At 42.9% G+C, this 117325-nt stretch overlaps 6 protein-coding genes across 13 annotated transcripts; 4 read left to right on the forward strand and 2 right to left on the reverse strand.

The window, feature by feature from the left end:
- Positions 1-1125: 1125 nt before the first annotated feature.
- On the reverse strand, positions 1126-6109 carry LOC112218781 (RAD51-associated protein 1-like). 4 transcript variants are annotated; one of them, XM_024379909.2, is made up of 7 exons: positions 5888-6109; positions 5580-5626; positions 5353-5457; positions 4806-4973; positions 4546-4680; positions 1768-1887; positions 1126-1431 (listed from the first exon to the last, which is right to left on the reverse strand). In XM_024379909.2, the coding sequence occupies exons 1-7, from the start codon at positions 5902-5904 to the stop codon at positions 1427-1429; spliced, it is 597 nt and encodes a 198-aa protein (XP_024235677.1). In that variant the 5' UTR covers positions 5905-6109; the 3' UTR covers positions 1126-1426. The 4 variants fall into 4 exon arrangements, 3 of the variants coding, with proteins under 3 accessions (XP_024235677.1, XP_024235675.1, XP_042157613.1); XR_002948663.2 differs by having other exon boundaries at positions 1126-1887; positions 5334-5457; XM_024379907.2 differs by having other exon boundaries at positions 1126-1887.
- Positions 6110-6321: 212 nt separating this feature from the next.
- Positions 6322-25797, forward strand: LOC112218780 (protein C12orf4 homolog). 2 transcript variants are annotated; one of them, XM_024379905.2, is made up of 14 exons: positions 6322-6414; positions 13021-13206; positions 13339-13484; positions 16606-16787; positions 16884-16983; positions 17098-17219; positions 17702-17808; positions 18009-18206; positions 18506-18631; positions 19521-19595; positions 19797-19999; positions 22925-22982; positions 23073-23140; positions 24552-25797. In XM_024379905.2, exons 2-14 carry the CDS (start codon positions 13029-13031, stop codon positions 24642-24644), a joined length of 1656 nt encoding a protein of 551 aa, XP_024235673.1. In that variant the 5' UTR covers positions 6322-6414; positions 13021-13028; the 3' UTR covers positions 24645-25797. The 2 variants fall into 2 exon arrangements, with proteins under 2 accessions (XP_024235673.1, XP_024235674.1); XM_024379906.2 differs by lacking the exon at positions 13021-13206.
- A 1553-nt stretch (positions 25798-27350) lies between these two features.
- On the forward strand, positions 27351-86443 carry LOC112218782 (solute carrier family 45 member 3). The gene is made up of 5 exons (XM_024379910.2): positions 27351-27502; positions 60288-60636; positions 67401-68207; positions 73573-73838; positions 84426-86443. The coding sequence occupies exons 2-5, from the start codon at positions 60489-60491 to the stop codon at positions 84867-84869; spliced, it is 1665 nt and encodes a 554-aa protein (XP_024235678.1). The 5' UTR covers positions 27351-27502; positions 60288-60488; the 3' UTR covers positions 84870-86443.
- A 3419-nt stretch (positions 86444-89862) lies between these two features.
- Positions 89863-98649, forward strand: LOC112218783 (fibroblast growth factor 6). Its single transcript, XM_024379911.2, has 3 exons — positions 89863-90915; positions 91447-91550; positions 96316-98649. Exons 1-3 carry the CDS (start codon positions 90606-90608, stop codon positions 96490-96492), a joined length of 591 nt encoding a protein of 196 aa, XP_024235679.1. The 5' UTR covers positions 89863-90605; the 3' UTR covers positions 96493-98649.
- A 2176-nt stretch (positions 98650-100825) lies between these two features.
- LOC112218784 (fibroblast growth factor 23) lies at positions 100826-107178 on the forward strand. The gene is made up of 3 exons (XM_024379913.2): positions 100826-101304; positions 105622-105725; positions 105885-107178. The coding sequence occupies exons 1-3, from the start codon at positions 101097-101099 to the stop codon at positions 106260-106262; spliced, it is 690 nt and encodes a 229-aa protein (XP_024235681.1). The 5' UTR covers positions 100826-101096; the 3' UTR covers positions 106263-107178.
- Positions 107179-113554: 6376 nt separating this feature from the next.
- Positions 113555-116940, reverse strand: tigara (TP53 induced glycolysis regulatory phosphatase a). 4 transcript variants are annotated; one of them, XM_024379914.2, is made up of 6 exons: positions 116807-116940; positions 115974-116011; positions 115469-115590; positions 115224-115301; positions 114929-115039; positions 113555-114323 (listed from the first exon to the last, which is right to left on the reverse strand). In XM_024379914.2, exons 1-6 carry the CDS (start codon positions 116836-116838, stop codon positions 113955-113957), a joined length of 750 nt encoding a protein of 249 aa, XP_024235682.1. In that variant the 5' UTR covers positions 116839-116940; the 3' UTR covers positions 113555-113954. The 4 variants fall into 4 exon arrangements, with proteins under 4 accessions (XP_024235682.1, XP_024235683.1, XP_024235684.1 ...); XM_024379915.2 differs by having other exon boundaries at positions 116518-116936; XM_024379916.2 differs by having other exon boundaries at positions 115974-116024; positions 116807-116927.
- Between the last annotated feature and the right edge of the window lie 385 nt (positions 116941-117325).

The raw sequence follows: 117325 nt of genomic DNA on the forward strand, positions 1-117325 counted from the left end.
ATTCAGACCCCTTGACTTTTTCCGCATTTTATTACATTACAGCCATATTCTCAAATCGATTTTTTTTCCCTCATAATGACAAAATGAAAACAGGTTTTTAGATATTTTTTTGCGAATTCATACATTTTTAAAAACCAGAACTATCTTATTTACATGAGTATTTAGACCCTTTGCTATGAGACTTGAAATTTAGTTAAGGTACATCCTGTTTCCATTGATCATCCTTGATATGTTGAGTCCACCTATGTTAAATTAAATTGATTGGACATGATTTGGAAAGGCACACACCTGTCTATATATTGTCCCACAATTGACAATGCTTATCAGAGCAAAAACCAAGCCTTGACGTTGAAGGAATTGTCCATAGAGCTCTGAGACAGGATTGTGTAGAGGCACAGATCTGGATAGGGGTACCAAAACAGTTCTGCAGCATTGAAGGTCTCCAAGAAGAGTGGTCTCCATCATTATTAAATGGAAGAAGTTTGGAACCACCAACCTAGAGCTGGCCATCAGGCCAAATCAAGCGATCGTGGGAGAAGGGCCTTGGTCAGGGAGGTGACCAAGAAACCGATGGTCACGCTGTGGAGATGGGAGAACCTTCCAGAAGGACAACCATCTCTGCAGCACTCCATCAATCAGGCCATTATGGTAGAGTGGCCAGACGGAAGCCACTTTTCAGTAAAAGGTACATGACAGCCCACTTGGGAGTTTGCCAAAAGGCACCTAAAGGACTCTCAGACCATGGGAAACAAGATTCTCTGGTCTGATGAAACCAAGGTTGAACTCTTTGGCCTGAATGCCAAGCGTCACATCTGGAGGAAACCTGGCACCATCCCTACGGTGAAGCATGGTGGGGGCAGCATCATGCTGTGGGGATGCTGCAGGGACTGGGAGACTAGTCAAGATTGAGGGAAAGATGAACGGAGCAAAGTACAGAGAGATACTTGATGAAAATCTGTTCCAGAGCTGGTGTGCCAAGGTTGTAGCATCATACCCAAGAAGACTTGAGGCTGTAATCGCTTCCAAAGGTGCTTCAACAAAGTACTGAGTAAAGGGTCTGAATACTTATGTAAATGTGATTTTTTATTCAATACATTTGCAAAAAAATATAATACCCATTTTTGCTTTGTCATTATGGGATATTGGGTGTAGACTGAGGGAAAAAAAAATCTGTCATCACAAGTTTTTTTTTATCCACATCAAGTCCATTTGGTAGAAACATACTGTACCACTGGTGGGTACATTTTATTTATGCAGATTCTAGAATATTCACATGACAATATCTTGCCAATTGGATGGAAACCTAGCTACTGTTCACAGTTCCAGAAGATTTTGAAATATCCCTTTCTTTATTCCTCAGTGTTTGCTTCAATGGGAAACATTAAATTAATGTTCCAGCAGGGGGATAGCTGAATCAAGCAAACTTCTAGTCTGAGAATGGAAATAAACATGATGGACATTAGTGAAATCCGAGTTAGATCCAGAGTAAATACCGTACCACCAAAAAAATTACACCTGTATGCAAAGTATCAAACACTTGTTAAATATGACAAAAAATACTGGACAATTGCAGGCATGGTAAGAAACAAATGTTTAAAAAATAAACATTTTGATAAATAGCAATCACTAGATACAACATTTGAACAAAAATGATTACAGAACTCCAATATTAGCAATGCAACACAAGAGTAACAGGCTAAACACACAGTACACCAAAGAAAAAGATATTCTGACTTCACTCTGTTTAATAGGGCAAGAGTCAGTTACCACTAGCAGTGGGGTGCAGAGGTTTGACCCTTGCTAAGCGGGACAATCCCAGTCGCAAGCCTTGTCCCGGAGACTTTGTGGTGGAATTCGGGGTTGAGTTGGGACTTATTCCACTCTGTGCTAGTGATAAAGAACAGAGAATTGAATTATGACAGATAAATATACATATTTGGAGAATCTCAATTGGTTTTCCTCGCCTCTGGCCTCTCCTCGCCTACTTTTGAAAAAGTTCAAGGATCGAGGAGCAGAGGCGACGAAACATGGACACAAATGCGCTTGTATGAAATGAGACTCCTTCTCTACTCATGCGCCATCAGGCAAATTACATTTACGGAGGTGGAATCCCCAAATAAATGTGTAAAGTGATCAAATCAAATTGTAGCTAGTTGTGCAATACATTTTGCATTTATATTACCTTTATTTAACCAGGTAGGCTAGTTGAGAACAAGTTCTCATTTACAACTGCAACCCAGCCAAGATAAAGCAAAGCAGTACGACAAAAACAACAGTTACACATAAACAAACATATAGTCAATAACACAGTAGAAAAATCTATGTACAGTGTGTGCAAATGTTGTAAGGTTATAGGGGGGATAAGGCAATAAATAGGGCATAGTGGTGAAATAATGACAATTTAGCATTAACACTGGAGTGATGATGTGCAAGTAGAGATACTGGGGTGCAAAAGAGCAAAAATAAATAAATAACAATATGGGGATGAGATAGTTGGGTGTGCTATTTACAGATGGGCTGTGTACAGGTACAGTGACGAGTAAGCTGCTCTGACAGCTGATGCTTAAAGTTAGTGAGGGAGATATGTCTCCAGCTTCAGTGATTTTTGCAATTCGTTCCAGTCATTGGCAGCAGAGAACTGGAAGGAAAGGCGACCAAATGAGGTGTTGACTTTGGGGATGACCAGTGAAATATACCTGCTGGAGCACGTGCCACAAGTGGGTGTTGCTAAGGTGACCAGTGAGCTGAGATAAGGCGGAGCTTTACCTAGCAAAGACTTATAGATGACCTGGAGGCAGTGGGTTTGGCGACAAAAAATGTAGCAAGGGCCAGCCAACGAGAGTATACAGGTCATGGTGGTGGGTAGTATATGGGGCTTTGGTGACAAAACGGATGGCACTGTGATAGACTACATCCAATTTGCTGAGTAGAGTGTTGGAGGCTATTTTGTAAATGACATCGCCGAAGTGAAGGATTGGTAGGATATAGTCAGTTTTACGAGGGTATGTTTGGCAGCATGAGTGAAGGAGGCTTTGTTGCGAAATAGGAAGATGACTCTAGAATTCATTTTGGATTGGAGATGCTTAATGTGAGTCTGGAAGGAGAGTTTACTGTCTAACCAGACACCTAGGTATTTGTGGTTGTCCACATATTCTAAGTCAGAACTGTCCAGAGTAGTGATGCTGGACGAGCGGTCAGCAATCGGTTGAAGAGCATGCATTTAGTTTTACTAGCATTTAAGAGCAGTTGGAGGCCATGGAAGGGGTGTTGTATGACATTGAAGCTCATTTGGAGGTTTGCTAACAGTGTCCAAGGAAGGGCCAGATGTATAAAGAATGTGGTTGTCTGCGTAGAGGTGGATCAAAGAATCACCAGCAGCAAGAGCGATATCATTGATATACAGAGAAAATAGTAGGTCTGAGAATTGAACCCTGTGGCACCCCCAAAGAGACTGCCAGAGGTCCGGACAACAGGCCCTCCGATTTGACACACTTGAACTCTGTTTGAGAAGTAGTTGGTGAACCAGACAAGGCAGTCATTTGAGAAACCAAGGCTATTGAGTCTGCATAAGAATGCGGTGATTGACAGAGTCAAGGATGGATATTGGTCTGTAACAGTTTGGGTCTAGAGTGTCTCCCCTTTTGAAGAGGGGGATGACCACTGCAACTTTACAATCTTTGGGGATCTCAGATGATCCGAAAGAGAGGTTAAACAGGCTAGTAATAGGGGTTGCTACAATTTTGGCGGATAATTTTAGAAAGAGAGGGTCCAGATTGTCTAGCCCTGCTGATTTGTAGGGATCCAGGTTTTGCAGCTCTTTCAGAACATCAGCTATCTGGATTTGGGTGAAGGAGAAGCGGGGGGTGCAGAGCTGTTGGCCGGGTTAGGGGTAGCCAGGTGGAAAGCATGGCCAGCCGTAGAAAAATGCTTACTGAAATTCTCGATTATCATAGATTTATTGGTGGTGACAGTATTTCCGAGCCTCAGTGCAGTGGGCAGCTGGGAGGAGGTGCTCTTATTGTCCATGGACTTTACGGTGTCCGAAAACTTAGCTTTCCTAATTGACTGTGTATATTGGTTCCTGACTTCCCTGAAAAGTTTCATATCGTGGGGGCTATTAGATGCTAATCAAGGGCAGTCAAGTCTGGAGTGAACCAAGGGCTATATCTGTTATTAGTTCTACATTTTTTGAATGGGGCATGCTTATTTAAGATGGTGAGGAAAGCACTTCTAAAGAACAACCTGGCATCCTCTACTGACAGAATGAGGTCAATATCCTTCCAGGATAACCGGGCCAGGTCGATTAGAAAGGCCTGTGTGGCGGATTTTAAAACACTTCCACGCTAGCCACCAAAAAGATACTCTTGTGCATCCTTTGCTGAAGTCTGTAATCGAGGAGGGAAGCATACTCCTCAGTTTGCCTACTAACGAATTGACTCTCCCCTCGACCACTTATCGGTTTCCGGGTCGCGGGGAACGAAGGAGTTAAGTAAAGGGCAGACTTTTGTCCAGTAGAGAATCTCCAATTGTGTCACTGAGCCTCACCAGGTGGATTCCACTTTAGAAGCCTGCCACCTACTGGGCTGATAGGGGATGATCTAACAGGTAAAGTGGGAGTGTCAGCAAGCTTCCTCTGAGTTGACACAGGCTTTGATGTTGCTGGAGTCGGACTACAACTCTCTGTGGTGGGAGTAACAGAGGAAAGCACGGAGAAATGTAATAGCAGCACAATATACTTTACATCCATTATAATTGGGTGAACATTTCTTATTGAGGGCATTAACGTGATGACAGATGGTGGTTACGTGGTATGCAGGTAGGCTGGTAATCCTTATCCTCCCGCCCACTCTCAACCTGGCTGATCCTCTCCACTTTCAGTATGGATCTCTGTTGATCTTTAGCTTTGACAGCTGCCCATCTCTGGCTGGAGGGGTTGACATTGGATCCCCTCTCACTTGTGACCTCATGAAGTTCTAGGAGAGAGAGAAAATCATTAGAACAAAGAGACTATAGGCAGGGTTTATTGTTAGTGTTGTGATTTACAGTATGTTCAATTATGTCTGAGATGTAATACAGTAGGTTTGGCATGTTTCCCTAAATAATGAATGTTCATTAAGGCTTTATAAAAGGATCTTTGCCATCTAAAGACAATCTGAAACCCATACACACACACAAAACAGTGACTACCAGCCTACCTGCACACTAATCAAAATAGTGTCTGACTTTGTTGGCAGTGTGTGCTTTGTTGGCAGTGTGTGAAGATGTTTTTCTGATAGCTATAAAACATATGTAGCAATAAGTTTTCTATAAAAAAAAAAAAAAGATAGGCCTACGTGTTCTTTGAATCCTGACCGAAAGATTTGCTTGATTGATGCAGACCCTTGTCTCTCTGTGGTTCTTTGACAAGGACCCGAGCTTTCTTGCTGGAAGGCCCTTTCATACAGGCAAAATCTTCATCTGATTGAACAAAAAAAGACAAAACATTACAAAAAGCAGGCGGATTAACATTATGACAATATGTAAAAGTTGAGAATGTAAAAGTTGAGAATGTCCAAACAGTTGACATCATCATCACGTACCATCATCAAGCTCCATCAAGTCTGAGTAATTCAATTGGTTCTTGGCTCTTTTGACGAGAACAAATAGTTATCATTCATCACACTAAAACAAAACAGTTATCATGATCTTTGCAGCTACTGTCAGCCTGCTACCTGTAGATCAGTGGAGGCTGCTGAGGGGAGAACGGCTCATAATAATGGCTGGAACGAAGCGAATGGAATAATTCTGCTCCAGTCATTACCCTTGAGCCCGTCCTCCTCAATTAAGGTGCCACTAACCTCTTGTGCTGTAGATTAGTTTACACACACCTTACACGAACGTTACACACCTTGTTGGTCGAGCCATAATATCGTATTCAGCCAGCTTGAGAAACCAAACGCTACTAGTAGCTAGTTACTTAATGACGTAAATTAAGTCTCTTAACAGTGTCCAAACTAGAAACAAAATGAAATACTGAATAACTTAGATAAACGACCACAATGAAATAAAACGGTACAATTTTGCATGTTGTTTATTTCAAGCTATCCCGCGACAAACTGAATCTTTCACATGTATATCTTGGGTTTCTATTTAGGGGATTCGTTCTTTGTGTAACTTTACATTGGCATAATGTTAAAATATGTATTATTAATTACTCAATACCATTATTCTACGAATAAAAATGTACAAATCCACATGCTTCCACTTTTCTGTCCTACGTGTAGATTGATTTGATGTATTACTGTTTTGAAGATAAAATCTGACGAAAGTTGTATTTAAAAAGCATAGCTGGCTCAGCTTTGTCCGTCAGCTGGTTGTCCAAACAAGGGAATGAACACGGTCGTCCTTTTACATCCACAAAATACGAATGTACAGGTAAACCTAGACTTCTACGATAATCTTTATTATTCTGAAGCAAATGCATCACGATTGCAGTATGACTAGTGTCAATATTGTTTGCACTAAGTAAGCTAGGCAGCGACCACTGCAATGTTAGCTACCATTGCTAACAATGAATAATAACCAGCGATTTAGCTAGTACGGCAGAGCTGCCTTCAACGAAAACCCGTAAGTTAGTGGAACGTTCAATTAAACCGAAACGGTGCTGTTCTGAACGATCAGGGATGTATTCATTAGTCTGATTCCATTGGAAAACGTTTGGTCTATTGCCAAACGTTTGGCAACAAATTATTTACTCCAAACAGAAAACGTTTTGCAACGAAAACTAGTTTATATTGGACAAATGTAGGTGGGTCCCTCTCCGTTCCGTTTGCTTCCATTTGGTTCCTATATTAAACTGTGAAAGGTTTCCGTTGCGAAACGTTTTGTCACGGAATCCGACTAATGAACACACGCCGGTTGAAGAAGGCTGTCAGCACAGCGACTTCCATTTAAACATGCCACCCATTGCTTCAAGCCACACCTACAAAATAGAGCAAACCATGAGGTTGGTGGCACCTTCTATGGGTAGGATGGGCTCGTGGTAATGGCTGAAGTCGATAGTGGAATGGTATCAACTACATCAAACATGACTGGTCCTGTATCCCCTGTATATAGCCTCGCAATTGTTATTTTACTGCTGCTCTAATTATTCGTTACTTTATTTTTATTTTTTGGGGGGTGGGGTATTTTTCTTAACTGCATCGTTGGTTAAGAGCTTGTGAGTAAGCATTTCACTGTAAGGTCTACCTACACTTGTTGTATTTGGCGCATGTGACAGATAACATTTGATTTGACATGGTTTCCATGTGTTCCATGCCATTCGCTCCTTCCAGACATTATTATGAGCCAGCCTCCTATGGCGCAAACGTACCTCAGTCTGTGCAAAAACGTTGAACATTTTGTTGGAAACGTGGTGTTCAGTAGAAACCGATATGCAAACGTTCAATAAAACTGACGCATCCCAGCCCTCATTGAAGGGACCAATTATTTCCATTAGACAACACAGCCACAAAGTCAAAATTGTCTGTATTGTAAAAATGTATGAAAACAAAAATGTGCTTTTTGGTCTTAATTTAAGGTTCGGACCATGCATTCGTTTTTAGCAGTGTGGTTAAGGTTTGCATGAGGTATAAAACCAGATTTTTGGAAGAGAAATTGTAGAAATAGGCACATTGATTACTTTCTGGCTGTGTTAACTAGTGATGATCCACATTTTAATGCCTTGTTTTTACTATCTATTAATCTGTCAGCAATAATCTGAACTTCACAAGCCTGGTAGCTAGCTAAAGTAGTCTGTTTCCCATTAAAGGCAAACTATGACTATAATTTCTGTAGAAGCTCAGAATGTTCTGCCATTCTGTTAAAGGTCCCCAAAGCGCACAATGGAATGAGCTGCAACAAACACTGAAACGGGACAGTTTTATCTCAATCTCTTCATTCAAAGACTCAATCATGGACAGTCTTACTGCTGACCGTTGTGGCTGCTTTGTGTGATATTGTTGTCTCTACCTTCTTGCCCTTTGCTGTTGTCTGTGCCCAATAATGTTTGTACCCTGTGCTGCTGCCATGTTCTGTTGCTACCATGTTTTAATACCATGCTGTTGTCTTATAGGTCTCTTTATGTTGTGGTGTTTCGTCGTGATGTGTGTTTTGTCCTATATTTTTATGAATGTATTTTTATTTTAATCCCAGCTCCCGTCCCCGCAGGAGGCCATTTGCCTTTTGGTAGGCCGTCATTGTAAAAGAGAAATTGTTCTTAACTGACTTGCCTAGGAAAATAAAGGTTAAATAAAAAAATTGTAAAAATCTGGATTCCATTGGATCGTTCCAACTCAAAAAGCAAAAGAAATAGGATTTGCTGGTGACACTGTCTGATTTAATTAGAATTCAAGGCACGCTTAACCACCATGGCTACCACAGCATTCTGCAGCGATCTGCCATCCCATCTGGTTTGGGCTTAGTCCCACTATCATTTGTTTTTCAAAAGGACTATGACCCAACACACCTCCAGGCTGTGTAAGGGCTATTTCACCAAGAAGGAGAGTGGAGTGCTGCATCAGATGACCTGACCTCCACAATCGCCAGCCTCAACCCAATTGAGATGGTTTGGGATGAGTTGGACCGCAGAGTGAAGGAAAGCAGCCAACAAGTGCTCAGCATATGTGGGAACTCTTTCAAGACTGTTGGAAAGTCATTCCTCATGAAGCTTGTTGAGAGAATGCCAAGAGTGTGCAAAGCTGTCATCAAGGCAAAGGGTGGCTACTTTGAAGAATCTCAAATAAACAAATCAAAATATATTTTCTAACACTTTTTTTGGTTACTACATTATTGCATATATGTTATTTCATAGTTTTGATGTCTTAACTATTATTCTACAATGAAGAAAAACCCAGGAATGTGTAGGTGTGTTGACTGGTACACTATATTACAACGTTTCCTTTGCAACTTTGGTTTTCTACCCCAATAGATTTGTCTCATTATGAAAATAAATTGTGTGGTCATCCTAACAATTCAAGCCAGTCCTCCATGAAAGCAATTGCGTTTGTCATAATAGCAACCTAATGCTTCAACCCAACTCTGTTTGAATAGTCCAACAAGTGGCCACTCTCTGGGAGAGATATTTCAATGCAAGACTTCCTACAAACTTTGATGGAGAAATGGGCTAGGGACTAAAATGTTGTGACAACCCTAATAATATAATGAATTGCATGGCAGTCTTGTGTTTTTCAATACAATTTATCAGGAAACAGCTCTATATGTAATGTGATTAGTGACATTTACTATTAAAACCAAACCAAAACCATTACAATTGCAAAACACTTTACAGTGTGTGGTTGGGACTTTTACTATTGAAGACAATTTGAGGCCATAACATTGAAACCATTAGAACTACTGTAGCCTAATGGTTTGCTTGTTCACCAGGAATGGTCAAACAGTAACTAATCCAGACCTTTTTTTTTTTTTTGAAGGGACTGAACCACACACAAAGGGTATGTTACATGGACACAGATTAAGCGTAAAAGAAGCACAAACTGATTTGCTTTCATGGAGGACTGGCTTGAATTGTGAGGATGACCACTCACTTTATTTTCATCATGAGCCAAATCTTTTGATTTTTCAACCCAAAGTTACATAGAAAATGTTGTGATCTATTTGGTGTCTTCATTGTCAACATGTCCCTGATTAAGTCTGTAATACCAACATGTATCAAGCAGACCACCATAGTCTACTACCGCATGGCAAGTGGTACCGGAGTGCCAAGTCTAGGACAAAAAGTCTTCAACAGTTTTTACCCCAAAGCCATAAGACTCCTGAACAGGTAATCAAATGGGTACCTGGACTATTTCCATTGTGTGCCCCTCTGCCCAGCCCCTCTTTTTTTTATGCTGATGCTGCTCTCTGTTTATCATATATGCACATTCACTTTAACTATACATTCATGTACATACTTCCTCAACACCATTCTGTATACTTCTGGCCCTTCTTTGGACACTGTCTTAACCTTTCTAGGGTATGTGGGACGCTAGCGTCCCACCTGGCCAACATCCAGTGAGATTGCAGAGCGCCAAATTCAAATACAGAAATACTCATTATAAAAATTCAGAAAAGATACAACTATTTTACATAGGTTTAAAGATTAACTTCTTGTGAATCCAACCACTGTGTCAGATTTTAAAAATGCTTTATGGTGAAAGCATACCTTACAATTATTTGAGAACAGCCCAGCAGACAAATCATTACAAACAGTAACCAGCCAAGTAGAAGAGTTACACAAGTCAGAAATACAGATAAAATTAATCACTTACCTTTGATGATCTTCATATGTTTGCACTCAGAAGACATTCATTTATTCAATAAATGTTCCTTTTGTTCGATAAAGACTCTTTATATCGGAAAATCTCAGTTTTGTTCGTGCGTTTTCTTCAGTAATCCACAGGCTCAAACGCAGTCACAATTTTGATTTTTTTTGTCTGCCTGTTGTATCTGTAAAGTTCATAGAAACATGTCAAACAATTTTTATATTCAATCAGGTTGTTTTTAGCCTAAATAATCAATATTTCAACCGGACAATAACGTCGTCAATATAAAGGGTAAACAAGAAAGGCACTCTCTCGGTCGTGCGCATGAAAAAGCTCTGTGACACGGCAGGGTCCACTCATTCCGACTGATCTTACTCCCTAATTTTTCAGAATACAAGCCTGAAACAATTTCTAAAGACTGTTGACATCTAGTGGAAGGCATAGGAACTGCAATTTGAGTCCTAAGTCAATGGATACTGTAATGGCATTGAATAGAAAAATAATAATAAAAGATCCTACTTCCTGAAGGGATTTTTTGCAGGTTTTCGCCTGCCAAATCAGTTCTGTTATACTATTTTAACAGTTTTGGAAACTTGAGTGTTTTTTATAAAATCTACTAATTATATGCATATCCTATCTTCTGGGCCTGAGTAGAAGGCAGTTTAATTTGGGCATCCAAAATTCCAAATGCTGCCCCCTACCCTATAGAAGTTAACAACCCTCCAGACGAGCTTCAATGTCTTACAACTCTCCTTCCGTGGCCTCCAACTGCTCTTAAATACAAGTAAAACTAAATGCATGCTCTTCAACCGATCGCTGCCTGCACCTGCCCACCCGTCCAGCATCACTGCCTTGGACGGTTCTGACTTAGAATATGTGGACAACTACAAATGCCTAGATGTCTGGTTAGACTGTAAACTCTCCTTCCAGAACATCTTCAATCCAAAGTTAAATCTAGAATTGGCTTCCTATTTCGCAACGAAGTATCCTTCACTCATGCTGCCAAACATACCCTCGAAAAACTGACCATCCTACCGATCCGACTTTGGCGATGTAATTTACGAAATCGACTCCAATACCTTACTCAATAAATTGGATGCAGTCTATTACAGTGCCATCCGTTCTGTCACCAAAGCCCCATATACTACCCACCACTGCGACCTGTACTCTGTCATTGGCTGGCCCTTGCTTCATACTCGTCGCCAAACCCACTGGCTCCATGTCATCTACAAGTCCCCCCTTATCTCAGCTCGCTGGTCACCATAGCATCACCCACCTGTAGCACGCGCTCCAGCAGGTATATCTCTCTGGTCACCCCCAAAACCAATTCTTCCTTTGGCCGCCTCTCCTTCCAGTTCTCTGCTGCCAATGACTAGAACGAACTACAAAAATCTCTAACACTGGAAACACTTATCTCCCTAACTAGCTTTAAGCACCAAATGTCAGAGCAGATTACTGCACCTGTACATAGCCCATCTATAATTTAGCCCAAACAACTACCTCTTCCCCTACTGTATTTATTTATTTTGCTCCTTTGCACCCCATTATTTCTCTCTACTTTGCACATTCTTCCACTGCAAATCTACCATTCCAGTGTTTTACTTGCTATATTGTATTTACTTTACCACCATGGCTTTTTTTGCCTTTACCTCCTTTATCTCACCTCATTTGGTCACATTGTATATAGACTTTATTATTGACTGTATGTTTGTTTTACTCTGTTGTATGTGTCAAACTGCTTTGCTTTATCTTGGCCAGGTCGCAATTGTAAATGAGAACTTGTTCTCAACTTGCCTATCTGGTTAAATAAAAGGTGGGAAAAAAAAATTGGCCCGACCAACCAGTGCTCCCGCACATTGGCTAACCAGGCTATCTGCATTGTGTCCCACCACCCACCAACCCCTCTACGCTACTGCTACTCTCTGTTCATCATATATGCATAGTCACTTTAACCATATCTACATACTACCTCAATCAGCCTGACTAACCGGTGTCTGTATGTAGCCTCGCTACTGTTTTTCACTGTCTTTTTACTGTTGTTTTTATTCCTTATCTATTGTTCACCGAATACCTTTTTTGCACTATTTGTTAGAGCCTGTAAGTAAGCATTTCACTGTAAGGTCTACACCTGTTGTATTCGGCACACGTGACAAACTTTAATTTGATTTAATAACCACAAGAGACCAGCAAAATGGATGAAAGTGTGTCCGTATAGCAGCAACAGCGACATCTAGTGGTCAAAACACAGTACTCTCACTACTTTATGGTATATAATGCAAGCACCTTAAATTACATTTCTCTGAACAGGGGAAAAAACCATCACCAGATTCTGAGGGAATACATTACATGGTATGGAGAAGCAATACTTCAAGCCGCAACTTCATACTACTTGTCAAACAGAACTTCTACTGTATACTGGTTTGGGGAAGGATTGGCATGGGGTGTGGGGTCTTCGTGGGTGGCTTTTGACATTTTATTTTTATTCCTCGTGTCTTACTCATTGGTAGGAAAAAGGTTGGTCCAAATCAGATGTTGGGTACTATATTTATTGAATATGATCTAAATACTATAAATTAAAATGGCCAATTTGGGTGCAATCAATTAGCTTAATTTGTCAGAGATTAAATTAAACTACAGAACAATCTGAGATGGTTGGTGTCATGGCTTGCTGAAATGACTTGGAACGATTCGATTGCATTATCATTACTGTACAAGTAGTTAGTATTCTATCTGCTTTCAGCTGAGAAAATGAAGAAAAACAAGGGAAAGGTGAACACCACAGAGAAGGAGTTTGTGTTTGGGTTCAGGGCAGGGAGGAATGACTGTGTCCTCAAAGTACCTCTGCAATTCCCTGTCCAAGAAAATGTCAGTGACCTTCATGGACGACTTATGCTGCTGCACAAAATACCTTGCTTTGTTGAGAATGGTAATGAGATTTCCAATAAACTAAATGTAATTAAATTCAAAACCAAGCACGTTGATATATTCAACAACTTAGTCTCTTTTATTCATCCTCACATACCTTTTTGTACTAATACTTTGCTGTATCTTGGTTTAGAACTGAGGAGCACACTGTCCATGTTTATTGAGAGCGAAACCATCCAGGACTATGACAGAGAAGCAGAGTTGGCCCTACAGAGACTGACAACAGGAGAGGTGGACATCAACCAGCTTACAAACACATGGGCCAAGACCTACTCAGAGGTAAAATCATTACTCAAAACCAAAGACCATGTTACAAGCATTTATTTCGTATAAACTTTCGCCCTAAAGCAGAATTTGGCCCGTGGGTGATTTTATTTGCCCGATTCTTGTCATTCTCCTTTGACCTCTCTCATCAACGAGCTGTTTTCGCCCACAGGACTGCCACTGACTGGATGTTTTTTCTTTGTTGCACCATTCTCGGTAAACCCTAGACAATGTCGTGTGTGAAAAGCCCTGTTTCTGAGATTCTGCATCTGGCGCGCCTGGCATCAAACAATCATACCATGTTCAAAGTTGCTTAAGTCAGTTGTTTTGCCCATTCTAACGTTCAATCGAACAGTAACTGAATGTCTCAATGCCTGTCTGCCTGTTTTATATAGTAAGCCACGTGACTCCCTGTCTGTAGGAGCGATCCATTTTCGTGAACGGGATGTTGTACCTAATAAACTGTCAAATCAAATGTTATTTGTCACATACACATGTATCTGTTAGCAGATGTTAATGCGAGTGTAGCGAAATGCTTGTGCTTCTTGTTCCGACAATGCAGTAAAACCAAAGAGTAACCTAACAATTTCACAACTACCTTATACACAAGTGTAAAGGAATGAATAGTATGTACATAAAAATATATGAATGAGTGATGGGACAGAACGGCATTGGCAAGATGCAGTAGATGGTATCGAGTACAGTATATACATATGAGATGAGTAATGTAGAGTAGGTAAACATATAAAAGTGGCATTGTTTAAAGTAGCTAGTGATACATGTATTACATCAAGATGGCAAGATGCAGTAGATGGTATAGAGTACAGTATATACATACAGTGGGGCAAAAAAGTATTTAGTCAGCCACCAATTGTGCAAGTTCTCCCACTTAAAAAGATGAGGCCTGTAATTTTCATCATAGGTACACTTCAACTATGACAGAAAAAATTAGAAGGAAAAAAATCCAGAAAATCACATTGTAGGATTTTTAATGAATTTATTTGCAAATTATGGTGGAAAATAAGTATTTGGTCACCTACAAACAAGATTTCTGGCTCTCGCAGACCTGTAACATCTTCAAGAGGCTCCTCTGTCCTCCACTCGTTACCTGTATTAATGGCACATGTTTGAACTTGTGGACAGGTGTCTTTTATACTGATAACAACCTCAAACAGTCACACTCCAAACTCCACTATGGCCAAGACCAAAGAGCTGTCAAAGGACACCAGAAACAAAATTGTAGACCTGCACCAGGCTGGGAAGACTGAATCTGCAATAGGTAAGCAGCTTGGTTTGAAGAAATCAACTGTGAGCAATTATTAGGTAATGGAAGACATACGAGACCACTGGTAATCTCCCTCGATCTGGGGCTCCAAACAAGATCTCACCCCGTGGGGTCAAAATGATCACAAGAACGGTGAGCAAAAATCCCAGAACCACACGGGGGGGACCTAGTGAATGACCTGCAGAGAGCTGGGACCAAAGTAACAAAGCCTACCATCAGCAAGGGCATTGAAGATGAAACGTGGCTGGGTCTTTCAGCATGACAATGATCCCAAACACACTGCCCGGGCAACGAAAGAGTGGCTTTGTAAGAAGCATTAAGGTTCTGGAGTGGCCTAGCCAGTCTCCAGATCTCAACCCCATAGAAAATCTTTGGAGGGAGTTGAATGTCCGTGTTGCCCAGCAACAGCCCCAAAACATCACTGCTCTAGAGGAGATCTGCATGTAGGAATGGGCCAAAATACCAGCAACAGTATGTGAAGACCTACAGAAAACATTTGACCTCTGTCATTGCCAACAAAGGGTATATAACAAAGTATTGAGAAACTTTTTTGTTATTGACCAAATACTTATTTTCCACTATAATTTACAAATAAATTCATTAAAAATCCTACAATGTGATTTTCTGGATTTTTTCCCTCATTTTGTCTGTCATAGTTGAAGTGTACCTATGATGAAATTTACAGGCCTCTCATCTTTTTAAGTGGGATAACTTGCACAATTGGTGGCTGACTAAATACTTTTTTGCCCCACTGTATATGTATGTATGCATTTCGCTACACCCGCAATAACATCTGCTAAGTATGTGTATGCAACCAATAACATTTGATTTATACAATGCAACCTGTATTCTTATGCTATTGAAAAATCAAATTATCTCAAAGACGAGCTCCAGAAGTGTTAGCATACTGTGCACATTAAGGATATTATCTTCAGTGTCTGAGTTGTAGTCATAGATCATTATGTTGATACAGGAAGTCAGTAAGTCAGACAGTTGACTGTTCCTTAAGTTTGGAACAATGTATTAAACATTTTTTTGCCAACAGTTGCCTGGAGTTGCCAAGTTGTAGTGTTTGACTTTGATAAGTTTCAGCTCATCGATTTTATACACTGCAGGGAATGTTGCAATTCCAGACCTGCATCATCTGTCTGACAGTCTGAAGTGTATATTATGAAAACAGCTGTGGTCTGATGAGAGATATTTAGACATTATGGCTTTCAATTTAAATGGATCAAAAAGCAGACTCCTCGTGAAAAAAAAATCCCTTTGAAACAGAATATCTTCCTTATTTAGTTTTTTTAAGAAGGTCAACGAGATTATCTGCTTCATGCACTTCAAAGCTCTGGACTTTAAATTCTGCTGCCACTTGCTCAAGCACTTATAAAAAGAAAGAAGGCTGCCCCTCCTATAAAGCTCTGTTGGCTCACTGCTGTGGTGCATACAGGATTACCATTAACATTTCTGCACTAGCACAGAAGTACTCATAGACAATGTCCAGTGTATTTTAAGGAACTCCAAAGGTCTTTTAATGTCTATCATGTTTGTTGCATAAAGATTCCCAGACTTGTATTAATAGAGGAAGTTCACACTCTAAATACTATTCTATATATATGACAGAAGTATGAGGTCGCTCTCTTAGCTTTGCCTCTATTGGGTTTGTTTAGGAAAACCATAATGCTTTTCAGTCAAAATAGTTGCCTGGGTCTTTCATACTGTGCTGTGTCACTCACTTCAGCACTTCCTACAATGACCTGTGATCTACTGAACAATGTCTTCCTGTGATTTTCCTTCGCTCTCAAAAGGTTACTCCCACACCAATGCCATTATTCTCTTTTGCTTGTTATTCTTTAGACTACACTGGAACATGCTCGTCCTGAGGAGCCCAGCTGGGATGAGGACTTTGCAGATGTTTACCACGAGCTCATCCACTCCCCGGCCTCTGACACTCTGCTCAACCTGGAACACAACTACTTTGTCAGTGTCTCGGAGCTCATCAGTGAGAGAGACATGGAGCTGAAGAAGTTACAAGAGAGGTTGGTATGACCACAGAGATTAAATCATCGTAATTGAAGTTAGTGTCACATAACAAATGCCTAAAGTGTTTTGCATTGTTCCTTTTCAACTCCCAGGCAGGCAACAGAGATGGACAAAGTCATGCAAGAACTGGGAAAGACCATGACTGACCAGGATGTAAATGCAGTTGCATCTCAACACTTCGATGCCCAGCAGGTAAGACACAGAGCCAATCTGGTTGGCCATTTAAGCTACAAGCGTTGTAATGCTCTATGTACAAAGATACACAGTCATAGAGATGTACGATTGGTGATTCTTCTGTCTGGTCAGGTGCTGGAGAACAAGTGGGCCAATGAACTGAAACAGGTGACTCATATTCAGAAGCAGGAGTATCAGGAGTGGGTGATCAAACTGCACCAGGACATGCAGAACCCCAATAACAGCACTATTAAGTATGTATGTGTGTGCGCGCTTTTGAATGCATGTGCAGAAATGTACTCAATTGTTTTCTAGGGGGATGTTCCTTGAAATCTCACTAATCTTCACCTTCTTACAGTGAAGCAAAATTGGTTAAATCAGATAATGAATAGATGAGACATGTGCTTAAATGGGAAAGAAAGCCTGCAGACACAGTTGAATGAAATTTGCACACAGCAGCACTTTCAAGAGGCATTGAAATGGCATCTGAGCTCAAATGTTTTTTCTTTTGCTATATATGTCTTAATTATTTTTGATGTATAGTGTAGTTTGTCAGTCCCAATGTAATTCATCTGGGGTTGGTTTGTGTCCGTTCATCTTCCAGCCTGGTTCCAGATCTGTTTGTGCTGTCTTGCCAACTTCTATGCTCATTGGCGTGGGCAAGACAGCACAAACAGATCCGGGGCAAGGCATCTTGTGAACCGTATCCTTTACAGTGTGATGTTGTGTTTGTCAGTGAGGAGATCAAGATGCAGCAGAGCCAGCTGACAGAGGAGTCTGAGCCTCGGGTCAGGCTGTATGAGGAGCAGCGACAGCTGGAGGAGAGCTTCACCATCCACTTAGGTACTATACTGTCTGTGTCCCCATGGAAACACTGCTGCCTGGTCCAACATGCCCATGATAAAAATAAACCTTGATGACAGCGAATTAATTTACACTGAACTTCCTGACATCGTAAAATGTAAAGACATCCTGTACATTATATATTTGTGTGTTTGTTTCCGTATGTATTTTGATGGTGTTGTTGCTGTGGTGTTGTCCAGGTGCACAGCTGAAGACGATGCACAACCTGCGACTGGTGCGGGCGGACATACTGGACTTCTGTAAGCACCGTCGCCATGGCAGCAGAGGGACCAAGCTGAGGCGGCTGCAGACTGCTCTGTCGCTCTACTCCTCGTCCCTGTGTGGCCTGGTATTGCTGGTGGACAACAGGGTCAACTCCTACAGTGGCATCAAGAGAGGTGAGAGGTCAAGGGCCAAATGTCAGGGGCAACATAAAGCAGGGGGACCACACTGTTAGACCCTGTTAGTTAAGTGAGAGGATGAAACACATTTATAATCTTATTGCCATGACCACATTTGAAGGTGGGTTTTTTTGGGCTTTATGGCACCAGTGAGATTTAGCATTTTAGCATGACAATAGCTCAAAGATTTTGTCACAGTAAAAACATTCTCCAACACCAAAACCTCCGTAACCATTGTGAGATTATAATGAATCAATGTAATGAATCCTTGTCATGTGTTTATATGTTTTCCCCAGACTTTGCCACAGTATCTAAAGAGTGTACAGACTTCCACTTCCCTCGGCTGGAGGAGCAGCTGCAGGTTGTCCAGCAAGTGATGCTTTATGCCCGGTCTCAGACCAGCAAGCACAAAGACCAGCCTGGTGAGTCAGTCACACACACCAGCAGCCCACCACTGGCGAACAGTCAATCATACTTCTGAGAGTGTTTTTTAATCATTATACTGTGTATATCCAATAGCTGCAATGAGAAACTGCCAATTTTCCAGCCATTCTCTATATAACTTGCAAATATGGCCTTGTGGTATCACAGTGAAAAAGTCTGAACAAAGAAGCGTTAATTCACTTGTATTTCTTCCCCAGACTCTGACTTGAATTACATGATGATTGAGATGAGTGTTCTCTGTAAGAGGACTGGATAGACGTGATAATGTAACTATGAAATACAGGTAACTGCCAAAATAAAGGTAACACCAACATTGTGTCTTAATAGTAGTAGGGCGTTGAGCCACCAGAACAGCTTCAATGCGCCTTAACATAGAATCTACAAGTGTCTGTAACTCTATTACACAGATGCGACACCCTTCTTCCACAAGAAATTCCATAATTTGGTGTTTTGAATTACTCAAGTGTTTCCTTAATTTTGGCAGTTATCTGTATACAAGGTACAGTTAGAACAATGTTAAATATCCTGCTGGCCCAGTAAAGTGATGTTTGTTCAACGTTCGAGCAAGGGCAAAGTCAGTGGCCTGTTGGGGATTATGTCAGGACGGAAGGGACAATACTTTGTTGACATCATTGCCAACGTGTGTTGTCGGAAACCTCAGTCAAGATCCTTATTACAATGAATCCCCATTGAATGGTTAAGTGGAGAGAAAAGCTGAGTATAGAAACATTCCTCCTAGCTATCAGGCTTTATACGGATGGAGCTATGACCTCTGTTGCTATTGTCATCTATTTCCTGAAAGGTTATCTTTGCACAAGTTTTCCATACAGGAAATGCAGAAGTCATCTCTTGTTTTCCCATTGACAGAGGTTCCTAGGAATGGAAGTAGTTGTGAAGATAAGAACCAAAATGTGGAAAAGAATTCTTCCAATATCTTACCAGGTAAAGTTGACTGAATATGTGGTTTTATCTTGGCCTAAGTCTTTAAGGGGCAAATCCTAACTTTGTGCATTGATGTCAATGGGAGACTAGGTGAACATTTGGCTTAAGTGGAAGAAAGGATTCACTCCTAAATGAAACCAACCTTATTAGAAATAGGCTAAGTCATTTCTAAACTTTATCTTCATCTATCATCCTCTCCAGGTGAATTCTACATCTCCCGCCACTCCAACCTGTCTGAGGTCCACATAGTGTTCCACCTGTGTGTGGATGACAACGTCCGCTCAGGTAACATTACGGCCCGGGAACCTGCCATCATGGGCCTGCGCAACATCCTCAAGGTCTGCTGCACGCATGATGTCACCAACATCACCATCCCTCTGCTACTGGTCCACGACATGTCAGAGGTGAGAGAGAGCCTTATGTTATATGTGTAAAAGCAGAAGGATATATATATATATATATATATATATATATATACCTCGAGGTCCCAGAAGTCAGATTCATAATGCATGTACAACAGTACATTATTTACAGGTGAGAGATGACCGTTAGTTATACATATGGTATGTGTAATTGGTTCAGGGCTCGACATTAATGCTTCTCCGCTTGCCCAGGGCAAGTAAAACAAATTATCGGACAAGCAAATTATAGGTATAAGTTGTCTGACTTGACAAAAACATCTAAATATCAAACAATTAGGCTACTCTGATCAGAATTTGATCAAAGTCTCCTGCGATGTGTTGCGCACTGTCCTCCCAATCTCTGCAGAGCGCATTTGAGTATAATTATTGGAGGCTCTCTTTGACAGGCATGATTGGTCTTTCAATCATGCAGTCACGAGATGTGTTTTTGAGATAATGGAAAGCGAAAGGGGGATACCTAGTCAGTTGTAAAACTGAATGCATTCAACTGAAATGTGTCTTCAGAGAGGTGTGGGGGGCTACCTTAATCGACATCCACATCATCGGCGCCCGGGGAACAGTATGTTAACTGCCTTGCTCAGCGGCAGAACGACAGGTTGCTACCTCGTCAGCTCGGGATTCGATTCAGCAACCTTTCTGTTATTGGCCCAACGCTCCTACCCGCCAGGCTACCTGCCGCACAGTGTGCACATTTGTTGATATTAATTGCTAGCTAGTGACTTATTTACCCAGTTATAGCACATTTTTGGTCAGCAATGAAAATCCTGGAAAAGTCATGGTGTGTGCATCACTTGCATGTGTTCCAGTGCGAGTGGGCTATTTCCAGAGGAGAGAGACATTGCGCAGCAGGTAAAACTAGATAACTAGCCATTCAAAACAGTGTAGTTTGGCTGGTTAACTATTAGCATATATTAATGTCATTGTCATGTCCGATGTCCTAAAATAACTTTCCCACCGGCAAAGTATAACCGCCAATGGCCGACACGTAGCTGATACGGGTGCGCAAATGCTGCATACTCCGGCTGTAAAACTGTCACTCAAACACTCAAAATTGTCTGTTGAGAAATAATTCTGACACCGTTGGAAAGGAAGGATTCCCCTCTACTCAATACTGGTCAGGTAATTCTGACAAAGTAAAAAAATATTCTTACAATAGCCTAATTGACAAGTAACTCCTATGCTGTCAAGATCTCCCCTGAACACGGGGAGCCTTACATAAACAAGTCTTTGTTAGCTACCTTGCCCATCTTAGCCATTTGATCACTGTTTCATTGGTTGTAATTGTAATGCTGCAGGGTGGCCAACCATCCTCCAGGAGAGCTACTGGGTGTGCAGGATTTTGCTCCAGCCCTGCATGAACACACCACATTGTAAAGAAAAATCAGCTGCTCAACAGGACCTTGATAAGCTGACTGGTGTGTTTGCGCAGGGTTGTATCAAAAGCCTGCATACCCAGTAGCTATTTGGATGGAGGGTTGATGGAACACATGTGTTTTATACAGTAACCTATACATGCAGTATTTTACCTTGTTGGGGGTTAAGTACCTTGCTTAAGGCTACAACGGCAGGAGATATAATGCACTGGATCAGAGACCAGGAGTGTTTCATTGTCAATACCAGTGATAATAATGAATGCATTTTATGAAGTGGCTCCTTGCATCATACAACATCATTTTCAGTCATAGTTTTGGCAATGGTGATGTTTTGTAGAAGAAAATGGGTGTGTGAAAATATTTGATAACTTTGACTGTACAGTTAGATAATAAGTAATCACAAGCTCTAAAAAAATATATCAATGTAGCCTGAAATGATTGAATCACCCAATTTTATATTTAACTTTATGGTGTATGATTCAGTTGTTTTGTGAGTAAACCCAGTGAACTGAACTGACCACTCGTCATTCCATGGTTAGATGATTAGTAGAGAAAGGAGAAATGGATGAAAAATGGACTGACGAAGGAGAGGAGTAATGAATGTGTCCTATTTCCTGCCTTAGGAACTGATGTGTTTGAGTGCCGCTATGCCCCTCCTGCCCTTCAGTTAAACAGTTGTGTGTTCGTCAGTCTGTTGTCCTCATCCCCAGTGTCATCCTGACATGTTCCTACCCTGTCCCATGGCACATTCACAAGCCTTTGATACTGTGTCCCTTAATGACCTCCTCCTCCACATCTCTACTTGTTCATTCAGTACAACCCAACCTCAGCAGTGCTCTTAGCATTTTCTCCATTCAGGAGTAGAGGAGGAGGGAAAAGTGGAGAGTCTTAAACTGTTATGTTTACTCAAACTCTGAGTATACAGTGCACGGTACACACAGGGTGGGGGGACAGCAGTAGCATTGATAGACAGCAGCACATGGAGGCACCCAGAATTGAAAAACAACCATTACTCAACAAGCTGCTGCCTGATGTAGAGTGGACCTCCTCACTGCAGTCTAGAGAGGGCTCTGTCCTTATCATGCCACAACATGCCTGATGAAACGTCTTCTCTCAAGTCAAAGCAGGAGCTCGCTCACAAATGTACTCTGTGTGGTGTTCTCGCTTCCTAAGCTGCAGGAATTTACCAAAGAAACTTCATCTGTCATTTTATAATTTAAAAGCATTTCTGTCTGGAGTCTTCTTTTCCAGTGCTTTTTCCAACTGATGGATTGTACTTTTGCCCAACTCAGGCCTATATACAGTAGCATAATGACCAGCATAGTTGGTCAAAGGAGCCATAGAAGGCAATGAGCTGTACACCCACAGATTTCTTTCAAGGAACATTACTTTTATTCTCTATGAAAAGCTGTTGTTTGACAATGTCAGGAAGGCAGAAGAGAAGGGAACAGTGAGGGGATGACAGAGGATAGAAGGCTCATCATGTTCCACCATCCTGTGGCCCGACTGACTCCTTTTATTCTCTCCCCTGCAGGAGATGACTATCCCATGGTGCCTGAGGCGGGCTGAGCTGGTCTTCAAATGTGTCAAAGGTGAGAGAGTAAGATGTACCAGTGTCATTTTCCCCTCTTGTGTTACCTCTGAGACCTCTCAGTCCAAACTTAAGATGTTTCCCTCTACAGGTTTCATGATGGAGATGGCATCGTGGGATGGAGGGATCTCACGGACAGTCCAGTTTCTAGTTCCACAGGTAAGAAAACAGGTCTGGCTGGCTGCTGCTGATCTGGTCAGAACCTAATTGACTCACACATAGTATGCATTGTATTGCAGAAGATATATTTTTAGCGACATTATTTAGGTTTAGAACTGTATCACTACAGTTGAATGTACACAACCAGACAGGTGATGTCTCTGACAAGGACTCAGAAAACAACACCAAAGCATTGTCAGTATTCACTATTCAGGGCTGATTAGTCTTTGACACCACTCATATAACTAGTATTATAGGTTGATTAAGTGTTGCCTGCCAAATGTGATTCAGTGAAGCCCCAGAATGAACCCTATTTGAAGCAAAAACAAGTACTTGAGGAGAAGATCGTATCTTTCGGAACAGGAAGTTAAACACACTTTGGAGTTGGAGCTATTGCTTGTCCCAGCCATTCAGCATCCAACAATAGTACCCCTGTACAGTATGTCTCACAAAGGCACAGCTGGTCTTGTGTACTCTCCAAATACACTTTGGAGTGTACACCGTGTACCTACATTCAATTTACCATTACAAAAAAAGATTCCCGGAAGCTCAACATAAAACATATGTAACTTGGTCTCAGTCTATTGTGTCACTGTGTGATAATGTTATGACATTAATTATAATAATAATATGTTGTTTAGGTCAAATAATATTATGCTGACTGCTCCTATATGTATTATTTTGTAAATACATTCTGTTAATAGTTCAGTAAAGTTTAAAAGCAACGTACTGGCCGTCTACATCTCACCGAGAAATTATATTCTGGAGCACTCTTATTTCTCAATAAAAGCATCCCCCTTCATTAATATGGCTCTGTTACAGGTTAGTTATACAAGTCTTTGGTTACAGGCATGGGTGAAATTGTGTCCCTGTAGAGAGGGTCACATATAGTATGATTATATGTTGACAGTCTCGGGATAAAACCAGCATCAAAGGCCCCTAACAGCATTTACGGCTGCCAGATTTACGCTCCAACACCATTCAAAATAGCACCTCTAAAACAGCTTTGTTGTACACCTCAAACAGACACGTAGGTCTAAATACACAAGCAGTAGACGAGTTGTGAGGGGAGACATTAATACTTAAAATGCTTATTTGAAGGCCATGCTACCTATTAAAGGGACAGCTGTCAGAGAGCGCATCATTTCAGCATCTTGACTGGTCCCAAGGTAAATGGGACATTGAGCTAAATGTCCCTGCTTAGGTGGCCGTTAACACTTACTGTTGTACAAGCAAAACAATGTATGTTGTGAATTTGAATGTTAAGAATTTCCCCCTAATAGATGTCTTGCATGTTAGTAGTTTGTGTCTTTGTAGGCTACTCTATCTTGGAAAGCGGCCGTTCCATATGTTCATCAGTTCCAATGTGCATTAAACATTGATATCTACTTTGTCTGTGTTTTATTGACAGAGTATCTCTGAGGAGATGTTCTACCAGTTGAGCAACATGCTGCCTCAGATCTTCCGTGTCTCGTCCACCCTCACACTCACCTCCAAACGCTGACGGAGACACAGGGCCAATCATGGCGGCTTGGCAACTGTCAACACCATGCTGTTTTTAACAGACATATTCTACGGCCTCTTCCTCATCATGCTATAGCAATTAGCATTTTAGTCTTGCAGTCTGTGCTTAAGTCACAGTTGAGTCTACCATCATGAAAATAAACTAACCAAAGGAGTGACTGTACTCTGTTATAGCACTCCAGTCAAAAGTATGAGATTCAGTGCTTTTGTATTGCAATGATTTTACAATATAGAGAGGGGCCTCAAGAGTTTTGATAATTGAGTTCCCTCTAACCTATTTAAATAGTTGCATTTTACAGAGGTTAGTGTGATGGATGACTGTCAATTGATTTAGCGATGATGCCTGCATAATTGGCATCATCTTAGGGCAAGGTAACATCATCTTGGCCGATCTTCCCAAAAAAGATGGATTGTGTTGTTGCCGAGGCGCGTGTGTGTGTGTGTGTGTGTGTGTACTGCATTGCAGTGAATTATAGTGAACTTTTTGTCATCTCACTCCACCCCAGGAACAGCAGAGGGCACTGTTCTCAGAGATAAAGAAGCACTCTGATAGATGTTTAATCTACTCCGTGCCAAAACATTGATTTAAACATTTACTATGAGACACAGAAAGTTTGTTTCTTATGTTGTTGCAGCCTAAACTCTAGCCCATACCCCTGAATGTTTGCCCAACACATTTTCAGCACTTCAACTCATTTTTGATGTGGCATTCCAATTGACTGATCACAACTTACTGTGCACTGATTATAATGTACTGTTTACACACATCTTTACTATATGTTTTTAGTCTAAATGTATGTCAAAAGTGTTTAAACAATGTGAATATATCCTGAATCTTCTCTTTGTGAAATGTTTCAGATTTGACATTGTTTTTGTTTTTTACTGGGCCTGTAAACATTGGAGTATAGCCTACTTCATATTGCAGTTTGTGCACAATTTAATTTACTGTTTGAGTAGTCCACGATCGACTAATCTACCTGAAGCTAATATGACATGGTAATTACATTCTTCCATGTCTGTTTGAAGTAAGTCATTTTAGTTGGATGAAATAATTTATGCTTGTCAGAGGTTTGCCTGCTATGATGAACAGCAACAGTATTAAGATGATTAAACAGATCAAGTGCACCATCAAACGTGTCTTCTTTCAAGTGAAAAACAGATGGCTGTGGCAATTCTCCTCAGCGCTCCCAAGTCGGTGTCGTGTTAACCTGCTGTACTGTTTATACCGTACTGCAGTGGTGCGAACCTGCAAAACCCTTCGGAAATGTGTGGCATTCTTGGCATTGGTCTCGGTGGCCTTAAGTATTGGGTTCCCTGGGGCAGAGGGACCATGGTGCCGACTCAGCAGCATCATTCCCCGGCCGGACCCCGTGCCTGTCCCCTCTCCCTAGTGTTGTGTGCAGCAAGGCAGCCTGGCCGTCAGAGCAACACACGCTCACAGGTCCTTTGACGAGGACCGCAAATCCCTGGAACAGCTGACCCCCTAGGGGGCTGATTGGCTGATCAGGTTCCTGGGTTCAGGTACATACAACAGTGAAATCTACAGTACGGGGCCCTATTCAATCAAAGCTGCAAATAATTGTTTCCGAAGACATGATTCCTCTTGCACAGCAAGAAATGCATGAATCTGAGATTATTTAAGTTTCACACTGTTGATTGATGGGAAAGTGGGGCTTCTTCTCTACCAAGCAGGATTCATATTTAACTCCTCTGAGAATGAACTTGTACTGAATCTTGAGCTTATATCTTTATTAAAACAATTTAATAATTGCTTTGTTATTGTGTAAAATTGAGTTTAGGGGTTATTGTTAGTACAAGTTGAATAAGGATCATTCAACAATGTGTTAATACATGTTATTACAATTATTACAATGTTATTCCTATTGAATTACTACACAGACACGAGCTACTCAGTGAAGTTGTACCCCCTCTGAATAGCACAATACATCCTGTCTCCAGAAGAGACTCCTATTGGCTCAGAGAAGCCAACAACAGTGTTTTGTGTTCTGTTACTGTGCCCATGTGGATGCTTGACACAAGCTTATGATGGTCATGCATATAAACTATAAGAAACTAAAACAATTATACAGTGAAAATGAATTTTAATGGAATGTTCCCAACCTCACCATCTTTTAATTGAAGTCTAGGGAATGGCCTCCAGGGGGCTAGATGTGACTGCATTACACAAAGCATGGAGGTGACCACAAGGCTATTCAACTCTGCCTGCATTGGCTTCCTAGTGTTATTAGTTCCCCAACTCCTTAATTAAACCTCTGGCCAGGCAACATGATGGTTCAGATGGTATTCAACATGTCTTCTGAACTTGTTTGACAATGAAGTAGAGGGAGTGTAGTGTAAAATAGTTGTGAAATACAGTATGTTTCCCCTCTGTGTTTGAGTCGGTATTTAGAAATAATGCAGGATGTGTCTTTAAAGCCACAAATTCCCTGTTGTGTTCAACACACATTTGACCCTCAAAATAAAGTGATTCAACTGTCCATGTTACATTGAGTCAGTATCTGATACTACATCGTATAATTGATAGTTGATACATCGTGTCATCATATTATTACAAGTGGAGCGAAAAACAAACAGGAGGATACTTTGTAGAAAAAATATCGGCTTCATAAAATCCAGAATGAAGTCTTGCCTACCATTGAGCGTCTCAGCATTCCTCCCGAAAACAGTCGCATCCATCCTCCCATAATCTCTCTCCTCTCTCCATAGTATTCCTGAACGTCACAGCAGAGTCCCAAGTTCCTAAAAGTTGGGCAACGACTGAACTTCAAGAATAGTGGACAAGTTGCTGCATAGATTTACGGGAGTTTTGTAGAAAAGGTAGGCCGAAAGTATTTCGCTATTCTATCTAATAATTTGCCGTTCTTGTATTTTTTTGGTGTGCCACATACTTTCCGCTTGTTTCCAAATGTAGCGCCGCAGCTCGCTATAGCTGGACTACTAATATGTAAATCGTATTCATTGTATCTTTATAACTTCCGCTTTATACAATGTTAAATGCGCCCACTGCATGAGTTTGCTTTTGAAAAACATAATGATTTGAAGTCCTCTCGCGGTTATGGTCTGTCTATCGAACCTAAATCAATGTGATAATGATGTTCCAGTCGAAATGATCACGACGTTGTGGCTTTTGACGTCCTGATGTTTTATACCGGCTTAGTTGCCATATAGGCTTATTTGATTTATATGAATTGATATTGTGCCATGGTAGCAACGATTGCGTACATTTTGTCTTCGCTGTAAACATTTGGACTGTTGGCGAGAACTCTGCAGCTTTGACACATGGGTGAGGGGGAGGAGCCATTTGGAAGTACACTATGTATACAAATGTATGTGGACACCCCTTTAAATTAGTGGATGTGGCTATTTCAGCCACACCCGCTGCTGACAGGTGTGCACGAACGAGCACACCGCCATGCAATCGCCATATACCAACATTTACAGTAATGGCCTCACTGAAGAGCTCAGTGACTTTCAACGTGGCACCATCATAAGATGCCACCTTTTCCAACAAGTCAGTTCATCAAATGTCTGCCCTACTAGAGCTGCCCCTGTCAGCTGTAAGTGCTGTTATTGTAAAGTGGAAATGTCTAGGAGCAACACAGGCTCAGCTGTGAAGAACAGGACCGCCGAGTGCTGAAGCGCGTAGTACATAAAAAGCGTCTGTCCTTGGTTGCAACTCTCACTACCAAGTTCCAAACTGGCTCTGGAAGCAACGTCAGCACAATAACTGTTTGTCTGGAGCTTCATGTAATGGGTTTCCATGACCGAGTTGCCGCACACAAGCCTAAGATCAACATGCGCAATGCAAAGCGTCGACTGGAGTGGTGTACAGCTGCCATTGGACCCCGGAGCAGTGGAAATGCGTTCTCTAGAGTGATTAATCACGCTTCAACATCTGGCAGTCCGACAGACGAATCTGGGTTTGGTGGATGCCAGGAGAACGCTACCTGCCCCAATTAGAACACGTATGCGGAGTTGAGCGGTTGGTATATCCCGCTCATTGCTCACCTGCGCTCCTTGTCCTTTCCTAAAAACCACTCCCGCCCCAAATTCGCTCCATTCATTAAAATCACAATTTAACCAACACCCATCTATTTTTGTGACTACCTGGACCTACCAATTGTTTTTTAAGTATTGAAACTAAACCATATGGATTTTAATTAAAAGGATTTTAATAAACATGACAAGGTGAATGTTAGAAGTGAACATAATTTCAAATAGCCTACATGTCATATTAAACAGCATATAAACACTTTAAATAGGTGAGGAGCCAAACAGGGAGCCTGAGAAGGAACGAAAATGAATAATTTATTCTATATTATTTAAATTATTTCAAGACTATACGTCAAAAAGAAATACACTGTGAAGCATTTGCGAGTGCGACACAATAGTCTGGTGGGGACATAAAGAGCTCAGCATTTAATTAAACAACATTTCATTGTATTAAATTATTATAGTCTATACATTGCGCATAAAGGTTGTGACTTACTTAGAATTAAATACTTTTTTTGTCTATGTGGCCATGATTCTACCTACAAACAAAGGCCTCTTTCCCTCTGCATAATTGAGTGTTTTATTAATGTTTCAGCGAAATACAGAATTATTTTCGGTCCTATTGCCAGGGTCTATTTCTCCTCTTCTGTTCTTATCTGTTTTGCTCTGTTCTCGGCTAGTTTCTGTACAGTCCAGTTATAACATCATCAAATTAGCATCTCACTTCCCAACCTATTCTTCCTAACATTTAACAAGTATTGAAATTAACTAAGGTTACGTTTTAGGATCCTGTTATTAACGTGTATTAGGCTAAGAATCAACATCCAAGAATCACTCAGCCTGCTCAGTAATAAGCTGATTATCCCTTCGTAATAACACATTGTAAAAAGGGATTTTTACAAGTTCCTATTCTGAATATGCCTGCAGGGCCTACACTCAGTATGTATGAAACACATTGGTAGACACTGACAGACACAGTATGTAAAGTACCCTGGGCCATGGTTGTTCACTGAGCCTGTAGCAGCCAGTCAGAGAGCCTTGGGTTGATCTCCTTAGGGCCACATCTGCTCCATCCTGGGGGAAAAATGTCCTTCACCCTGAATGCTCCTGCTAGACCAGCTGAAATCTGCTCCCTAATGCTGTAGAGAGCAGGAAAATCACACCCCACCCGGCAAGCTACTTAAAGCTACTCAAGACCTTTAAACACACACATATTGGCCTAGCCCTAGGCCTGTATCTCGTGCTACTCCATGATGTTAACTGTAGCCGCATTTATTATTGAAGTCTGGCTCTAAGATAAGTTAAGCATGACCCCTGTGAGTGAAATTAGCTCAACGCCTTTCACTAAGAGCAGCTGAAAAAAGTGTTGTGGTAGCTATAAGAAGCTATTCATCCACTAAGCTCTTCTTCCTGTTTAAAGCCTTGTATGCTATGCTCATATCATACACTAAATTGCCAAAAGTATGTGGACACCTGCTCGTCGAACATCTCATTCCCAAATCATGGGCATTAATATGGAGTTGGTCCCCCTTTGCTGCTAAAACAGCTTCCACTCTTTTGTGAAGGCTTTCCACTAGATGTTGGAACATTGCTGCTGGGACTTGCTTCCATTCAGTCACAAGAGCATTAGTGAGGCCGGGCACTGATGTTGGGCGATTAGACCTGGCTCGTAGTCGTCTTTCCAATTCATCCCAAAGGTGTTCAATGGGGTTGAGGTCAGGGCTCTGTGCAAGCCAGTCAAGTTTTTCCACACCGATCTCGACAAACTATTTCTGTTTGGACCTTGCTTTGTACACAGGGGCATTGTCATGCTGAAACAGGAAAGGGCATTCCCCAAACTGATGCCACAAAGTTGAAAGCACAGATTCGTCTAGAATGTCATTGTATGCTGTAGCGTTAAGATTTCCCTTCACTGAAACAAAGGGTCTTACCCAAACCATTATTCCTTCTTCACCAAACTTTAGAGTTGGCATTATAAATTCGGTCAGTAGCGTTCTCCTGGCATCCGCCAAACCCAGATTCATCTGACGGAATGCCAGATGGTGAAGCGTGATTAATCATTCCACAGAACGCATTTCCACTGATCCAGAGTACAATGGTGGCGAGCTTTACACCACTCCAACCAGGGGCAAGTGTTTAAATTATGCAGTATTAGCAATAGCAAAATAAGAGTCTGGTAGTAGCAGTTGTGATGTGTGTAACGTGAGTGTGTGTGTAGCACTGTTTAAAGTAGATGTCCTGGATGGGTGGGATCATGGCCCCAGTAATGTACTGGGCCATCATCACCACCCGACTGGCTCCAAGCAGCAAAGTCTAGGCCTTTATCCTTTGTCAATGTGTGAGTTAATCTCTTAGGCTACATAGCGTGAGTTCATTTCTTTAATCAGTGGAATATTCTTAGTTATCTTTGTCTTTGGGCAAACAGACCAATTAGGCTCCATGCTTTCATTGCTGAGTTGGATGTCCCTTCAGCTGTAATCATAATAAACATCATGACATTATTTGTTGTTACAAGAGTGGGGAAACGCACTGTAAAAGTTAAATGTTAAGGCAAAAACTAAGTGTTGTATTCTCTCGTTATTTCTTGATGTTTTGCCCCTAGAGGGTAACAATCCTCAAACCAATTCCTGCACCGTAATTGAGGAAACCGTTGTGTTCTGGAATGCACATTATTGGATCACCATCCATAACTCACAGCAGGGTCGTCTGGTCCATGAAATCTCCTACTGGACCATTCATTATGAGGAGCTGAGGAGCACAAAAGCATTTCTCAGCCCTCTCCAGTCCTCAAGGTCAGAGTCCACACAGCTTCCCTCTAATAGTCTGCTGTAGCCAGCTGGGATGAAGAAAATGCAGTCTAGCTGTGGCTTCTCTAATCGGCCAAATCAATAAGCCAGATGACAGCTAACCTAGCTCGGAAAGTCTCCTTTGTGTCCCACCTGATAGTTCTACATCGTCTTGTTCTATGTTTTATGTTTTCTCCCTTTTAAATTTTTTTGTTTTGTTGCTATGCCTTTTGTGTAGATGTGTTTCGTGGCTGACTTTTCAGGATTCTTGAAGGTGCTCATCGGTGTTAGAGATAAGATGAAGAGCGCTATGTACATTTTGTGTTTACTCTGGTATCCAGAGGATGAGAAACATAAGTGGGGTTTGATGCACATGGGTGAACACCTCACAGCGTGTATGACCTCTGACTGCTTGTATTTTTATTTATTTATTTCACCTTTATTTAACCAGGTAGGCCAGTTGAGAACAAGTTCTCATTTACAATTGCGACCTGGCCAAGATGAAGCAAAGCAGTGCGACAAAAATAACAACACAGAGTTACACGTAAACAAACGTACAGTCAATAACACAATAGAAAAGAAAAATAGAAAAATCTATGTACAGTGTGTGCAAATGTAGAAGAGTAGGGAGGTAAGGCAATAAATAGGCCATAGAGCCATAGAGGCGAAATAATTACAATTTAGCATTAACACTGGAGTGGTAGATGTGCAGATGAGGATGTGCAAGTAGAAATACTGGGGTGCAGATGAGCAAGAGTGTAAGTAATAATATGGGGATGAGGTAGTTGGGTGTGCTATTTACAGATTGGCTGTGTACGGGTACAGTGATCGGTAAGCTGCTCTGACAGCTGATGCTTAAAGTTAAAGAGGGAGATATAAGACTCCAGTTTCAGAGATTTTTGCAATTCACTCCAGTCATTGACAGTAGAGAACTGTAAGGAAAGGCGGCCAAAGTAAGCGTTGGCTTTGGGGATTACCCGTGCAATATACCTGCTGGAGCGCATGCTACGGTTGGGTGTTGCTATAGTGACCAGTGAGCTGAGATAAGGCTGGGCTTTACCTAGCAAAGACTTATACTTTCTTAGTTCTAAAAACTAAGACTTTCTTAGTTCTAAAAAAAGTGTAGAACTAAGAACAGATATAGCCCTTGGTTCACCCCGGACGTGACTGCCCTTGACCAGCACAAAAACACCCTGTGGCGTACTGCACTAGCTTCAAATAGTCCCTGCAATATGCAACTTTTCAGGGAAGTCAGGAACCAATATACACAGTCAGTTAGGAAAGCAAAGGCTAGCTTTTTCAAACAGAAATTTGCATCTTGCAGCACTAATTCCAAAAAGTTTTGTGACACTGTAAAGTCCATGGAGAATAAGAGTACCTCCTCCCAGCTGCCCACTGCACTGAGACTAGTCAACACTGTCACCACTGATAAATCCACGATAATCGAGAATTTCAATAAGACTTTCTCTATGACTGGCCATGCTTTCCACCTGGCTACCCCAAACCCGGCCAAGAGCTCTACACCCCCCGCAGCAACTGGCCCAAGCCCCCTCCGCTTCTCCTTCACCCAAATCCAGATAGCTGATGTTCTGAAACAGCTGCAAAATCTGGATCCTGACAAATCAGCTGGGCTAGACAATCTGGACCCTCTCTTCCTAAAATTATCCGCCGCCATTGTTGCAACCCCTATTTAACCTCTCTTTCGTATCGTCTGAGATTCCTAAAGATTTTAAAGCGGCCGCAGTCATCCCCCTCTTCAAAGGGGGAGACACTCTGGACCCAAACTGTTACAGACCTATATCCATCCTGCCCTGCCTTTCTAAAGTCTTCGAAAGTCAAGTGAACCAACAGATCACCGACCATTTCGAATCCCACCGTACCTGCTCCGCTATGCAATCTGTTTTCTGAGCTGGTCACCGGTGCACCTCAGCCACGCTCAAGGTCCTAAACAATATCATAACCGCCATCGATAAAAGACAGTACTGTGCAGCCGTCTTCATCGACCTGGCCAAGGCTTTCGACTCTGTCAATCACCACATTCTTTGTGGTCCCTATGCTTGTGTTAAAAATAACCACCCCGATATGTAATTAATATATATTTTTAGTGGTTGGGTAGCTAGACAATGTTTAGTTGATTACACACAGTGGTTAATGATATGGTTCTTCACTAATGTTAAAAGCATACATAAGCAGAACCTAATTATGTATCCATTGAAAAGCTATCTGTCTCTCCCTCACGATCCCCCAATGCTTTTGAGAGTAGGCTGAAGTACTCACACAACAATGCTCACTTCCTGGTTGAGAGAGAAATCAAAACCTAACTATTCTTCATGCCTCATTGCAGTCTTACACCCCCTCTCTCTGCATAATTCAATTTAGTGAATTTACTCAATTTCGCCCACTTGGTAAAGTGTGTTCATGGGCTTGGCATCTGAGGAGATTGAAGAGAATGCTGCAGGCATTCTCTCACGGAAGCAGGGAGGGGAGGGTACAAGGCACAAATTCCCCAGTAATGAGAAGCACATCTTCAGTCTGATGCTGTTCAAATCAAACCCCACACCACTGTCATGGCTGTCGTGGTGTGTCAAACTGAGACTGGGCCTCATAGCTAGGATAACACAGAGTCTTGTCCTCCGACCTTTTCCCATGGTGATAAGAACTTGGCCAGATGTTTGCAATACACACAAAGCCCCAGCCACACTACTTGAGTGAAGTGTGGTAGAAGGGGCTATAAAGTAAGTGTACTAGGGCTGACCCCATTTAGTCGACTGGTAGATTGTTTGGTCGATAGGCTGTTGGTCGACTGAGATTTCTTTAGTCGGGCATTCGCACATTTTTTTTCATGGAGCACAAGACATCTGTCTGATTCACGCCTGTCTCAGTAGACTAATTCATTGCAGAGGCCAAGGGGATGGCACAGTCCATCACTCTGAGACATGATACTGAAAATGTATATGGTAATATTGTTAAAATAATGGTGCAACACTAATGACTCAATTAATTTGAAACAAATGCGCCTTCTCCTGTGTTGAATATGGTCGCTGTCCGCGGTTCTGAAACATAATCTTCAGTGCTCTGTAGAATTGGCTCCTTTCCCTATGATGCTACGTGCATAATTGCAAAATGAACCAGCATATTGGGATTGAGAACAATGTGGTGGAAGCAGCAGCAGCAGAGATGAGGAAACAGCTCTTGTTTTAAGCCCTTTTTGGATGGGATTAGTTTTGCTGGGGGTGGTCAGGTAATGTAATTATGTGCACAAGCACAAAACATCACATCTGTCAATTTTGTTCCGTCCGAATCTGCCATGTCAGTAATCTGTACATGGCAGGAGAGTAACAATTCCAGACAGAATAACTCCAAGGTCCTCTGATAATACTAGTCCTGTGCGAATCAACATCCCTGTGTTCTGGGAGAAATGTCTATGTTTGGCAGGTGTTGCTCAAGGTTTCAGCAAGAAAACAATATTTGATTCGATACATTGAAAGAAGTTTTACGAATAGCCTATATATGAACGGCCTACATGTATCAACTTTCACAGTGAATGCTTTTGTTCATATGTTTTGTGCGTATGAGTTGAATATTTTCAAATGCATCAGTAAAAAACATTGTGCCTATTTATTGTAACCCTTGCTGTTAATAGATCGCAAAGCAGCATACAACTGACCTAAACATTTGGAAATTACAAGCTCACTTTCACATCCATTGCCTTAAAACGCATCTCAAGTGCAAGTGCACTGTTTAGCTCACATCTGAAGGCTTGGAGGCATGTAGGGCATCTACATGAGTTTGGAATCTGATTGATTGCTTCTTTTATACAGGTAACAAACTGAGATTAGGAGCACTCCCTTTAAGAGTGTGCTCCTAATCTCAGCTCGTTACCTGTATAAAAGACACCTGGGAGCCAGAAATCTTTCTGATTGAGAGGGCATTGGTTTTGTCTTGTCTTCCCACACACCTGTTTTCAATCCCTGTGTATTTAACCCTCTGTTTCCAGAGATTGTTATATGTCAGTGTTGTTTATGCCTTTGTTCGTTTATGTATGTAGATTTGGTCAAATACTTATTTCCCTCATTAAAATGCAAATCAATTTCTAACATTTTTGACATGCATTTTCTGGATTTTTTGTTGTTATTCTGTCTCACACTGTTCAAATAAACCTACCATTAAAATTATAGACTGATCATTTCTTTGTCAGTGAGCAAACGTACAAAATCAGCAGGGGATCAAATACTTTTTTCCTTCACTGTATATGCATCAAAATTTAAAAAAAATAATGATGAGCGAGCGTTGCACCTTTTCCTTTTCAGTAAATGTCTGACCAGTGAGTGAATCACCAACATGCATGTGTCAGTATAAATCAACTACACATGCACATACAGTGGGGAGAACAAGTATTTGATACACTGCCGATTTTGCAGGTTCTCCTACTTACAAAGCATGTAGAGGTCTGTAATTTTTATCAAAGGTACACTTCAACTGTGAGAGACGGAATCTAAAACAAAAATCCAGAAAATCACATTGTATGATTTCTAAGTAATTAATTTGCATTTTATTGCATGACATAAGTATTTTATCACGTACCAACCAGTAAGAATTCCGGTTCTCACAGACCTGTTAGTTTTTCTTTAAGCCCTCCTGTTCTCCACTCATTGCCTGTATTAACTGCACCTGTTTGAACTCATTACCTGTATAAAAGACACCTGTCCACACACTCAATCAAACAGACTCCAACCTCTCCACAATGGCCAAGACTAGAGAGCTGTGTAAGGACATCAGGGATAAAATTGTAGACCTGCACAAGGCTGGGATGGGCTACAGGACAATAGGCAAGCAGCTTGGTGAGACGGCAACAACTGTTGGCGCAATTATTAGAAAATGGAAGAAGTTCAAGATGACGGTCAATCACTCTCAGTCTGGGGCTCCGTGCAAGATCTCACCTCGTGGGGCATCAATGATCATGAGGAAGGTGAGGGATCAGCCCAGAACAACACCACAGGACTTGGTCAATGACCTGAAGAGAGCTGGGACCACAGTCTCAAAGAAAACCATTAGTAACACACTATGCCGTCATGGATTAAAATCCTGCAGCGCACGCAAGGTCCCCCGGCTCAAGCCAGCGCATGTCCAGGCCCGTCTGAAGTTTGCCAATGACCATCTGGATGATCCAGAGGAGGAATGGGAGAAGGTCATGTGGTCTGATGAGACAAAAATATAGCTTTTTGGTCTAAACTCCACCCGCCGTGTTTGGAGGAAGAAGAAGGATGAGTACAACCCCAAGAAAACCACCCCAACCGTGAGGCATGGAGGTGGAAACATCATTCTTTGGGGATGCTTTTCTGCAAAGGGGACAGGACGACTGCACCATATTGAGGGGAGGATGGATGGGGCCATGTATCGCGAGATCTTGGCCAACAACCTCCTTCCCTCAGTAAGAGCATTGAAGATGGGTCGTGGCTGGGTCTTCCAGCATGATAACGACACACAGCCAGGGCAACTAAGGAGTGGCTCCGTAAGAAGCATCTCAAGGTCCTGGAGTGGCCTAGCCAGTCTCCAGACCTGAACCCAATAGAAAATCTTTGGAGCGAACTGAAAGTTCGTATTACCCAGCGACAGCCCCGAAACCTAAAGGATCTGGAGAAGGTCTGTATGGAGGAGTGGGCCAAAATCCCTGCTGCAGTGTGTGCAAACCTGGTCAAGAACTACAGGAAACGTATGATCTCTGTAATTGCAAACAAAGGTTTCTGTACCAAATATTAAGTTCTGCTTTTCTGATGTATCAAATACTTATGTCATGCAATAAAATGCAAATGAATTACTTAAAAATCATACAATGTGATTTTCTGGATTTTTGTTTTAGATTCCGTCTCTCACAGTTGAAGTGTACCTATGATAAAAATTACAGACCTCTACATGCTTTGTAAGTAGGAAACACTGCCGATTTTGCAGGTTATCAAGTACTTGTTCTCCCCACTGTACCTGGACTTTTTGTTACTTTCACACACAGAAACTAGTATTGCTACTATACAAATGATTCATACTCACCATTGATTGTCAGAAAGACCAGTGAATGACAGCGGTTAAGAGTGGACTGCAAAGGAATTATAATCATTTGGTTGTTGTTACATTGTATGAGGTAGGCCTATGTGCTGTGCTGGATTGAGCAAGATCATAGATCTAAAGAAATGTTCTTGCTCACGTGTTCCTGACATGTTTTTCTCCTGTATTAGACCTGTAATTCCCCATCAGAAATTGGATGAATGGCCATTGTGCTCCTGTGACACATGGCTTCTGCTCCTTCTCACACTCTCATGTACCTGAAATGGAAGGGAATTTCTGTACTCGGTGAACCATGAGAGAGGCCTATTTAGTGAGGTGATTTTAAGTCTTTCTTTATAATAAGGTTAGGCCTAGTGATGGGATTTCTGCCAATGCCAGCAATAGACAATTTGATATGAACTTGACCATTTGATGTCTAGTGTAGTGTCTGTTTGAAAGTGTTTATGAGAGGCTAATCAAAGTAAAGGAAGGAAATCTTTAACTTGGTTGCTTTTTCCATTCTGTGGATGCCTTTTGTGTGTTGGAGCTGACGATTGACATGCCTTATGTCCCACCCGACTTTGGCTTCTCCGCTGTATCTCTGTTATGGGTTGGGCTCACTATGCCAGTTATGTTTCAAAGGCTTTTTTCTCCTTTTGATTTTGTGTTGTAATGACTTTATGTCTGTATGTGTGTGAGGGAGTGGTGTGATGAGAACGCTGCTGCTAATAAACACACAAAGCAATTGTGTGTCTGTACATGAATATCCATATGGGGCAGAGCATCCGTTCCTGGGTTTCACCATCTGGTTCTGTGTAGCGTTTGACTGAGGCGTTAATCATTGGGTCATAAGGCTCTCTGCAGTCTGACAGCAGCTGGAGACATGGACCTGTGGATGTCCCACCAATATCGAGCCACAGCCAAACTCTGGGTCCCTCTCGTTCTGAAGACAGATCTGTGTGAGGTCGTGGCCCTACACTCCCAGCATACTTAACAGAAACATCTAGAAGGGTTACACATGTGCGCCACGACTCCCAATCCCAGGAACTTCACACAGATCCCGGCAAACACATGTTGAAGTGTTCCCCAATGCATCAGAGATATACAGATTTCATTCAGCAGTGGACTATTATGAATGCATCTCTGGTATAGGCCCATGAGTGCTGTCTGTTGGGTCTGTTGGGTCTGTAATTGTCACACCCTGACCTTAGAGAGGCTTTTTTATTCTCTATTTGGTTAGGTCAGGGTGTGACTTGGGTGGGCAAATCTATGTTTCTATTTCTTTGTTGGCCTAGTATTGTTCCCAATCAGAGGCAGCTGTTTATCGTTGTCTCTGATTGGGGATCATGCTTAGGCAGCCCTTTTTCCCACCTTAAGTTGTGGGATCTTGATTTTGTTAGTTGCTGTATAGCCTGCAGAACTTTACGTTTGTTGATATTTTGTTGTTTTTTGCTGTTCATCAAAATAAAGAAAGATGTGCACTTACCACGCTGCACCATGGTCTCATTCCAACAACAGACGTAACAGTAATAGGTAGTGAGTTATCAAAATGGTGGCCTGTTTTTTCCCAGCAGCTTAACTAATGTCCTGCAGTGAGGCTCCTTTTCACAGAGAAATCACACTAATAAGTGTTGTCTTTCCCTGGGGCCAACAGTACTACTTCATTGTCACAGTCTCTCATGAGCTCTCCCAAACTAATAAGCTAATTATTTAGAGCAAGCAGAGAACAATATAGCTGGTTACTTGCAAGGAAATCTCTAAGAATGGAAGCCAGGATCTGTGCTTAAGTTAATGTGCAGAGCTGCGTTTTAGCATCAGAATCATCAACCCGCTGTAATGAACCATGAACAACTTTAATTAGACTAGATTAACATCTACACTTCTGTGAGATAGTACTTCTATGAAGGTCTATAGTCTTAAGGTAAAGGCCTATGTATACTTGTCATATGTTCCGATTTGAGTCCTTTGGGCATTGTGGAGAAAGACTCCAGCTGGATATAGAAATGAGACTGGGTGGAACTCAGTTCCTTGGTGATTTGACTCAGCACCAACCTCATTATTTACTCAGCACCAACTTCATTATTTGTTAAAGACCCAGCAACTTGGATGGCGCCGACAGAGAGGGTTGCCTCGCTTCGCGTTCTTAGGAAACTATGCAGTACTTTTTTAAATGTATTATCTCTTACACTGTTACCCCAGGAAATCTTAAGTCTTATATCATACAGCCGGGAAGAACTATTGGATATAAGAGCAACGTCAGTTTACCAACATTACGACCAGGAATATGACTTTCCCGAAGTGAATTTGGACCACCACCCAGGACAATGGATCGGATCCCAGTAGGCGACCCAAAACAACGGCGCCGCAGAAGGGGCAGACAGCGCGGTCTTTGGTCAGACTCCGTAGATGGGCACATTGCTCACCTCTCCCGAGTATAATACTCGCCAATGTCCAATCTCTTGACAACAAGGTAGACAAAATTTGAGCAAGGGTTGCCTTCCAGAGAGACGTCAGAGATTGTAACATTCTCTGTTTCACGTAAACATGGCTCACTAGGAATACCTAATCAGAGTCGGTAGAGCCACCCGGTTTCTTCACGCATTGTGCCGACAAAAACAAACATCTCTCTGGTAAGAAAAAGGGCGGGGGTGTATGCCTTATGATTAACGACTCATGGTGTGATCATGACAACATACAGGAACTCAAGTCCTTTTGTTCACCTGACCTAGAATTCCTTCCAATCAAATGCAGACCGCATTATCTACCAAGAGAATTCTCTTCGATTATAATCACAGTCCTATATCCCCCCAAGCAGACACCTTGATGGCCCTGAAAGAACTTCATTGGACTCTATGTAAACTGGAAACCACATATCCTGAGGCTGCATTTATTGTAGTTGGGGATTTTAATAAGGCTAATCTGAAAACAAGGCTCCATAAATTTGATCAGCATATTAAATGCGTGACCCGGGCTGGCAAAATTCTGGATCATTGCTACTCTAACTTCCGCGACGCATACAGAGCCCTCCCTCACCCTCCTTTTATGTGGACTGGGATATGTTCTGGATAGCCTCAGACAGCAACATGTGGTAGGCTTGATTACCAACGATGACGAGACGGCCTACAGGGAGGAGGTGAGGGCCCTCGGAGTGGGGTGTCAGGAAAATAACCTTACACTCAACGTCAACAAAACAAAGGAGATGATCGTGGACTTCAGGAAACAGCAGAGGGAGCACCCTCCTATCCACATCGACGGGACAGTAATGGAGAAGGTGGAAAGTTTTAAGTTCTTCGGCGTACACATCACGGACAAACTGAAATGGTCCACCCACACAGACAGCGTGGTGAACAGCGCCTCTTCAACCTCAGGAGGCTGAATAAATTTGGCTTGTCACCAAAAACACTCACAAACTTTTACAGATGCACAATCGAGAGCATCCTGTCGGGTTGTATCACCGCCTGGTACAGCAACTGCTCTGGCCAGAACCATAAGGCTCTCCAGAGGGTAGCGAGGTCTGCACAACGCATCACCGGGGGCAACCTACCTGCCTACCTGCCCTCCAAGACACCTACACCACCCGATGTCACAGGAAGGCCAAAAAGATCACCAAGGACATCAACCACCCGAGCCACTGCCTGTTCACCCCGCTATCATCCAGAAGGCGAGGTCAGTACAGGTGCATCAAAGCGGGGGCCGAGAGACAGCTTTTACAGCTTCTATTTCAAGGCCATCAGACTGTTAAACAGCCATCACTAACATTGAGTGGCTGCTGCCAACATACTGACTCAAATCTCTAGCCACTTTAATAATAAAAAATTGGATGTAGTAAATCTATCACTAGTCACTTTAAACAATGCCACTTTATATAATGTTGATATACCCTACATTACTCATCTCATATGTATATACTGTACATCTACTGCATCTTGCCTATGCCGTTGGCCATCGCTCATCCATATATTTATATGTACATATTCATATTCATTCCTTTACACTTGTGTGTACTGTATAAGGTAGCTGTTGTGAAATTTTTAGATTACTTGTTAGATTTTACTGCACGGTCAGAACTAGAAGCACAAGCATTTCGCTGCACTCGCATGAACATCTGTTAACCATGTGTATGGGACCAATACATTTAGTTTTGATTTTATATTACAGTGGGGAGAACAAGTATTTGATACACTGCCGATTTTGCAGGTTTTCCTACTTACAAAGCATGTAGAGGTCTGTAATTTTTTTATCATAGGTACACTTCAACTGTGAGAGACGGAATCTAAAACAAAAATCCAGAAACTCACATTGTATGATTTTTAAGTAAAACATTTTCATTTTATTGCATGACATAAGTATTTGATACATCAGAAAAGCAGAACTTAATATTTGGTACAGAAACCTTTGTTTGCAATTACAGAGATCATACGTTTCCTGTAGTTCTTGACCAGGTTTGCACACACTGCAGCAGGGATTTTGGCCCACTCCTCCATACAGACCTTCTCCAGAACCTTCAGGTTTCAGGGCTGTCGCTGGGTAATATGGCTTTTAGCTCCCTCCAAAGATTTTCTATTGGGTTCAGGTCTGGAGACTGGCTAGGCCACTCCAGGACCTTGAGATGCTTCTTACGGAGCCACTCCTTAGTTGCCCTGGCTGTGTGTTTCGGGTCGTTGTCATGCTGGAAGACCCAGCCACAACCCATCTTCAATGCTCTTACTGAGGGAAGGAGGTTGTTGGCCAAGATCTTGCGATACATGGCCCCTCCCATCCTCCCCTCAATATGGTGCAGTCGTCCTGCCCCCTTTACAGAAAAGCATCCCCAAAGAATGATGTTTCCACCTCCATGCTTCACGGTTGGGATGGGGTTGTACTCATCCTTCTTCTTCCTCCAAACACGGCGAGTGGAGTTTAGACCAAAAAGCTTTATTTTTGTCTCATCAGACCACATGACCTTCTCCCAATTCTCCTCTGGATCATCCAGATGGTCATTGGCAAACTTCAGACGGGCCTGGACATGCGCAGGCTTGAGCAGGGGGACCTTGCGTGCGCTGCAGGATTTTAATCTATGACGGCGGAGTGTGTTACTAATGGTTTTCTTTGAGACTGTGGTCCCAGCTATCTTCAGGTCATTGACCAGGTCCTGCCGTGTAGTTCTGGGCTGATCCCTCACCTTCCTCATGATCATTGATGCCCCACGAGGTGAGATCTTGCATGGAGCCCCAGACAGAGGGTGATTGACCGTCATCTTGAACTTCTTCCATTTTCTAATAATTGCGCCAACAGTTGTTGCCTTCTCACCAAGCTGCTTGCCTATTGGTGGCAGGGTAGCCTAGTGGTTAGAGTGTTGGACTCGTAACCAGAAGGTTGCAAGTTCAAACCCCTGAGTTGACAAGGTACAAATCTGTCGTTCTGCCCCTGAACAGGCAGTTAACCCACTGTTCCTAGGCCGTCATTGAAAATAAGAATTTGTTCTTAATTAACTGACTTGCCTGGTTAAATAAAGGTAAAAATATATATATATATATGATGTCCTTACACAGTTCAAACAGATGCAGGTAATGAGTGGAGAACAGGAGGGCTTCTTAAAGAAAAACTAACAGATCTGTGAGAGCCGGAATTCTTACTGGTTGGTAGGTGATCAAATACTTATGTCATGCAATAAAATGCAAATGTATTACTTAAAAATCATACAATGTGATTTTCTGGATTTTTGATTTTTAGTCTCTCACAGTTGAAGTGTACCTATGATAAAAATTACAGACCTCTACATGCTTTGTAAGTAGGAAAACCTGCAAAATCGGCAGCGTATCAAATACTTGTTCTCCCCACTGTATGTCTTCTTTAACTCTGTGGCACACAAAGTATTTTATGTTCTTTTACTCTGTTAATGAATAGCAAAAGAGGTGTGTTTAGACTAAGTAGCGTTCAGTTGTATAAATATCTCATGCTTATCTCATGACTGGGGACAGAATTATTTTGTTCTGTTGTGTTAGCCCAATGTATCTAAATGGGAAAACGATACTAGGGAAGAGGCTTTTGATAGTCAGGAAACGGTCTTCTAACAAACTCACATCATTCCCTAAGCTGTGAGCTCTCTAAAGCTCATCTAATTCGATGCAAGCCACTCTTGTGGGCAAAGGTGAATTGTTACTAGCAGACAATTGCTGCCCTCTGTCTTCATATTGATCTGCCCCTGGTCCACAGGCTGCAGGAATGGAGATTCCTTAAACTACAGGCATGCTCTAATGAGTTACTGTCTCTGATTCCACTCCACGCAGCTCCACTTCTCTTGTCGTTTATCAAATTAAAAGGTTTCTGTGGGGGGTTGAGCCTGCCTGCACGTGTGAGGAGCAGACATGTCAGCAGCCGGGGGGTTAGTGGAGTTAGTGTGTGTGAATGGACCTGTGACTGAGGCAGGGGTATGGATTAAGCCTGGGAAGGGGTGAGAGGTACGATCCCTGATAGGCTATTTAACATGATACAGGGCCAGGGGCTTTTGTACTAACTTTTTGGGGGAGGGGAAGTGATTGCATGTGTGTGTGTGTGTGTGTGTGTGTGTGTGTGTGTGTGTGTGTGTGTGTGTGTGTGTGTGTGTGTGTGTGTGTGTGTGTGTGTGTGTGTGTGTGTGTGTGTGTGTGTGTGTGTGTGTGTGTGTGTGTGTGTGAGTAATGTGTGTGTGTGTGTGGTTTTAGGTGCGTGGTTTGTGCATGTATGTTTTCCACGAGGAGAAGATTCCTGAAGTGCTCAGGGTTTTTCCACCTTACAGGCTTGGACAGAGAGAAAGAGTGAGAGAAAGAGTGAAAGAGAGAGAGAGTGAGAGATAATAGAGGGAGGGGCAGTAAGAAGGCGGAGACATAGGGAGAGAGCAGAAAGTAGATATTCACAGTTTGGCTAGGTAGTCAGAAGAGGGATCTATGTAGCTGTCCTCTAGTGGTAGTGGAGTATTGGTAGGATAAGGTGGGCATGCACATATCCAGTGGTCTGTGTGTGTGAATGGCTGCAATGCAATTGTCTTGGTCGTCAGCTGTACTACTCTACTTTACATAGTAAGTAAATTCTACTACCCATTACTTTGAATTATTATAAAGTTTCCTAGTTGAATGCGCTAACTGGTCAGAACCATCAGACTGTGAATTCAAAGATGCAAATACTGTTATTATATGATCCTTTTGTAAGTGTGACAGTTATCAAACAGATATTCACTCAGTTGTGTATGTTAATTGACTTTTGTTTTTTTTACATTATTGTCAGCCATGCATGATGCCAGTCCACACAGTGCTCATTGTTGTCAGCCATGCATGATGCCAGTCCACGCAGTGCTCATTGTTGTCAGCCATGCATGATGCCAGTCCACACAGTGCTCATTGTTGTCAGCAATGCATGATGCCAGTCCACACAGTGCTCATTGTTGTCAGCCATGGATGATGCCAGTCCACACAGTGCTCATTGTTGTCAGCCATGCATGATGCCAGTCCACACAGTGCTCATTGTTGTCAGCAAGGCATGATGCCAGTCCACACAGTGCTCATTGTTGTCAGCCATGCATGATGCCAGTTGAAGTGCTCATTGGTCAGCCATGCATGATGCCAATTCAAAGATGCAAATACTGTCAGCCATGCATGATGCCAGTTTGTCATTGTGTCAGCCATGCATGATGCCAGAAAGTGCTCATTGTTGTCAGCCATGCATGATGAGTTTTGTTTTTTTACATTATTGTCAGCCATGCATGATGCCAGTCCACACAGTGCTCATTGTTGTCAGCCATGCATGATGCCAGTCCACGCAGTGCTCATTGTTGTCAGCCATGCATGATGCCAGTCCACACAGTGCTCATTGTTGTCAGCCATGCATGATGCCAGTCCACACAGTGCTCATTGTTGTCAGCCATGCATGATGCCAGTCCACACAGTGCTCATTGTTGTCAGCCATGCATGATGCCAGTCCACACAGTGCTCATTGTTGTCAGCAATGCATGATGCCAGTCCACACAGTGCTCATTGTTGTCAGCCATGCATGATGCCAGTCCACGCAGTGCTCATTGTTGTCAGCCATGCATGATGCCAGTCCACACAGTGCTCATTGTTGTCAGCCATGCATGATGCCAGTCCACGCAGTGCTCATTGTTGTCAGCCATGCATGATGCCAGTCCACGCAGTGCTCATTGTTGTCAGCCATGCATGATGCCAGTCCACGCAGTGCTCATTGTTGTCAGCCATGCATGATGCCAGTCCACACAGTGCTCATTGTTGTCAGCCATGCATGATGCCAGTCCACGCAGTGCTCATTGTTGTCAGCCATGCATGATGCCAGTCCACGCAGTGCTCATTGTTGTCAGCCATGCATGATGCCAGTCCACGCAGTGCTCATTGTTGTCAGCCATGCATGATGCCAGTCCACGCAGTGCTCATTGTTGTCAGCCATGCATGATGCCAGTCCACGCAGTGCTCATTGTTGTCAGCCATGCATGATGCCAGTCCACGCAATGCTTATTGCACTTGAGGAGGGCTGACTACACCTATTATTTGCTCACAATGAAGGAACTGTGCCAGCCCTGCCAAGAAGAAGGCTTGGATGGACTTTTTGAGGGCAAACTGTTGGAGAGCTCTGTTTGAGGTAATACTACAAATATGAGCAAGATCAATTTCCTTCAACTCTACAGCAAAAAAACTTTTAGGCTTAAAATCAGGTTTTGACCTCTCAATTAACTTTGTGCAAATACATATGTTGTCGTTCTTTTGAAAGTCATTGAGATGCAATTTACTCATATTAGTCATTGCAGCTTTACATAATAGGCTTTGAGGCACTGAAAGGCAGGGGTCCTCAGGGATGTTATCAGGCATTGATTCACAAAAGGCTAAAGGACTGGACTCTGTGGAAATCCATTTTTGTGCTATTTGCATGCCAAGAGGGATAAGAGTCCCCTCCCAGATGTCTTACTATCTCCAATCAGAGGGGTTGGGTTAAATGCGGAAAACACATTTCAGTTGAATGCATTCAGTTGTACAACTGACAAGGAATCCCCCTTTCAACAGTTTGAAAGGACTGGGAGAGGTGTTGATCCTCCTCTCCTCACAGATCAGTTATCCCGAGCATGCATTCCTCTCCTCTGGCTCCACCTGATAAGTGTCTGTGTGTGAATCCCGTGTCTGTCCATCTGTCTGTCAGATAGGCTAACCAGCGCTGCTTCCCCGGGAGGGTCGTGATAAAATAATTGATATGTTTAAAGATAATGATTAAATAGTTCTACCCTGAAACGTAACCATTAGGGAGTATAGTTTATGTAGCATGTATAAGGAATAATTAAAGTATTAAACATAAGTCCAATTAGGTTGGACTGGGAGAGAGAAATGTGTGTGTGCCTAAGAAAATACCGAAGAACAATTAGGTTGGACTGGGAGAGAGAGAAATGTGTGTGTGCCTAAGAAAATACCGAAGAACAATTCAACTGTTTGAACCGACCTGGCAGGAACTCTGAGGAACCTATGAGAGCATAGGGAGTACTTCTCAAGGTTTCCCTAATCTCGGGGGAATGGACCTGTCGGCTGGGCAGTGATACACAGTGGTGAGAACTATAGAGATAAAACTCACCTACTGTTTGTGTGGAAGTATGTGATTAGGATACCTACTGTTTGTGTGGAAGTATGTGCGTAGGATACCTACTGTTTGGGTGGAAGTATGTGATTAGGATACCTACTGTTTGTGTGGAAGTATGTGCGTAGGATACCTACTGTTTGGGTGGAAGTATGTGCGTAGGATACCTACTGTTTGTGTGGAAGTATGTGCGTAGGATACCTACTGTTTGGGTGGAAGTATGTGCGTAGGATACCTACTGTTTGGGTGGAAGTATGTGCGTAGGATACCTACTGTTTGTGTGGAAGTATGTGCGTAGGATACCTACTGTTTGTGTGGAAGTATGTGCGTAGGATACCTACTGTTTGGGTGGAAGTATGTGCGTAGGATACCTACTGTTTGTGTGGAAGTTTAGGATACCTACTGTTTGTGTGGAAGTATGTGCGTAGGATACCTACTGTTTGTGTGGAAGTATGTGCGTAGGATACCTACTGTTTGTGTGGAAGTATGTGCGTAGGATACCTACTGTTTGTGTGGAAGTATGTGCGAAGGATACCTACTGTTTTTGGAAGTATGTGTGGATACCTACTGTTTGTGTGGAAGTATGTGCGTAGGATACCTACTGTTTGTGTGGAAGTATGTGCGTAGGATACCTACTGTTTGTGTGGAAGTATGTGCGTAGGATACCTACTGTTTGTGTGGAAGTATGTGCGTAGGATACCTACTGTTTGTGTGGAAGTATGTGCGAAGCTATTAAATGGATGTCTTTGTATAATGGACTTCAGAACGTTCTCTGAATAAACTGTACTATCTTTTTGCATAAGCTGAGTCTTTGACTAATTATTATTAAACCAATGGTCTTACAGATCTCGGGGATTGGTCAGAGCTATTGATTATCAGTTATTATCATTGGGATTGAAAATTCTCATGACAGTTGACAGCTCTGACAGGACTCCGAAAGGAGAGCTGATTGGGTTTTAAGTTCCCTCAAAAGTGTAAAGGACTATTGAATCTGTATTTTCAGAAAAATAAACAAATATATTTAATTGTATTGTTATTTATTGCGTGAATTGTATATGTTACAACTTCAGTTTCATGATCGGACTTAATACACAATCATGGAGAAAGTAAAAAAATAATTAATAACTCTAATTAATTGCCAAAAATGTTACATTAAAGTTAAACATCAGCTTCATATTCAACTTACTTCTGAGATGAATTGTGCTGAGACATTGGTTTAATTATGTAGATGGAGAGTGCCATGGCCAAATGTATGATTAGACTCTCCAGAAATAAACCAAGGACGTCTTTTCTCCTCAGACCAGACAGAGGTCTTTCAGTCAACTGATCAACAGCCAGGTAATGTTCACTAAATTTGGTAAATCCGACCACAACTCTATACTCCTGATTCCTGCTTGCAAGAAAAAATGAAAGCCGGAAGCACCAGTGACTCGGTCTATAAAAAAGTGGTCAGATGAAGCAGATGCTAAACTACAGGACTGTTTTGCTATCACAGACTGGAACATGTTCCGGGATTCTTCCTATGACATTGAGGAATACACCACATCAGTCACTGGCTTTATCAATAAGTGCATCGAGGACGTCGTCCCCACAGTGACTGTACGTACATACCCCAACCAGGATCCATGGATTACAGGCAACATTCACACTGAGCTAAAGGGCAGAGCTGCCGCTTTCAAGGTGCGGGACTCTAATCCGGAAGCTTACAAGAAATCCTGCTATGCCCTGCGACGAACCATCAAACAGGCGAAGTGTCAATACAGGGCTAAGATTGAATCATACTACACCGGCTCCGATGCTCGTCTTATGTGGCAGGGCTTGCAACCTATTACAGACTACAAAGAGAAGCACAGCCGTGAGCTGCCCAGTGACACGAGCCTACCAGACGAGCTAAATCATTTCTATGCTCGCTTCGAGGCAAGCAACACTGAGGCATGCATGAGAGAATCAGCTGTTCCGGACAACTGTGTGATCACGCTCTCCGTAGCCGACTTGACCTTTAAGCAGGTCAACATACACAAGGCTGCGGGGCCATACGGATTACCAGGCATGTGCTGACCAACTGGCAGGTGTCTTCACTGACATTTTCAAAATGTCCCTGATTTAGTCTGTAATACCAACATGTTTCAAGCACACCACCATAGTCCCTGTGCACAAGAACACTAAGGCAACCTGCCAAAATGACTACAGACCAGTAGCACTCACGTCCGGAGCCATGAAGTGCTTTGAAAGGCTGCTCATGGCTCACATCAACACCATTATCCCAGAAAACGTAGACCCACTCCAATTTGCATACCGCCAAACAGATCGACAGATGATGCAATCTCTATTGCACTCCACACTGCCCTTTCCCACCTGGACAAAAGGAACACTTATGTAAGAATGCTATTCATTGACTACAGCTCAGCATTCAACACCATAGTACCCTCAAAGCTCATCACTAAGCTAAGGATCCTGGGACTAAACACCTCCCTCTGCAACTGGATCCTGGACTTCCTGACTGGCCGCCCCAGGTGGTGAGGGTAGGTAACAATACATCTGCCACACTGATCCTCAACACTGGAGCTCCCCCAGGGGTGGGTGCCAGGCACGACTCCAACACCATCATTAAGTTTGCAGCCGACACCACAGTGGTAGGCCTGATCACCAACAGCGACGAGACAGCCTATAGGGAGGAGGTCAGAGACCTGGCCGGATGGTGCCAGAATAACAACCTATCCCTCAACGTAACCAAGACTAAGGAGATGATTGTGGAATACAGGAAAAGGAGGACTGAGTACGCCCCCATTCTCATCGACGGGCTGTAGTGGAGCAGGTTGAGAGCTTCAAGTTCCTTGGTGTCCACATCACCAACAAACTACAATGGTCCGAACACACCAACAGTCAGTCGCGAAGAGGGCCCGATAAAGCCTATTCACCCTCAGGAAACTAAAAAGATTTGGCATGATCTCATCCTGAGATCCTCAAAAGGTTCTACAGCTGCAACATCGAGAGCATCCTGACTCGTTGCATCATTGCCTGGTACGGCAAGTGCTCGGCCTCCGACCACATGGCACTACAGAGGGTAGTGCGTTCTGCCCAGTACATTACTGGGGCTAAGCTGCCTACCATCCAGGACCTCTACACCAGACGGTGTCAGAGGAAGGCCCTAAAAATTGTCAAAGACCCCAGCCACCCCAATCATAGACTGTTCTCTCTACTAACGCATGGCATGCGGTACCGGAGTGCCAAGTCTATGACAAAAAGGCTTCTCAACAGTTTTTACCCCCAAGCCATAAGACTCCTGAGCAGCCATAAGACCCCCCCCCGTCACTTTAACTATACATTCATGTACATACTTCCTCAATTGGCTCGACCAACCAGTGCACCCGCACATTGGCTAACCGGGCTATCTGCATTGTGTCCCACCACCCGCCAACCCCTTTTTACGCTACTGCTACTCTCTGTTCATCATATATGCATAGTAACTTTAACCATATCTACATGTACATACTAGCTCAATCAGCCTGACTAACCGGTGTCTGTATGTAGCCTTTCTACTTTTATAGCCTCGCTACATTTATAGCCTCGCTACTGTTTTTCACTGTCTTTTTACTGTTGTTTTTATTTCTTTACTTACCTATTGTTCACCTAACACTTTTTTTGCACTATTGGTTAGAGCCTGTAAGTAAGCATTTCACTGCTGTATTCGCGCCACGTGATAAATAAACTTGAATTTATTCGATGTGATGGAAGTCCAAGGCTCCGAGCCCAAAGAGAAGGCCTTTCACTTCTGAGTTCCTCCCCAGCCCAGTCGCCAGCCTGCCCAACCCTACTGGAATCCATCTGGAATTCACTGTCTGGATGACTGGAGGTTAAAGCCACACATGTGGCCTGCTGTTGTGGACACGGCTCTGTTCCTTTAACTCCTGCCAACAATCCCTGAACAGGAACACAGAGGGGGAGAACTACTGTGCTGCAGGCCTGGATACATTCAGAGCGAGCCAGAACACCACATGAGTCCTTGTGGTTCTGATGTCAATTCTCCTGCTCCTCTCTCTCCAGTTGCTGTTTTTTTTTATACCATTTTATATGAACCCCCGTATTAATAAAAGCCCCAATTGAACAGGTCTTCAAAAAATAGATCAAAGTGCTACTACTCAGATTGGCACAATGTACACAAAGCCGGTTTGGTGTTGTAATAATACTTCTCGGAGCCATTAAGGCTGATTTGGGGGTCTGGGCCTGAATGGGCTTGGTAATGGCACAAAGGGAGAGCAGGGCTATCATGACAATATCACCTCTTCCCCCTCTACCTCCCATCTCTTCCCCCCTCAGCCACTTCTGTGCCCTTGTGCCTAGGCCCAGTGTGTATAATCACTCCAGAAGACTCTGAGATGCTCTGATTAAGTACTGATTATGGCTGACGATCGATGGGCATGACTGGAATATATTGTGGAGCCAGAAGTATCATTAAACTTGTGTGGAATGGCTGTTGTGTGGGTTGCTGTGTGCGCCTTGTGTCCCTCACTCTGCTCCGTCTAGGAGTTTGCCCCCTAGAGCTCTGCGCCGTGCCATGTTGATGTTATTTTCGAGGAGAGCCAGGTTTGAACCAAACACATTTGTGTTTTATTTTACACATAATTCAGGGTTCGCTAAACCTGCTGATAAATTCTCTGCACAGTAGTCTCTCTAGTCTCTACTCCCTCACATCCCTCCCCACCTCAGCCCAGTGTGGCCACCAATGCTTAGGTCAATACCTCTGCAGCCATTCCATTTTCTAACCCTGGAGTCTGTCTGACCTGCACAAAACAAGATTCTTTATCTGTTCATGTCATGTGAGACTTGTGGTTTTGAGAAAGTCTGACTGGGACTGGGAAAAGAGGGCATTCAAACTGTGATTGAGAGTCATCAAAAAATAGCCAGTCGTGTGCAGAAATGTGAGAAGTCCTCTTAGAATTCTAAGACTACAGGTCAGCCCTGAAGGTGACCTTGGAGCCAAGGAGTGTGAGGATGGAGAGAGGATGGTTTAGGGAGGGGAAGAAGACAGGTGTACGGGAGGGGGTGGGCACTGGGCAGGCACTGGAGGTGCTGACTGGTCTCCTGATGGGCTCTTTTCAGGGTATTTGAGTCTGGTGGGAATGGGATTTGACGAGTGTGAAAGTCCCCTCTCTCCTCCATAGGAGTGACCCAGGACCCTGCTGGCCCCAGGCTGCTAAAGCATTTGCTTTGTCCCCCTTCTACTCTCACGGTGCTCACTGACACTCCTCTCAAGTCTCTCTCTCACAGTCCTCTCACGTTGCTCACTGACACTCCTCTCAAGTCTCTCTCTCACAGTCCTCTCACGTTGCTCACTGACACTCCGCTCACGTCTCTCTCTCACAGTCCTCTCATGTCTGTCTCTCACAGTCCTCTCACGTTGCTCACTGACACTCCGCTCACGTCTCTCTCTCACAGACCTCTCACGCCTGTCATTCACAGTCCTCTCACGTTGCTCACTGACACTCCTCTCACGTCTGTCTCTCACAGTCCTCTCACGTTGCTCACTGACACTCCTCTCACGTCTGTCTCTCACAGTCCTCTCACGTTGCTCACTGACACTCCTCTCACAGTCCTCTCACGTCTCTCTTTCACAGTCCTCTCACGTTGCTCACTGACACTCCTCTCATGTCTGTCTCTCACAGTCCTCTCACGTTGCTCACTGACACTCCTCTCACATCTCTCTTTCACAGTCCTCTCACGTTGCTCACTGACACTCCTCTCACAGTCCTCTCACGTCTCTCTTTCACAGTCCTCTCACGGTGCTCACTGACACTCCTCTCATGTCTCTCTCTCACAGTCCTCTCACGTTGCTCACTGACACTCCGCTCACGTCTCTCTCTCACAGTCCTCTCACGTCTGTCTCTCACAGTCCTCTCACATTGCTCACTGACACTCCGCTCACGTCTGTCTCTCACAGTCCTCTCACGTCTGTCTCTCACAGTCCTCTCACGTTGCTCACTGACACTCCGCTCACGTCTCTCTCTCACAGTCCTCTCACGTCTGTCTCTCACAGTCCTCTCACGTTGCACACTGACACTCCACTCACGTCTGTCTCTCACAGTCCTCTCACGTTGCTCACTGACACTCCTCTCATGTCTGTCTCTCACAGTCAGGGTATTTGAGTCTGGTGGGAATGGGATTTGACGAGTGTGAAAGTCCCCTCTCTCCTCCATAGGAGTGACCCAGGACCCTGCTGGCCCCAGGCTGCTAAAGCATTTGCTTTGTCCCCCTTCTACTCTCACGGTGCTCACTGACACTCCTCTCAAGTCTCTCTCTCACAGTCCTCTCACGTTGCTCACTGACACTCCGCTCACGTCTCTCTCTCACAGTCCTCTCACGTCTGTCTCTCACAGTCCTCTCACGTCTGTCTCTCACAGTCCTCTCACGTTGCTCACTGACACTCCTCTCAAGTCTCTCTCTCACAGTCCTCTCACGTTGCTCACTGACACTCCGCTCATGTCTCTCTCTCACAGTCCTCTCACGTCTGTCTCCCACAGTCCTCTCACGTTGCTCACTGACACTCCGCTCACGTCTCTCTCTCACAGTCCTCTCACGTCTGTCTCTCACAGTCCTCTCACGTTGCTCACTGACACTCCTCTCACGTCTGTCATTCACAGTCCTCTCACGTTGCTCACTGACACTCCTCTCACGTCTGTCTCTCACAGTCCTCTCACGTTGCTCACTGACACTCCTCTCACAGTCCTCTCACGTCTCTCTTTCACAGTCCTCTCACGTTGCTCACTGACACTCCTCTCATGTCTGTCTCTCACAGTCCTCTCACGTTGCTCACTGACACTCCGCTCACGTCTCTCTCTCACACTCCTCTCACGTCTGTCTTTCACAGTCCTCTCACGTTGCTCACTGACACTCTGCTCACGTCTCTCTCTCACAGTCCTCTCACGTTGCTCACTGACACTCCGCTCACGTCTCTCTCTCACAGTCCTCTCACGTCTGTCTCTCACAGTCCTCTCACATTGCTCACTGACACTCCGCTCACGTCTGTCTCTCACAGTCCTCTCACGTTGCTCACTGACACTCCGCTCACGTCTCTCTCTCACAGTCCTCTCACGTCTGTCTCTCACAGTCCTCTCACGTTGCACACTGACACTCCACTCACGTCTGTCTCTCACAGTCCTCTCACGTTGCTCACTGACACTCCTCTCACATCTCTCTTTCACAGTCCTCTCACGTTGCTCACTGACACTCCTCTCACAGTCCTCTCACGTCTCTCTTTCACAGTCCTCTCACGTTGCTCACTGACACTCCTCTCATGTCTGTCTCTCACAGTCCTCTCACGTTGCTCACTGACACTCCTCTCACGTCTGTCTCTCACAGTCCTCTCACGTTGCTCACTGACACTCCTCTCATGTCTGTCTTTCACAGTCCTCTCACGTTGCTCACTGACACTCCTCTCACAGTCCTCTCACGTCTCTCTTTCACAGTCCTCTCACGTTGCTCACTGACACTCCTCTCACGTCTGTCTCTCACAGTCCTCTCACGTTGCACACTGACACTCCACTCACGTCTGTCTCTCACAGTCCTCTCACGTTGCTCACTGACACTCCTCTCACATCTCTCTTTCACAGTCCTCTCACGTTGCTCACTGACACTCCTCTCACAGTCCTCTCACGTCTCTCTTTCACAGTCCTCTCACGTTGCTCACTGACACTCCTCTCATGTCTGTCTCTCACAGTCCTCTCACGTTGCTCACTGACACTCCTCTCACGTCTGTCTCTCACAGTCCTCTCACGTTGCTCACTGACACTCCTCTCATGTCTGTCTCTCACAGTCCTCTCACGTCTCTCTCTCACAGTCCTCTCACGTTGCTCACTGACACTCCTCTCACGTCTGTCTCTCACAGTCCTCTCACGTTGCTCACTGACACTCTGCTCACGTCTGTCTCTCACAGTCCTCTCACGTTGCTCACTGACACTCTGCTCACGTCTGTCTCTCACAGTCCTCTCACGTCTGTCTCTCACAGTCCTCTCACGTTGCTCACTGACACTGAGCGGCCTTTCAGGTTATGTCGATATAGGACTCGTTTTACTGTGGATATAGATACTTTTGTACCTGTTTCCTCCAGCATCTTCACAAGGTCCTTTGCTGTTGTTCTGGGATTGATTTGCACTTTTCGCACCAAAGTATGTTCATCTCTAGGAGACAGAATGCGCCTCCTTCCTGAGCGGTATGACAGCTGCGTGGTCCTATGGTGTTTATACTTGCGTACTATTGTTTGTACAGATGAATGTGTTATGTCCAGGCTTTTGGAAATTGCTCCCAAGGATGAACCAGACTTGTGAAGGTCTACAATTTTCTTTCTGAGGTCTTGGCTAATTTCTTTTGATTTTCCCATGATGTCAAGCAAAGAGGCACTGAGTTTGAAGGTAAGCCTTGAAATACATCCACAGGTACACCTCCAATTGACTCTAATGATGTCAATTAGTCTGAAGCTTCTAAAGCCATGACATAATTTTGTGGAATTTTCCAAGCTGTTTAAAGTCAACTTAGTGTATGTAAACTTCTGACCCACTGGAATATTGATACAGTGAATTATAAGTGAAATAATCTGTCTGTAAACAATTGTTGGAAAAATTACTTGTGTCATGCACAAAGTAGATGTCCTAACCGACTTGCCCAAACTATAGTTTGTTTACAAGAAATTTGTGGAGTGGTTGAAAAACTAGTTTTAATGACTCCAACCTAAGTGTATGTTAACTTCCGACTTCAACTGTATCTATTTGGTTTGCTAAGGAGATGGACCACACTGGTGGAGGAATTTCACATCAAATCTGAATTTAGCATCTTGTTTTTGCGTCTGCAACTGTTCTCAGTCTTCTCACACATCTCTTGCTCAGATGGCACCTTGGCAGTAGGCTGAGTCTTTTCTCTTGGGAACATGTCAAGAGTTCCTTTTATGTCTGACTCTGAATCAGTCCGGTACCTAGGCTGATGAAATCCTGTCCTATAACAGCTGGGGTTTCTCCCAATACATTTTTCCAGAGTGACCGACTTGAAGAACACCTGATCCATGCTCTTTTATTCTTCTTATATGTGATATTGCATCACCTCAGTAAATTAGTCCAGTTGAGGGTTAGAGTATGCTGCCGTTGCTTGATACTATACCCATCTCACTTTGTGCTTTTCCTGCTCTATTTTATTCACATAAAAATCAAGCTTTTCTCTCGTGAGAAAATAATTTGTATGACAAAATAAGGATATTTGTTATTCATAGGGGGGAAAATTGATACAGTTACATATCACAATATTATTTTGGGATGATATTATATCAATATTTGACTCCAAGTATCAATTTGTACATATTTTTTATAGGTAGCGTTAGCTAGCGCTAGACGGCTGTACTATACCTTTGCCAAAACTATGGTATTTTTGTTGTCCATCTTTGTTGTCCATCTTTTCATCACTTTAATTTCCATGACTGATCAAAAATCATTTTCTCATGCTCTCTCTTGTCTCTCTGCAGCAGACATAGTGAGCAATATGTTTGGAACATCAAATCACAATAAAATCAAAGTATCAAATCGCAACATATCTCATATAGAATCGTGAGAATCATAATACATATAATATCAGCACCTATTTATCATGATCATAACGTATAGTGAGGTCCCTGCCAATTCCCATATCTAGTAGGACACAGGGTGGAAAGGACACAGGGTGGGTGAAGGAGAGCTGTGCAGGCAGTAAGGTACACTTGTCATCGTTGGGGGGAGATGTTCTTCAGAGGAGATTGATGTATCAGGCCCAGGAGGATTATGAGAGGAAATGATAGATGGGGTACACTGTGGTATTGTGTTACGCATGGGATGGAGCTGGGTTGGGCTCTCTGTGTGTGTGTGCATGTTCGTGGCTGTGGGTGTGTGTGTCTGTGTGTGTGTCTGTACCTGTGTGTCTGTGTAGGCATGTGTCTGCGCATGAGAGTGTGCGCGTGTGTGTGTGTGTGTGATGGGGCAGTTGTTTAAGGAACTGTGAAATCATAATTGGTAAATGATGTAGGCCTAGATCTGTTGAGGCTCTGTTGTTGCAGCGTGCATTTGCATCATTGAAGCAGGATTATAAGATCAGGGTGTGCTTTCCTTCTGTCTAATGGAGTGGAAGTAAAGATAATGCCACTTTGCCCATATTTTATTGGGAGACCAGAAAATATTATTTTGCTATTGGGACCATTGGCCCTCATCTAGACAGTGTCTCATTATGCTGACTATGCTTTTTACTCCAATTTGAATGGATGACTGCTGCCTGGAGTCTATCCGCATCATGTAAACTTGCATAAAAGACCCCTGTGTATCGTAGTGTTCCTTTTCTAAGTGTAGCAGAAAATGACTTAAATGACTTTCACCTTTGGTCTGAGTGGATCTGCCAATGTCACTGTTCGTTGTGTGTGAGGTCCTCGTCCTCTCGAAGGAGGAAGTGGTAGAAACGGGCTCATTAGCAGCGATCCAGGAGAACAATGGGTGAAAATGAGAGTGATGTTCTCCTTGTAGGGAGCCTCTTGACTTGGTATGGTGTAATCAGGCCTGGATGGGAGAGTATAATGACAGAGCAGCGAGATGTGGAGGGCTGGCCCCAGACCCCACCTACTCCCACCTAGTGAGAGAGAAAGCTCATCTGGACTGTTTCTCTCACACTTTCTCTTTCTTTGTCAACCACCACTTTTGTTATGAGCTCCCTCCCTCCTTCCCTCTCTTCGCCTTAAGAAAACAGAGAGGGAAAGAGTGCCAAGTGGGTGCATTTTCCACGTCGCCACGCAGTTGAAGTCGGAAGTTTACATACACTTAGGTTAGAGTCATTAAAACTTGTTTTTCAACCACTCCACAAATTTCTTGTAAACGAACTATAGTTTTGGCAAGTCGGTTAGGACATCTACTTTGTGCGTGACACAAGTAATTTTTCCACCAATTGTTTACAGACAGATTATTTCACTTATTTCACAATTCCAGTGGGTCAGAATTTTACATACACTAAGTTGACTGTGCCTTTAAACAGCTTGGAAAATTCCAGAAAATCATGTTATGGCTTTAGAAGCTTCTGATAGACTAATTGACATCATTAGAGTCAATTGGAGGTGTACCTGTGGATGTATTTCAGGGCCTACCTTTGAACTCAGTGCCTCTTTACTTGACATCATGGGAAAATCAAAAGAAATCAGCCAAGACCTCAGAAAGAAAATTGTAGACCTCCACAAGTCTGGTTCATCCTTGGGAGCAATTTCAAAACACCTGAAGGTACCACATTCATCTGTATGAACAATAGTACGCAAGTATAAACACCATGGGACCACGCAGCCGTCATACCGCTCGGGAAGGAGACGCGTTCTGTCTCCTAGAGATGAACATACTTTGGTGCGAAAAGTGCAAATCAATCCCAGAACAACAGCAAAGGACCTTGTTAAGATGCTGGAGGAAAAGTACCTGGATCCACAGTAAAACGAGTCCCATATCGACATAACCTGAAAGGGCGCTCAGCAAGGATGAAGCCACTGCTCCAAATTCCGCAATAAAAAAAGCCAGACTACGGTTTGCAACTGGACATGGGGACAAAGATCGTACTTTTTGGAGAAATGTCCCCTGGTCTGATGAAACAAAAATAAAACTGTTTGGCCATAATGACCATTGTTATGTTTGGAGGAAAAAGGGGGATGCTTGCAAGCCGAAGAACACCATCCCAACCATGAAGCACAGGGGTGGCAGCATCATGTTGTGGGGGTGCTTTGCTGCAGGAGGGACAGGTGCACTTCACAAAATAGATGGCATCATGAGGTAGGAAAATTATGTGGATATATTGAAGCAACATCTCAAGACATCAGTCAGGAAGTTAAAGCTTGGTTGCAAATGGGTCTTCCAAATGGACAATGATCCCAAGCATACTTCCAAAGTTGTGGCAAAATGGCTTAAGGACAACAAAGTCAAGGTATTGGAGTGGCCATCACAAAGCTCTGACCTCAATCCTATAGAAAATGTGTGGGTAGAACTGAAAATGCGTGTGCAAGCAAGGAAGCCTACAAACCTGACTCAGTTACACCAGCTCTGTTAGGTGAAAATGGGCCAAAATTCACCCAACTTATTGTGGGAAGCTTGTGGAAGGCTACCCGAAACGTTTGTCCCAAGTTAAACAATTTAAAGGCAATGCTAGCAAATACTAATTGAGTGTATGTAAACTTCTGACCCACTGGGAACATGCTGAAATAAATCCATCTTTCTACTATTATTCTGACATTTCACATTCTTAAAATAAAGTGGTGATCCTAACTAACCTAAGACAGGTCATTTTTAAATTATGGATTAAATGTCATGAATTGTGAAAAACGGAGTTTGAATGTTTTTGGCTAAGGTGTATGTAAACTTTCGACTTCAACTGTAGGTCTGACTCATCTCACTGTTGTTCAGAAGCTGAACTGTTGAGTTGGTGTATTAATCATTTTGTGACTGGTTGTGGCTGTCTAAAGGTATCAGCGTGCTTCAGTTCGGCTGGCAGCTAGCTAAAGTCGGCTTGGCGAACCAAACGAGTGTGCTCGCATACTCCCTTACAAGATCTTCACTTGAAAAACAAGAAAAAAGTGACAATAGTACTGTTTGTCCTATTTGAGACGACTTAGCCAGTATATACGTCCTCAAAATAGTCCGAATTAATCTAAGGAATCTGTCATTAATATTTTTAAAAATGCAGAGGAGATCTTAGTCGCGCACTTTTACATCTAAGATCTTTTTTCAGTATTTCTCAATTAAGAAATTTGCTTGAAAACGAGTCGTTGACAACAAAGACTTTATTGAAGAATCCTTATAGTTGACCAATTATGGACAAGGGGCGTAGACTTCGGCTCCTGAACTTCGGCTGGCCTTGAGAAAAAATGTTGTGTGCCTGAGCTGCCCAAAAAAAACTTAACGGAGTTCAAAACGAATAAAAACATCACAAAATATCGTCATTATGTATGCACAAGCTGTTTCGAGCTTAACAGTCCCTGTCACTGTCTCTACATGTTGGTATCCTCTTCCTTGTCTTGTGAGAAAGGCTGACCACCAGGTGCTTTAGCCTTAGAGGGACCTGTCTCAGCCCTTTTCTCTCCCAGCTTCCCTCCCTCCTCAGGCCGGTCTTATCTATCAGCCTCCATGCATTCCAACGTGAGTCAATCTGTTATTTTGTTTTTCTCAACACCTCTCTCGTAGGTTCTCTTCTTTCAGATCCAGAATGCTGAAGCCAGGATGGATCCTACAGGTCATCTGAGACGGTCCGCGTGTTCTCCCTGTTCTCCGTCTGCGACGGCCCCCTCATCCCCGAGCCTCGTCCCTCGGGGCCCCATCTGGCTCTCCGTCTTCCAGCAGCAGCCCCCAGTTGCGGAGTAGCAGTGGGAAGGCGACCCTGTAAATATGTCTGGATGGAGGTCTCAATGGCGTCTCGTCCTGCTGAACTCCCTGACCTGCGGCCTGGAGATTTGCGTGGCAGCTGGGATCACGTACGTTCCCCCCCTGTTGCTGGAGGCTGGGGTAGAGGAACAGTACATGACTATGGTACTAGGTAAGCCAGCTCTGGTTACTCCCCCCTTGTCCACTCTCTCTGACAGGACATTCAATAGACATGAAAGAGTCTTCATCTAAAGGGAAGATGAGAGCCCCCCCGCCCCATTAGCTATATATCACCCAACACACACACATGCATGCATGCACACACACACACACACACACACACACACACACACACACACACACACACACACACCACACAAACAGGCACCATGCACACACACACACACACACACACACACACAGAAACAGGCGCCCATGCTCATACGCACATGCGCACACACACACACATACACACTCCCTTGGGGAGAGAAACTGGAGAATAGTATTCATCCGTCTCTTCTGTTGTTCTCTAGCTGACCACTTGATGGATTGTTGGGTGTCAACTGTTTCCCATTATTTAATACATTAGACACTTCTCTCTTTTCCCAGTGTTTCTGCCGTACCTTTTTCATGTTTATGGTAGAAAATATGATTATACCCCATCGCATAATTATTATGTCCCTTTTTATTGCAGTTAAACTGTCTGCAGATTGCAGTGCCAATCTAATTTGAGACTCATTAATGTAGTCCCAGGAAATGTGTAACTCATATGAAAGCCAAACAAATGGAAATGTATTCTGCAGGTTGATGAACAACTGTATAGCATATGTGAATGATTTATCAGTTGTTGGTGGCTCAGACTTGATATTCAAATTGATTATGTCCTCTGTAGGAAGGGTAAAGGATAGGAGACAAACCTCTTATTAAAGCGCGTGTGTGTGTGTGCTTGTCTGTTAGCGGGCCTGTGACTGTGTGTGACTGTGTCTGGGAGATAGGGTTGGGCAGGGTCACAGGTCTCTCGCTATTAGTCCGTTTCCCACTGGCCTTGTAGGCGTCAATGAGGCCGTTACCTTAATCAGAGGCCAAATCACCTGTTGCTTTGTTCAGGTCGTAATCAGGTGCTAATTGAAAGGCAGTGGGAGACAGAGAGCTGGAACTGCTGGAGGCAGCAGCCCTCCGTTTCACAGGCCTACTTTTACTCTTTCATGAGTTGCACTTCAGAACACAAAACTGAAATGAAGCAGGTCATTTCAGATGTGAATATGAACACGTTTCCATTTGCCCTTTCACTTCTCATGCAGTCTCTGTTTTTGTTATGGATATGTTTGTAATGTCTCTGCTAGTTTGGCTAATTTCTCGGAGCGTTGCTGCATTGTGTTCTATAATGTTTTCATTGCTGCGCAGCTAGGGCTTTTACTGGTGAGGGGTGTCAGAGGGTTTAGTGTGGAAGTACAGAGGCAAGGGTGCTCTGGAGGGGTCCTGTCCTAATGGCAGTGGACAGGGCAGTGCCCCAACAGCCCGTTAGAAAATGTATCTACAACAGCTTTCTGGCTGCTGGCCTGTTGGCACAGGACCACATTTCCAAAAACATACTCACTGTCTTGTCCTCCTGATGGAACAGGCTCATTTTTGATCCCCATAGTTGAGTTTCGAATGTGGTTCTGGACTGTGGCTGCGGGTTTGTTCTACACTAACAACAGCAGCCTACTCTTACCAATAGATACAAAGAGGGGTTGTTGTTGTTAGACCTCATTGCCTGCAAACTGTGGCATGCTCTTACATTTGACCTAACATTAATGCTGAATTAGGTGTTTAGGTTTAAAATAGACACCACACCACTGGCTCTATGTACAATTGAAGTTGGAAGTTTACATACACTTAGGTTGGAGTCATTAACACTCGTTTTTCAACCACTCCACAAATTTCTTGTGAACAAACTATAGTTTTGGCAAGTCGGATAGGACATCTACTTTGTGCATGACACAAGTAATTTTTCCAACAATTGTTTACAGACAGATTATTTCACCTTTAATTCACTGTATCACAATTCCAGTCGGTCAGAAGTTTACATACATACACTAAGTTGACTGTGCCTTTAAACAGCTTGGAAAATTCCAGAAAATTATGTCATTGTTTAGAAGCTTCTGTTAGGCTAATTTACATCATTTGAGTCAATTGGAGATGTACCTGTGGATGTATTTCAAGGCCTACCTTCAATCTCAGCCAGGACCTAAAAAAAAAATGTGTTGACCTCCACAAGTCTGGTTCATCCTTGGAAGCAATTTCCAAATGCCTGAAGGTACCACGTTCATCTGTACAAACAATAGTACGCAAGTATAAACACCATGGGACCACGCAGCTGTCATACCACTCAGGAAGGAGACACGTTCTGTCTCCTAGAGATTAGCATACTTTGGTACGAAAAGTGCAAATCAATCCCAGAACAACAGCAAATAACCTTGTGAAGATGCTGGGGGAAACAGGTAGAACAGTATCTACAGTGGGGAGAACAAGTATTTGATACACTGCCGATTTAGCAGGTTTTCCTACTTACAAAGAATGTAGAGGTCTGTAATTTGTATCATAGGTATACTTCAACTGTACGGAATCTAAAACAAAAATCCAGAAAATCACATTGTATGATTTTTAAGTAATTAATTAGCATTTTATTGCATGACATAAGTATTTGATACATCAGAAGAGCAGACAGAACTTAATACTTGGTACAGAAACCTTTGTTTGGAATTACAAAGATCATAAGTTTCCTGTAGTTCTTCACCAGTTTTGCACACACTGCAGCAGGGATTTTGGCCCACTCCTCCATACAGACCTTCTCCAGATCCTTCAGGTTTCAGGGCTGTCGCTGGGCAATACGGACTTTCAGCTCCCTACAAAGATTTTCTATTGGGTTCAGGTCTGGAGACTGGCTAGGCCACTCCAGGACCTTGAGATGCTTCTTACGGAGCCACTCCTTAGTTGCCCTGGCTGTGTGTTTCGGGTCGTTGTCATGCTGGAAGACCCATCCACGACCCATCTTCAATGCTCTTACTGAGGGAAGGAGGTTGTTGGCCAAGATCTCGCGATACATCCTGTCCCCTTTGCAGAAAAGCATCCCCAAAGAATGATGTTACCACCTCCATGCTTCACGTTTGGGATGGTGTTCTTGGGGTTGTACTCATCCTTCTTCTTCCTCCAAACATGGCGAGTGGAGTTTAGACCAAAAAGCTCTATTTTTGTCTCATCAGACCACATGACCTTCTCCCATTCCTCCTCTGGATCATCCAGATGGTCATTGGCAAACTTCAGACGGGCCTGGACATGCGCTGGCTTGAGCAGGGGGACCTTGCGTGCGCTGCAGGATTTTAATCCATGACGGCGTAGTGTGTTACTAATACATTATGTCAATTAGCCTGTCAGAAGCTTCTAAAGCTTTGACATAATTTTCTGGAATTTTCCAAGCTGTTTAAAGGCACAGTCAGCTTAGTGTATTTAAACTTCTGACCCACTGGAATTTTGATACAGTGAATTATAATTGAAATAATCTGTCTGTAAACAATTGTTGGAAAAATTACTTGTGTCATGCACAAAGTAGATGTCCTATCCGACTTGCCAAAACTATTGTTCGTAAACAAGAAATTTGTGGAGTGATTGAAAAACGAGTGTTAATGACTCCAACCTAAGTATCTGTAAACCTCCGACTTCAACTGTATATATATAGCCACAGTGCTGCACCACTGGCTCTTTGTGTGTATATATATAACCACCGTGCTGCACCACTGGCTCTTTGTTTGTATATATAACCACCGTGCTGCACCACTGGCTCTTTGTGTGTATATATAACCACCTTGCTGCACCACTGGCTGCACCACTGGCTCTGTGTATATATAGCCACCGTTCTGCACCACTGGCTCTGTATATATAGCCACCGTGCTTGTGTGTATATATAGCCACCGTGCTGCACCACTGGCTCTTTGTGTGTATATATAGCCACAGTGCTGCACCACTGGCTCTTTGTGTGTATATATAGCCACCGTGCTGCACCACTGGCTCTTTGTGTGTGTATATAGCCACCGTGCTGCACCACTGGCTCTGTGAATATATAGCCACCGTGCTGCACCACTGGCTCTGTGTATATATAGCCACCGTGCTGCACCACTGGCTCTGTGTATATATAGCCACCGTGCTGCACCACTGGCTCTGTGTATATATAGCCACCGTGCTGCACCACTGGCTCTGTGTATATATAGCCACCGTGCTGCACCACTGGCTCTGTGTATATATAGCCACTGTTCTGCACCACTGGCTCTGTGTGTATATATAGCCACCGTGCTGCACCACTGGCTCTGTGTATATATAGCCACCGTGCTGCACCACTGGCTCTGTGTGTATATATAGCCACTGTTCTGCACCACTGGCTCTGTGTGTATATATAGCCACCGTGGCCTTCACCACTGGCTCTGTGTGTGTATATATAGCCACCGTTCTGCACCACTGGCTCTGTGTATATATAGCCACTGTTCTGCACCACTGGCTCTGTGTATATATAGCCACCGTGCTGCACCACTGGCTCTGTGTATATATAGCCACCGTGCTGCACCACTGGCTCTGTGTATATATAGCCACCGTTCTGCAGTGGATTTTTTGTGTAGGCGATGTAAATAGTTGCATCATCCTGTTGCCCACAAATGGCTTCTAGATGGTTTGCTGTAAAAGCATTTCTTCTCTCTCTCAGATTATCTTGTGACCAAACGGATTTAGATTGTCCCTCCAAAATGTGCATATGGCAATTACAGCTCCAGTGGACGGATAATATGAGGTGTCTTAACGTACACTCCACTCTCCCTCTCTCTAAACAGCTGCACGCAAACAGGAGATTTGTATTTGTATCGTTCCCACACAACCCGTAAACCTGATCGGGGAATGGCACAAAACCTCATTCACTTTCTGCTTTAGCTTCTTCTAATGGAACGGTCAAGTGTTAAGTGAATGGAGATGGAACTTGTGTCCTGGAGGCTTATGTCTGGTTTTCCTAGCAGTAATGTCAGATTCTCAGATGCAGTCCATCTACTTTATCTAATGGCTACTTCTCTGGATTTATACTTCCCAGTTGCCTCTCTTTAATTCTTTAATCTACTCTTCTACTCTGCTTTCTGTAGAGTGGCAGGGGCATGGCAGGGGCTTATGTCTTATGTTAGAAAATCACATTATAGTGTGTGTCCTGTATATGAGTGCAAAGCACATGGTGGTGTGTTTATACTGCTAATAAGTTAGAGATCACATGGTGGTGTGTGTATACTGCTTATAAATTAGAGATCAAATGGTGGTGTGTGTATACTGCTTATAAATTAGAGATCAAATGGTGGTGTGTTTATACTGCTTATAAGTTAGAGATCACATGGTGGTGTGTGTATACTGCTTATAAATTAGAGATCACATGGTGGTGTGTGTATACTGCTTATAAATTAGAGATCAAATGGTGGTGTGTGTATACTGCTTATAAGTTAGAGATCACATGGTGGTGTGTGTATACTGCTTATAAATTAGAGATCACATGGTGGTGTGTTTATACTGCTTATAAGTTAGAGATCACATGGTGGTGTGTTTATACTGCTTATAAGTTTGTGATCACGTGGTGGTGGTGGTTGGTGGGTGGGTGGGTTGGTGTGTGTGTGTGCGTGTGGTGCGTGTGTACTGTATCAAGTTTAAAAGCACATTGCTGTGTGTGTATTCTATATGAGAAAGTACATTGTGGTGTGCATACATACTGGTATTGTATGTCAAATCATATTGATTGGTCACATACACTTATTTAGCAGATGTTATTGCAGGTGTAGCAAAATGCTGGTGGTGTGTGGTGAGGGAAAGAGAGCTCATATTTAGCAGAGTAGGACTGTGTGTGTGAGAGTTCAGACTGTACCATCAGGCTCTACACACTGGATTGTTATGATGGGCTTCCACAGCTGCGGCAGCCAGGCAGAAATGTGAGTGAGGGTCTGATTGCAGTGACCCATTCTGTATGTCTCTGTCCCTGGCCTTCCGTCCGCCTGTCTGTCCGCCCGTCAGTCTGTCTGTGGGGCTGCTCCACTGAGAGCCTGTCAACATGAACTAAACCCCCAACCAACCACATTTTTTTTTACCTTGGGAAATGTTTTCCTGGGAACCATTACACAACTTAATGCCAATAAAATAATATCTGGTTTCTTTCATTTAATTGTGTAACAGTTTCCAACAAAGTGTTGTTGTCAGATATCCATCCAGGTAGAAAAATCCTAAACATAAAAGGTCATTGTCTGGGAATGGAATAATGGAATATTCATTATACTCTCCGGTCTCCACACATATTTAATCAGAATGACACTTGTGGCGTCCCTCATGTGGATCTAGTTAATATGTTTTATTATATATTTTGATGGAATTTGAAACCATGTTTTCAAAAGAAGCATTCCGTGCGTGTTCCCACTGTGAAACCAGAGGCATACATCTGGCCATTGTGGGGAATGTGAGTCGAATGTGAGTCGTGTTGCTACACAAGCAGCCTTTGTCATGAGGTGTTCCAATTAGCCAAAGCTAGCAGTGGGGAGCAGTGTGGAGCAGTGGGGAGGAGAGGGAGGTTGACGGTGAGTTAGCTCGGGGCACAGAACCATCTGTAGGCATCCTTCACAAGCACTCAAAGAGATGGATGTAGCAGTAAAGTGGCCAGTGGGGCCACAGAGCCTGCCTCCAAGCCCTGTCAGCACGGGGAAGGTAGTGAAATAGTAAGCTGGAAGATACCAGAAAACATCAGATGCAGCCAGGACATTTGTTGGATTGCACATTTCCCAGTTCACAGGTAAATATTGTGGTAAAACTCAAATCCAATAACTATTATGTTGGCATTGACTTTGATACTGACAACCAATGAATCAACCTCACTACTTCCCTTCTTTCTGTTCCCAGGTATCGGCCCAGTGTTAGGTCTCATCTTCATCCCTCTGATTGGCTCAGCCAGTGACCATTGCAACAGCAGCTACGGCCGCCGCCGGCCCTTCATCTGGCTGCTGTCCCTGGGAGTCCTCTTAGCCCTCCTCATCATCCCCCATGCCGACCTGCTGGCTGCCTACTTCTCCTGGGGCGGATGCGCCCTGCAGGTGGCCTTCCTCATCCTCGGTGTGGGCCTGCTCGACTTCTGTGGCCAGGTGTGCTTCACGCCTCTGGAGGCGCTCCTGTCTGACCTGTACCGCAATGAGGAGGACTGCAACCAGGCCTTTGCCATGTTCTCCTTTATGGTCAGCCTGGGAGGCTGTGTGGGCTACCTGCTGCCTGCGCTGGACTGGAGCCGGGGCCTGCTGTCAGTCTACCTGGGTGGCCAGGCAGAGTGCCTCTTCTTCATGCTCATCCTCATCTTCGTGACCAGCGTGCTGATCACCATGAGGGTGTCGGAGGAGCCGCCGTGCACCGCGGCCCTGGAGCCTGGTCCTCTCTTGGAGGCAGGTCGCTGTGGTGTGCCGCGCTCCTGCTGCTACCTGCCCAAGTCGGTTCCGCTACTGTGCCTGCTGAGGACGTGCTGGTCCATGACGCCGGCCATCTACCGCAGCTACTGCCACGTGCCCCGGGTGATGAGGCAGCTGTGCATGGCCCAGCTCTGCAGCTGGATGGCCGTCATGTCCTTCATGCTCTTTTACACAGACTTTATGGGGGAGGGGCTGTACGAAGGCATGCCCAGCGCTGCCCCCGGGACTGCCTCCAGGCAACGTTACGAGGATGGTGAGTTGACTCTTTTTTTGTAGATATACTGTGTGACTCTTTCACTAACTTTGGCAGGGCAAGCTTCAGAGTGCCTCTCAATCTCTCATGTAGACACTATTTGATATTATCACATAAACACTTGGGCTCGGCAAGCTCTGCTTCATTGGGACTATAGATCCTTGATATTTGATGGATTCACAATCAGAGAACCCAAAGTACTCAAGTGGCCAATAGAGCAGTGGTGTAAAGTAACTAAGTAAAAATTGTTTGGAGTACTACTTAAGTCTTTTTTTGGGGTACCTGTACTTTACTATTTATATGTTTCACAACTTAAAATTTTACTCCACGACATTCCTAAATAAAATATGTACTTTTTACTCCCATACATTTTCCCTAACACCAAAAAGTACTTGTTGCATTTCGAATGCTCAGGCAGGACAACAATATAGTCCAATTCACGCACCTAGCAATATAACACGTTGTCATCCCTACTGCCTCTTATCTGGCGGACTCAGTGTTTGTAAATTGGAGTCTTGGAGTGTGACCCTGGCTGTCCATAAAAATGTAAAAAATAACATTGTGCTGTCCGGTTTGCTTAATATAAGGGATTTGATGTATAGCATTTACTTTTCCTTTTTACTTTTCCTCAAGTATAAATGTACTACTTTTTCCACCACTGTACTTAAGTACATTTCAATCCAGATACTGTATGTGCTGTTACGAAGAAGAAAAAAACATATATGCTATGAAGATTACACGTTTATAGTCGTAGCTACATCCATCGTAACAAGAAATAGTTGACAGTGGTGGTCATTTCAGCTCGTATTTTTTTTCAATCGCTATGACTGATTGGTGGCACATTCCACTAAGACAGTTTGCTCATAGTTGTGAGTTCTAGTCCCACGAGGCAGATATATATTTTTCTTCAAATCCTTTATTTACAATATTCATTCCGTTGCCACACACTTCTAATTCTGAAAAGTGAAAGCATACCTGTGAGAGGAGTCGCTCAATGCATTCTTACCTACACTGACGGCCTACCCCGGCCAAACCCGGGCGACGCTGGGTCAATTGTGCACCGCCCTTATTTACGGTGGCACGGCCTCTGCAGAAGTCAGGGCATTCATACTTCTTGCGCTTCGCAGAACAGCGCAGAGCTGTTGTGCAGAGCTGTTGTCAAGGAAGTGAGTTTGTGTTTATACAGAACCTCTGAATCACCTACCATCAACCAATCATGTCAATGCAGAGCTATAAGTAGCTATATGGAGACCTCCGCATTGTTAAAAAATGTGGGAGGTGCGCGGCGATGCAATATGGAGCTCAATTTGGCCTCTGCATTCCTCCAGAGGAGGCCTCCATACCACATTTTCAGTTCAAGCATAAATTGGCTTTTACCCTTTAATAGTGTGGTTCCTAATCCCCTACACTCTTCGAAAAATGATTGGTTGCAGATAGAACCCTTTTTGGTTCCAGGTAGAACCCTTTTGAGTTCCATGTAGAACCCTCTGTGGAAAGGGTTCTACATTGAACCCAAAAGGGTTCTACGTGGAACCAAAAATGGTTCTTCAAAGGGTTCTCCTATGGCAGGGATCTGCAACAGGCAGCCGGTGGGCCAAAATCAGCCCGCAAGCCAATTTTTTATGACTAGAAAGATTACTAAAATCGAAGGAATTCAGCAAAAATAAATCTGTTCCTAAGTAAACCCACAAATAAAAAAAAGAGATGTGATCGTGTCTCAATGTAATCAACATGTTAAATTATTGTTATTTTCAAATGCAACCTTTTTTTAGATGTGGTCTGTGTACAAATTATAATATTTATTTTCCGTCCCCCCGACCATTCACGCCAACAAAAATCGTCCCGCGGCTGAATCTAGTTGCCTAATAGCCGAAAAACTCTTTTAGGTTCTTGATAGCACCATTTTCTCTAAGCGTGTAGAAGATTGCAAAGCTTTATTGGATGAGAAGGGGAAGGTCACTGTAAAAGGAGAAGAGCACTGTCAGTGTCTTTGACCTTCAAACTGCATTAAATCTGACTGGAGGATCACACAGCAGCCTTGGTTCGGGGTGACCTGTGTGAGACAGGCATAGTATCCCAGACTCCCAGCAGAGAGAGGTGAGAGACAAAGAGAGACAGACCCAGAGCAAAAGAGACAAAGTGAGAGAGAAACCGAGAGTGAGCGCCCTCCAGGTCTCTTCTCTGTGTGTAGTGGAGCTCTGCAATGCTTCCTGCTTCTACCTCCCTCTCTCTCTCCCATGCCTGCAGGACCAGGAGGAATGTCACACTCACAGTGCATTAATGTCATAATCAGTGCACAAAGAGCATGTTCATTCAAGTACAGGACAGGCCAAGCACAAAAGTCTGAAGCCTGACATCATATTTATTGAAGTTATAACAAAGCATGTATTATTAAATCAAATCAAATCAAACTTTATTTGTCACATGCGCCGAATACAACAAGTGTAAACCTTACCGTGAAATGCTTACTTACAAGCCCTTAACCAAGAAGAAGAGTTAAGAAAATATTTAAAATAAAAAATAATCAAAAGTAACACAATAAAATAACAATAACGAGGCTATTTACAGGGGGTACCGGTGTTTGGCCACGCAGTCAAGGGTGAACAGGGAGTACAGGAGGGGACTAAGTACACTCCCCTGAGAGAGATCAGCATGGCAGACGTGTTGTTGCCTACCCTTACCACCTTGGGGTGGCCGTCAGCAAGTCCAGGATCCAGTTGTAGAGGGAAGTATTTAATCCCAGGGTCCTTAGTTTAGTGATGAACTTCGTGGCCACTATGGTGTTGAACTCTGAGCTGTAGTCAATGAACAGCATTCTCACATAGGTGTTCCTTTTGTCCAGGTGGGAAAGGGCAATGTGGAGTGCGATTGAGATTACACCCCATAATTGAGATTATCTTGTGTTAACCTCTTTTTTTTACCGCAATGTGGCTTTTCCTCCGTGAAGGTCTGATTGTATACCCTGAACTTCCAATGCTGGTTAAAGCTAATCTCATGCAGTGTTTGTAATGTGCTTAGTCCTTTGCTTTAAAACAGCTAGTCCATCCACATCCTTTTCCCATGTGACATTAGCTGCCATGTTGCTGAACTTGTGACCTATGCACTTACAGCCTACTGTAATATCAGTCCGCTTTAAATACTACAAATAAAGTCGGTCCGGGTAGTCGTCTTTCCATGGTAGTTGTAGGCCCCTTCATTTATTTATTTGGAATATAGATCCTCCTTGTAATGCCATGTAGACTGTAGAGGGTAGAACAAACTGGTTTTCAGACATATTTGAACTCAGGAGTCTGCACACTGAATTTCTCTTCAATGGGTGAGACCCTGAGCAGGCGCTGGTGGGACCCAGACCTGGGTTCAAATACTTAAATAAATAAATAAATATAAATAAACTAACCCTATTTCACCTTTATTTAACCAGGTAGGCTAGTTGAGAACAAGTTCTTATTTACAACAGCGACCTGGCCAAGATAAAGCAAAGCAGGGTGACACAAACAACAACACAGAGTTACACATGGAATAAACAAACATACAGTCAATAACACAATAGAAAAAAAGTATATATACAGTGTGTGCAAATGAGGTAAGATAAGGGAGGTAAGACAATAAATAGGCCATAGTGGCGAAATAATTACAATTCAACATTAACACTGGAGTGATAGATGTGCAGAAGATGAAGATAGTTGAATTCTTTGGAGCATTTGCAATATCCTACCTGGAGTGCCAGACAGGCAGGGTTTTCAGTTTTGGGACTATTCTATTAGTCCATTAAGCCAGGCAAGTTCAATCAAGCACATATTAAGTATTTGAAAAGATATCAAATAGTTATTTAACCCAGATCTGGTGGAACTTGAGCAAGACCTACCACCTCAGCAAACATGTCAATTTGGTCTGTGATGGTTTCCGATACAGTCCAGTCAAATTGTTTGCTGACTCAACTGTTTGCTGGTCTTTAAATTCCTCACTGAGCAGATATCTTCTGTGTGTTGATGGCGTATGCAAACAGAATTACAAAACACATAAAGAACCATTAATGCAGCTATAGGTTAATCTGTGGTAAAGTGTATTGTATATTTAGATGGGTTGAAAGTATGACGTGAAATGGAAAAAACACACTTAGAACACAGATCATAACCCGGATCCTACAGTTGTAGTTTTGAATACTTAGTGTCCGGATGAGGCTACTGGTTGTATTTTACATTTGCAACCACTGCAGGTTGTGGTGTATTAGTATTGTGTTTGACCTTGGGTTGTTCCTGTTTGTGTATTGTCACACCCTGATCTGTTTCACCTGTCTTTGTGATTGTCTCCACCCCCCTCCAGGTGTCACCCATCATCCCCATTATCCCCTGTGTATGTATACCTGTGTTCTCTGTTTGTCTGTTGCCAGTTCGTCTTGTTTGTTCAAGTCAAACAGCGTTTTGTGTCTCAGCTCCTGCTTTTTCCAGTCTCTCTTTTCTCCTGGTTTTGACCCTTGCCTATCCTGACTCTGAGCCCACCTGCCTGACCACTCTGCCTTACCCTGACCCTGAGCCTGCCTGCCGACCTGTACCTTTGCCCCCCTCTGGATTACCGACCTCTGCCTGACCCTGAGCCTGCCTGCCACCCGGTACCGTTGCCCCACCTCTGGTTTACAGACCCCTGCCTGCCCTGACCTGTCTATTGCCTGCCCCTGTTGGAACATTAAACTATTGTTTATTTGTGGTCTGCATCTGGGTCTTACCTGATATGTACACCTGAGGCGATTAGCAATCTAATGGCTAGCTTACTAACTAAAATTAGAATAATGAAGAATTACTGTAACCAATAACCATTTTTTATATATATGTATATCTTTTTTAATTTAACCTTTATCTAACTAGGCAAGTCAGTTAAGAACAACTTCTTATTTACAATGACGGCCTACCAAAAGGCAAAAGGCCTCCTGCGGGGACAGGGGCCTGGGATTAAAAATAAAATAAATAAAATATAAATATAGGACACAACACACATCACAACAAGAGAGACAACACAACACTACATAAAGAGAGATCTAAGATAACAACATAGCATGGCAGCAACACATGACTACACAGCATGGTAGCAACACAACATGACAACAACATGGTAGCAACACAACATGGTAGCAGCACAAAACATGGTACAAACATTATTGGGCACAGACAACAGCACAGAGCAAGGGCAAGAAGGTAAAGACAACAATACATCACACAAAGCAGCCACAACTGTCAGTAAGTGTCCATGATTGAGTCTTTGAATAAAGAGATTGAGATAAAACTGTCCAGTTTGAGTGTTAGGGCATAGAATTAATATAACATAATATTTTATCTTAATTTGTTGCCACAATTTCAATCCTGTCTTGCAGGCATCCGTATGGGCAGCTTGGGCCTGTTCTTTCAGTGTGCTACCTCAACCGTCTTCTCCCTGCTCATGAGCCGACTGGTTCGCCATTTTGGCTCGCGCCGGGTCTACCTGAGCAGCATGGTGAGCTTCACCATCTCTGCCCTGGTCATATGTATGTCCAAGAGCGTGGTCCTGGTCAGCCTGATGTCAGCTCTGACAGGCTTTGCCTATGCCACACTGCAGACGCTGCCCTACACCCTCACATGTCACTACCACAAGGAAATGGAGGTAAGGACCGAAAGGCACACTTACATACAGGACTCTGCACTGTGAATAGTGTATATGGGTCTTTCTATAAATTAGGGTACCAGTGAGGATTTCTTACAATTAACAGCTTGTTACAGCTGTTGATAAGTCATTGATAATGCCTTTTTCCTGTTATTACATTGATATAAGGGGGGTCATAGCTATATTCAATCAAATTAACAAGTTGATGTTTTATCATTGTTGGTGTCTTGACAGATTTGCCCAAAATCATGTGACATAAAACATAACTTTTCTATTCTTGCATTTATGGCAATGTAAGTTGTTCTTATATATGTTAAGCATTAGTCAGTTAAATTAGACATTGAACTTGAACCCTGTAAGAATCCTGGATCGAGCTGTCGGAACATGCAGTGTAAGTACAAGTACATTTAGGGTTTCCTTATGTTACTGGTGAAAACAGTATTCATGGGCACACAAATTCAAAATAATGTATGCATTGCAAAATCGAATGCTTCTAACCGATAAAGAGTCACCTTACCTTGATAGTTAACACCTAAATTGATACTGTCATTAACGTGGTTCTTCAATAATTATGCACAATACTTGTTGGATGAGCATTTGGTGTCCAGCTGATTAGTTATGCCGTGATATTTTCACACATAATCTGATCCAGGAAGGAATTTTACGAATGACAGTCAAGTGAGGAACAGCTGTTGTGATAGCACATGCCATGCAACAGCTCAAGTGCTGGAAAAAGAAATGCAAGGAATGTCCAGAATATTTTGGTGCCTCGTTCATTTCACCGGTGAAGACCGTTGTGCCTGGATCCACTGTTGGATCTAATATCCCTAGCGAATTGATGTTGATAATCTGTTGTTGACTGCTTGATTTCCAGCAGGGAAGGATTCCAGATTTAAGAGAAAGAATCAAGATAATGAGTTCATGTTTTCAAGTGTTTTTGTGCCTCGGATTGGACACAGTCTACAATTGTGTGCAACAACCAACGCTCTTCTATGAATTATTTAAGATATAATGAAAACAAATTACATAGCCTAGTGGGCTTATTCACAATATAACCTGGTAAATAAATAACATGACAAAAGCATTTTGTTTTCCATGTTAGACCTGCAATGTTAAAGAATATACAAGGGACTTGAAGTAGCTTACTTGAACTGGGAGCTCAGAAATTCAAGTACTGGAATCAGCCTACTTTGAAAATCAGACATGTCCTCAATTTGAGAAAAGTTATTGTAGCCAATTTATGTTCTCCTGCTCCCTTAAAAAATAATTTGTGAGAGATGTGGCCACTCGTTTATTTCCCTCCACTTCAATTGAAGGGTGTTGCGCTACTCTGTTGCTGTAAAACCACATGTGGTTATTATGAGGATGACATCTAATCTTGGTTTTCCATACAAATTCTTCCATTAAAAAAGGAACCTTTTTTGGTCACTTTCTCAATACTTAAACAGTGATGGTGAGATGAACGCTAAAGCTATTCATTACTTTGTGGGACTCAAAAATCGCCACGCATGGATCCAGTCTATTCAAATCAGGAATTGTCCTAATTATTCACACATATTTTAGAATGTAATAATACTTTGAATATCAATGCATTGGCAAGGTGTAATGGTTTTCTTCATCTGAACGAGAGGCGGACCAAAGCGCAGCGTGGTTGTTTTGATTCATGTTTTAATAAATCCCTTTACATGAACAAACTAACAAAAACAAGAAATGTGAAAACTCAAAACAGTCCCATCTGGTGCAAAACACAAAGACAGGAACAATCACCCACAAACACACAGTGAAACCCAGGCTACCTAAGTATGATTCTCAATCAGAGACAACTAATGACACCTGCCTCTGATTGAGAACCATACTAGGCCGAAACATAGAAAACCCCAAATCATAGAAAATCATACAGAATCACCCACCCAACTCGGACCAAGTGGCGTGGTAAACAGCAGCGACGACAGCAGCAGCAGCGGCAACAACAGCGGCCAGCATCACAGGACTCCTGGACATGGGAGGATGTATTGGATGGCAAGGGTTGCTACACCTGGGGGGAGATCCTGGCGGGAAAGGATCACCTTCCATGGGAACAGGTGGAGGCAGCTAGGAGAACAGAGGCAGCCGGAGAGAGGATGAGGAGGCAGCACGGCAGTGCGACAGGCCTGAGAGGCAGCCCCAAAAAATGTTTTGGGGGGCAGACGAGGTGTGGTACTAAGCCAGGTAGCAGACCTGAGCTCACTCCTCGTGCTTATTATAAGCAGCGCATTACTGGTCAGACATCGTGTTATGCGGTTAAGCGCACGGTGTCGCCAGTGCGTGCCCATAGCCCGGTGCGCTATAGGGCAGCCCCGAAAGTGCCATGTGAGTGTGGGCATTGAGCCAGGGCGTATGGTGCCTGCTCAGCGGGTCTGGTCGCCGGTACGCAGTTTTGGTCCAGGTTATCCTGCGCCGGCTCTGCGTGCTGTGTCTCCGGGCGCTGGGAGGGTGCAGTGCGTCCTCTGCCTGCGCTCCGCCGTGCCGGGCAAATGTGGGAGTGGAGCCTAAGGGAGAGGTGCGTGTAGTAAGCACTAGATCTCCCGTGCTTACCCACAGCCCGGTTCAACCTGTGCCTGCACTCTGGAGGGTCCGGGCTAAAATAGTTGTCCAGCCTGGGGAAGTGGTGCCAAGGTTGCGCACCAGAGCTCCAGTGCTCCCCCACAGCCCGGTCCTTCAGGTGCCTCCTCTTAACACCAAGCCTCCTGAAGGTCTCCCCAGCCTGGTGGTTCCTGTGGCAGCCCCACGCACCAGGCTGTCTCTCTGTCTCCTCCCTGCAGGTGGTCCCGCCTGTCCGGCGCCGCTGCCGGAGCCTCCCGCCTGTCCGGCGCCGCTGCCGGAGCCTCCCGCCTGTCCGGCGCCGCTGCCGGAGCCTCCCGCCTTTCCGGAGCCTCCCGCCTGTCCGGAGCCTCCCGCCTGTCCGGAGCCTCCCGCCTGTCCGGAGCCTCCCGCCTGTCCGGCGCTGCGGCCGGTGTCTCCCGCCTGTCCGGCGCTGCTGCCGGAGCCTCCCGCCTGTCCGGAGCCTCCCGCCTGTCCGGCGCCGCTGCCGGAGCCTCCCGCCTGTCCGGCGCCGCTGCCGGAGCCTCCCGCCTGTCCGGCGCCGCTGCCAGAGCCTCCCGCCTGTCCGGCGCCGCTGCCGGAGCCTCCCGCCTGTCCGGAGCCTCCCGCCTGTCCGGAGCCTCCCGCCTGTCCGGCGCTGCGGCCGGAGCCTCCCGCCTGTCCGGCGCTGCTGCCAGAGCCTCCCGCCTGTCCGGCGCCGCTGCCGGAGTCTGAGGCGCCAGAGCCCGTCAGCCCAGAGCCCGTCAGCCCAGAGCTTCTGCCCCTCTGTCCAGAGCTTCTGCCCCTCTGTCCAGAGCTTCTGCCCCTCTGTCCAGAGCTTCTGCCCCTCTGTCCAGAGCTTCTGCCCCTCTGTCCAGAGCTGCCCCTCTGTCCAGTGGGGTCATTGACAGGGGTGGCCATGGTGAGAAAGCCACGGAGGCGGTCAATAAGGCGGACTAAGACAATGGTGAAGTGGGGTCCGCGTCCTGCGCCAGAGCCGCCACCGCGGACAGACGCCCACCCAGACCCTCCCCTATAGGTCAAGGTTTTGCGGCCGGAGTCCGCACCTTTGGGGGTACTGTCACGTTCTGACCTTTATTTCCTGTGTTTTGTGTTTAGTTAGTATGGTCAGGGCGTGAGTTGGGTGGGCAGTCTATGTTTGATTTTCTATGATTTGGGGTTTTCTATGTTTCGGCCTAGTATGGTTCTCAATCAGAGGCAGGTGTCATTAGTTGTCTCTGATTGAGAATCATACTTAGGTAGCCTGGGTTAACTGTGTGTTTGTGGGTGATTGTTCCTGTCTTTGTGTTTTGCACCAGATGGGACTGTTTTGAGTTTTCACATTTCTTGTTTTTGTTAGTTTGTTCATGTAAAGGGATTTATTAAAACATGAATCAAAACAACCACGCTGCGCTTTGGTCCGCCTCTCGTTCAGATGAAGAAAACCATTACACAAGGCCTAAAATATAAATTATTCTGCAAGGGGTAATGACCACTTTTTTGCATGATATTTGGGGGGAGGAGTGGTTCTACAGTGGGGCAAAAAGTATTTAGTCAGCCACCAATTGTGCATGTTCTCCCACTTAATAAGATGAGAGGCCTGTAATTTTCATCATAGGTACACTTCAACTACACATTGTAGGATTTTTAATGAATTTATTTGCAAATTATGGTGGAATAAGTATTTACATGAATAACATCCACCTGCAAAGTAAATGAAAAATCCACACAAGGAGCAGCCAGCACTGGAGTTGAGGTAAGCAACCTCTTTGCATCTTCAAAAGCTTGTTGACAACAAGACCAGATGTAAACAGCCTTAGCGTTCAGCAAATCTGTCAAGGGAATGACCACAGTAGAGAAGTCCCTACAAAAACTACGGTAATAACCAATCATTCCCAAGAAAAGCACCAGTTCCTTTTTAGTAGTCGGTGGTGGAAAATCATCAATAGCTCTTAGCCCAAACAGGACGCACTTCACCCTGCTCAACCACCTTTCCAAGGTATGTAACGGTCGCCTGAGCAAACTCACATTTAGCCAGATTGCTCGTGAGGCGACCAGCAGCTAGGTGGTCGAACAAGGCTTGAATACGGGACAGATGTTCCTCCCAAGTATCTGTATATATCACTACATTGTCCAGACAAACAGCGCACCTGGCCAGACCGGAGACAACCCTGTTCATAAGTCGCTGAAATGTGGCAGGTATTTTACGCAGGCCGATACTCATAACTGACTGCGAGTACAGACAAGAGGGTGTAATAAAGGTAGAGATTTCACATGCCCTACTCGTCAGTGGCACCTGCCAATAGCCCTTTAACAGGTCAAATATGCTCAAACTTAGCTGCGCCAACCGGATCAACGCAGTCCTCCATCCGAGGAAGAGGAAATTAATCTGGTTTAGTGACACTGTTTACCTTACGGTAGTCCATACAAAATCTGTTTGTCCCATCCAGTTTACTGACCAAGATACAGGGAGAAGCCCAACTGGAGAAAGGCTCTGCTATATCTCTCCAGCATGTACCTGACCTTAGCATCCAGACAACGCCGTTTCTCTGAAGAAACTCTATAGAACCTCTGACGAATGGGGTCAGCATCCAACGTCAATATCGTGTTCTATTAAGTGTGTACGTGTAGGTGTATAAGAAAACAAACCTGGACATCTCAGAATCAGACCGACCATCGCTTCCCGCCCATCAACAGGTAGATGAGCGAGAAGGCTGTCTAAAACATCCAGTGTCTGATTTTTTTTAAATCTACCCTGCAGTATGCAATCATTGGGACCAGGAACATCTTCCTCCCCATGCACAGACCTAGCATGACAAGAACCCAGCGAAATAACGGTTTCGGACAAAATAACAGGTTCTATCGTCCTCTGTAGACACCCCCTGTTCAGCCTCAGAGGAACATGCATAATAGGGTTAACAGATTTACATGGCACAGTTGGTGTGCTTTTCTCCATTCTGGAGTGGCAACTAGATAGTTTTGCTCAGTGCACTGGCTCACAACGGTAAATGAACCTTGAAACTTAGCTTGAAAAGGAGAACCAACAATTGGCAGCAGAGCAAGAACCTGGTCACCTGGACTAAAGTGACGAGGCTCAGTTCGCCGATCAAATATGCCCTTCATCCTCTCCTGTGAAGATGATAGCTTCTCTTTAGCCATCTCACCAGCGGCGTACAGGCGTTGCCGGAAATCACACATAAAATAACAGGGACTGAGGGGCTCGGGAGACAGTGATTCCAAACAGTGAGGAACTGAGTCAAAGCTTTTAGCACAGACTTAGTCGTGATAGACCGGAGGGGATGGGCAGCAGGAAACCTAGTGGTCTGACATCACAGTGAACAGGTAACTACTACCCTTTTTAGAACGAGGCAGAGGACCAACAGTCAATAATCAGATATTCAAAAGGTTGGCTGAGTAAAGGAATTGAAAACAGTGGTACCTGCTTAATAGCTTGATTAGGTTTACCAGTTATTATTATTTTTTTTAACCTTTATTTAACTAGGCAAGTCAGTTAAGAACAAATTCTTATTTTCAATGATGGCCAAGGTTAACTGCCTGTTCAGGGGCAGAACGACAGATTTGTACCTTGTCAGCTCGGGTGTTTGAACTGGTAACCTTCCGGTTACTAGTCCAACGCTCTAACCACTAGGCTACCCTGCCGCCCCTTAATTGACAGGTGTAACAAGTTTTGATAAACTCAGAAACATTCCCTCTTTAACCTAGGCCAAAGAAATGTCTTAATATGCGATTGTAGGTTTTCCTCACACCCATATGTCCAGCAACGTCTTTGTGGGAAGTTGTCAACACCAACTCACGAAGCTTAACTGGTACAACAACCTGACTAATAGCCTCCCACAAAACTACCACCATGACACCCACTTTCTCATCAGGACATCTTGGAGAAAATAGCCATGGGCGACACCTCCCAACTGTTCCACAGGCACAATTTGGTCACGCAACTCTTCTAATGTGGGGTCAACCCTTTGCTCCTTGATTACATCGGAGTGGGGTACAGATAATGGGATAACAAGGAAAGTAGTGACAGATTTCTTTGTGCCATTCTTGTTAGCCGGCACAGTGACCAGGTTGCCACGGCTCATAGAACACGTCACACGCAGAGAACACTTCTGAGAAACTCTGCGCACTCATCAGGAATCCCTACAAATGACAGCTTAGCGGAAATCACTAGAGATGGAAAACACAACAGGCCATACACGCTCACTAGCCAAGTTACTCCCAAGGATAATGTCGATACCCTCAATAGGCAACGAAGGATGCACCCCCACAACAACTTCACCCTTCACCAGTCCACAATCCAACATCAGTTTATGCAATGGAACTGACAGTGTTCAAACCTATTCCCCTAATTAAAACACTATTCCCCAAATAAGTCTCAGCAGAGAAGGGTAACAGACTCCAACACAAATGACTCAGAGGCACCTGTGTCTCTCAGGATCTTCACTGGCACTAGGTCGTTACTTCCTAACATAGGCACAAAACCCTCCGTAATGAGAGGTAAATAGTCTGGGTCAATATGGACTTTCACATGCCCCTCAGCATGTGACAGTGTGTCAGGAGTGAACTGATGTGGGACAGGCACTGCTAACGCCTTCGGCTTAGATTTAACATAAGCGCAAGTGCTGAATTTACCCTGAGCCCTGAGAACCAGACATGCGTTTTTCCAATGACCTGAGCCCTGACAGTGACACTTGACCAAAGTCAGCTTTACCACAGGAGTCAGGTTCAACCCCAGTTGAATGAAACTCTGCCCTTGCACCAGAGTATCTCAGTGGCCGAAGCCCAAATCTCACTGAACGCCCCCAGTCACTCCGAGTACAGGGCTCTGCAAAGACACTTGAGTCAAAACACTCATCCACCAAAACCGCAGCTTCATCGACAGTCTTTACTTTTCATTCGTTAATGTACGTGGCTATACGATCATGGATTGTGTCCTTAAATTAATCAGTCATAACTGCAGAGGCGGAACACCAGCGATTAAACTGTGAAGATAACTCACACAAACTCAACATGAGTCTGTCTATCATCCCTTTTTAAAGTTCTAAATCGTTGGCGGTAAGCCTCAGGAACCAATTCGTAAATCTATAACAGCCATTTTAACCTCATCATAACACTAAGAGCTGAATATGCTTCCTGCTCTTTACCATTCAACACACACTGCAACATTAAAGTGTGGTCAGAATCAGGCTAACTCTTAACGTCAGCAACACGCTCAATCAACAAAAAGAATGTCTCAGGGTACTTCTCATTAAATTTTGGCAACTAAGTTTCCAACAATATCAAATGTGTCCGGCGCACGACCGAAAGAGGAGCGGCCCCTAGGTAAATCTGGGTCACCTTCCCAGAGCACACTCTCCCCTGAGAGCTTTCCTTCCCTAACCAACTCTAGCCGCTCTTGTTGCAGCTTGATTTTAGCATGCTCCAAATCCTGTTTAAATTCCAATTCCTTTTCATACTCTAGCTGTACCAGAAACAGTTCTTTCTGCTGTTCAAAAAGAAGACTACTAGGGCTAACAGCTGGAGCAGCTATTGTAACGAAACGGGGAGATGGCGAGTCCTCAGCAGAAGCTGCCCCCGTGGTAACGTCTATATCCCTCTCCATCAGATTGGCCTTCAAGATCAACCTAACAATTTTTTGTTGTTGATGTTTATCACTAATTTCAACCTTGTAGTGTTCAGCCATCTTCAACAGCTGTTCTTTAGTACATAATTCCAACAGTTCCTCTGATGGAAAGCGAATGAACTCATCTACGTAAGACGCCATAGTCACAAGTAAATACAAAAAAAAACAAATTCTCGCTCTTCCCCTCTGCTGAGCACACCAGACCACAACCAGAGAAATGACAATCACACTGGGCATCACAAGAGAGATGATATATGTAGAGCTTCCCCAAAACCTAAAATAACTCAACCCTAGTCTTCGCGCGGATTTGCGGGAGGTAATTACGCACTGTAGCCCGCTGGCAAGGGAAGGGGGCACACTGGCAGACTCCCCTAAGTCACAGATGTGCTTTAAGCGTCAGCTATCTGAGCAGCTTACCGATCGCTGCAGCTGTACACAGCCCATCTGTAAATAGCCCATCCAACTACCTACCTTATCCCCATATTGTTTTTAAATGATTTTTTTGCACACCAGTATCTCTACTTGCACATTATCATCTGCACATCTATCACTCCAATGTTAATTTGCTAAATTGTAATTACTTCACTACTATGGCCTATTTATTGCCTTACCTCCTCACGCCATTTGCACACACTGTATATAGACTTCTATTGTGTTATTGACTGTACATTTGTTTATTCCATGTATAACTGTTGTTTGTGTCGCACTTCTTTGCTTTATCTTGCCCAGGTCACAGTTGTAGGCCAGTTGAGAACAAGCTCTCATTTACCTGGTTACATTTTTTTTTAAATAATAATTTTAAGTGCCCCCAAGACAACTGCTCAGTCCACAGACACCATAAAAATAACAAAACAAAGTAACCATGCCCAACATATTCCAAAGTGAAACACATCGCTAAGCCTAACAGGGGGAAAAGAAAGGCTATAGCTCCGGGTAGCAAGTTTCACTACCGTACCCAAATCTCCCACTGAGGTACACAGCCGACTGTACTCACCTCAGACCGATGTCCCAACAGCGAGTAGAGCAAGTGTCTCCAGCCTGGGCAGGGGCCTGGAAACTAACCAATGTACTCTCTCCAATGCAGCGCACAACCAACTATCCACCGCAGTGGCAAGTTTACCAAACAAACAAAGGCAACCAACTCTGGGCACCAAACATTACAACTCAAAAAAGCTGTAACAAAAATGCAAAAAGCACCTACAGAGTTTAACATTAACTCAATTTTTTCTCCCAAACACAATACACATACTAGTAAGCCAAACGATACTAGTATTAGACCTTCATAATGCAACAAAGTGCTATTCACCAAAATGTCTAGGAACCAACCTTATGATCCCGGACAAGCCCCCACTTGTCACGAACCGGCTTGAAGTTCATGACGAAAAGGGAGACAATGTGGAGATGGGGAGTAACAAAATATATTTATTTACTGAAGTAAACTAAATACAATTAACAATGGTGCGTGTGTGTGTAGTCAGTAGTGTAAGTGAGTGGTTGCATGCATAAATGTGATAATGAGGGGTGTTGAAAGGTGCCAAAGCAAACAAATAAAATGGCCACAAACAAGCACACAAACAAAACCGTCACAAACAAACAAAACGGCCACAAACAAACAAAACAGCCACAAACAAACAAAACGGCCACAAACAAAACAACAAACAAAACAACAAAACGGCCACAAACAAACAAACAAACAAAACGGCCACAAACAAACAAAACAACAAACAAAACAACAAAACAACAAACAAAACAACAAAACAGCCACAAACAAAATCTAATCATGTATGTCTACATGGAGAGAGTCTCCTCAATGAATGGGGAAGAGGTGTATTTATCCCGGAACACACCCGAGCCCAGGTGTGTCCCATTTCGCTGACGACCCTCCCGGCTCCGCCCACCGACATCATATAAAGGAAAACAAGAGCAAAGAGAGAGAATTCGGCAGACAGAGTGGGAGAGTCGTCACTGTGGAGTTATGGGCCAATTTGCATATATTCACTGTGGAACTGCATGAAAATCATTTTTTATTTTTGTTTCAAACCATTTTGACATTTTTGGATCCCAATGTCACACATTGGCCCCATTATTTACAGAAAGACCCATATGGGATCATATTCTAACCCTGATACATTTCTGTTGACTCCTTTCGACGCTATAGGAGTCAACAGCCATGTATCGGCTGAGTCAACAGCCATGTATCGGCTGAGTCAACAGCCATGTATCTTACTCATATTCCAATACAAACAAACGCTCACATCTTGCGCATAATTTTTCTAGCTCTCTCCTGACACATATTCATATCTAGCCCTACACACACAAACTCCCTTGCACACACTGCCTAGGCCTAGACTGTATATTGAATGTACTTGTATCTCCTTGCATTTCAGGTTTACATGCCAAATAAGAAAACCAAAAACATGCTTAAGAACGGGATTGCGGTCAAGCGGGACTCGATCACTCATTTGACAGCCATGGACGAGGAGGGGGGGCTGACCCACAAACTGGGGGACACCAACGGGCATGCCATCTTCAGCCAGGAAGACTCAGACTACTACCCCCCTCCCCACGGCCAGAATGGATCGTCCCTCAGCGCCACGGCCCCCGAGCAGGATGAACCGGAGGGCTACGAGAAGCGCGGTGTAGGGTTGGACTTTGCCATCCTGGACAGCACCTTCCTCCTCTCTCAGGTCTTTCCCACTCTTTTCATGGGCATGATTGTTCAGTTCACAAAGTCCGTCACTGCCTATATGGCCTCCTCCGCCATCTTCGGCATCATCGCCATTTATCTGGCCAACCAGATCATCTTTGACCAAAAGGACCTCAATAGCTGAAAGATTCAGTAACCAGGAGTGAAGGAATGCACGACTGCTTCCAGCATGCAACACTCCAGTGTCATCGCTGGCCGTTGCTATGGCTTTACCAACACATTGCAATGAGGCAGCCTGTCTGTACGTTTGTATGTATGTGTGCTGCAGAATTAAAAGAAAATGTAAACCCGTGACAATTGTTACCTCCAGAGATTACTGCAGGCAGTTACTATGGCTACAAGAGAGAAACTGGCTGGCATTAGCTGGTCTGTTGACACTGTCTGTGTACTTAAGAGTGTTTCTCACCTTGTTCCCCTCAGTCACATAGAAGACCGCTCAGATAGGTCCCTTCACCTTCTCCTCAGGTACAACTAGCTACACAGCTTGATCAGACTCCATCAGACCTTAGACAACTGAAATGATGTATTACCATTTTACTCTCATCTATGTGTGAAGTGGTGGAGTTTGTCAATGCTATATCTTTAAAATAGTCTGCTTTTAGTCGAAGTCAACAGGAGATTATTGGTCAGTTCTCATGCAGACTGGCCGCGGGAGATAGGAACAAGTTAATCTGGAGAGCCCATTACCTGCATGGGAAAGAATTTCTGTCTGTTTGTTGTTATCAGCCAGGTTGAAATATTGGGAATGTTAAGTGTCACTGGCCCCTAGTGTTGGATGTTTTTGGGGAATTAACAGGTTTATCATATATCTTTTGTATATGAATACAGTACATATATGTGTATCCCTATGGGAATTTATTATGCGACCTGTTTGGTAGAGGTCATCTATGAGGTAATCTGTGTAACTGCATTATTGTTAGGATGAAGTGGTTCAAAGCTTTCATTGGAATTTTTTTCTCCCTCTTTTCAAGAAATATCAGACAGCGCCATATAGTGCCATTCATTACATAATCTCTACTGCCATTATCATCCCATGTTCAACCTCATGACAATCTAGGAAAGTAAATGAGGTGAATTATCCAACACTTTAAAAATCCAGGTACACTTATTTTCGGAACTCCATTAATATTCCCATGAGCAAAATACCAGAAAGTCATACTAGCAACACTGCAGTGATACTGTGAACTGGGTTCCTGAAAATAGTTTTGGTATGATGACAGTTCTCTGTGTTCTGTTAATTTTTTTATACTTTGCTCTGTGTACCATAAGTGTGTGAGAGAGAGAGAGAGAGAGAGAGAGAGAGAGAGCGAGAGAGCGAGAGCGAGAGAGAGAGAGCGAGAGAGAGAGAGAGAGAAAATTTCAAAGTGCAAGTGTGAGTGCCGTGAAGAGAGCAGGGCAACATGGTATGACTTTGGATAAGTGTCTTTCAGATGAGTCTTTCTATATCTCATCTGTTACTGTATATTTAAATAATAGTTTACATTTTAGCAGACGCTCTTACCCAGAGTGACTTAAAGTAAGTAGTGAGTGAGTGCATACATTTTCATAATCAAAATATAATAACCAAACATCATTGCATAAATGGACTATTAAATTATGAGGTTGCTAAATACAGTTGGCACTATTGGATATACAGTGCATTCGGAAAGTATTCAGACCCTTGACTTTTTCCACATTTTGTTACGTTACATCCTTATTCTAAAATTGATTGAATTGTTTTTTCCTCTCATCAATCTACACGCAATACCCCATAATGACAAAGCAAAAACAGTTTTTTGAAAATGTATTAAAAATATTTGTAAAAATGTAAATATCACATTAACATAAGTATTCAGCCCCTTAACTCAGTACTTTGTTGAAGCATATTTGGCAGTGATTACAGCCTTGAGTCTTCTTGGGTATGACGCTACAAGCTTGACACTTCTGTATTTGGGCAGTTTCTCACATTTCTCTCTGCAGATCCTCCCAAGCTCTGTCAGGTTGGATGGTTGGATGGAGAGCGTTTCTGCACAGCTAGATGTTCAATCGGGTTTAAGTCCGGGCTCTGGCTGGGCCACTCAAGAACATTCAGAGGCTTGTCTGGAAGCCACTCCTGCGTTGTCTTGGCTGTGTGCTTAGGGTCGTTGTCCCAGTCTGAGGTCCTGAGCGCTCTGTATTTTGCTCCGTTCATCTTTCCCTCGATCCTCACTAGTCTCCCAATCCCTGCCTCTGATAAACATCTCCAAAGCAAGATGCTGCCACTACCATACTTCACTGTAGGGATGGTGCCAGGTTTCCCTCAGACGTGATGCTTGGCCTTCAGGCCAAAGAGTTCAATCTTGGTTTCATCAGACCAGAGAATCTCGTTTCTCATGGTCTGAGAGTCTTTAGGTGCCTATTGGCAAACTCCAAGCGGGCCGTCATGTGCCTTTTACAGAGGAATGGCTTCCGTCTGGCCACTCTACCATAAAGGCCTGATTGGTGGAGTGCTGCAGAGATGGTTGTCCTTCTGGTGGTTCTCCCATCTCCACAGAGGAACTCTGAAGCTCTCTCAGAGTGAACATCGGGTTCTTGGTCACCTCCCTGACCAAGGCCCTTCTCCCTCGATGGCTCAGTTTGGCCAGGCAGCCAGCTCTAGGAAGAGTCTTGGTGGTTCCAAACAGGCCACTGTGCTCTTGGGGACCTTCAATGGTGCAGACATTTTTTGGTAACCTTCCTGAGATCTGTGCCTCAACACAAATCTGTCTCGGAGCTCTACGGACAATTCCTTCGACCTCATTACTTGGTTTTTGCTCTGGCATGCACTGTCAACTGTGGGACCTTTTATAGACAGGTGTGTGCCTTTCCATGTCCAATCAATTGAATATAGCACAGGTGGATTCCAATCAAGTTGTAGAAACATCTCGAGGATGATCAATGGAAACAGGATGCACCTGAGCTCAATTTCGAGTCTCATAGCAAAGTTTCTGAAAACATACACTACCGTTCAAAAGTTTGGGGTCACTGAGAAATGTCCTTGTTTTTGAAAGAAAAGCAAAAAGATTGGTCCATTAAAATAACATCAAATTGATCAGAAATACAGTGTAGACATTGTTAATGTTGTAAATGACAATTGTTGTTGGAAACGGCTGACTTTTAATGGAATATCTACATAGGCGTACAGAGGTCCATTATCAGCAACCATCACTCCTGTGTTTCAATGGCACATTGTGTTAGCTAATAAAAGTTGATCATTTTAAAAGGCTAATTGATCATTAGAAAACCCTTTTGCAATTATGTTAGCACAGCTGAAAACTGTTGTGCTGGCCTTCTTTAGACTAGTTGAGTATCTGGAGCATCAGCATTTGTGGTTTCGATTACAGGTTCAAAATGGCTAGAAACAAATAGCTTTCTTCTGAAACTCGTCAGTCAGTCTATTCTTGTTCTGAGAAGTGAAGGCTATTCCATGTGAGAAATTGCCAAGAAACTGAAGATCTTGTACAATGCTGTGTACTACTCCCTTCACAGAACAGCGCAAGCTGGCTCTAATCAGAATAGAAAGAGTGGGAGGCCCCGGTGCACAACTGAGCAAGAGGACAAGTACATTAAAGTGTCTAGTTTGAAAAACAGGTGCCTCACAAGTCCACAACTGGCAGCTTCATTAAATAGTACCCGCAAAACACCAGTCTCAACGTCAACAGTGACGAGGCGACTCCGGGATGCTGGCCTTCTAGGCAGAGTTGCAAAGAAAAAGCCATATATCAGACTGGCCAATAACAAGAAAAGATGAAGATGGGCAAAAGAATACAGACACTGGTTAACTTTTTTTTAAATAACAGATTTACTTTTTGGAAATTCCCCCCACACTCAGAAAATACTCATCTGAGTTACTGTAGAACATAAAGACATACTGCCAGACCGCTTGGAAAAATAAGTCAATTTTGCAAGTGCCTCTATTAAAAATGTCAGTATTTTTTGTACATATGTCGGTTGTTATTGTTCTTTTAAAAATCATAAGCACATATTAAAGTATTTTGCCTTCTTTTCATTGCATCTGTCAAAGGTGTAAGGTGCAAAAGCTATTTCTGTGAAAAAATGATAAATGATTATTTAGTATAGATGTGGTATAAAGACATCTTCTGCTCTATAATTTATTGGGATATTCTTCCATCCCACTCTTTCATCATTGGCTGCTTACTTTCAGATAGTTTATTGATCTCGACTGCTGTCACACAGTTCATGATTTCCTGGTTGATCATGCAGAATAGTACACTCATGATATTTAAAAATATGGTTTTGTTTGCTTTAAAGTTAAATATATATATATATATATATGCATTCCTCCTGACCATTTCCTGTATTAGTTCTGGTTTTAAAAGAGCATCTTTGCTGAATGTGCATTTCCTGATGATGACTAATGCATGTGCAGAATATGGTAAACGCATCGTGTATCATTATTTATTTGTAAATAGGAAGTAGTCAATACTGTTGCATCTGGGTCAATTAAAACCATTGTTCCTCTGTTTTGAGTTCCCTCCATATTTAGTTTTGTTGATATTTCATAGACATAAGTAACCATTGAATTTCAACAAGTTAGCAAATGTTTTGGTCCTTTATTTGTCCAAATGCCCAGTGTTTCGGTTAGTTGTGCTTCATGATAGCAAGTGCCAAGGATCTTCACATTGGGCCTATTTGCCGATGACTGTATGATTATGAATCTGCTATTATGTCCTCAGTTTTCACTGATGCTCCGAATGTGTTGTCCTTGGTATTTTCAGCCTTCATAGAAATCGAATCATTGTTATTATAAATCCAGATTGGGTATCAATGTGCAGTCACCAAATATATTTGTATACAAATAAACGTACTGCATTGTAAAATGCTTGTCTGAGATGTTGTATGTCACTAAGAACAACTTTGAACAGTTTGTGAAAATGATTTGAACTATGGTCAATGGTGGTTGCGTATGAAGCACAGTTATTAAAACCTTTGGAAATAGCGCCTTCCATCGGAATTTCCAACCAAATGGATGACATGTGTTAAGGGGTCCGGTGGAAGCGCGCAACTGTATATAATCAATTGACGTATAGGCATGCTCCGTGGTGGCATTACAAAGAAAATATGATATTCTTTTATGTTTCAGGCAAGGGGAAGGAATAGGCTATGAGAGACGTTTCGGGGTAACCGAATTGCGCACTAGGCCTAGCCTTAATAAACAAGCAGCATAGGATGTGGCCTGCAAGGGTGCCATTGCTCTCCGGTGACAAGTGGACTGTTTTTACACCTTCCTTCTAAATAAGGAAGCAGCCTGTCAGACATATGACCACCGACCCAATTTGGGAGCTGCCAAAGAGTCCACCATGTCCCGCAGTTGCTTAACGCCACCCAATGAGGTCTCTCCCTTCCTTGGTTTCACGGGCGCTGTGACAGTGTTCCGTTGAACTCTCCACAGACAAGGCACTGCAGTTCAGCGACTCTTTTCTTGCTTGCTCGCAACTTCACTCTCTCCATCCTCGGCCCTTGTATTGTTCGACAGGGCAGCAATGAAGTCAGCATGACGTCATCTAGATATGCGATAGCCTGGCAAGGTGAAACAGAGTTTTGGTGAGTGGTTTTCTCCACGGCCTGCGTTGCCTACAGAGAGAGAGAGGCGCGGAGCTGCAAAACATGGTAATCATCACCGCCACCACCTCAAGCTCTGCCGCGCACTCTCCTATTTCTACCCCTCTGCACCGGGGCTCTCGTTTCATACCCAGAGTTCAGACTTGCGTTCCAAAAATAATCCACTGCCAGCATGCCGAAGGAAGAAAAACAAGAAGAGTGGTATTTTTAGGGCCATTAATTTTGACCACGTGCCCCGAAGGTAAACCGGAAGGCCATTGCGCAAAGGCTCCTCATCAGTATGTCCTACGAGGCCAGCACGCACTGGACGTTGACTGCGATTGTTCTCTTGGGGTACCTAGTCGGGATTGTGTCATCATATCCTATTCCAAGCAGGACAAATGCAACTTTATTGGAGAAAAGATGGGAGACCCTCTTCTCCCGCTCCATTCTGGGCATCTCGGGGGAGAGATCGGACCTGAACTGGGAGAGTGACTATTTGCTAGGTATCAAAAGAGTGCGGAGGCTCTACTGCAACGTGGGCATCGGGTTTCACCTCCAGGTCCTCCCAGACGGCAGGATAAATGGTGTACATAATGAAAACCAGTACAGTGAGTTGCTTCCACAGATGTAATGCAATAGACATCACATAAAGGGGTCGTCAATAATTATGCATCTAACAGAGCCTATAGCCCATATTTTGCATGATGTGTCATAAGACGCGAAGGGAACATTGGATGACTTCTAGAGCAAAGACGCATCTATTAAAAACACTATCCACCAGTGCTAAATATCTCCCTAAGCTCAAACATGACATGAATGTATGGACGTATTTAGACAACAACTTATTTTTACACTGGCTCCTACAGCGGCCCAGAAACGAACAGTCACCGACACCGCACACGTCCAAAAGGGCAATTATTACACGATAGCCTAAACTGAGCAAATATCGAAAATTGAATGTGGGAATGTATATAGAACAAAGACTCAGCATCATGCGTAGCAACCTGCAAGGTTACACCCACAGACGTAGAGCACATCCTAGCTATAGCCTAGCCTACAACCATTTCGAAACATATTTTGTGCCAATCTGATCGTATGTGTTTTTCCAATATCTAATATTTGGTATTTTGTTCAATTAGGTCTATTAGAGATATCAACGGTAGAGCGAGGAGTGGTTAGCTTGTATGGTGTGAGAAGTGAGCTGTTTGTCGCAATGAATGGCCGAGGAAGGTTATACGGAACGGTAGGTATGCTCAGTATTACATTTATTGTCTTGCAATATCTGTTTGAATGGTTCCGCGTGGCATTTGCTATTTTGACTGATCGGGTTTTATTTGCATGTAATTTAAAGATATTGGGTGTGCCTATCTTAACATGTGCCATGAATTACGTGATAAGACATATGCTAGTGGAATGCTATTGGTAATGGTATTTTTGATGGTTCATTATATATATGTTTACCCTTATTATGCGTTCGTATTTAATTGTAGGCAGCAAATGAGCTAGGGGCCTGTTAATGGTCGACTTGCCTTGGGCAATAATGATGAGGTTAACAGACGCATCATTTTGTCACGCTCTGTAATATGGCCCTGCGTGCGAGGGAAAGCCCCCCGACACTCCATAACCTGCCATCGTGACTTGGGACCATATGAAATTCGTCCATTAAATATGAATATTATTTACATGTTAGGTTACATTTGTAGGTTATGCCTATCACTGAAGCCCCGTTTATACCTGGTGCTAATATGGGACCTTGGCCTGATCTTATATACATTCTGATTGTGCCCACATTTCCAGAAATGTGTGTACACATTATATTAAAATGTGTCTTATCTGTCCACTGTGTCTGCATTGTGACCAGATTTGCTGGTCCCTTCACTTATGCAAATGATTTCACAGCTATTATTTGAAAATAATATTTCTTTATTGTAAGACACATATTGATGTAATCAGTTAATGGTGCTTCCTGACAATGATTTTAGAGGGCAAAATAATTAGGATTTAAAATATGTTTCTCTGTCCAGATCTGTCTACACTTGTAAAATATCCAGACACAATGTGTGACTGACTTCCTCCGGAGGTGTGCAGGATGATCTGACCACAATCAGATCACAATGTGTCTTTTGATTGTCTACACCTGTCTACAAATGTGGGCAAAATCAGAATGTGGACAAGATCAGGACAAAAAACGCAAATTTGAACCAGGTATAAATGGGGCTTGAGTGAAGTGCATCCTATGACTATGGATGTTGAACAAATAGTTTTGAGTTAGGCTTGAGTTAGTCTCCAACAGGTCGATCAAGAGCTACCAGTAGCTCACTGCCCACCTGTGAGTAGCTCACCAAACAATTCTGAAACTACACTCAACAAAAATATATGCTATAATTTCAAAGATTTTTACTGAGTTACAGTTCATTTAAGGAAATCAGTCAATTGAAATAAATTCATTAGGCCATAATCTATGGATTTCACATGACTGGGAATACAGATATGCCTCTGTAGGTGACAGAAAGGTAGGGGTGTGGATCAGAAAACCATTCAATATATGGTGTGACCACCATTTGCCTCATGCAGCGCAACACATTGCCTTCGCATAGAGTTGATCAGGCTGTGGATTGTGGCCTGTGGAATGTTGTCCAGCTCCTCTTCAATGGCAGTGCGAAGTTGCTGGATATTTTCCTGGAACTGGAACACGATGTCGTACATGTTGATCCAGAGCATCCCAAAGTGCTCAATGGGTGACATGTCTTGTGAGTATGCAGGCCATGGGAGAACTGGGACTTTTTCAGCTTCCAGGAATTGTGTACAGATACTTGCTACATGGGGCCATGCATTATCATGCTGAAACATGAGGTGATGGCGGCGGATGAATGGCACGACAATGTCCTCAGAGTATTGTCGTGGTATCTATGTGCATTCAAATTGCCATTGATAAAATGCAATTGTGTTCGTTGTCCAGTAGCTTCTCCCTGCCCATACCATAACCTAACCGGTTATGACGCCGAACTGCAGTCAGGACAATAAGCACCCAGATTAGCTTCCCTGAGATGGTTTCTGACAGTTTGTGCAGAAATTCTTTGGTTGTGCAAACCCACAGTTTCATCAGCTGTCAGATGGCTGGTCTCAGACGATCCTACAGATGAATAAACCAGATGTGGAGGTCCAGGGCTGGCATGGTTGCATGTGGTCTGCGGTTGGAGACCTGTTGGATATACTACCAAATTTTCTAAAATGATGTTGGAGGCGGCTAATGGTAGAGAAATTAACACTCAGTTCTCTGGCAACAGCTCTGGTGGACATTCCTGCAGTCAGCATGCCAATTGCACGCTCTCTCAAAACTTGAGACATCTGTGGCATTGTGTTATGTGACAAAACTGAGTGGTCTTTTATTGTTCCCAGCACAAGGTACACCTGTGTAATGACCTTGCTATTTAATTAGCTTCTTGACATGCCACACCTGTCAGGTGGATGGATTATCTAGGCAAAGAAGAAATGCTCACTAACAGGGATGTAAACAAATTAGTGCGCAACATTTGAGAGGAATAAGATTTTTATGTGTATGAAAAATGTCTTAGATCTTTTATTTCAGCTCATGAAACATGGAACAAAGACTTTCCATGTTGCGTTTATATTTTTGTTCAGTATACATGCCATTTTCACGTGTTCTCACAAGTATCAGACACCGCAAGCTCCCAGCTAGCCTACTATCTAATCAACGCAACATTGACATTATCCCACCCCAGGTTAGCCACTATTGGCCAAACCTAACACAATATCTGCCAATTAATTTCCAGCAATATTGCCCCTGTCTGTCTGTGGTGCGCGCGTTTGTCTATCACTCCGTGTGTAGCCAGTTGACATGATTTTGACAGAAATACTTTCCCCAAAACCTTCTCAATTAAATGTTAACTGCAAAGTATAATTATCTGGTAGTAGTATATCATGAGTAAGTATTTGTATCTATTATGTGTCATTTGCAAACTTTGCAATTAAATGAGCAGCAGCGGTACATAACCATGCTAGACCGGCTCGTTAGATGACACATTCCTCGCTTGCTAGATGCGTAATTAAAGGGGCCAGATGCGCAATTAAAGGGGAATTACACTCGAATCAAAATGTGTTCGTTTTCTTCTAGACCCCCCCAAAATTGTCTTCTGATGTGATTCAAGCATTAACATGGACTCAGAACGTTCCAATTTGGTTGGTTCTGTATGAACAATTGTACATTTGAGAGTTAAAAACAAAAAACATCAAAAACCAGGAAAAAGAAAACTGAGAAAAGATAATTTGGGAAAATATAAAACAGATTTGGAGAAAAAAAAATACAGATTTTATAGGGCCCCCTTAGAGTTGTTGATTAACTATTATTATTCCAGGTATATTGACAGAAAACAATGCACTACTTTCTCTTGTACCCCAAGGACCCAGAAAGAGTTGCAGAGAGAAGGAAAGAATGTGCCTATTTGAAAGCTAGAATTTTTTAAATACATTTTTTAAATTAGCTCTCGAAGGTTGGAGACCACTGTATTAGGGTATCTGACGGACTTCATCAGCTCCCCGTCTTGTCGATAGTCCCAGCACATGCTATCTTTTCACAATTTATTATTGCAGAAATTGTCAGAAAAATAATACTCTGAAAAATATTATTTGTGAAATGTTTATTAGGATAGACAAATACGATTCACAATGAACAACTTGCAAGGTGAGCAAAAGAAGGTCCATGCAGCTTTCCAATTGCGCATCAATGAGCATCACCAAAAGGATACAGTTACATAGTGCATGCAATTAACAACACGTTTACATTTAAGACATACTCTGGTATTTTGGTAACTAATAAAGTATTTTTTAAACCTCTCGCTTTGGGCTGGATGTGTCAATGTGTAGTTCATGCATGCATAATCTATGAACAGAATTACTGCCTTACCTCAATTAGCCACGAAATCCCTAGTTTGAAAGGAGCTGTTTTCTTGAAGCTGTGTTGTGCCATTTTCCCTACATTTCATGCAATGTAGGCCAGCCCCCTAGCAATTCGAGTTTTAACCAATGAGCTTCAGCCCCTCAAGCATTTGATTGACAGCTAGCAAGAGGACTGCCCAGCGTTATCCAATGAGGTTGCACGGCCCAGTGGACACAGTAGAAAGAGAGAGCGCAATTACATGGTGCACATGTGTGACGTAGTATGCAATTTTCAGGGACCACTTTTGGTTCGTGAGTGATACATTCAGAACTACTGGCTAAAAAGTATACAAAAGTACTAGATCATTTCTTTAATTATTGCACTAATAATTCATTGGTTAATAGGCTAATTAATTACCCCATATGGGTGAGAAATAAGTTGTACAGCAGTGCTACCTGTGTGTGATACACATTCATTGATGTTTTAAAAGGCTAGTACACGTTTACTTATTACTACACATAAATAAGTCTATAGACCTGTAGTCTATAGGAGTTAGTAAACCAACATTTGTTTTTGTTCAGTTAGCTGCAGCTTAGTATTGTCTTCATCAGCACAAACTATGGGAGTGGTAGGTAAGGTCCCTGTTAGCATGCTCCCAATAGCATGTGTAAACCCCTCCAAAACAGCAACATGCACAGTGCATTTTTTGTTGTTGATATTGAGTGAGTCTGATATTTCAGGATTATATCAGTCAATTTCAATTTTTTATTGTAGTTTTCAATAAAAAAGAGAACATGCTGCAATTCTGGTTAGATATCCCCTCAAGAACATACATGATGAACAATTTAGTTTATTATGAATTTTGGATGGAGGAAGATATGTGCTAGTCTTCAGAGACAAAGGTTTACAGGTTCTTCCATCAACCCCAAATTTGCTACAATATGTTAGTGCATGGCTCCCCTACTATACATGTGAACTAATTCTGGGTGAGGATCAAATGTATGCATGGCATGTATTTTTCAGTGCAACTTGTACAACTGTATAAAACTGGTAACTGAAACTTAACTTGGCCATACTTTTTCTTTGACCTTTTCTCCTTTGTTATTTTCAGACAGTCTTCCATGATGAGTGCAAGTTCAGAGAGAGCATGCTGCCAAACAACTACAATGCCTATGAGTCTTCCGTTTACAGAGGCTCCTACATTGCTCTCAGCAAGCATGGCCGTCTGAAGAGAGGCAAAAAGGCCACCACTGCCATGACTGTGACACACTTCCTCCCCCGAATATGAGCAAAACTGGCAATAACTCACTTATTTGCACATGTGGATTGTTGTCCAGGTAACATTATACTGTATACACCAATACAAATGGACTGAAAAAGAAAGAAATACCACTATATGATAGTATTTATTCAGTCTTTATATGTATATTTCGGTAGCTTACTTTGTATTAGAACTTACGGATATGCCATTAATTGCTGCTTATTGTTTTATCAGTATTATATAAGGGCTGGAGAAGCTTCATCTGTCCCCTTCACTTTGAATGGGTGCTTGCCATACATAAATGGTGGAGACCTTGCCCTGTCAGTAGATGACAGCTCATCTCAGCATCTAGAAGTGAAATGGATACTTTTTTATTACCTCAAAGCGCCATTTCCCGAATGAAATAATGTGTGCATGATATTTCTACTGAGAAGAATGCCTGTTTACTTTGAACTTTTGTCATTATCCATCAAGAACTAAAAATGTTCCATCATCTGTGTCAACATTATATCATTGTCTAGTAAGGGCAACTAGAGCACTCACCAAATATTTGTTTCCTTGCTTTGTGATGAGGGGGTGGTTGCCTTTGATTCCTACTTGTGGCTCCTTCCCATGCATGTGAGAAACGCTCCCCTCAGTCAGAAATAGGGATGACACGCAAGTCATCACTCCCTCAGTGACTCCGGGGGGCTTTAGCCCAATTCCTAGAGGGCCAAAAGTATCTTCAGTTTATTTTCTTTCCAAATTTAGATCAGTTAAGTAATTGAGACTGTGTTGGACAGGCCGGGCCCCTCAGGAGCTCACAGCCATTGATGTGGGAAGCTAGAACTGGAGACCCACCATGCTAGGAGAACTTTGACAATCCTGTTTTTTATGAGGCTAGAGGGTTTTATGAGGCTGAGTGTGAAATGGCTGGATGTTTAGACCAGATTGAAATGTGTGTGTGTCTGGTCTGGACTAACTGGGAGACTGCTGTATCGATCGATCAAACAGTTTGATTCGTTTTTTAAACTGATGAGGGTTGAAACCTTAACTTATCTGCCGGTTTGAAAAAAAAGTTAGCACTTTTACAGTATCTCCATTTCTGCAGTAAATGTTGAGCTGCATAAATAGTGCTTGTTTTCACGTTCACTCTGTAAATGAGGATCTGCTACATTAATTAGAAAAATATGTAAATATTCCTATTACATTTTTTGAGAAGGGATCATTATTTCACGCAATTAAGATGTGTTAACAACATTTCAGGTATCACAATCTGGCTATTATGTCTAATATCTGATATTTAGATAATAATAGGGATTGTACTCATATGTACCTGTTTCTCTCTTTTATTGTTTAAACTGGTATTAAGTTGTAAGATCTTGTGTGGAAGAAAAACAGAAGCAATGCCTCAAAGCAATTCACCAAAGGCTTACAGTAGTGATGTTTGAAGTCAATGCTTGCTTGCTCTCCTCCTCGAATACTGTACCTGAGTAGACACCCCTTGGCCAGTTGACACTGTAAAACCCTTTGTTCAACAACAGTCTTGAGATTCCAGAAGTATCCTTCCTCTCCCACCCAAAGCCATTTTAGTACAAGGTCAGAGTCATAGACCTCTTTCACTGTGTCTAAGCACATGGTGTTCAGGTTCACCAGTATCACTTTGCCCCTTTGACGCCTCTTTGCCCTACGTTCGCTCCGTTATTCCTTTATTTATTTATGAATGGTGTGTAGCTCAATGAAAACCTTGCATGAATGACATAAGGTGATTTTTAGTTGTAAGTGGTTTGATTCTGTATCTCTCTGACTGGTCGCCAATGAGCATGGATTTATTGGGAATGGAGTGGCATAATCTGATTTAAAGATTTACCTTTGGCTATTACAATGCTATAAGTATGTTTGGTGTGTCTGAGTAAAATACACAGGAAAGGTCATCTTTGACCTCTTTTACCAAACTTTAACTTTACGCCTGTTAAATTCTACTTCCAACACAGCATTGGTAGCCCACTGTAAAATGGATGTGAGTTGGTACTTACCCTCACACAAGTACTTACAGTAGTAAGAAGAGACAGGCTGAGGCTTGATGCAGTGTCTGGTTGTGATGGAACACAGGAAGCATCGGTGTCAAATCAAATCAAATTTGATTGGTCACATACACGTGTTTCCAGATGTTATTGTGGGTGTAGCGAAATGCTTGTGCTTCTAGCTCCGACAGTGCAGTAATATCTAACAAGTAATATTTAACAGTTTCACAACATACACGTAAATCTAAATAAGGAATGGATTAAGAATATATATACATATATGTCAGTGAGGCATTGGACTAAGATACAGTGGCATAGTATAGAATATAGTATATACATATGTATACATAGTATAGAGTACAGTATATACATATGAGATGGGTGATGCAATATCTACACACAATTAAAGTGACTAAGATACCGTAGAATAGTATAGAGTACAGTTTACACATATGAGATGAGTAATGCAAGATAAGGAGATATCATTAAAGTGGCTAGTGTTTCATTTCATTGTCAACAGTCATCATACTCCATATTTGCCACAGCCAAAGAGAAAGCAAAGTTCCAATCAGATCAATTCACCAAGCTGAAATTGTATTGATGTGCTAACTAGGCGCTATTTCCATCAAGCAGGATGGCAGACAATGAAAATATGTAACACAAAGGCTGTTTTGGATTTGAACCGTTATATGGATTTTATATGGATAACTAGTAGTGCTGTTGCTTGAACAATGGTGCTCCCAGGAGATATAGCTACTGTAATAGTTATGCAAGTTAAAAGTGTTGCTCAGTCTGCCAGGTAGAATCATCTCTACAGCTAGCACCAGATCAAGCCCACTTTCATTGTCACAATGGAACTGAAAAATGTCTTCACCACCACCTACCTATTCAGGATGATGATCAGTAATTGAGGAATGAATGAAAACAAGCTTTTCCACTGTCTTGCATGAGTTTGTCTGGAATGATAACATAGCAGGATTCATGGTTTATTGAATTTGGATGGTGCAACATCTTATCTTCCATCCTTTCTTCTCCCCACAATGTCATCATAATAAGACATGAAATGTGAATGTTCATGAAGGTGAATAATATTTGTTTTGATAACAACATCCTTATCATTATTTTTTTTTCATATGGGCAACAGGACACTATCATGACAACATGCAAATACGTGAACTGAAATAGATATTTGGAAGTGTGAGAATTGTGCCTCTGTCACAATGGCTTCTCATGTCATGACTGGCACCTAGTTCAGTGTCCACCTGTTAGTCCTAACCATAGGTCTTTGTACCAAATGTATTAAAGCTGCTTAAAGAGTGTTAGATACTCAAATGGTGTTCAAGCCTACAGTAACTTTCAATACAGTGCGTTGCAGGCTCTCCAACTTGTGAAAAGGTGCTATGGGTGGTAGTGGATAAGGGAGTGGTGGTAGCGATTCAGTGTGTGTCCCTGTGTGTCGGCAGCCTAAGTTTGAGTTCTCTCAGTTTTCTATTCCTGCACTGAGGGGAGTGTGCTTCCTTCTGAATCCCCCTCCTCTTTTTTAACATATACCTCACCTTCTGCCTTAGTTCCGATTTATTGAAATGATTGTAAATTAGTTTGAAATAACAGACTTCTCCAATCATTTGTTTCTTAAAAAATATGATGACGAGTAAGAATGCTAATATACTAAAAATGGTTTTCCTTTTATTTTTGTACGTATGTGCTGTGCACAGCAGTCAACTGTATTCCTGAATGAATAATAAAACATGTTTTATATGGGTTGTTATTGTATGTCAATTGTGAACTGGATTTAGAATGATTGAACTTTTTTATTTTACTAGGCAAGTCAGTTAAGAACAAATTCTTATTTTCAATGACAGCCTAGGAACAGTGGGTTAACTGCCTGTTCAGGGGCAGAACAACAGATTTGTACCTTGTCAGCTCAGGGATTCGAACTTGCAACCTTTCAGGTACTAGTCCAACACTCTAACCACTAGGCTACCCAACCTCCTATGTGTTGATTTGGTCAAGGCCACCCTGAGTATTTTATATTGAGAAGTAGGTAGGTAATACAGTACTCAAGACAAAATATGCCAGCGGTTTACATGTTTCTTTGTGGTAGTTGATAAATAAATGTAACTATTTCAAGGACTATACTGCAATTCTCAACACACTCAAATTCCTTTGATATATGTGAAGCTAGGGCTCCCCCTTCTGGCTAAAATAAATATGGCCACGTTTTGGGAAGAATATGGTTCACCCAAACCACCGTGAAGGCGGTTATCAGAGAGCAGGAATGGCATATGGGCCAGTTACCTTTAACCTTTAAAGTGAGGGGCGGTGGTGAAATTCCCTGGAAATGTAGGCTACACGATTATATAATACATACATAATTTCCTGCACATACAATATTCTGTTGAGCTTGACACCTGTTTTTTTGTATAGGTTAGAGCGAGTATAATGTATTGTTAGCCGTGTTATTTAAAGAGTTCATGAAACTCAATTTCACATCCGGTCAGCCAAAAAAGTCTCGACAGAGCTGTCATTCTTCAAATTGAATCTGTGGCCTCTGTTCCCGTCAATTGTGTTTAACACTGCACCTTGAGCACCTCAGGATTACCGTGTGAACCGAAACATTTCCCCAACATGCAACCGGCTCTCGTCGTGATCTGGCTGGCCGCTCTACAACAATCCATTCCGGTTAATTGTTTCCCTGTACACCTAGACCTGTCGCCGCCGCACAGGACAATCAAAGGAATCCTCGCGCGCTCCGAGTCTGTCGATACAGGACATTATTTATGGAAGGTGAATTTGAATGGACATGTAAAGAAAGCCATCTTCACAAACTCTCTCGGTAAGTGTATTTTTCTTTAATGAACTATTTTAAAACTACCCAGCTAGCACATTTGGTTCCTTGGAAGTTGTGGGAATGTACATTTTTGGTTCAGATGTGGCACCACAGGTTCTAAAGTGGTGTGACAAAAGTATTGCGTGTCTTTTCAGGGGCCTGGAGTTTTTCCTGATCTCATGACCTGGGCCCGGTTTCCCGATAGTGATAAAACATTAGTAAGCCTAGGTTTCAACAATGCATATTTCCTACTGCATGCGTTTCCCAAAACACCACGCAGAGAGCATGTTCGCTAAATGTGTTGATACTGATAGGATCAGAAGAAAGAACACTGCTCTCGGATCTCCCTTTCCAATCTTACCTTAATATTAGAGTTTTCCACAATACTGATGACATAACAGCTCCTAGAGATATCACATATGACTACAAATATCGAGGCGGCTTATTCTAATGCTTACCCTATAACAATGCACTAAATCCAGATTTGGCACACGTTGCACCATTAAATATATTCAGGCCAACATTACAGAAAGTAGTGTACAAGTAGTTAAATAAAACTAAATTTCATTAACATAAAATAGATTTCAATATTATTCAAATATATAGGTCTATGTAGTCTATACATTATTTCTTTTAATACAGCCATCTGGGTTTTCATTTAAAGTGTCTTTATGTCCTTCGCTTGTTTTGCAAAGAAATGGGCAGCTTTGTATTTGTAGTCACTGTCACATTCATTCTAAAGTTAATCGGCAGTCACATAAAGACAAACATCTAGATTTTGTGTTTAACTGAGATCTTGTGTATAAAGAGACGCAGAAAGGCGAAAGGGCATTCACAATGTACTTAGCTGTTCGAGTAGTCTGAGGGCGGTCATTAAATAACGAGTTTTTCAAGAGCAACTTTTGTAACGTTGGTTTTAGGAAACAGCTCAGAGATCTAAGGATGCTCCTACGACGGTTCTAATGATGAACGTAGCATTTAAATGCTTTTGGGAAACTGGGCCCAAGTCAGGTAAAACTATGGGTCCTATTCGTAGGTTATGTCAAAATATTATTATTATAGATGAGGTATCTTCCCAATTCATCTGTGCTCTGACTATGGGACTGTGCCATACACATTTAGCTAGCTGAATGCATTCCACCGAAATGTGTCTTCTGCATTTAACCTAACCCCCCTGAATCAGAGAGGGACTGGAAGCCTGCCTTAATCGACGTCCATGTCAAATCAAATGTTATTTCTCACCTACAAATGTTAATGCGAGTGTAGCGAAATGCTTGTGCTTCTAGTTCCAACAGTGCAGTAATATCTCACAAGTTATCTAACAATTCCCCAACAACTACCTAATACTTGCCTCTAAAGGGGTGAATGAGAATATGTACATGTAAGTATTTGGATGAGTGATGGCCGAGCGTCAAAGGCAAGGTGCAATAGATGGTATAAAATACAGTATATACATGTGATATGGTAATGTAAGATATGTAAACATGATTAAAGTGGCATTATTTAGAGTGCATTGTATAAAGTGACTAGTGATCAATTTATTAAAGTGGCCAGTGATTGGGTCTCGGTGTAGGCTGCAGCCTCTCTGAGTTAGTGATTGCTGTTTAGCAGTCTGATGGCCTTGAGATAGAAGCTGTTTTTCAGTCTCTCGGTCCCAGCTTTGATCCACCTGTACTGACCTCACCTTCTGGATGGTAGTGGTGTGAACAGGCAGTGGCCCGGGTGGTTGATGTCCTTGATTATCTTTTTGGCCTTCCTGTGACATCGGGTGGTGTAGGTGTCATGGAGGGCAGGTAGTTTGCCCCCGGTGTGCAGACCGCACCACCCTCGGGAGAGCCTTGCGGTTGAAGGCGGTGCAGTTGCTGTACCAGGCTGTGATACAGCCCGACAGGATGTTCTTGATTGTGCATCTGTAAAAGTTTGTCAGGGTTTTGGGTGACAAGACAAATTTCTTAAACCTCCTGAGGTTGAAGAGGCGCTGTTGCGCCTACTTCACCACACTGGCTGTGTGAGTGGACCATTTCAGTTTGTCTGTGATGTGTACGCCGAGGAACTTAAAACTTTCCACCTTCTCCACCGCCCGGGGAGCAGTTGTTGTTGGGGGTTAACTTCCTTGCTTAAGGGCAGATATCTAGCTAGGCTACTAAAGCTACTAGTTTTTGTTAGCTAGCTATAGATTGGATCATTCTAGCTAGTTTTGGAGGATGACTAAACTGCTTTTATTAACACACACCTTGATTTCCATGAACATTTGTTCGTTCATGAGGCAGGCAGGAGAGGGACAGTCATCAGTTAACACAGCCAGAAGGTTATAAACCCCGCCTATTTCAAAAATGTCTCATCTTAAAATCAGATTTTAAACCTAACCACACTGCTAACCTTGTGCCTAACCTTAAATGAAGACCAAGAAGCACATTTTTGTTTTCATACATTTTTACAATATAGACAATTTTGACTTTGACAGTATTATCTAGTGAAAGCCCAGGAGAGGAGCGAAGAAAGAAATCAAGTGCTGGTGAAATCAAATGTAGTTGTCGGGAGACATGGTTGATGAGACGCTGTAGCTAGGAGACCACTGTGACTGAACCCACCTGTTGCCGCGAGTGTGGGGGTTACCACGTGAAATCTCAGGGACACTTGACAAACCAAGGAAAACAGGCTTTAATTGGGGGAGGTACTATGTCAACTTGTCCAATAAGAAACGCCTGCTTTCTTTTCCATTGCAAAACATTTTCTAAGTTTTTCTATGGCGTGAACTAATGAATATGGTAAACTTGTTCGGTGCTGCTGCGTTGAAAGTGGTGCCCCACCAGATTGAAAAGGCAAATGCTGTCTCGCCACATGTTTTCGGGCAGCTCTGTTTGTTTCACAGGAACAAAGCCATATGTTTTCTGACCGGTAAAACACATTTTTTTAAACATTCTGAGAGCAGAAGTAAAAATTGACTGTTCTGGGAACGTTTATTTTTAAGTTGCAGGAAGGTTCTGAGAACGTTTTACTCTGGTTCCTTAAATCTTTTCCTGGGAGGTTTTATTAACGCTCTGAGAACGGAAATTATAGGTTATTAGGAGTTTTCTTAATAACTTTAAAAAATGTACTAAATGTTTCAATAAGACTTTAATAACACTGCTAGCTTATTTTGGGTTTTAAAAAAAGCACAAGATAGGACAATGGAAATTCCTTTCCTTAGGCATTAATCATGCAAACACATACATTTTTTTGTGACAAGGCAGCTGTGAGATTCTAACCTATAATCTTCTGTTCAATATCCATGGAATTAGTCCACTACGCCACCAGGATGGAGCTAACATGTCGTGTTTTCTTACCAATATAAAGCTGTTATTTTTAGTCTATTCAAACAGACCCTATTTCAAAGGAAACAAGCACTCATTAAGATCAGGTGTTGCCAATTTAGTGGGCATGGCCAACACACTTAAGATAGAGGATGGAGAGTTGTGTTGATGCTGAGCACGGAATGTATGTTTTTCAATAACAATCTTAGAACGGTCTCTCTGAACGTTACTAAAGTTTGCTTGCGGTTTTTATGGAAAGTTTTCTTGACCTTCTCGGAACAATTTGAGAACATGATTTTAAATAGAACCATTAGGAAACCTGTAGGAAACTTTATCCTTAAGTTCTGAAATTCCCACAGAAGAATGTTGTTTCTGAACTGTTAGAGAATATAATAAGTGTGTTGAGAATGTTCCAAAGGGAAGCAACTATCCTGTAGGGGTTGATACCAGTATTGTGACACTCATTACTATCACGTCAAGGAAACAAAACACGAAGCGGCTTTAACTTATTTAGGAAAACTGCCCTAATGTTGGAAAAAAACATGTCATCCAGAGGCACATTTATTTTTATATTTTCAAGCCATTAGCACACAGTATTTTACATACAGCAGGTTTTTAAAGGACCAAAGAGTGTTGCTCTGCGTTTTCATTTTTGCCATGGAAAAATAAATATTATGATACTGGTATCATCCCGGCCTTTACTATCCTGCACCATTCTCAGAAAGTTGTGGGAATGTTGTATGCAAAATAACCATAGGACAGCCACTCTCTCACCAAGCTCTAAGAAACATATGGTTCTCAGAACGTTATGTGCTAGCTGGGTATGCTTTATTTTATAGTTAATTTCACACACATATTTCATTCAAGTTTTCACACTCAAACTAAAGCAACTGTACAGATAATGTCAAAATTAACTAATTCAACAAAGTGCCTTATTTAGGATTGTTTAATCATTTATACCAAAAGGAATCCATTGTCTGTCTCTATGTACAGTATGAAATTGTGACATGTTTTTTTTATTTTTCCATAGTTGTCCTCCCAATAAGAACAGAAACAAGTGACTTTGTGTCAATATTGGACTTGAAAAGTAAACGTTTCTTATGTGTCGACGTCGAGGAAAAGTGGTTCAGTTCTGTAGGTATTGCATGGCAAGTCATCCATGGATGGCCACTCTGGGAACAGTCAAATCTGCTCTCCCAAATCACTTCACATTCATTGTGTAATTAATTTCTGTAGAATCACTTAACCTATTCATGTGAAATTCAAGTTGTTTCTGTTGTCACTCCCTACCAGATGATGTTCAGCAGGAAAGAGTGCCTTTTCCAGCACAGGCGGATGGAGAACCATGTTGACGTGTTCTATTCATCCAGCAATGGACTGTTGCTCCTACTGGAAGGGGCTGAGATCCCTGTGAAAGGGTATGACTTGTTAAAGAGACACATGGTTTACAGAAGGAAGAGGAGCCAACAGGAGAACCCAGATGCAGACTCCATGGAGGATCAGGACCTGGCTATGCAACAGGACCAAGAACGAGCTGGCGCCATTTCCAAGGAGACCATCACTTCTTGTGACGACCCTTTGCGGGTGTTGCATTCCAATAGCCCAGGCAGTCCTACCAAATTGGCTGTGCAAAAGGCAGACAAAGTGGCCCAGGGTGGTCTAGCGGTCTAAGCAGACATCTACGGTGTTGTCATAGGTTTGAATCCAACCTACTGCCCTCTTTCCCTACTATCTTCCCTACTATCATCCTCTCTTTATCTTAGGGGTAGGCAACCTTGTTCCTGGAGTGCTTGCAGGATTTTGCCCCAACTAGGCATCACACCAGGCCAAATGAGCTAATTGACTAAATTCAACACACCTGGTCTTCCAAGTTGGTTATATCAAAAACAAGTCCTTGCGTCACTCCAGAACCAAGGTTGCCTAGTCCTGCTCTAACTGTTCAATAAAGTCAGAAAATAGCTTAAATATATTTTTAAAATGGAAAATGCAGAGAAAGAGTGAAGCATTGGCCAATGGCTTGACTCGTAAGGCCAGAGAAATGAGCTTTGAATTTGAAGCTTGTCTGGAAAATGTTGAAACTTTTTGCGAGATAACATTAAGGGATATACAGTAATGCCATGCACCAGTGCCTCAATCCTCATGAGTTTGTGGTTTTGCAATCGTAGTCTGGATGGAGGGGTCACAATACAACTTGAGAAGGAGCACGTTAGATTGAAACAAGGAGGTGAATTAGAAAACTGATCAGTGAGCATCATGAGAAACAGTCTTACATGCTTATATGTTGAGGTAGTGCTTCTTAAGGTCATTAATGAGTGGATGAGAATGGGTGGATGAGAATGGGTGGATGAGAATGGGTAGATGAGACCATGCGTATAGTGCAGTGAGAAGCCAACCCTTTGGTTATGCAAGGGTGTGATGCACTTTTTCACTGGGACCAGAAATCGGCCCTGGCATTTGTAACACACCGGCCCGTTTCTTTCCTCAAGGCCCAGACAGCGACCAATTTTTTTTTCTCCCCCTTGTGGCCCCCATTCTTAGCCTGATGATGATAATTTTGCACAAAAAAAAACAAGTTAGGCAGGCCCACGAGGTAAACAATCAACCCGGCCCATCTGGAATTTTTCACGAAATGCCTGATGGCCAGTCTGCCCCTGCACTTTTTAAATATTTACATTGCAAAACACTTTCAAACAGTTTGGACTTTCATCCTTGACACAGAGAAAACCAATCAAATCATCCTGAAAATATGCAGGCTCATTATGAAATGGGCACTTCTTGTTTTTATAACAGCGTAAAGAAAGTTGAGGCAGGTCACCCAATTCCTTTTCTACATTACTTAGAATCGTATATCAATTCATACAGAGAGACGTTTGAGTAGCAGTTGATGAGGGGCCTGTTTGGCAACATTAAACATAATTTGTCCTTTTTGGGTAACGCCTGGGTTGAACCAGTGTCATGTTGTCCTTTTAACTCCTTTTAAAAAGTACCATTTTAAACTGGTTTGGCATTGAGCCTGATGTTGCAATAATTTGTTTGCATGAGATTTTGCTATGTATGTCAAAATGGACCAACATTTCTGTATGAATTATTGTAATTGACAAGTAAATATTAATTGATACAACATTGCATTAATGCATTGTAACTTCTATTAATTGAAGACCATTTTTCAATGGATGTGTTATGGTATTACTATATTTTGTCAATCTATAGGTTGTGGTGGATGTTCACAATGTTTAATTATGGTAAATACACTATATATAAAAAAAGTAAGTGGACACCCCTTCAAATTAGTGGGTTCGGCTATTTCAGCCACACCCGTTGCTGGCATGTGTATAAAGTCTAGCACACAGCCATGCAATCTCCATAAACAAACATTTGCAGTAGAATGGCCTTATTGAAGAGCTCAGTGACTTTCAACGTGGCACTGTCATAGGATGCCACCTTCCTAACAAGTCAGTTCATCACATTTCTGCCCTGCTGGAGCTTCCCCGGTCAACTGTAAGTGCTGCGTGAAGTGGAAACGTCTAGGAGCAACAATGGCTGAGCCGCGAAGTGGTAGGCCCCACAAGCTCACAGAACAGGGCCGCTGAAATGCGTAGCGAATAAAAATTGCATGTCCTCGGTTACAACACTCACTACCGAGTTACAAACTGCCTCTGGAAGCAACGTCAGCACAATAACTGTTCATCGGGAGATTCATGAAATGGGTTTCTATGGCTGAGCAGCTGCATACAAGCCTAAGTTCACCATGCCAAGTGTCGGCTGGAGTGGTGTAAAGCTCGCCGTCATTGGACTCTGGAGCAGTGGAAACGCATTCTCTGGAGTGATGAATCACACTTCACCATCTGGCAGTTCAACAAACTAATCTGGCTTTGGCAGATGCCAGGAGAATGCTACTTGCCCCAATGCATAGTGCCAACTGTAATGTTTGGTGTAGGAGGAATAATGGTCTGGGATGTTTTTTCACGGTTCGGGCTAGGTCCCTTAGTTCCAGTGAAGGGAAATCTTAACACTACAGCATTTTGTATTTTTATTTATTTATCCTTTATTTTACTAGGCAAGTTCGTTAAGAACTTGGGCAAAATGTGCGCCGTCCTATGGGGCTCCTAATCACAGCTGGTTGTGTTACAGCCTAGAATCGAAACAGGGTCTGTAGTGTCGCCTCTAGCATTGAGATGCAGTGCCGTAGACCGCTGCGTCACCCGCTGCGTCACTCGGGAGCCCATACAATGACGTTCTAGACAATTCTGTGCTTCCAACTTTTTGTTAACAGTGTGGGGAAGGCCCTTTCCTGTTTTCTGCATGACAATGCCCCTGTATACAAGGCGAGGTCCATACAGAATGGTTTGTCGAGATTAGTATGGAAAAACTTGACTGGCCTGCACAGTGCTCCGACCTCAACCCTATCAAACACCTTTGGGCTGAATTGGAACGCCGACTGCGAGCCAGGCCTAATTGCCCCACATCAGTGCCCGACCTCACTAATGCCCTTGTGGCTGAATGGAAACAAGTTCCCACAGCAATGATCCAACATCTAGTGGAAAGCCTTCCCAAAAGAGTGGAGGCTGTTATAGCAGCAAAGGGGGGACCAACTCTATATTAATGCCCATGATTTTGCAATGAGATGTTTGACGAGCAGGTGTCCACATACCTTTGGTCATGTAGTGTATATCAAGGTTGTGTTTCACTGTCATTTGAAACCATACCAAATGTTATCTGGTGCTGGACACCATTAGGAAAAAGCAATGAGCCATCACAATATAATATGTATTTATTCAAATGTATTCACATATTGTTATTTATAATGTGTAATATTTTGTATGGATGCTTATTGTCTTATCATAAAATATATACACTGAACAAAAATATAAACAACATGCAACATTTTCAAAGATTTTACTGAGTTACGGTTCAAAAAGTAAATCGGTCAGTTGAAATAAATAAATTAGGCCCTAATCTATGGATTTCACATGACTGTAAATACAAATGTGCATCTGGTCACAGATACCTTTAAAAAAGGTGGTGGTGTGGATCAGAAAACCAGTCAGTATCTAGTGTGACCACCATTTGCCTCATGTAGCGTGACAACTCACATAGAGTTGATCAGGCTGTTGATTGTGGCCTGTAGAATGTTGTCTCATCCTCTTCAATGGTTGTGTGAAGTTGCTGCATAATTAAATCACATTTTATTTGTCACATACACATGTTTAGCAGATGACATTGCGGGTGTAGCGAAATGCTTGTGTTGAAACATGAGGTGCTGGCAGCGGATGAATGGCACGACAATGGGCCTCGATCTCGTCACGGTATCTCTGTGCATTCAAATTGCCATTGATAAAATGCAATTGTGTTTGCTTTCAGTAGCTTATTCCTGCCCATACCATAACCCCACCGCCACCATGGGGCACTCTGTTCACAACATTGACATCAGCAAACACCATACCATAACCCCACCGCCACCATGGGGCACTCTGTTCACAACATTGACATCAGCAAACACCATACCATAACCCCACCACCACCATGGGGCACTCTGTTCACAACATTGACATCAGCAAACACCATACCATAACCCCACCACCACCATGGGGCACTCTGTTCACAACATTGACATCAGCAAACACCATACCATAACCCCACCACCACCATGGGGCACTCTGTTCACAACATTGACATCAGCAAACACCATACCATAACCCCACCGCCACCATGGGGCACTCTGTTCACAACATTGACATCAGCAAACACCATACCATAACCCCACCACCACCATGGGGCACTCTGTTCACAACATTGACATCAGCAAACACCATACCATAACCCCACCACCACCATGGGGCACATCAGCAAACACCATACCATAACCCCACCACCACCATGGGGCACTCTGTTCACAACATTGACATCAGCAAACACCATACCATAACCCCACCGCCACCATGGGGCACTCTGTTCACAACGTTGACATCAGCAAACCACTAGCCCACACGACGCCATACACGCTATCTGCCTGGTAGTTGAACCGGGATTCATCCATGAAGAGCACACTTCTCCAGCATGCCAGTGGCCATCGAAGGTGAGAATTTGTACACTGAAGTCGGTTACGACACCTAACTTCAGCCAGGTCAAGATCCTGGTGAGGATGACAGATGAGCAGATGAGCTTCCCTGAGATGGTTGCTGAAATTCTTTAGTTGTGCAAACCCACAGTTTCATCAGCAGTCCGGGTGGCTGATCTCAGAAGTTCCCGCAGATGACGAAACCAGATGTGGAGGACCTGAGCTGGCATGGTTACACGTGGTCTGCGGTTGTGAAACCTATTGGATGGACTGCCAAATTCTCTAAAATAACGTTGGAGGCAGTTTATGGTAGAGAAATTAACATTAAATTATCTGGCAACAGCTCTGGTAGATATTCCTGCAGTCAGCATGCCAATTGCACGCTCCCTCAAAGCTTGAGACATCTGTGACAAAACTGCACATTTTAGAGTGGCATTTTATTGTCCCCACCACAAGGTGCACCTGTGTAATGATCGTGGCATTTAATTAGCTTCTTGATATGCCACACCTGTTAGGTGGATGGATTATCATGGCAAAGGATAAATGCTCACTAACAGGGATGTAAACAAATTTGACATAAATATGCTTTTTGTGCATATGGAACATTTCTGGGATCTTTTATTTCAGTTCATGAAACATGGTACCAAAACTTTACATTTATATTTTTGTTTAGTGTAAACGGAAACAGATCTAAATATGACTAATTCTGACATATTACTAATGTACATAGCATTTGAAAGAATTGTTTCACACTAGGTTCATAATCACACCTTGTTCATACTGCTTTCAATGCAGCTCTAGGTAATACTTTACATTAGTAGTAATGCTGTAATTACTACAGTCACAACATTGTTGTTTTCTAATAGCATAGTAATGGGGTTGAGTGGTTTTAGTTATTACGCCAGTGGAAGGAAGAACGGTCCATCTCCCTCTTTTGTAAAGGCAAAAACTCAATTACTATGCAATTAAAATGCAATTATCCTACTCTCCTGACTACTATGTATTACTGGTATAATTACAGTATTACTACATAGGTTTAGACAACTTAATATAAAGTGTTACCCAGCATTCATTCATTAACATTGTGGTTGGATTCCAAGAGGTAAAACTGGTCAATCACAAATAGCCTTTCATGAGCATGAAGTTCTGTTTTTCATGACAACAACAGATAGAACATGATATGAGTATTTGCAAGAAGGAGATGTGATGTTATAAGATGTATAAAGAAATACATTAAACCAGCCAAAAGTTTAAGTAATATGAAAAGGCATTGTGCCTGAATAAACAAGTCTGTTTTTAAAATGTTTTTTAAAGAGTGTTCTTTATTTATCAGCATTTTTTTTATTTGAACATTTGTAGAATAAGCCAAACGTCCACATTTCACTCACCAAATCAAACTACCGGTAACATAGAGAACATTTAGATGGTGTCAATGAATATGAAATTTGAATTTCAAAGACAGTGCTGTAGGTTTTTAACAAGTCAGCTGGTTATGCACGGCACAGTGATGAGATGGAATAGGAGAGCTTCAAAATATGATTGTTTATTTTCTCAATCTTCATTGTGTTGCATAATGTACATTAAAATACTATCAGACAAATACATATACACTACCAGTCCAACATTTTAGAACACCTACTCATTCAAGGGCTTTTCTTTATTTTTGCTATTTTCTACATTGTAGAATAATAGTGAAGACAAAAGCACTATGAAATAACACATATGGAATCATGTAGAAACCAAAAAAAGTTTTAAACAATTCAAAATATATTCTATATTTGAGATTCTTCAAATAGCCACCCTTTGCCTTGATGATAGCTTTGCACAATCTTGGCATTATCTCAACCAGCTTCCCCTGGAATGCTTTTCCGACAGTCTTGAAGGAGTTCCCACATGTGCTGAGCCCTTGTTGGCTGCTTTTCCTTCACTCTGTGGTCCGACTCATCCCAAACCATCTCAATTTGGTTGAGGTCGGGAGATTGTGGAGACCAGGTCATCTGATGCAGCACTCCATCACTCTCCTTCTTGGCTAAATGAATCACAGACAATGTCACAGGCAAAGCACCCCTACACCATAACACCTCCTCCTCCATGCTTTACGGTGGGATATACACATTTGGAGATCATCCGTTCACCCATGCCGGGTTTAACAAAGACATGGCGGTTGGAGCCAAAAATCTCCAATTTGGACAAATTTCCATGGGTATAATGTCCATTGCTCGTGTTTCTTGGCCCAAGCAAGTCTCTTCTTATTATTGGTGTCCTTTAGTTGTGGTTTCTTTGCGGCAATTTGACCATGAAGGCCTGATTCACACAGTCTCCTCTGAACAGTTGATTTTGAGATGTGTCTGTTACTTGAACTCTTTGAAGCATTTATTTGGGCTGCATTTTCTGAGGCTGGTAACTCTAATGAACTTATCCTCTGCAGCATAGGTATCTCTGGGTCTTCCATTCCAGTGATGGTCCTCATGAGAGCCAGTTTCATCATAGCGCTTCATGGTTTTTGCGACTGCACTTGAAGAAACGTTCAAAGTTCGTGAAATTTTCCGTATTGACTGACCTTCATGTCTTAAAGTAATGATGGACTGTCGTTTCTCTTTGCTTATTTGAGCTGTTCTTGCCATAATATGGACTTGGTCTTTTACTAAATAGGGCTATCTTCTGTATACCACCCCTACCTTGTCACAACACAACTGATAGGCTCAAACGCATTAAGAAGGAAAGAAATTCCACTAATTAACTTTTAAGAAGGCACACCTGTTAATTGAAATGCACTCCAGGTGACTACCTCATGAAGCTGGTTGGGAGAATGCCAAACGTGTGCAAAGCTGTCATCAAGGCAAAGGGTGGCTATTTGAAGAATCTCAAATAGAAAATGTTTAACACTTTTTTGGTTACTACATGATTCCATATGTGTTATTTTACAGTTTTGATGTCTTCACTATTATTCTACAATGTAGAAAATAGTTTAAAAAAAGACAAAAAAAGAAAGAAAAACTCTTGAATTTGTAGGTGTTATGAATCTTTAGACCGGTAGTGTATGCCTTAAAATAATTTTAAATAACTCAACCAGATTCCTATATGGAGTCTGTGTATATCTTAGTCAGCCCGATTCACACTCAAGAGGCCAAGGCGAGTCAAGCCAGCCCAGTACCACTTTGCCTATCTACCATAGTTGCTGGAACCATGCTAGAAAGGACAATGTGAAAAGAAAATATCCTAAACAGCACAATACGGTTCTAGTCGGCCCTATAGTGTGAACCAGGAGATTATTTTCTTCAACCCCCTCCACTCTACCCCTCCTCTTAGATGTGCTCGCACCTGTTGATGAAGACACAGCGGATGGCTGAGAGGGTGACGCCCGCATCCCCTTTTGTCACAGTGAAGATAAACCGACATATGCCCGTGTTGGGACAGAGAGCGATCACATGGGACATGTCCAACCCCTGGGGTAAAGGACACTTTAGCTCATCCACAAGGTAGCGCATGGCCACACGTATTAGGGCCCCATGGCTGACCACCAGGGCATGGGCAGGAACATCTCTGGTCCCATCATCTGGCTTGCCTGCAAGAGCCCCCTCTGGCATCCCTGTCTCCCTCTGTCCTGGTCTGCAGTGGTCAGCCACCATGCGCTGGAACAGGTGCTCCAGAAACTCTTTGATCCGCATCTTCATCTAATATAGAACAAAGCACTCTTATTCACAACACAGACTCATCCTTCCCCTTCCCTTCCTCCACCCACACAACAGACTGGTTGACACCATCCTGATGGAGGGGCCAACAGCTTGTCCTGTGTGGCTAGAGTGTTACTGGGCCCGGGGGCCATTCTGTCACATAAACTAGCTGTTGGATCACACTGACACTGAACGTGTGACCTGCAAGCTGAGTCCTAATTGGCAAGTCAATGTACGTTCTTGGTCTCAATGGAACATTCCCCCACACTTTAAATTAGTTTCTCCAACTGAAGTAGCGACTTTTCAAACGGTCATTGTGTGGCAACAAAGGCCTATGTACTTTGATCCCCACTTCAAAAGCATCAAGCAGACAAACCTCAATCAAATTAATTTGATGAAGGGACGTGTTATGCAAAACATGTATTGGACATCTTCAGAGTCAAAGATGGATTACCCTGTGTAAAGCATGCCAAAGGTGCCATCTAGTGTTGCTAAAATGTATTGCATCTGGTCTCCCATCAGTAGTATTTCAGAGAGCGCGAGAGAGAGAGAGAAAGAGAGAGATAGAGAGAACAATGCCCTCAGGGTCCCCCAGAGTGACTCACCTGTTCTATAGTCTCTCCCCCTGGAGGAGTGAAGTCCAGCCACGATTGACCAGCCGCTGTAGCCATGTTCTTCATGTCCACCACCAAGCCCCCCTCGGCACTCCCAAAACTCTGAGAAATAACAGGCTCTTTACTGTATGGCCTTGAGTACAAAAACACACAAGGTCATAGAACAAGGTCATGTATAACACACACACCCTCACGCGCAAACAAACACACACACACACTGAGAATGAAAACCGCATCTATGGAAATAAGATATTGACAACCTTTAGCCCAGAGAAAGGGTACTCACCCTCTCTTTAAGTGATGGATCGGTGACAATTTCTAGGCCAGAGCAACTACTGTTGTGTTTTACAATAGCTTCGCAAGTCTGTAACAAAACAGACAAAACAATCATTCACATACAGGAGAGATTTTTTTCATAAACTTCTACCTACACAATCAAATCTGATCCGCGGGCCATCCCAACACATAATAATGGGGTCCAATTATATTCTAAAATATGCTAAGGGGTCTGTGATCATCATCACCACTCACCTGGCGGGCACGGGCCATGTCACTGACAAACACGTTGGTGAACTTGACGTCTTTGAGATACTTTCCTGCAGCCTCTGCCTGCTGCATCCCTATGTCTGATAGAGACGAGTCTATCGCCTGGCCTGGGGGATTTGGAAATGCCCAGGATTGGCGTGATACTTTAGGCCACAGTGATATTCCATTGAAACATGAAATCTAGAAAATCTATTGGGATGATCTGTTCCAAAGCTATAACTTTGTGCATTTTGACACATTTCATCCAAGAGTCTTTCTAATGCAGTGGTTCCCAACCAGGGGTATTAGGACCACAGGTGTTACTTGAGAAGGCTCATGAGACCATAGGCTTACTGGTAAAATGCACGAGGGGGGGTATTTCAGGGGTACTCCGGGAGAGCAAAATTCAGTTGGTGGTACAGTAACAGAAAAAGGTTGGAAACCACTGCTTTAATGTATCCAGAACAGTATCAAAACAAAGACACAGATGTGCTTTTACAGTAAATCATACCTTGTAGGAGGCCTTTTTTATTCCATTCTGTTTCACCACTGGGGGAAAAAACTATCTATAAGCATGTAATAAGACAATAATAACATAGAATACAATTCAATACCGAACTATCTATAAGCATGTAATAAGACAATAATAACATAGAATACAATTCAATACCGAACTATCTATAAGCATGTAATACGACAATAATAACATAGTTCGGTATTGAATTGTATTCTATGTTATTATTGTCTTATTACATGCTTATAGATAGTTCGGTATTGAATTGTATTCTATCTATAAGCATGTAATAAGACAATAATAACATAGAATACAATTCAATATAGAACTATCTATAAGCATGTAATAAGACAATAATAACATAGAATAGACAGCCCCATCTAATGAGAAATAGATCTAAATGGATGGTTTAGTTAGTAATAGGGTATTTCTCTTTAATCAAACTGTATTACTATTGAAGCAGTGATCGACTTGAACAGGACTGCTGTAACTCATTGACATTTCATGAGAAGCAAGGCTAAACATTCGCACTCAGTCTGACCTTTTTCTTGACGCTCACTCCAGCCGCTGGAGACTGGAGTAATGCGACACCAGCTCAGCGTAATGCGTCTGTGCGGTGGCCATGCACCGATAGCATGCAAGCCATTCAAATTCTAAATTGTACTATAATAAGCATTTATCCGTTTTTGTCGTGCACCTTGTCAATAACCATTCACTGTATGTAGCAACAGTATCGGGCTACAGTCTACAGTTGCATTGCAAATGGAAACACACATACACTGAATAGTAATGAATCGACCGCTAGTATCTTCTGAATAATGCCCACTTACTGTCGAACTATCGTTATGCCAAAGGTAAGCATTGTTATCCTTTTAAATTTGAGGTAGTTGATGAACCTTAAATCGCAATTCTTCAATATGAACTTTCTTCCTGTCACCTGCAAAACATAGCACGAGCACGTCTGTGTATACGGTAATGACGTAAAGACGCTCTGCAATATGATTGGCCATGTCCCTTCTAGTACAGGAATGACATTAAAATGGTAAGATAGCATTTTATATGGTGTATTTAATGTAAAATGCAGTAAAACAAATTTCCTATACATTATTAGCGTTTCAGTGAAGTTGTGAAACCTATTGTTATTCTTTAAAAAACATATATTTTCCCATAGTCAAATCACTCAAGCATAGATTGGTAACTTTTTTTTCTTCTAATTTGGCACACAGAAACTAGAAGCCATGAGAAACTTGGTCAAGATCAACGGCTCCGATTGGCCTATAGGTGTCGCTGCTATAAGTGGTCTCACTAGAAACAGTCATATCTGCCGCCCCGTTTACCTCAATACTTGA

This window comes from Oncorhynchus tshawytscha, linkage group LG19 (assembly GCF_018296145.1).
Source record: "Oncorhynchus tshawytscha isolate Ot180627B linkage group LG19, Otsh_v2.0, whole genome shotgun sequence".
Taxonomy (NCBI): Eukaryota; Metazoa; Chordata; class Actinopteri; order Salmoniformes; family Salmonidae; genus Oncorhynchus; species Oncorhynchus tshawytscha.

Bases quoted from the DNA above. Each gene is read 5' to 3' on its own strand.
- LOC112218781 (XM_024379907.2), bottom strand. The intron at 5,458-5,579 runs GTACGTGATGAT...TTGTTCAATCAG, and splicing joins CTTGATGGAGCTTGATGATG to ATGAAGATTTTGCCTGTATG. The intron at 1,888-4,545 runs GTGAGGCTCAGT...CTTTATCACTAG, and splicing joins TCTAAAGTGGAATCCACCTG to CACAGAGTGGAATAAGTCCC.
- LOC112218780 (XM_024379905.2), top strand. From the start codon at position 13,029: ATGAAGAAAAACAAGGGAAAGGTGAACACCACAGAGAAGGAGTTTGTG. The intron at 22,983-23,072 runs GTGAGAGAGTAA...TTCCCTCTACAG, and splicing joins GGTCTTCAAATGTGTCAAAG to GTTTCATGATGGAGATGGCA. The intron at 23,141-24,551 runs GTAAGAAAACAG...TTTTATTGACAG, and splicing joins TCCAGTTTCTAGTTCCACAG to AGTATCTCTGAGGAGATGTT.
- LOC112218782 (XM_024379910.2), top strand. From the start codon at position 60,489: ATGTCTGGATGGAGGTCTCAATGGCGTCTCGTCCTGCTGAACTCCCTG. The intron at 60,637-67,400 runs GTAAGCCAGCTC...TTCTGTTCCCAG, and splicing joins GTACATGACTATGGTACTAG to GTATCGGCCCAGTGTTAGGT. The intron at 73,839-84,425 runs GTAAGGACCGAA...CTTGCATTTCAG, and splicing joins ACTACCACAAGGAAATGGAG to GTTTACATGCCAAATAAGAA.
- LOC112218783 (XM_024379911.2), top strand. From the start codon at position 90,606: ATGTCCTACGAGGCCAGCACGCACTGGACGTTGACTGCGATTGTTCTC. The intron at 90,916-91,446 runs GTGAGTTGCTTC...TTGTTCAATTAG, and splicing joins ACATAATGAAAACCAGTACA to GTCTATTAGAGATATCAACG. The intron at 91,551-96,315 runs GTAGGTATGCTC...TGTTATTTTCAG, and splicing joins GAGGAAGGTTATACGGAACG to ACAGTCTTCCATGATGAGTG.
- LOC112218784 (XM_024379913.2), top strand. From the start codon at position 101,097: ATGCAACCGGCTCTCGTCGTGATCTGGCTGGCCGCTCTACAACAATCC. The intron at 101,305-105,621 runs GTAAGTGTATTT...ATTTTTCCATAG, and splicing joins CATCTTCACAAACTCTCTCG to TTGTCCTCCCAATAAGAACA. The intron at 105,726-105,884 runs GTAGGTATTGCA...ACTCCCTACCAG, and splicing joins AGGAAAAGTGGTTCAGTTCT to ATGATGTTCAGCAGGAAAGA.
- tigara (XM_024379914.2), bottom strand. From the start codon at position 116,838: ATGCTTACCTTTGGCATAACGATAGTTCGACA. The intron at 115,591-115,973 runs GTATGATTTACT...CAAATCCCCCAG, and splicing joins TAAAAAAGGCCTCCTACAAG to GCCAGGCGATAGACTCGTCT. The intron at 115,040-115,223 runs GTGAGTACCCTT...GTTATTTCTCAG, and splicing joins ATCCATCACTTAAAGAGAGG to AGTTTTGGGAGTGCCGAGGG.